Source organism: Lissotriton vulgaris, unplaced genomic scaffold, assembly GCF_964263255.1.
Source record: "Lissotriton vulgaris unplaced genomic scaffold, aLisVul1.2 SCAFFOLD_1543, whole genome shotgun sequence".
NCBI classification, from domain to species: domain Eukaryota; kingdom Metazoa; phylum Chordata; class Amphibia; order Caudata; family Salamandridae; genus Lissotriton; species Lissotriton vulgaris.
Genome location: NW_028253834.1, coordinates 365,693 through 509,871, shown reverse-complemented (window position 1 = coordinate 509,871; position 144,179 = coordinate 365,693). Strand labels below are relative to the sequence as shown.

The 144,179-nt window shown below is 45.4% G+C and overlaps 2 protein-coding genes across 2 annotated transcripts; both read right to left on the bottom strand.

The window, feature by feature from the left end:
• Positions 1-60,816: 60,816 nt before the first annotated feature.
• On the bottom strand, positions 60,817-118,130 carry LOC147660739 (cis-aconitate decarboxylase-like). The gene is made up of 6 exons (XM_086951495.1): positions 118,086-118,130; positions 71,099-71,153; positions 70,438-70,625; positions 63,678-63,770; positions 63,180-63,385; positions 60,817-62,386 (listed from the first exon to the last, which is right to left on the bottom strand). The coding sequence occupies exons 1-6, from the start codon at positions 118,128-118,130 to the stop codon at positions 61,465-61,467; spliced, it is 1,509 nt and encodes a 502-aa protein (XP_086807621.1). The 3' UTR covers positions 60,817-61,464.
• A 3,082-nt stretch (positions 118,131-121,212) lies between these two features.
• LOC147660738 (cis-aconitate decarboxylase-like) lies at positions 121,213-131,211 on the bottom strand. The gene is made up of 6 exons (XM_086951497.1): positions 131,191-131,211; positions 129,359-129,413; positions 125,144-125,331; positions 123,621-123,713; positions 123,123-123,328; positions 121,213-122,636 (listed from the first exon to the last, which is right to left on the bottom strand). The coding sequence occupies exons 1-6, from the start codon at positions 131,209-131,211 to the stop codon at positions 121,715-121,717; spliced, it is 1,485 nt and encodes a 494-aa protein (XP_086807623.1). The 3' UTR covers positions 121,213-121,714.
• Between the last annotated feature and the right edge of the window lie 12,968 nt (positions 131,212-144,179).

Sequence of the window (144,179 nt, the reverse complement as noted above, 5' to 3'; positions counted from 1 at the left end):
TCAGAACACAAGGAAGAACGCGCGAAGTCCAAAGAAGATCAACACGTTCCAAAAAATATGAAAACCTAATTCACCAAAAAGAAGGTAGCAGGTCTAAAGATCAGACATGCTGAGGATCTTGAGGACACAACTCAAGAACGGGGATTGGGCCCAGACAATGCTGGACAGCGCAGCAGAAGTCACCATAGCTCGCAAGATCTTGAAGGATCATCTGGAGACAGTGGACTTGAATGAGTACATTCAAGTTGAAACAGCTGAGACCAGGGTTAGTGTACCCCATAAGTAATATGAAGTAACGCTCCGGATGGAGTGGGACATAACGAGGAAAATAAGAGCACTCTTTTGGGAGAAGCTCTCTAAGGGTTATGACATTCTTCTCATTTAAAAAGACTGGCCACCAAAAATTGTCAGGGAGTGCCCACATGGCGAAGACATCATTATGCCGGCCTTCTTCAATCACATTCGAATGCACTTAAAATACACCTATGCCAGAAAATGGGCTGTAGCCCAGGCTCCAGCATTATATAAAAATCATGTGGGATGGGATGAGGATTCCCCTCACCACAAAATCCAGTTAAAACTCAACCACCTGCACAGAGGCAGAATCCAGTTAAGCAAGAAGCTACAAAAACAGGTCAAGGAGATCTTAGATCAACTTGAATACCAAGGGGTGATTGAAACATGCACCTCGTCCATGAACAATCCTTTGATTCCAGTCTCTAAACCAGACAATACATATTGTCTAGGTTTGGAATACAGACATTTAAACTCTTCTTGCAAAACCTTTGCAGTACAAAATGCACACAGTGCAGCACTAATGAATAACATTGTGCGTAAAAAATATAAAACCTCATTAGATATATATATTTTTTTTACGTTTTTATTGGTATTTACAGATTACATACAAATAAACAAAGAACATACAAATAGCGATCTTTGGAGGAGCATGTAGGGCAATAGCGGTAAGTTTGACAGACTGTCTTTGTTCGCCCAAGTCGACTGGCTAACAAGTAACATGTAACACATATGCCCACATGCATCCAATTGAATTGCATTCGCAAACAGTGCGAATCGCAAAAATCGGCTGTTTGCGAATGCAATTTATTGCTTTGGGATGCATCATCTTTAAAGTGTATTTTGCTATTTTAGGAATCGCAAAATGCTTTGCGATTCCTTAAAAAAATCGCAATTTGTGCGAATCGCATTATTTTGTGAAAAAATTGTATGCATGAAAATTCGTTATTTGCGATTTCTTAAGAAATCGCAAATAAGAATTCTTAAAATTAGAAGAAGTCAAAACTGGTGGAAATTTTATCAAGATTGCACAATGCAGGTGAAATCCATCAAGTGCATATAAGGTGCCCTGTGTGAGCCACTGACCTTGTAGAGGAAGCGCTCGATCCCGTGGGGGGTCCTACTCATTTGCCGCCACCGCCAGGAGTCAAGAAACACCGCAGTAGCGTCGCGGCCGCCCCGGGAACTACATCACCCGGCAGCCTCAGCGGCGGCGCGCCCAAACCACGCCGCTAACGTGCCAGGAGGCGTACTTAGCGGGGACAGACCACGGCAGAGCAGGGGAGATCCTGTGTGAGCCACTGACCTTGTAGAGGAAGAGCTCGATCCCGTGGGGGTCCTACTCATTTGCCGCCACCGCCAGGAGTCAAGAAACACCGCAGTAGCGTCACCGCCGCCCCGGGAACTACATCACCCGGCAGCCTCAGCGGCGGTGCGCCCAAACCACGCCACTAACGCGCCAGGAGGCGTACTTAGCGGGGACAGACCACGGCAGAGCGGGGGAGATCCTGTGTGAGCCACTGACCTTGTAGAGGAAGCGCTCGATCCCGTGGGGGTCCTACTCATTTGCCGCCACCGCCAGGAGTCAAGAAACACCGCAGTAGCGTCGCCGCCGCCCCGGGAACTACATCACCCGGCAGCCTCAGCGGCGGCGCGCCCAAACCACGCCGCTAACGCGCCAGGAGGCGTACCAGCACCCTATAGCTTCGAGAAAGACTCGTCACAATTTGTAGTAGAAGCTGCACCGTTGGTATTAGTATTAGCAAATGTACCTACCCTACCACCTGGCCAAACAGAGTCAACATCATCACTAACAAGTAAGGCATTACACTGGCTGTCAAATAACATGAGGATGGCGCAGTGGGGAGAACAGCAGTTAGCTGATGAAATTAAAATGGCAAGGAGGGTTACATGGATTGGGAATAAGCTTAAAAAGATGGAAGGGTGACTGTGTCGTGTTAAATCTCTCAAACCCAGTCGCACTTCCTAATATTTTGTCCAATATTCTTCCCCCGCAACGAAGAAGTGGCACCATAATCCCCCTTACATTGGAATTTTTCTATAATGAGTTGCAAAAATAACCCAAACAAAATGCCTTGAAGTCAGCTTGGATGGTAAGAAATAACAGATGGGGTGGGGGACCTATGGTAACTGACCACCAAAATGTGCCCTGTTTTACTACCCCAGGGCCAAATTGGAATTTAGTGAGTAGACGGGGGCCGTGTAATCATGTCAATGAGTATGGGGCGACACGTAATGGCAATTACGTTGGAGGATGGTTAGGTGACCAGCAGAACTTGCCATACCCTAACACCCCAGTGCCTAGATGGAATACAGCTATAAACGGATGGGGTTTTGGGGCTCTGTCCTATAATTGGGGAATTAGCACTTCCAACAGGTTTGGGGCTTTGGCTGGTCTTAATGACTGTGATTGACTCAAGGGGGGGGGGGGTTTCCAATGAAGTAAGGGATGCCATTCCCAGGGATAACCCCGAAGCTGAGTTCAATCAAAATGCACTGGACTGTAGGTTAGAACTGCCGCACTACCATTCCATTAGACAAAATACAGTGGCTCAAACATTGAATACAGATGTCTCCGAGCCTACTAGACAACCCCAGGCACAGGTAAATCAAGAAATGTTAGAAATAGATAAAATATTTTGCTGGAACATTGCAGGGTTGAGAAAAAATCTATCTGATCCAGCTTGGCACCAATATCTTGCCAGTGGGGACCTTATCCTGTTCCAGGAAACTTGGGGTTTGGAGAACTACTTTAAGGTTGATTACAGATCATTTTTTATTCCCGCAATAAATACAAATGGGGGTAGACCTTCTGGTGTTTTAACAGTATGGGTCAAAATTACAGGGGGGTAAGCTTAAAGCAAATAGATACGTACAATCCCGACCTTCTGATGATTGAACTAAAAAAAAACAAGGGACAGACCATTTATGTGATCAATGTCTATAACAGACCGCATCAAGCGTGCAAAGAGTCGCCAGTCATAACCCACTTAGGTAACATTATGGCAGGGTTAGATCAGAATGTAACGGTTATTATAGGTGGCGACTTTAATAGAAGTTTTGAGCCCATACTGGGTCTTGAAGACATCTATAAAGACGAGGATAGTGTCAACAATATACCCCTGGTTGACACGACTTACAAAGTAGCCTGTACTGCGAGTGCCCTACAATTACTGAGCTTAACGTTTGAGCGTGGGTTACGTGCATGTAATGGGCGTTTGCCTTCAGATTTCCCCAGTAAGCCAACATTCATTAGAGGTGTTTGTTCTAGCCAGCTAGATTATTTTATAGTTTCCTCACATTTATGGCCTATGGTAGTGGATTTAAAAGTGGATGACCGCATGGAGAGCGATCATTATCCTCTGATCTTATCTACCCAAAATTTGATCTCTAATCCTACCAACAAGAGTGCCAGACAAAATATTTACCAATTACAAGACCCTTTAGAAGCAAACAATCGTAGGTCCCTAAAGTGGCCAGCAGTCTTAGGAAATACAAACACTATTAGCCAGATCTACCACGTCTTCGTTAGACATATGTCCCCCTTGGTTGATAATAGTACTGCTAACCATAGCTCTTGTCTGACAGAATCCCATGACCATTTAATTGGCCAGCTCAGTGAGATCTTGACTAGAGTGGTAAAAAGACCAAATGCCGCTCACAAGTGTAAAAAAATGGGTAATTCTTGGTACAATCAGGAATGCCGGAGAGCCAAATCAGATTTAATTATTGCAGTCCGGGAAAATTCATCAGACAATGTTAAAATCAAAAGAGCTCAGTACAAAAGAAGCTTACTTTCGGCCAAAAAAGAATGGGACGAGAGGGTATGGTCTGACCTGCTAGATGCTTGTAAGCGCAAAGATCAGACTTCCTTCTGGAGCCTTATTGCTAGAGGCACCAAAGGGGCCACTGAAACCAAAGATAGATTTCTTGAGCAAAGGACTTGGGTTAGGCATTTCTCTTTACTATATGCTTGTGCCGACCCAGGTGATAATGAAGACCGGGCTAATATGTATCTTGACTTGGCATTGCATGAAACCCCTCTTGTATTTACCTTGAACGAAACAATTTTAGCAATTAAAGCAGTTAAGCCAGGAAAAGCCCCAGGCCCGGACAGAATACCTGGGGACCTCTGGAAACATGAGAATTACATTTGGGCTCCCTACATTAATTTATTATCTAATGAAATTGCTAGTGGAGCTTCTGTCCCCGAAACTTGGAAGGGGGCGGAGATTGTAACATTATTCAAAAAAGGTGATAGGTCGAATCCCTCGCATTATCGTCCTATCAGTTTGATTGACGTGTTACAAAATTTTTTTGCCCGCCAACTTCTTTGTCGTCTTGCCTTATGGATCGAAGACCATTCTATTTTTACAAAGTACCAGGCTGGTTTTAGACCAAAAATAAGCACAGTGGACCAGGTTTTTAGATTTTTATGTTTAGTCTGGAAATATACTATTATAAGGAGCTCCCATATATATGTGGCTTTCGTCGACTTGAAAGCAGCCTTTGATATGGTTCCAAGGGCAGACCTATGGAAGACACTAAATAATATGGGCGTGCCCGGAAACATTCTACAGTTACTAATTAGACTGCATGAGAATAATTATGCACGAGTCAGATGGGGACCAAATGGGGAGCTAAGTGAGAAAATAAAAATATCCAAAGGGGTTAGGCAAGGGTGTGTAATGGCACCTACCCTATTCTCCCTTTATGTCAACGATATTCCCGACACCCTTTTGGGCTGCGAGCATGACTCTCCCAAATTGTGTGGTGAAGCCGTTCCGGCATTGTTATTTGCAGACGACACCATTTTAATCTCTCAGACACCCAGAGGACTTCAGAACCTTTTAAATAAATTTAGTTTGTATTGTCATGACAGGAAATTGGAAATTAATTCCTCAAAAACAAAGGTCATGACAATCAACCCTCATAAAGGTTTTAACAAAGTTTTTAAAATAAATGATGAAACAATTGAAGAAGTCCCTAATTTTAAATACCTTGGTATTATTTTAGATAGCAAAATATCATGGAAAACTCAACTAGAAAATGCAAAACTGAGATTGACTCAAAACCAGTTCCCGATTCTAAAAAAGCACAAGAATAGTCATTTTAAATCAGTTTCACCGGCCATTGAATTATTTAAATGTAAAGCACAATCATCCTCCCTCTATGGAGCAGATCTTTGGGGTTATGCACTGAAGGATACCTTTCTAGTACGTGAGAATTCCTTCATCAGACAGCTCCTAGGTGTACCTGGTTCCACACCATTGACCCCCGTACTGTGGGACCTCAATTTTCGACGCACAGATGATTATGCTTCTCTTCGCCCGTTGCTTTACTGGGTCCGTCTGTGGTCTACAGAGGAGCTGGTAGACTACAGAGAAGCACTGAAAGAGATAATGGCTATAAAAAATATCACCTATCTGCCATGGTTAGCGTACGTCGAAAAATGGTTTGGAAAACTGGGGCTGAGTAACTTTTGGTCAGACCCAGATTCGCTCACTAATAGCTCAAAAAAGCTTCTGAAACAAAGGTACTGGGAGTTTATTAGTGATTCAGTGTTAGCCAACCCCAATATAGGGACTCTGACTTCAAAATTTTTTGAAGTAAAAATGAATATGCAACTAGAGCCCCTTATGGATGAAATCTACCCCCCGTTGGCTAAAAGTCTATATCTAAAATTCCGGTACAGCATTTTGCAAACGAGGGACAGGACAATCAAATGGCACTGTAATAAGGGTGCAAATAGGAACACTGATTCAGTTTTATGTGAGCTTTGTGAAATGGGGTTGAAAGAGGATGAGTCTCATGTTTTATTTATATGTCCTGCATATCTTAACGCAAGGAAAAAATGGTTAAAGCCCATATGCAAAATGTTAGGCCTTCGCCATATTGGGGTTGGGCTTAGAATTTCTAATAGAGACACCTCTCAACCGATAGTGTTCAGTCTGAGCCGTTTCCTCTTATGTGTAGCTTTGATCAGAAAGAGGAAATGTCTTAAAATCTAATTTTATCTACCCTTGTACTGCACTATCGCTGGCTAGAATTGAATGTATAAGTTAGGTGCAGAGGTATAATGAACTGGTTAGTTTAACATGATATTGTTTGCTAAATGACAAAGTGTTGTTTGTTTTTAGTGATCCTGGTGCTTGTTTTATATAGAAAATATTTTATTGTTTTATTCTGTATACTTATCAAGTGATCTCGTTAGATGAGGCAAGCTGACTATGATGAATTGTCTTCCAACTAAAAAACCCTCAGGGAAATGTAATTACATACTTTGTATTATTTGCTATAAGAAAAAACGTGCTGCTAATTGTACCCAAATTTTACCGTGACTTTGTATCCACTTGTATTTTATTAATTATATGTATTGTATCTTACAAGGTTTTTTTAACCGAATAAAGATTGAATTGAATTGAATAAGGTGCCCCAGAAAGCATCAAACCTTCTTTCACAATGGCAACACTGTTTTTTTGGAACGTAGGCAGAGGTTGAGAGCTGCAGCAGGATGGAGGAGGAGGATTGTCCAAGAGAGAATTTTCAGAGTGCGCATTACCTTACTAGGGCAGACAAAAGCAGAAATCTATGATAAGTATAGGCTTAATGCTCATTTACTTTTAGATTTAATTGCTGAATTAGACCCAATCTTGCAGAGACAAACACGCAGGACACAAGCCATACCAACCCATGTTCAGGTATTATGTTCACTACACCTCCTTGCCTCTGGGTCATTTCAGGGTGTAATGCCTTTCACAAGTCTTCTCCTGGCTTAACCTGAATCATCTTAAATGCAACAGCGCCAAAACCGAAATAATACCCCTAGGTAAAGGCACACTCTTTTCCCCCAAAGACTGGTGGCCCCATAACTCCGAAGCACCACCGAGTGCGGTCTCTTCAGCCCGCAATCTTGGAGTTCAATTCGACTCATCCCTCAGCTTTGATGAGCATGTGCGCATTACCGCAGGGCGCTGTTTCAGTCTGATTAGGCAGCTAAAGAAATTTTTCAATTTTCTGCCTATTTCAGCCAGGAAATCAGTCGCGGTGGCGCTTATCCTCTCCCGGCTGGATTATTGTAACGGCCTCCTAGCAGGCATCAAGAAATCTTCCCTTAAAAAATTACAAAGTGTTCAACACGCAGCAGCCAGGCTTGTCCTGAAACTCCCCCGTAGGTCCTCGGCCTCTGCAGCCCTCAACGCCCTTCACTGGCTGCCCCTCCATAAGAGAATTCTATTCAAGCTTCTAGTCACTGTCTTTAAATCTACCAGGAGCACGGGTCCATCTTACCTGATTAAGCGCTTCCAGCGTTATATTCCAACTCGCTGCTTGAGGTCATCAGGTGCTAATTTAATCACTGAACCCCGAATAAAACTAAAAACCAAAGGCGGAAAGACCTTTTCATTCCTGGCTGCTAGGGCATGGAATCGTCTTCCCCCCAACCTCAGGCATGCCCCCTCAGAAAGCCTTTTCAGGAAACTCCTGAAGACTTGGATTTATTCTCAGTCCGACTCATCGGTCCTCGCAGCTATCTGATTCCTGCTCCCCACAGTTGATCTTCTGTGTGCTCAGCGCCAAGATGCTCCCTCCGGAGCGAAAGTAGCGCTTTACAAATGCTAATAAATATCAAAATATCAAATAGCCATTGCTGGTGGTGTCTCCCAGAGTTCCCTTTCAAGATTTTGTAATGCTTTTCTGAATGCCATGTTGCAAAGGATAAGGCATCACATTCAATTTCAAAGTACACAACAGGAACTGCTAAAAGCCAAGTTATATTTCTAAAACATGGCACATTTTTCACATGTCATTGGCTGTGTAGATGGCACACATGTTCCCATTTGCCCACCTTCAGAAAATGAGTACATTTTCCGCAACAGGAAAAGTTACCATTCTCTCAACATACAAGCAATTTGCAATTCTAAAACTATCATCACAGACTTAGTGGCAAGTTACCCTGGAAGTGCCCATGACTCCTATATTGTTAGACACAGTGCCATCCACACACGACTGCTTGCTGGTGATTTTGGAGATGGATATTTGCTTGGTAATTATAAATTTCCCAATTTATACATATCCCTGTGCCTTGTAGACACATGTTACTCATGCATTGTATTTGTTATTACTTCTTAGGTGACAGTGCCTATGCAGTGAGGTCATACATATTAACACCCTATCTCAATCCAGCAAACAGAAAAGAGCAGCAGTACAACCATGCTCACATAGCAACCCGCAATGTGATAGAGAAAACCTTTGGTGTGCTGAAATCTAGGTTTCGCATACTACACAAGACTGGTGGAGCTTTACAATATCGTCCAGAAATTTGCTGTAAAATAGTTGCTGCATGTGCAATGTTGCACAACTTAGCCACTAGGAGAGGCATAGAACTGGATTTGGTTGATGTACTACCTCAAACTGATAATCAGCCTCATCAACCCCATGCAAGATTACATGGACCGGAAGCAGCAGAGGGTAGAAGGAGAAGGGCAGAGATAACACAACATTACTTTAAAAAAAGGTAAGAACCACACAAGACATTCAGGTGCTTGACTGTAAACTGTTTATTTCACAGAAATTAAAGTATATGCAGTTTTTTCTTAAAATGTTACTGCTTTTAAAACAAATAATAAGTTACTTTGCCTTCACTTTAAAACTGAAAGCAATGTTTTGTAAATCAGATGGTCATCTTTTAAAAAAAATTGTAACTTCAAAGGAACCATACTATATTTTACGTCCACGCACCCCTAATGCTTTGCCTGTACTTATCATATTGCCCATGGGCATGTTGCTTGAAATGTATTGTTTCCTGTTGCTACGGCGTGCCGCAGGTAACACTGGGTCAAGTATGATACTGACATTTTTGCCAACATCTCTACCCCCAATATCTGGCTGGTTTGCAGGTGCAGCATCACTTTGTATTCTCTGTACAACATTATGGAGTGTCCCCATTCCCCTGACAATCTCTCCACAAATTTGTTTCATTTCCACTTGCATGGCAACTGTCTGCTTGCAGAGTTGAGCTGTAGTGCTTGAAAGGCAAGACATTCCCCTGGTGTGACCCTGCATGCAGGTCATTGCTCTAAGTTGCCTGTTTGCACTTTGCCCTTACTGTGTCTGTATTACTGTGCACAGTGTCTCCAAAGATGTTGCAATGCGGTCTAGCTTATCTGATGTTGTTCTATGCCCTTTATCAATTACATTTGACATGTGTTTAATACTGTTTTGCATTGCACCTATCTCTTTGTCTATGTGACCAAGTTTTCCCTTCATGACTCTAATATCTTTGCCTTGTAGGCGCTGAACTTTAAGAATTTTATCTTCAACAACACTGCCGGTGCTGCTGTCCTCTACAGCTCTTCCTCTTTGTGAAGCATGTGACCGACGCCTATAAAACTGTTGGAGTCTATTACGCCTGCTCTGCATTGTGTTAGAGGTTGCTGGTGTTTCAACAGTCTGCAGTTCTGGGACATTAACATTTGGAGTTTCATCACTATCAGACAGCTGCAGTTGGAGCACTCTGTGTCTTTGCCTTCTTTCCAAAGTAAAGGTTGATGAAGTTGCAGCATTTGACTCCTCTGTGTCTTGTCCATCTTGAGTATTAAACTCTGTCAATTCATTTTCATTAATTTGCTGTTGTGTATCTATGATTGAAATAGTGCAAACAGTGTATTACTTTCAAATTTTAATTTTTGATACTTTCTTCAAAATTGCTTTTCAAATAAAAATCACTTTCTGCATGGCTACTTTGGTCTCCTAAAATACTATCATTCATTTATTTTAACTTTGCATTTCAGTTGCATATAGAATTTTGAAAAAGACTACAACTCCCATGATGCACTGCTTTATGACTTAAAATAGTTAATTTACCGATTTTGAAAATGTCAAAAGAACTACTAGATAAAAGGATATCAAATTAAGCAGCAACAAGATCATGTTAAGGCCTCTTTCAAACATTTTGTTTATTTAAAAAAACATTTTCAAACAATCTTACCTTCAGAAGGTCCAACAAGCTCTGCGGTATCAATGTCAATGACTCCTACAACAGCTTCAGTAAAAAAGTGTTCCTTCCACCATGTCTTCAAGTGGGTATTGGGCCTATCCCTGGGGGTTCCTCCACCAGTCCTTTTGGCAGCCTTCATCCTGGTTGCTATTCTTTCCTTGGCACGACTGCGCAGGTCATACTAGCATTTCTGTAAGTTGTTTATATCACGATGTGCAACACCCACAGCATTCACCTTTGCTTGGATGGCAAGCCAGAGATTCCTTTTAACTGCTTCAGGCACCTTCAAAGACTGTTTACCAAAAAGTTGGTCCTGCCTCAATTAGTATTTCCAGCTCCTGGTCACTGAATTTAATTTTTCTTTTCCTGGCTTGGATGTCTGCTTCAGCATTTTCATTAGCCATTTCTCCAGAAGCTGCAGACGCACACACACTGCTGCAGGCCCTGCACACTGAGCTCCAACTTGCAACTGCCAAACCTCCACTTCAAAGCTGGAAGCAGCTGTGTGCAATTACTCTCCTGCCTTCCTGGTTGTAATCTCATTGAGATACAGCATGTGTGCATTTTCGCAATTTGCGAATTCGCGAAATGCGAATTCGCAAATAAGAATTTGCACAAATTATGCGATTCGGTAAAAATTGCGATTTTTACCGAATCGCAAAAAAATTGCTAAAAAATCATGCATCCCAAATTGCGATTCCTTATTTGCGATTCCTTAATAATCGCAAATAAGGAATCGCAATTTGAAACGTTGATGCATGTGCCCGATAGTCTGTTGCGATTGGCAGTTTTCTAGTTAGAACATAAAATATACAGTGGTGGTGGTTGTTTAGTGACAGAATTTCTGGACTGGTCTTGAGTGTAGATAGAACTAGAACCGGGTTGTACCTTGTCTATGGTGGTTTGTAGGAGTCTATGAATTTGTCCAGTTTCGACCACATCTCTCTGTTGGGGTGTCTCCACTCCAGTGTGTGTGTCTGAGAGTGGTGTAGTCTGCTCCTCTGAGGAAGATCACCCAGTTCAGCCACCCTTTGAATGTGGCCTTGGAGGTGTCCTTTCAGTTGGTTAGCACAACCTTTGTTGCAGATGTGAGGAGGAAGTCAAGGAGGTGTCTTTCTTCTTGAGTGGCGATGTCTGATGTGATATGTGCTGTGACTATTGTGGCAAATGTTTCCTTTAGGCTGCAGTGTAATGTCCTGTTTGTGAAGTCTAGCACCTGTTTCCAGAAGTTTTTGACTTTCGTACAGCGATAGATGAGGTGTTCTAGGTCCCCTCTTTCTACCCCGCAGTTCCAGCAGGTATCGCTATCTTTTAGACCTATCGCGGCCAGGCGTACCGGTGTCCAATGAGCTTGGTGGAGTAGCCAGAATTTAGTCTGTGCTAGGACTGGGGATATCATATTTTTCGATGGGGACGCCCATAGTGTTTGTATTTCCTGTTACGTGAGTTTGGGCCAGTTGGACCTGCGATGGGCAAGCCCAGCACAAAGGGGGGTAGCTTGGCTTGAGTGACAAGGCGGTAGAAGGCTGTTGTGTTAAGCCGGCTATGACCAAATAATAACTCCCTGCACACCACACAAAAAGAAGGACACCACACCACTGTTATAGAAAAAATACGTTTCGTTTATGTAAAAGTTCTCTGGGTCTGAAGGAAGTTCACTTAGGTAATCACATTCACATTTCTTACATGGGTTTGATTAGCTGCGTACTGGTTTCTCAGGAATAAATAGTTGGACTCTAATAAATAAATATACTGGATAAATATCAGGATTCAATACATTAGAATAAATATCAGCAATGACTGGAATAAATATCAGCAATGACTGGAATAAATATCAACAATGACTGGAATAAATATCAACAATGACTGGAATAAATATCAGCGATGCAGTACAGTTTCCTAGCAGGTTAGATACTGATCGTTTCACATAAATATCACAGGGTCATTCTGGTATCGCTGCCACCAATTAATCACTTTCAGGGTAAACACATTACGTTTGTCATTCAATGCGGAATGCGTGCTCTTACAGTTTTTTTGAAGTGTTCACGGGTTCGAGCTCTCTGGGCACAAGATACGCCTGATAATCCCTTAGTTGCGCTCACAACTCATTGCGCGTATATCTGGAAGATAAAGGCATAAAATGACTACGGCAATTACACTCCGCGGCCAACCGGTTCAATACTACTGCTGCCGGAAGAGTCTGTGCGCTTCTGTCAGCGCAGGCGGAGTTTCCGAAGGCGGCTCCAGTTCACGAGTCTTGGGACCGTCGAACGGGCTGCCGGAGGGGCCAAAACACCTGCGCGCACAGTTCAAAATGAGGCCGCATCACAGTTCCACAACAACGCGGCAACTTCAGGGGAAGAGACGGCCCACCTCACTTCGGCGGCGCCGGTAAGCGCTCCAGTCAGTATGGCACTTCTCCCAAGGGCGAAGGGGGGTTCCAGGGGCTCCGCGATCCTCCCTCCGGGCTCACTCACGGGGGGGCTCCCGCCCACACACCAGCTCCCAAGTCACTCGGGCAGGGCAGAGACAGTAATCTCGCCCAAATGAAGGCCAGCCTTTCCCCGCCCCAGCGCAGCACCTCACCTTCTATCCACAAACAGCGCGTCGACGGCAGTGGGTTCGGAGACGTCCGAACGCCCGCCAGGAGGCACTTAAGTTGAAGGGGGCACTTTTAAGGGTTGCAGTCGCGATCTCACCACTGGGGGGCGGGGAGGCTCTAACTATGGCCAAAGTCTCTGAGGGGCAATTGGGCACTCGCTGACCAGGCGCTGAAGGCGAGAGGTCACTGCTCACGCTTCTGACTGGAACGCCAGTCAGGGTCCACGCCAGCAACCTCTTCTGCTCTTCTGCCTGTGCTATCAGCTGCCTCAGGGGGTTAACAGGGCAGGTGTCAATCTAGGGTCAAGTCCTCTTCTTCTGGTGTTCTTTGATCATTCATAAAATGGCCGCCAGGGCTGGGCCTTTTATAGCCAGTGCCCTAAGATACCAGCACGAGCCAGAAGGTTCTAGAACCTTCCCTGGCTATGTCAATGACATGGCCCTTTCAAGGTATCTTTTTGGTCATTAGGAGCCACCGTACTGGGCTTCCTAAGGCAGCCATTTTGTGTACTTGTAACTCCTGAGGGGATTCCTGTCAGGTTTGCAGGTTACACAAAGTGCGCCAAAACCTTCAAAGGGTCAGAGGTCAGAGGGGCTCCAATGGGAGTCACTCTCATAGGGGACAATGGTGTCCACCATTTTAGGGTTGACAACCCCAGTTTGTTATGCCACCGGTTCCGTCAGGCGCCTTGTACATAGGTGCCAGGAACTTGGTGAGCAACTGGGCATCAAGGAGCATCTAGCCCCATGGGACAACACACAAAAAGGTCCTGGTAGACAAAGAAAAAGCGACAAATTTTAGGAGGCACGGGGGAACAAAATAAATCATAGTGTGAGGGGACTCTCAGAAGCAGACAGATCTAACAGGGCCCTATTTGGTTTTCCCAGTAGGTCGTGTTTTTGGCATTGAGTTTGGTTGAGGCAGGTCGGAATAGTTTGTATAGAAGTGAGACTTGGTGCCCTGTCTTGTTTATGGTTTCCATAAACTGGAAGATAGATGGGGCCTGTCTGTGTAGTTTTGACTTTGCTAGGGCTGTTTTAATAGCTAGGAAGCTGTAGAGGTCTATATCTGGAAGGTTATGTTTTGTTTTCAGATTGTTGAAAGTGTATGGCGTCCCATCTGCTTCCAGATGAGCTGGGAATAGAATTCCTAGCTTCCTCCGTGTATTTATTTCTAGTGTTTTCTGTTTGTATTTAATCTTGGGGTTAGACCAGAGTGTTTCCCACTGCGAGTTCTTGATGCTAATTTCTAGTTTACCATCTACTTTGAGTAGCGCGTGTCTAGTGATCTTTAGGATCGGATTGTTGTTGAGTGCTTGCTTGTTACATGTGAGCAGTGAGAGTGACTCTGTATTGTTCAGAATGGCTTTCTCTATGTGTAGCCATGTAGGCGTGTACTGTTGTGGTGGGAGCAGCCAGTGCATTCCCTGTCTGGCTATGAATGCTAGTTGAAATGTCTTCAGATCCCCTATATTGAGTCCAACCATATTTTTCCCTAGTCTCAGCTTTTGGAGACCTATTCTGGCTTTTTTCCCTCTCCATATAAATTTGTTGATCATTTGGTCTGTTTTCCTGTGGAAGTCTTCTGTAAGGGGCAGTGGTAGCATGTCTGCCAGATAGTTTACTATGGGAGTTACCATAATTTTGACAGTGTCTATTCTGCCCCACCATGTGATGAACTTGGGTGACCACGTGTCTAGAAGCTCTTTTATCTTTCCTAGCGTGAGCTTTTTGTTCAGTTCTAGGGTACTTCTTAGGCTTCTTTTAAATTGGATGCCCAGGTATTTGACAGCCTTCGGTTGCCAGGCTAGGCCTGAGTCCCATATTACTTCTCTAGTTGTATGTATGTTGAGTGGCATGCATTCTGATTTGTCCTTATTGAGTTTGTAGCCAGAATGTTTGGCGTATGTTTTGATTGTGCGCATGAGTGCTGGTATGGATTGGGCCGGGTTGTTCTGTATTTGAGCAGATCGTCCGCATAGGCGGCGATCTTGGCTGCGGTATTGTTGATTGTTATACCTGTTATGTCTCTGCTAGTTAAAGTGTCTCTGATCAGGGGTTCTAGGGCTAGTAGGAACAGCAGTGGAGACAGCGGGCAACCTTGTCGCGTTCCTCTCTCTAGTTCGAATGAGGTCGATGAGCCGCCATTAATGGCTATCTGCGCTTACAGCTTTTTATATAGTGCCATCACTTTCTTCGTGTATTCGTCGCCTAGGTTGTACGCCTGCATGCATTTCTCAAGGAGGTGCCAGGACACTCTGTCGAATGCTTTTTCAGCGTCTAGTGTGATTGCAACTGCCGGTTGTAGGGAATTTGAAGAGTGATCTATAACTTGGCATAGGAGTCACGTGTTGTCGTGGAACATGCGAGATTTCATGTAGCCTACCTGCGTGTTTCCTATCAGCTGAGGTAGTATCTTGTTTAATCTTGCGGCTAACACCTTGGCGTATTATTTAGGTTTATTAGTGATATGGAGCGGTAGTTTTTGGGTCATTGTGGGTCTTTCCCTTCCTTTGGTATGACAGTTATGTTGGCTTGTGCCATGGTTTCTGTAATTGTCCCTTTTGTTGCGCAGTGGTTGAAGGTTTTGGTTAGAACTGGGAGAAGAAGTTCTTGGAACTTTTTGTAAAAGGGTGCTGTGTAGCCATCTGGGCCTGGGGCTTTGTTGTCTTTTAGTGGTTTTATTGCTAAGGCTATCTCGGTCTCCTTGATGTCTTGGCCCAGTGTTATTGCTTCCTCTTTCGTTATCTTGGGTAGATTTAGTCTGTCTAGGTAGTCTGTGGTGCCTTCTTTGTCAATGTTGTCATCACTTGAGTATAGGTCTTTATAGAACTCCATGAATGTGTGTAGGATTTCCTTGTGTCGGGTGTGTGTTTTGTTGTGCTGATCCGTGATTGTGGAGATACAATTCTGTCTCTGCTTGCGTTTGAGGTATGACGCTAGAAATTTTCCTGCCTTGTTGGCTTCGCAAAGGTTGATTTGTTTGTACTTTCTTACCCACAGCCCCACCCTCTCACTAAGGATCCTGCTGTATTCGTATTTCTTTCCTGTAAGTTCTAGTAGGATCTCTGAGTTTGAAGTGTTGTCTATGTGTTTGGTCTCTAGTTTTTTTATATCCTTTTCTAATTTGTCTAGCCGTCCTTTTGCTTCCCTATCTCTTCTGGCTTTGATTTCTATTAGATTACCTCTGATGGTTGCTTTGAGGGCCTCCCATAGGCATTTTGGTTCGGTGTCTGGTATGTCATTCTCTTTTATGTAATCCTTGATTGCTTTCTCAATCTTATCTATGTCTTCTTGTTTTGCAATCGTTATGTTGTTGAACCGCCATCTAAGGGTAGTGTGGTTGTTGTGCCTGCCTGTTAGGTGTAGACTGATGCAGGAGTGGTCTGAGATCGTTCTTGCTGCAATATCTGTGTGTTCTATTAGGTGTGTATGCGTTCCTGAGATGAGTATGTAGTCGATTCTGCTGTATGCATTGTGTGGGTTGGAGTAGAAGGTGTAATCCCTTGTGTCTGGATGTTGTAGTCTCCATGGGTCTTGTAGCTCAAATCTGTTGCAGATGTTTTTCAGGACCTTGCGGGAGGCCAGGGCTCTAGTTTGGGAGCTTGATTGTCTGTTGAGGGTGTGGTCTAGGACTAAGTTGAAGTCCCCTGCTACAATGTTCATGTTGTGCGTTTTTTTTTATTCCAATTTCGTTGTTACTCCCTCCCAGAATGTTGTGTCGTCTGTGTTTGGTGCATATATGTTAGTTACTGATATTGTTTCTTCTCCTCTTTTGAGTTGAGTGCACAGGACTCTGCCTTCGTCGTCTTGTCCTACGCTTTCAATAGTTATTTTGGACTTGGAATTAACTAAGGTGATTACTCCTCTTTTTTTCCCTCCCGCTGGTGAGCAGGCTAGCTGGCCTATCCATCTCGCTTTGATCTTATTCGCATCCTCCATAGATAGTTTTGTTTCCTGCATGAGGATGATATCACCTTTAGTTTTTGCTAGGTAGTCTAATATTTTTTTCCTTTTGATTGGATGGTTCAGACCTCTGACATTGAGGGATATAACCTTCTGGTCAGACTGCAATGTGTTTGTGTTACTCATTGTGGCGGTGTGACTGTCGCGGTTTTACTCGTTTGTGATTGCTGTGATTGCTAGGTGTATGCGGTCTACCTGTGCGGATTGGTGCTATACTGCTTGTTGGTCTGTGTTTTCTGTCTAAGGGTACGTTAAGGATCTGGACATGACTGACTTGACAAACGTGACGAGCAAGACGGACATGACGTACAAGACACAACATTTCCCCCCTCCTCTATCCCTTCCCCCTCCTCCCATCCCTCCCCCTTTCTGTTGTGTCGTACTAAAAGCATGCAACAGCAAGGTCCCTTGCTCCCCACCCCTCCAGGACATCTTAATGCTATATTATAGTCTGGTTATAACGCTTATTACATACAGTTGGCGGGTCCACACAAAGACGCCCTATGGGTAGATATTTAGTTTTGGGTAAATAAATTCACTCTATAGCCCCGCTGTTTCAAAAGGATATCTTTGTTCTTGGATGGTGCATTGCGCTTTCTGGTCTTGGGCTAGTGTTGATGTGTGCAGTTTTTTCTGCTTGCAGGCTTTTGCTGTATGTTCCGTTGTTCTACCGTTGTGGTAGTCCCGTGTGGGTCTTTAATGAGGTAGATACGTTGCTAATTATGCTCACACTCAGTATTCGATCCTTGTATTGTGACCCAATCTTTTGTCTCTTTGTCGGGTTTATTCTACTTCGTTGTCTTGTGAGGCACTTCTTTTACTAGTCGTGGTCATCAATTCCATTCCTTATGGTTCGGCTGTAGTCAGGTATCGTGAAAGGTCTGCCGGATCCTCGAAGGTTGTCATTGTTCCTTTGTTGTTTACTCTGAATCTCGTTGGGCCGACAAAAGAGTAGTTGGTGTTTTCTCTCTTCAATTTGTCTCTTTGTGCCAGGAAGCCTTTCCTGATGTCTATTGTTGTTTTTGAGTAGTCTTGCGTGAGAATGATCTTGTTGCCGTTCCATTGCAGGTTCGGGTTTTTTCTCGCTACCCCGGAAATGGCTTCTGTTTGATGCAAGCGCAGGGGTTTGCAAATTATTGGTCTTGGTGTTTGTCCATTGGTTTGTTTGTACGCTGGTACTCTGTAGGCTTTATCCAGCTCGAATTGGTTTACGAATTTGAGATTAGTTAATTTGGGAATTAGGTCTTGTAGCATTGCTACATAAGATCCAGCTTTGTCCTCCTCTCCCTCTGGTATGCCCAGGATTCTTATGTTCCCATTTCTTTGTCGGTCTTCGAATTCTGCTGATTGCTTGCTTGGGTCTGTTGTTGCCTTGGCAATGTTTCCCAATGCTTTGCTCTTGAGCTGTGATCTGTCTTCTATATCGCTCACTCTCTGCTCCACTGTCGATATTCTGTTGTTAGCCGTGTGGATGTCTGCTCTGACTGCTGCTAGTTCGAGTTGTATGGCATCAGTAGTCTTTTTCGTCGATTAGGCCAAGTCGTGTACTTCGGCTAGTTTTTTGAGTATGCTATCTAGTGTGCTGCTTATATCCGATTTCTGTTGGAAAGGAGAATCTGGGATGCTTTCAGGTTTTTTTTTTTTTGTTGCGTCGACTTTTCATCATTCCCTGCCATTTTGCGTAGTCCTCTTCTCGAGTCTCCTGTTGGTGCACGGTGGTGGCAATAAAGTGGTTTCCCTTTTTTGGCGGGTTGCACCCTCCTCGTTTGGTGTTAAGTCTGGTCTTGTGCTTGAGCTTTCAACTTTGCTGCTACTTATTGTCCCTGGTGCTGTTTTTGGTACTTTGTGCTCTTTGTCTTTCGTCTGTCTTTTTGCCGTTGTGGTTGCGACTGTCACGCATCTGCTGTCGGTTAAGTTGTATTTCAGTTTGCGCTGCTTTGTGTTTGTCTGTGGTTTGCTTTGTTGTTATGCTCTCTTCTTATATTAATCCTCGCTTTGTTGGATCTTCGCTGCCTTCTTGTTTTCCTCTTTGCCTCTTTGCCTCCGTGCTGCTCCTGCTTGATGTCGGGGCGTCAGTTTCGCTATCGTGCTCTAGCGGCAAGCCGTCCTCTGCTTCCGCAGTAGTTTTGCTCTCGTTCTTTAGCGAGAGAGCGGGAGTGCTGGCACCTGTGACCCCCCCCGGTGGACCGGGAGGTACTGAGGTCGCTGTTGTTGCTTCCCTTACTCGCTCGCACTTGGTATGCATTTCTTGCTCCTCTCTTTAGCTTGTTGTGTTTTTAGTTCTGGAAATGCCCTTTGTTCTCTCAAGATGGCCGCCTCCTTATGCCTCTGCTGCAGTTTCGTTTTTGCTCTTTACTCTTTGGTGTCTGTGCCGGACAGTGCTGTTGGCTACTGTGATTCTCTCTGGCGGGCTGGGCAGTCTTGGAGTGCTGATATTACCTTTGTTGCCTTTGTTGCCCACCTGCACTTTGTCTGCTGCTCTCCCTCTCACTCTCACCCTTCCTCTCGGCTTGTTTTGTTCGTTTTCCTAAGACGGCCGCTTATTGTTTTCCCCTGTTACTTTCTTAAGATGGCTGCTTTTGATGCACCTGCGGCAGTTTCGCTTTTGTTGAGGTAGTGCATTAGTGCGGAGCAGGGCTTTCAGCACTTATGGTTGTATTAGGATGGGCTGGGCAGCACTGAGGGCTCTGGTGTCACTTTTTTGTTGCCCTCTACCTTTGGTCTGCCCCTCGCGCTCTTTCCCTGATGTTTTACTAAGATGGCCGTCCCCGTATCTGTTAGTTTCGCTTTCGTTAGTCGCGGTACGACCCATGGTGGTGTTTGTGCCTCTTTTCGTGCGATCTGTCTTTAGAGCGGAGGGAAGGGGTCCTCTGCTACGGGGGAGCGCAGGCACTGACCTTCGTTTGTTCGGTTGCTCTATTCTTGCGATCCTTCATTTCTAGGGGCTTTATCGCTCGGTGGTTTTCTCACATCGCCGCCGCCATCTTGTTTGCTCGGGCTTCCACAGTTGGGCTGTTTTCTGTTTGTCCTTAATTTTGGCTTTTGACTAGTCAAAATCTTCTCGATGTTCCTCCCATCACGTGCTGGTATGGTTCCGATTGGGCCTGCTTCATTTGGATCTTAGAGTGGCCCGTGGTTTCATGACGTTTTTCTTGGCTGGGTCCCGGGGTGTAGCGGAGCTCTGGACTTAAAGCAGGAACTTGACCGCTTTCTCAATTATGGGGACACAGATTCAATTCTGTCGTGTCCCCCAGGGATTCAAGAATAGTCCAGGGTTATTTTCAGCCAGAATAACATAGTTACTACAAACGTATGATGATGAGGCATTATCTTATGTCGATGACATCTATCTAACAGACGATGATTTGGACAGGCACTTGAACAGAGTGAATACTATTATACTTGTATTTGCTTTTGAAGGGTACAAATTGAAGTTTAAGAAATCAAGAATTGCCCACCTCAACTTCCTTTTTCTAGGATACGAGTTATCAAGTGAAGGCAAAAGCCTGGCAGCCAACTTTCTAAAAAAGTGTGCGCTGCTCCATCCTCCAAAAATGCTGAAAAACTTACAGTCAATTCTAAGTTTCCTGAATTTCGGAAGAACGTACATTCTCAACTACGCAGAGAGGGTTAAACCTCTCTACGAATTAATCAATCCTGATTTCAAAACTACTAATTGGACTCAAAAACACACAGAAATTTTGCATTCAGTGTAAACAGACATGTTAGCAAAGTCATATTTACAGACACGCGTAAACATATACAACCTTGTAATCAGAATAATCCCAGGAAGATGCGGATTCAAGTACTTAGCTTTTAATGAAGGTTAAAAAGTACCAATTGCTTACAAACCACCCTTGTACACACAAGCTGAAATGAAATTCACTTCAACAGAAAAATTCTGACAGCGGTACATACTGCAGTAGCAAAAGAGAGAGTTCTCGCACAGGGTAAACGCATAATGGCCGTTACTCCTGTACCTGCCTTAGAAGCAGTGACAAAATCAAGCATTCCGAATGCTAAGGCTTTACTTCCAAGATGGATACAATGGGTTAACTCTCTTGCTGCAACAGACGTTGAATAAGTTTTTGACCCCTATTTGAAAATTCAAGAATGTCCTCTGTCAACTGAAATTCTGCCTCTAGAACAGTACGAATGTATAATTTATACAGATAGATCAGCATAACCCGCAATTGGGGGTAAACAAGCTTATAGTGCTGCGTGCGCGATTGGTAAAGGTTGCTGGCGCAATTGTAAATTCCGACCTATGGTGACAAAAACACAATCTCTCGGAGACTGTACAGGTCAGTGAGCTAAACTACAGGCTTTCATGATGGCGCTTGAAAATACTGATCACGAATTTCCCACACTTATAGTGTGCGATTCGTATTACTGCGTTCAATCTTACAATGAATATTTGCAGAACTGGGTTCAAAACAGTTTCAAAGATGCAAAAGGTGGCACAATCAAGCATAAGTTGCTTTGGGAACAAGTAGTTCCATTACAGAAAGAACTACAAAAGACTCATGTGATCCATACACTGAGTTATCAGTGTGATGGAGTTCAAGTTGAAGGGAATTCATTGGCTGATGAAGCCGTGAAGGCAGCTGTGCAAACGGCTTCTGTAGCTGCAATCACTCTTTCGAAAACAAAAATAGACAGCAAAATATCAGGCTATCGCCGCTTCCAGCAAAGACAGTGGTAAAACGTTACCAAAAGGCTTTCCACTCAAGTACTCAAATATAACTGATGTAAATAATGTTCCTTTTGCTCAAATCCCTGGAGTGGGGGATAGAGTAATTCCAAACATGGAACATAGATTAGGACTGATTTTAGCAGCACATGAAGGGCTTGGCTCTGCACATTCAGGTGTTTCTGCTACAGTGTCATTATTGAAAGAAAAAAGATACTGGTGGCTGTGCATGAGAAAACAGAGCAGAACCTATGTTTTAGAATGTGAAATCTGCCAGAAAATGAAGGTTTCAACAGTGAAATGCCTGGCGCAGACGCCCCTTTTAATTTCAGATAACCCATTAGTATGTGTTTACCTGGACCACTGTGGTCCCTGACAGAGGGATGGTAACTATAAATATATCATGGTCGCAGTGGATTCATGCTCAAGATTCATTTGGATGTGGCCTCAGCGCTTGATTGACGCCCGAACTGTTATAAAAGATTTGCGAGTCTTTATCGACACATACGCAGTTGGCACGCTACATTCTGAACAGGGTCCTGCGTTTAGCTCTCAAGCTTACAAGGAGGCCATGGCCAATCTGGGCATTGCATTGCGGTATTCAATTCCATTCCATCCTGAGGGAAATTCTGTAGTGGAAAGAAAAAAACGGGACATAATGTTATACCAGCTAGGGTATTAGGCTTGGGTGACGGGTGGGTCAAACATCTAATAAGTGTCCAACGTAGTTTAAATAATCAGCCAAGAAATTCTCTGGGTGGAATCACTCCATATGAAATCGTTTTTGGTACTAGAATGCTTGTCCAGGAACTCGATCGTCAAACTTCAGTGGTGGAACAAAAACCCTTTGATATCAAAGACCGTTTGGCTGTTTTGCAGGACCTAAATGAGAAAAGGAGAAATCAAAGCAACACAATACAGAAGCCAACGACTACTGAAGGAGAACCACCCGTCCCAGCAAGGCCTGTCTGGATTCCAAAGATTGGGGATCTAGTCAGAGAAAAGATCGCAGATAAGAAGAAATTTGGGCCTTCTTACAGAAAACCAGTACCTGTGCTAGCAATCCACGGATCAAGAACAGTGTTACTGCCGCCCGTTGCTGGAAGAAAAGAGAACAGGTTCGTATCGATCGACCTGGTCAAACCACATCATATGGCCGATAATAAGTAGTAGGCCCAGTGAACTACAAAGATGTAGCAGAAGACCAAATCTTGCTACTATCCAAGAGGTTCAGACTGAGAGACTAATAACATTCGAAGACACTGCAGCACAAAACAAAGGACTAAGCAATAAAGCAATGAAACTTGTGCCTATTGAGACCCAACAGTTCGTCAAGCCACTCCTGTCTACAATGATGTCGCATCTGAATATACTAACATGACAAAGGATCTGGTAGCTCCAGTGATTTAAAAAAATCCTGATACAATTCCAACAATTGACAGAACTGCCTCTTGCTATTTCATCAACTTTGATACGTTTTCCGAGGATCCCAGTGAGCCTGAAACGACGCCAGTAAATAAAACATCTATAGAACAAGTAACAGAACTTTTTCGACAACTTGAAAAAACTTCTCTGGTTTCACCTTGGGTTGAACTTTGGATTGTGCTTGGCGTACTTTTCCTCCTACTTTGGCTAATCGTGGTATTAACTTTGGGACTGCTGATAAATGGAAGATATAGTAAAATGGACACAGCAAGTAAGAACATCAACTTGCTCCTAAAGCCACACAAATCATCTCATCGTGAACAAAGACACTTGACATCAGTTAACATCACAGCCGTTTGTATACCTGGTGGTATAGCATGGGACAGAACTGATTATGACATCTATGGTCCTGCATAGCTGTTTAAGGTTCTACATCAATTTAAGGTTTCCTTGAGTGAATTTGTTTCACCCAGCACGCTTTCTGATGATTGGGACTTTGAGACTGTTAATAATATGATGTCAGATTTAGAGATGTCTGCAAAATTCACAAAACATGAATACTTAGAAGGTTCATCAAATTATGCACAAATGTATTGTTATAATCACTATAGTCATCATTATTTGCACAAATCTGCAAACCCTAGAACTTTTTATACTTTCAATCAATGGGAACATTGTCCAATGCCACCAAAGGGTAGCTCAAAAACATTCTATGATAAATTTCCATACTTCCCAGGTTTTAATGTCTCAAATCCGGAAACATTTTACTTTAGAAATGTCAATAAGACAGGAATGTAAAGTATATTAACCAATACAAAGCAAATTTATTCAGCAGCCTTTTATGCCCAGCTGTCCTTATTAGGCTTCGACTTATGGAGTGACAGCATAGAAACAAAAACTGTCTGTGACTCAAAAGACTGGCAAGTGCAGGGAATAGAAGCCTTATTTCGAGCCTGCATTATCCCTGAACAAATAATGTTTTTAAACTTCACTGTGCAACAGATATCCTGTCTTGGCCTGGCCAAGATAAAAGATTTGAACAAACCGTCCATACGTACACCTGATAGTAAAAAAACTTCAGAGGGAGGGGTCGACGTAAAAACAATTGTACTTAAAAACAGAACTGATCCTGATTGGAAAAAAAGGTTAATCTGGCCCACAGACACGAATAACTGTCAAGACAGATTCCTGAACAAGAAACAAGCATTTACAGTAACTAGGACAGATCCAATATATGTCCAGAGACAACATCCAGGGATAGTAACAACATACAGTATAGGAAAACCATGCCTTGAGTGGCTACAAAAATCTACACTTACAGAGGTTAAACAACACTTATCTTTACTTAAAGATGGTGTTGATTTAAGGAACTTCTTACTAGGTCCTGCAAAACTACGTCATAAACGTTTCATATACGCAGGTATATATGCCATTATAATGAAGCTTGGAAAGCGGCACAGGCAGAGACTGCAGAAAGAATACAAGAAATTGATCCTATTCATTTAGAGAAAGCACTCTCTGCAGTTGACAATGGGTTAACGACCCTGTCATCCAGAATTTATTCTTTGGACATCATAGTATCCTCTCCCATAGACATAATGGAACAGGACTTGCTCATGCTACAGCATGGACAGTCACAATTACGTTCCTTAATGCTTTTAGGCTGGATGTTGCAAAATCTTCATTCTGGATATGTGCCATGGCGTCTAATCAACACCACATCATTGTTTTCTGTATTTAACCTTACAGATAAACAAATCACTTTGGCACAAAGAGGAGCAGACTATACAGTGCTGAGTATTGAAAAAATGGAAAGATTACCATTATCTGATTCAGCAAAATCAGCAACAGAATGAATAATACACGGGATAATCACTCTGCCTGTCACAGTTTTCAATTTTCGATACTGTTTGAAACATATACCAGTGTCCGTGTATGAAAGGTTGGGTAAGGAATACATAAAGTCAACCTGGGAATTACCATACACACACAAATGTTGGAGTCGGGGAAAAGAAGTATTTCTTAGTGGTACACAATGTAAGAGGCACTAAGCTGTACACTTTTATGCCAGGGTATTAATTTACATGGAGCCTGTGAAGGTTCTTTGAACAACTTATCCTGCCACCTGCAAGGTTCACCAGCAGCAGTGATAGATCCAATTTTTAGGCAGCTTTCTAAGGGGAGCTATATAATGTTGAATGATCACAGCTGGAATGATGCCAGGAATATCCTATCTCGTAACTGTGTCAGCCAGGGTCACTTGTTGTATGCAAGTATTGTTTCCTAAAGCTAAGATAGACGGGGAGTTGCCGTTATGGCCTTCAATGAACATCTCTTCTATTCGAATTGATACTTTAAGCAGAATGAAAGTCATTCTTTTACAAAAAACTGTGTTACTGACCTCGTCCAAAGAGACGTATGAACTACAAGTTGCAAGGTCCTCTGCAGAGATACATGCCCTTTTATCCACAAACTGTCCAATGCATTTCGTAGTCTTAAACATGTCTGATTCCAGTGGTATTGTACATGTATTTAAGACAGTTTTTTCGGGACTGTTAGCACCATTTGAAGCAGTCCTCTGAATTTTTCCAAACTTCGTGCACTCTGTGTCCGGCGGCCTACCTCTCATTTTGGGACTCATAGCAGGAATACTATTCTTGTTCCATCTGCTCCGATAGGACAAGTCTGGTCAGCAACGAAGCCCAGATTACCATCGAGACCACTCTCCTGGTAATGAAGTGTTGTGAGCGCATGATACAGATTGTAGGCCTGGCTCGTCTAAGAGACATGAATACAGCGGGGTTTCTATCATTCCGACCAATCTGGCAAGATTGCATCTTACCTGTTCTACGATGCCTGCTATGTGGAGAAGAATGCGTGTTGGACGTCTGTCTAACACTTCCATCAGCGCTGCCAACGTATGTTGATGCTTTGCTTGGTTCAGTAATGGCCCATGCATCATGTTGCCCTCAGCGACTACCAATCCTGCTGACGGCATTCATTGAGATCTCACAGACTCAATCTGCTGACGGTGAGATACGTGGATCGACAGGCACACAGGTACCATCTCCATCTCCGACGAACATTTCTAATGCGGCTAACGCTGACGGCGATGCTTCACATTTTTGTGCTATTGGTTTACTTAATGAAGTGGTCTAAATTTCACCTACTGTGGTAGATGATTTCTTTGCCAGCTTAGAAGATTTAATGTTTTCTCCAAACAACGAGAATGACTTTTGAAGTTAGCACACAGCGTTCTATGGGACTCTGTATTAGACCTTTACTTTTCAAAACAAAAATTCCAACTTTAAGAACTCGATTTTTCAGCGATTTGACTTTTTGCCAAAATGTAATTTTTTTTTTGGCACAAAGTAATCTGCTTAAAGTAGAACTATTCTTAGAGAACAAGAATTCTTTGAAACACTTCCAAGAGACTATATTTGACCTTGTCTTAAACCTAAATAGTTTATATATTCTGTCATGGAATGTTCTCGACTTTTCTTCTGTATTCAAGAGCCATTTCATAAATGTTATTTTATGACTCATTCTGATAAGCATTTTTCATGACACACTACATGCTTTGAATGAAAATATTGCTTTTTTAAATGCGTACAGCACAAATGCTCATCTTTCGTGTACAACCGTTTCGAATGTATTTTATGTATTTTGGGACGGATTTTTACACATCATGCTTTAGATATGTTTATAAAATGCTTAGAATTTAGTAATATCAAACATAATAATATGGAGTGGGTGTTGGGTGGCATTTTAGGATCCAAACGTAATTTACAGTTTCATGCCCTTATATAGACATAGAAATCATACCCATATTTAGACATAACCCATCCAGTCCAAATACAGGCATGGCTACTTCCACTAGTTCCAAAAAGCCACAACTATTTCTTGGAAAACTCAGCTTCAGCAGTCAGGGACATCCCCTTACTTGAATATTGATTTGTCCTAGAAATCATGGAGTTTTCAAAGAACTACCATTCTCTTGGGGTTCTTTGGTGACGTTATTATGTCCGACTTTACGTCAAACAGTGCACCGTCAATGTATAAATATGCCTACACTTGCCCTAGCAAAAACACGGTGGTTCGGAGCAGCTCGACTATCTACTTGCCCAAAACAGCTCGCTACAGCAAGTGCCGAAGGAAGCCGACCCTCCAGCTGACGCACTGACAGAGAAGCTGTCCTTTCTCTCGCTGAGAATCCAGCTTCAGTGTTTCCAAGCTCCCCTCGCGGGTTGTTGGGAAATCGAGTCCCGAGACAGAGATACCAGACCTCCGACTTTCTAAAACCAAGGTACGGAGCTGATTAGACCCTAAGAGAAATCTTGGTTAGATTCTTGGCAAAGAAAAACTAAACCTAGGACTCACCTCACTTCTTCCCTTGTACTAGACTTAGGTTAGGTACATTGGGGTAGGCGTATTTTAGAAGCACCAGTTGAGTACTTTAAGCCTTTGTTATTTAGGTATGTATTTATCTATGGTCTAGAAACCATACAATGCTTTTACAGTATTATTTTATAATACTCGGGTTACTGTACACAATATACTTTGCAACCAGTATAACGATTGTACCAGTTCACTTTACTTGCATGAGAAAGAACACTGTTCAATAAACACCTTTTATTGAAAACGCCCGTCTCTCTATTTCTGTGCACCTCTGATGAAACAAAGCATGCACGATTGACTGAGAGAAATATCTATCTATTGTTTCCACAACTCTGAAGATCAGTTTTGTTCTTGGGGAAACAAAGTTGTCATGTTTATGCAGTTGTCAAAAACGAATCCCTTCTTGTTTATTCGAGAAAGTTTCTAGTGACCTCTGAGCTAGCTGACACTCACAATTAAGTCTAATATATTAGATAGAGACCTAGTAGACATAAGTCCTACGTCAAATCTATAGGATATGTTATTCCAATGCACAGAGCCTATTGGGAATATAGGAACTACACTACAACCTCTGCCCTGTTTCTCCCCCGGTACTCTCCCCTTTGTTCTTCTAGTTTCTACATCTGATTCTATATTTCTCTTTTCTATTTTCCTTCTGGAATAAAGGAGGATATGTCGTATCCTAGCTATTTTGTAGTTTATGTTATCTATTGCTGCACCAGTGGAACTCAGTAAGAATGATGTAATGTAGAATGCTGGTCTCTGGAAACCACAGTTGGAGAAGGGCAGAGCGTCTTGCTGGCTGCTCCTGGTGGGGCTGTATTACTGATGTACTATTGATCTACAATAAATACTCTTGAAACATCTCAACCAGCTTGGAGTGATTACTACAGAATCAAAAGCAAGCCAACATATTAGGCGGGAATTACAAACGTGATACAAGTTTTTAAACAAGGGAGGATTCCTTAAACATGGCTGTATTATGTGTTAATTAAGGTGTTATACATACTTAGCAATTACTGATGCCCTGACATCTCTGTCACTTTGTAGGGTGGTCAAACACGTAGGGCCTGATTTAGATTGCAGTGGATGGGATACTATGTCACAATGGTGACGGATATCCCTTCCACCGAAATATAAATCATATATGATATTATGAGATTCATATTTCAGCAGAGGGATATCTGTCACAGTTGTGACGAAGTAATCCATCCGCCTAAATCTAAATCACGCACATAGTAGGCATTAAAAATCAATGTCGTTTATACACCAGAAACAAAACATTTCAAGCAATGCTATTGGCAATATTAAAATTAATGAAGGAGTTCTATATAACTTAGCAATTGCAATTGCCCTGACATCATTGTTACCTCCTTGAGTGTTAGGCATTGCGCATCAAAGTAGGTTGTGCATAACAATCAAAGCATCTCAAACTAAGGCATGACGAGGGGTGCCAAACTATGGGGATACAGTCATAAATGTTAATCTCACCATTACACAAGTAAAAACAGATGCACAGTTGGACCAATATTGGAGGTATCATCAGTTGGTTAAAAAACTAATGTTACCCGCTGCCATGATGTCATGAGTATATCATGCTAAAGGGTTAAAGGTAAGCTCAACCATTACTCAACATAGCAGCCTGTCTGACAACTTCCTCAAACTCATTAAGTCCTTTTGAAATTGTGTCAAGAAGGTGTATCCACTTATACTCACACATATTAAGGAAATTGGTACTGTCCCCTTCCATGGGATTAATGGTGACCTTTTCTACTACAAATCATTTGAGGCTCTTTAACGGGTGGTTGGATGTAATAAAATGTTCCACTAATGGGGCCCCTGTACCTTTGATCTTATCCTGCTGCTGAAAGTGGCCTTTTCAGAAATGCAATTCAAAATCTAACTTCACCATAAGTTAGGATTTTACGTTGTGATTCCAGAGACATCAAACTTGAAAAGTCTATCTCTTCACAACTGGAAAGTACACTTATAAAATTTAATAAGGTAATCCCAATTTTATCCTATGTAACCCTGGGCGTAGGACTATGCTACGTTGCGCAACTACGCACTACGTGAATTGCACGTAGCACAGTGCAAAAACGCGTAGCGGGCATTTTTTGCTTGCTTGCATTCCTCAACGTTAAGTTGGCGACTGCGAGCGAGCAAAATAACATCCCGTGAGACTTTTTCCTAGTTCGCGATCGGCAACATCAAGTTACCGATCGTGAGCATGGAAAATGAACCTCCTGGCGAGATTCTCAACGCGGGGAGGTCAGGTTTCTCATTGCAAGTGGTCGCATATGCTCCCGACCGCTTGCGATGAGAATCTACCAGTCTGCGTTGAGAAAGCTGCCGCTCGAGTACAAATCTACTCGAGCAGCAGAAAATGACCGCTTGCCCTGTGCAAGATGCGGTTTGCAATGATTGCACAGTGCAGTCAAGCATCCGGCACTGCGCAATCAGTGCGAACAGCATTTTCCTTACCGCACTACGCAGTACTCGTAGCTACGCGTAGCTTGCGTAGTGCGAAGTGCACTTCGCGTAGCTGCTCATAGCACTACTACGCCCGGAGTTAATCTTAGTGCGAGATAGGACTTGCAGTAGTTAAAAATTAATTTGAGAGTTTTCCACTACCAGGAGTTGCAAAATGTAAAAGTACATGGCCTGCCTCATAAATAAATTGCACCCTGCCCCCGGGTTGTCAAGGGCCTACCTTAGGGGTAACTTATATGCATAAAAAGGGAAAGTTTGGGCCTGGCAAAAGGCTTATTTTGCCAGGTTGGAATGGCAGTGTAAACTGCACAAACAAGCTCTGCAGTGGCAGGCATTTGACGTGGTTAAAGGGCTACTTACGTTAGAAGCACAAGTAGTGCTGCAGGTCCGCTAGTATCATTTAATGTACATGCCCTGGGCACATGCAGTGCACTTTACTAGGGATCTATAAGTAAACTAAATATGCCAATTGGGTATGAAACAATATTACCATGTTTAGAGGAGAGAGCACATGCATGTTAGCACTGATAGGCAGTGGTAAAGTGCTCAGAGTCTCAAGACCAACAAAAACGTGGTCACAGAAAGTGGATGAGGAAGGCAGAAAGTTCAAGAGTGACACTGCACAGAGGCCCATTTTACAACAATCTCATTAAAAAATAACTTAAGAAGCTGATGTCATCCCCTTTCCCTAAGGAAATGACATTAGGCTGTCCCTAAGCTCCATTCCTGAAGCTCTTTAAATAAAATGCTAATGCTATGCAGACACTTTCCCTACAGTAAATGACAACAGGCTGTCCCTAAGCCATATCCCTAGTGTGGTGTAGTTCCTATATTCCCAATAGGCTCGGCGCATTGGAATATTATATCCTATAGATTTGACGTAGGACTGAGGTCAACTAGGTCTCTATCGAATATACTAAACTTAATTGTGTGTCAGCTAACTGACAGGTCACTAGAAACTTTCTCGAATAAAAAAGAAGGGATTAGTTTCTGACAACCGCATAAATATGACAACTTTGTTTCCCAAAAATAAGTATATATCTATAACATTGACTAAAATACTCAACTGGTGCTTCTAGAATACGCCTACCCCAATGTACCTAACGTGGGAAGAAGTAATGATTGTGTAGCATAGGTTTAGTTGTTTTTTGCCAATAATCTACCAGAGGTTTCTCTAGGTTCTAATCAGCTCCATACCTTGGTTTAGAATGAAGGAGGTCTGGTATCTCTGTCTCAGGACTCGATTTCCCAATAACCCCGCAAGGGAAGCCGGAAAAACTGGAGCTGGATTCTCAGCAAGAGAAAGGCAGCTTCTTGATCAGTGCGCCACCTGGAAAGTCGGCTTCCTTCGGCACTTGCTGTAGCGAGCTGTAGCGAGCTGCGTCGGACAAGTAGGTCTTCGAACTGCTCCGAACCACCGTATCTTGCTAGAGCAAGTGAAGGTATATTTATACCTTGAAAGTGTTTAGGAATGCCATAGTTTGACGTAAAGTGGGGCATATGAACGTTAGGAAAGAACCCCTAGGGAATAGTTGTTCTTTGTAAAGTAACTGAGTTCTTGGACAAATCAATATTCAAGCAAGGGGAAGTTCCCTAACTGCTTAAGCTGGTTTTCTAAGAAATCGTTGTGATGTTTGGTACGGGTGGAAGTAGCCATGCCTGTATTTAGGTAGCATGGGCTATGCCTAAATAAGGGCTTGATTTCTATGCCTATATAAGGACAATGTGAATTGTACCTATATAAAGGCTTGAATCAGGAAAATTCACTTGGACCTTAAAACGCCACACAACACTAGCAATGCACACACACCTGGACTGTCAATCAATAAATAACTCTGCATATACATCCTCACCAATTGTTGCAATTAGCTCATTCATTTGTATATTCTTTACACTTGCTCTCTTGTAAGTCCTCTCTCTCTTTCTCATATACACTGCACACTATACTTCCGGGTGTATAATTAGCACATTATTTACCTTTTCTTAGTTAATCTACTCTTCATATGTTCCTTATTATATATGTTGTATGTGTGTTCTATTTATTATACAGATGCTACGATGCCTCAAAGGTCCTAGTTACCGCTGTATAATAATGAATTAACACAGCCAAAAACCAGACATCACCAAATGGAAAGGCCTGGATTAATTGAAGACATCTGTCTCACACTGCTGGACAATTTGAAGGACTTTAATCTAGTCCACCAATGCAGGTCTCAAATATCTATATACTCTGACCCCTGCTTTACATCTCACAATGATACTCAGATGTGGGACGATAGTAAAAATAAAATGCCAATCCCATCAGATCTCTCTATTTCTCTCTCATTCCAGCCATTCTAGCACATGACCACAACTATACACACATCTCAGATTGGACAACCCATTGAGGACCAGCTAAGCAGACTATACCCATAAGCAATACAATAAAAGGACTTTCAGAGCTATTCAAAGCTGCCAGCTTACTGAAAACCACAAAACTACATGTCTGTCCCTCACAATTCATCATCCACCACACTGCTATGCACTGCATCCTGTAGCACGATAACAACACCTCGGTGGTCCTCACTCCTCACATAGAAAACATCCCACAAAGAATCACGAAAGAAAGACAACACCTTTCCAACCACACACCCTGTATGGTGTAGCCTGTTATACATTTAAGTAAGCACCCCAGTGTCCCAAAAATGGGCAGTTGGCACTAAATAAACACTACAACACAACACAATATCTGAGCCTATTACTGGCTTACGTTGAAGCACAGTTCGATTTGCTCAGTAAGTGTATACCTAAATAGAATTTTTTTACACAAATAAATGTCTTTTATCTCCCCTGCCTGCTGTTGATGGTGGACTTCCAATAATTCTAAAACTATTCCACAGAGAGTGGGGTGCCGCTCGTAGCCAGAACTTTTTTGTTGCTGCTGTTTGTTGCTGCCACGGGACCACAACTACCAAGATCCCCGTAATTTAGTCCACCTGTGCCTGCCCACCCATAGCGCTACATAACTGCTCGCGGCCCCTGTTTCGCGGGAGCCACTCGTAGCCAGGACTTTTATGTTGCTGCTCTTTGTTGCTGCCACGGGACCACAACTACCAGGAGCCCCGTAATTTAGTCCATCTGTGCCTGCCCGCCCACAGTGCTACATAACTGCTCGCGGCCCCCGCTTCGCGGGAGCAGCTCGTAGCCGGGACTTTTGTGTTGCTGCTGTTTGTTGCTGCCACGGGATAGCAACTACCAGGAGCCCTGTAATTTAGTCCACCTGTGCCTGCCCGCCCACAGCGCTACATAACTGCTTGCGGTCCCCGCTTCGCGGGAGCCGCTCATAGCCGGGACTTTTGTGTTGCTGCTGTTTGTTGCTGCCACTGGACCACAACTACCAGGAGCCCCTTAATTTAGTCCATTTGTGCCTGCCCGCCCACAGCGCTATGTAACTGCTCGCGGTAGCCGAGACTTTTGTGTTGCTGCTGTTTGTTGCTACGACGGGACCACAACTACCAGGAGCCCCATAATTTAGTCCACCTGTGCCTGCCCGCCCACAGCGCTACATAATTGCTCGCGGGCCCCCGCTTCGCGGACACGCGCGGGCATGCGCCGGGCGAAGCCTGGGCCAAGGGCGGGCCCATTTGAGCCCATTCGAGACAGGGAGAGACTTCGCTGGGCCCACCCTCTAAGGCCTTCGATACGAACTGTTGGCTCGCCTTTCTCAGTAAGTGGATATAAGATTGATATCTGTGCCTATTCTCTACCTAAACTGAACTAAAATGGCAGCAAGTGATGGAAGAGGGAGGAAAGCAGCAGGAGTCGGTTATGTAGCGGGAACTCTTGATAATTTATAACGAGGGCTAAATCTGTCCTTGCCCATGAGATAGCTATCACGGAGCGACATCTTTCTATGGACCTCGTGTTCACAAAACAATTGTCTCAGGGGGGTATAATGAATGTGTGTTCTCCAGAAAGACAATCCCAGTCTGCTCCCTCCATTGGCTCCCAGACTGAGAATGTAAGTCTGCAGCAAGCCTTAGTGTCCCCTAACATTGATGGAGATTCCTTGCATCCCACGTCACTGCCACGCAGCGCATTGCCAAATTTATCTAAGAACACAGTCATGTGTGTGGCAGAAAGTTCATAAAGAGCCCTTACAATTTATGGAACATACAGAGGGGGTTGCTTCTAAGAGGAAACGAGGAGGCACATGAGGAGGTACACAGCAGAAGGGAAAGAAGCCTAAGATCTCTAAACCAAGTAAACAGAAAGAGATGCCAAATACAGACCCTCCAATTATTGAAGTTCCCCAGGAAACATTGTCTTCAGTAAATGGCACGAATATGGATGAAACTGTAACTGGACTACCGCAGACTGAGGATGCTTACTGGCTAAAAATAGGTGCTCTTATAACATCCTCTCTGTAGCCCTTAATGAAAATACTTTTATTAATTGAGAATAGGCTGGAGAAATCAGAAGAACTGACAATTGAGAAAAAAATAGTGAGTTGTGCTCAAGCCAATGAGTTGGTTAGGGAGGGAGAAAGGGATCCTGCAGCCTGCCCTAGCAATATTGTACCAGCAATTGTGGGTCCGGCCGCGCAATCAACGTGCCCTAATAAGCTAAGGGGCAGAATAGTGAGTGGTGGAAATATAGTTCCCTTTGAGACACAGAGGGCAAGCCGTAGTAACGACAGGGAATTAGAGGGTTGGCCCCAGAAGGTCGGTTCAGCTTCCAGGGGGAACCCCACTGGGAATGAGGTAAAGAACTTACACCACCATCTAGACCATGGGTACTCACAAACTTTCTCTAGAGGGCCAAATTTACAATGTGGTTTGTGTCCGAGGGCCGCACCAGTGGGGGCGGGGTCAGTGGGGGAGGGGGCGGGACTAGATATAAAAAAAAACTGTGACCATGAGGTTGATCACAGGTCCCTGCAGGGGATGCTTTCGTCCACAGAGCCACCAGACCCGGCAGACACACATCTCTGTCTCTCTCTCGTTCTTTTTCTTCTCTCTCTGTCTCCCTCCTTCTCTCTCTCCCTCTCGATCCCTCCCTCTCTCTCTCTCTCCTTCTCTCTCTCTCTCTCTCCCTCTCTCTCCCTGTCTCCCTCTGTCTCACTCACTCCGACTGTCTTACTCTCTCTCACTCCCTCTGTCTCACTCATTCTGACTGTCTCCATCTCTCTCTCTCTCTCTGTCTCCCTCTCTCTCTCTGTTTTCCTCTCCCTCACTCTGTTCCCCTCTCCCTCACTCTGTCTCCTTCTCTCTCCTTCCCTTTCCCTCCTTCCCTCTGTCTCTCTCTCGCTCACTCTCCTTCCCTCACCATCCTTCCCTCTGTCTCCCTCTCTCTCCTTCCCTCTCCCTCACTCTGAGGTCTCCCTCACACTGAGGTCTTTCTCCCACACTCTGTCTCCCTATCTCTGTCACTCTCCCTTTCTCTGTCTCCCTCTCTTCCTCTCCCTCTCCCTCTCTTTCCCTCCCTCCCTCTTCCTCTGTCTCCCTCCCTCTCCCTCTGTTTCATTCTCCCACCTCCCTCAGTCTCCCTCTCCCTCCCTTTCACTCGGTCTCCTCTCCCTCTGTCTCCCTCCCTCCCTCTGTCTCCCTCTCCCTCCCTCTGTCTCCCTCTCCCTCCCTCTGTCTCCCTCTCCCTCCCTTTCCCTCCCTCCCTTCCTCGCTCTCCCTCCCTTTCCCTCCCTCCCTCTTCATCTGTCTCCCTCCCTTTCACTCTCTCACTCTCCCTCTGTCTCCCTCCCTGCCTACCTCCCTATCTACCTCCCTCCCTCGCTCGCCCTCTGTCTGCCTCTGTCTACCTGGGACTAGGTATACATCAGAAATATTGCTAGAAAATGTGACATTCATCTTACCACTTATGCTGCCAGCAGTATCTTGTGGGTGAAGGAAGACCGCACTGCTGATGCCTATGATAATTCATACCAAAATTTGGGAACATGATAGTGGAAGCCTTTGAAAAGAAATCGTTGCAATTTAATATCCCACCGACTAACGAAATAAGCAGAAGAAATTTAGCAACGCATAAATGGGTAAAGAACAGTGAGCCTGTCGCCTGAATTGTTTGTTCAAGCATGTGTAGTTTTCCGTGAGGAAAGTATGCACTGGTGCTGCTGGTTTTGCGCGTCAAGGAAGCTTACACTGTGTGTCCTCGTTCCCTTGTCTGCTTCCTATTTTGCTCTCTGCACTATCCACAATGTGCACCTTGCACATTTCCTTTGAAGAGTGTCAATCATTTTTGCCTCCTGTGAAACTGCTTTTCTGAAGCATCAGGAACATGTAAGCCACTCTTACACTGAAATTAAATTAATTCACTTTCTGTACAACTGAGAGATGTCCACCAAGCATTATTTAAATGCAAACTTCTCTTACACTCAAGATACAAAACCGTCGACGCTGAGACAGCTTCCAGGCACACACACACACACACAGCCGCACCCGAGCACTTCACAGGTCTTTCAAAGACCATTCGAATGTTAATGAGGTTTTGTTCACCTCCGAGCACCCCTGCAGCCCCACTCTGACTATGCCGGGAATAGCCCGGCCCCCACAGAGCAGCTGAGTCTCTGAAGTCTCTGAGTCGCGCTGCCGCAGGGGTGTTTGCTGACATTCTATAAAATAAAACACGGATGTCTCAAGGTCCGCGGGCCGCCAGGGGAGGCTTGCCGGGCCTCTGGCGGCCCGCGGGCCGTACTATGAGTACCCCTGATCTAGACCTACCCCCGATTGCTCACCCTATGTTGCTGTTTTGACTGGTATTCCAGAATTGGAACACAGTAAAGTTGAATCTTATGATCAACTAAAAAATAAGACAACACACTGGCTAAACAACAACAGACCACTGCCCCGAGATGTACAGTGCAAGATTATCTTTGTGAGAAGAATGAGCTGGGTAGGATGTAGATCAAAAACTATAGCAGGAGATTGAATCGTTATCAATTTTAAAGATACTAAGGTGGTGGATCATGTTTGTTGGGGCTCTCAGATACATCCACGATGATCTATCCAGGCTTGGAATGTAAGTTACTTTTATATTCCACCAGACTATATAATTTTGGGCATCATGAGTGCCACAGGGATAGGATTGGTCAGCCAGCCATGATGACCGGTAGGGTAGATGGGGTGAGGAGTGAGTTTCTGTCAGCAGTACCCCTTAGTAATAGATTCAGTCTATTTGATCTGGTGAACTGACTGACACCCACTGATACTCAGCAGGGTATTACCCGTGAAGAATATGCTAAATTAGAGGAAAAAGGGAGTGGGGATTTAATCCAACATTTACCGCCAAATAATGAAGTTGGTGAAAACAATGACTCAACATCTAGTTTAGCTAAAAAAGTGGGGGAGCTGGAGAGCAACTCTGTCCCAAATACAACAGATCATGGTAGTCGTAGCGCTGACTGCCGTTCATTGGAATTAATGCCAATATCAAGTGGAACTTGCAGTCCTGGCGTGGTTAATAGATCACGTTTGGAGGGAAATGGTAGGCCGAGTAAACACTTGACTCCCGGAGGCCCTAAAATCATATCCTGGAATATTGCAGGCCTTGTGTTCAAATTAGATCAGTCAGACTGGGGGGACTATATTGACTCCCACGAGATCTGCTTACTCCTGGGAAACTTGGGCGGTAAACCCCCAATATAGGGTATGGTTTGTGGCATATTGTGAGGGGGCAGTGAAAGGACCAAAGGGTAGACCATTGAGGGGGCTATGCATTTGGGTAGCCTCCCACTTAGGATGTAAGATTAACCTAGTAGAAACACACTCCCTGGATATAACATGTGTCCTTCTGTCACACAATAAACTACCTAAATTGGCCATTATTAATATTTATTCTCGGCCAGTCCAGTATGGTGGAACATCCCTGAAGCTAGATTGTTTGCTAAACCTTCTTACCTCATTAGCAGGGAACATGTATTTTTTAATCTGCGGGGACTTCAACTGCCATTTTGAACCCCTTAACGGTATTTTGCAACCCATTACTAGTGAGGAGGATGCCATCTGGTCAATTCTGGCACCTAATATGTATTCAATTAGGTGCTGGACTCCATTAGTTCTTCAACTAACCTCGCTAACGTTGACCTTTTCATTAAGGGCTTGCAATGGACGGTTCTCTGGGGATAATCCCGGGTGCCCCACTTTCAAGAGGTTTGGGCAGGCTACGGTAATTGATTATATCTTGACTAGTGTAGAGATCTAGCACAATGTGGCAGAGTTTTTCGTTGAAGAATGCAGTGAAAGCGACCACAACCCCTTAGTTATGGTATTAGATTTCCAAATGGGGGATCTAGGCCGAGACCTCGAAGAGCCACATCAAAACAATATGGTTGTGACTAATGGAGGGAGACAAATTCGATGGTCTGAAATAAACCAATCGATGGAAACAATGTCAAAATTGTAAATGAGTATCATTCCCCTGTAAGAGAGAGCAACCCTTGTGATAGAAAACTTGATTATGCCAGGTTCTGGTAATGATATAGGAAAGATCCACCAAGAAATGGCTCTGGTATTGGCAGATTTCTTTTTTAAGAGTGGCCCTATTAAACCTAAATCTGGTAGTGATAAAAAATCTTGGTGTTCAAAGAATTGTAGGGAAGCAAAACAAGCTTTGTTGACCTCACTAAAAGGGGCCGACAGGGTTTGTATTCAGGAAGCTAGGACAGCCTTTAAGAAAACAATTGCAAGGGCCAAATCTGAGTGGGAAACAGGCGATCAATAAGGCTTTGGACCTAAAAGATAGCAGAAGCTTTTGGAATCTGGTCCACACTGGGAAAGCGGAGGGTAGAACTACCCTTGTTCCGAATATTGATGAGGGCGCCTGGCATTCATATTTTAAGGAATTATATTCAAGTTCTTGTACTGATCCAAGTTCTAGTAAGACTCCAGAGTGCACTTTTAATTTAGATTCTTTATGGGATATACCCCCATGTACCATGGGTGAGGTTGTTTCTGCTTTAGCTAAGCTACAACCCAATAAGGCCCCAGGATTGGACAGAATCTCTGGTGATCTGTTAAAAAATGAGCAGACAGTCTGGGCTCCATACTTATTATTATTATTTAATGCAATCTTACATGGCCTTCCAGCACCGCCCACGTGGGCTGGCGATGATCCCCGATCGAACCATTGAATTATAGGCCAATTAGCCTTATTGATGTTTTTCCAAAAAAAAATGGGAGAGTGTTATTAGGAAGATTGCAGGAGTGGATGGAAGACCATGAGGTATTAAATCCACTGCAAGCTTGCTTTAGAGCTAGGATTTCAACTGTAGATCAGTTATTTAGCTTGCAGGTAATATACTGGAAACATGTGGTATTGGAAGGTGGGAGTCTGTATCTTACCTTCGTGGACTTGAAATCTGCGTTTGATAAGGTCGACCGTGATCAGTTATGGAGTATCCTGCTGGCCATGGGAGTTCCACCTTACCTTTGTTTTCAACTCAAACGCCTCCACGAGGGTACATACGTGTGAGAAGTTGGCCTGATATGTAGTGTTTCCAATTCTGGAACCACTTTGTATCAGTCCAAGCAATCCCTTATAGTGTCTGGTTGTAAGTCAACCTTGTTAGACAAGCTATCCTAAGGGTAGCATGGACTAAGCAGCCTTAAAGGCTTAACTTAAGAGGTCGTGTTAAGCGAGCTGTTTTACCGCATACAATCCTGTAATATCAAATGAAAGGACACCACACAAGTATATATTATAAAAATATATGTGTTTATTTCTAAATTAATCCCCAGTACTCTTTATGAGCAAAGGGGCACAAGCGTTAAATCAAAAGCACAGTATAACATACAAAGTTGCACAAGTATGGATGAGGGCGGGTGGCCACTCAAACCATATATTAAAAAAGTGGTATAAGAGATACCAATCGAACAGTGGTTAGGCCTAGGGCCTTGGGAATCGCTGGGAGCAGTCTGGACTAGCAATGCTGAAGTCGGGAAAAGCCCGCGGGATTCGGGTGCAGCACGTAAAGTGCGGCTTACACCAATGTAAAGTCAATGGTGCGTAAAAGTTACACAAAGTTATTTTAAGGGCACTTCCGCTGAACCTAGAGGAACAAAACTTAAGACACAGACCCTAGAGGTGTGTACCAGTGTAGGGACACCGGCGTTGCAATGTTACCTCACCCACAGGAAGTGGGTGCACAGGGTCGAAGTGGCGTCGGGTTTTGACACGCAGGTTCTTGGCGCTTAAAGCTGAAGATGCTGCAGGCGATGTGAAGGAGAAGTGTCCGGTGGATCCAAGGGTGGATCTGAAGTGGTGAAGACCTGAAAGCAGAGGGGACAATGTTCAAAGTCACTGACCAGTGACCACCGTGGAACCAGATTAGAACCAAGCAAAGTCGGGTGCAAACAGGTGATGAGGGGTTGCTTCTCTCTGCAGCCACATGGACACGAAGAGGTCAAGGACGTCCAGGAGTTGATCACGAGCTGTCGCACAAAGGCTCTAGCTGATGGCGGTGTCGGCAACTCGATTGAAGCAAACAAGCCTTGGCTAATGCAAGCCATGCCGAAAGTGAAAAAGGCTTATTACTCGGACCAGCAAGGTCAGAGTGGGTACTCCTTTCTACAGAAGCGAGGGCAACTCTAGAGCAACCAGACCCACAGTGTAAATTGTAGGTTTTCTTGCCAAGATGGCCGCTGACCACGTGACAAGCGGCCGGGATGGCGAGTCGAGTGGCACAAAGCAAAAGGGCCCCACGCAGATCGTGGAGATGCTGGAGGGCTGATCTTTGATGCAACATCTAGTTCAGCTAAAAAAGTGGGGGAGCTGGAGAGCAACTCTGTCCCAAATACAACAGATCATGGTAGTCGTAGCGCTGACTGCCGTTCATTGGAATTAATGCCAATATCAAGTGGAACTTGCAGTCCTGGCGTGGTTAATAGATCACGTTTAGAGGGAAATGGTAGGCCGAGTAAACACTTGACTCCCGGTGGCCCTAAAATCATATCCTGGAATATTGCAGGCCTTGTGTTCAAATTAGATCAGTCAGACTGGGGGGACTATATTGACTCCCACGAGATCTGCTTACTCCTGGGAAACTTGGCGGTAAACCCCCAATACAGGGTATGGTTTGTGGCATATTGTGAGGGGGCAGTGAAAGGACCAAAGGGTAGACCATCGAGGGGGCTATGCATTTGGGTAGCCTCCCACTTGGGATGTAAGATTAACCTAGTAGAAACACACTCCCTGGATATAACATGTGTCCTTCTGTCACACAATAAACTACCTAAATTGGCCATTATTAATATTTATTCTCGGCCAGTCCAGTATGGTGGGACATCCCTGACGCTAGATTGTTTGCTAAACCTTCTTACCTCATTAGCAGGGAACATGTATTTTTTAATCTGCGGGGACTTCAACTGCCATTTTGAACCCCTTAACGGTATTTTGCAATCCATTACTAGTGAGGAGGATGCCATCTGGTCAATTCTGGCACCTAATATGTATTCAATTAGGTGCTGGACTCCATTAGTTCTTCAACTAACCTCGCTAACGTTGACCTTTTCATTAAGGGCTTGCAATGGACGGTTCTCTGGGGATAATCCCGGGTGCCCCACTTTCAAGAGGTTTGGGCAGGCTACGGTAATTGATTATATCTTGACTAGTGTAGAGATCTAGCACAATGTGGCAGAGTTTTTCGTTGAAGAATGCAGTGAAAGCGACCACAACCCCTTAGTTATGGTATTAGATTTCCAAATGGGGGATCTAGGCCGAGACCTCGAAGAGCCACATCAAAACAATATGGTTGTGACTAATGGAGGGAGACAAATTCGATGGTCTGAAATAAACCAATCGATGGAAACAATGTCAAAATTGTAAATGAGTATCATTCCCCTGTAAGAGAGAGCAACCCTTGTGATAGAAAACTTGATTATGCCAGGTTCTGGTAATGATATAGGAAAGATCCACCAAGAAATGGCTCTGGTATTGGCAGATTTCTTTTTTAAGAGTGGCCCTATTAAACCTAAATCTGGTAGTGATAAAAAATCTTGGTGTTCAAAGAATTGTAGGGAAGCAAAACAAGCTTTGTTGACCTCACTAAAAGGGGCCGACAGGGTTTGTATTCAGGAAGCTAGGACAGCCTTTAAGAAAACAATTGCAAGGGCCAAATCTGAGTGGGAAACAGGCGATCAAAAAGGCTTTGGACCTAAAAGATAGCAGAAGCTTTTGGAATCTGGTCCACACTGGGAAAGCGGAGGGTAGAACTACCCTTGTTCCGAGTATTGATGAGGGCGCCTGGCATTCATATTTTAAGGAATTATATTCATGTTCTTGTACTGATCCAAGTTCTAGTAAGACTCCAGAGTGCACTTTTAATTTCGATTCTTTATGGGATATACCCCCATGTACCATGGGTGAGGTTGTTTCTGCTTTAGCTAAGCTACAACCCAATAAGGCCCCAGGATTGGACAGAATCTCTGGTGATCTGTTAAAAAATGAGCAGACAGTCTGGGCTCCATACTTATTATTATTATTTAATGCAATCTTACATGGCCTTCCAGCACCGCCCACGTGGGCTGGCGATGATCCCCGATCGAACCATTGAATTATAGGCCAATTAGCCTTATTGATGTTTTTCCAAAAAAAATTGGGAGAGTGTTATTAGGAAGATTGCGGGAGTGGATGGAAGACCATGAGGTATTAAATCCACTGCAAGCTGGCTTTAGAGCTAGGATTTCAACTGTAGACCAGTTATTTAGCTTGCAGGTAATATACTGGAAACATGTGGTATTGGAAGGTGGGAGTCTGTATCTTACCTTCGTGGACTTGAAATCTGCGTTTGATAAGGTCGACCGTGATCAGTTATGGAGTATCCTGCTGGCCATGGGAGTTCCACCTTACCTTTGTTTTCAACTCAAACGCCTCCACGAGGGTACATACGTGTGAGAAGTTGGCCTGATATGTAGTGTTTCCAATTCTGGAACCACTTTGTATCAGTCCAAGCAATCCCTTATGGTGTCTGGTTGTAAGTCAACCTTGTTAGACAAGCTATCCTAGGGGTAGCATGGACTAAGCAGCCTTAAAGGCTTAACTTAAGAGGTCGTGTTAAGCGAGCTGTTTTACCGCATACAATCCTGTAATATCAAATGAAAGGACACCACACAAGTATATATTATAAAAATATATGTGTTTATTTCTAAATTATTCCCCAGTACTCTTTATGAGCAAAGGGGCACAAGCGTTAAATCAAAAGCACAGTATAACATACAAAGTTGCACAATTATGGTTGAGGGCGGGTGGCCACTCAAACCATATATTAAAAAAGTGGTATAAGAGATACCAATCGAACAGTGGTTAGGCCTAGGGCCTAGGGAATCGCTGGGAGCAGTCTGGACTAGCAATGCTGAAGTCGGGAAAAGCCCGCGGGATTCGGGTGCAGCACGTAAAGTGCGGCTTGCACCAATGTAAAGTCAATGGTGCGTAAAAGTTACACAAAGTTAGTTTAAGGGCACTTCCGCTGAACCTAGAGGAACAAAACTTAAGACACAGACCCTAGAGGTGTGTACCAGTGTAGGGACACCGGCGTTGAATGTTACCTCACCCACAGGAAGTGGGTGCACAAGGTCGAAGTGGCGTCGGGTTTTGACACGCAGGTTCTTGGCGCTTAAAGCTGAAGATGCTGCAGGCGATGTGAAGGAGAAGTGTCCGGTGGATCCAAGGGTGGATCTGAAGTGGTGAAGACCTGAAAGCAGAGGGGACAATGTTCAAAGTCACTGACCAGTGACCACCGTGGAACCAGATTAGACCCAAGCAAAGTCGGGTGCAAACAGGTGATGAGGGATTGCTTCTCTCTGCAGCCACGTGGACACGAAGAGGTCAAGGACGTCCAGGAGTCGATCACGAGCTGTCGCACAAAGCCTCTAGCTGATGGCTGTGTCGGCAACTCGATTGAAGCAAACAAGCCTTGGCTAATGCAAGTCATGCAGAAAGTGAAAAAGGCTTATTACTCGGACCAGCAAGGTCAGAGTGGGTACTCCTTTCTACAGAAGCGAGGGCAACTCTAGAGCAACCAGACCCACAGTGTAAATTGTAGGTTTTGTCGCCAAGATGGCCGCTGACCACGTGACAAGCGGCCGGGATGGCGAGTCGAGTGGCACAAAGCAAAAGGGCCCCACGCAGATCGTGGAGATGCTGGAGGGCTGATCTTTGATGCAAATGCTGCTCGGTTGTGGGGTTTCTCAAACCCCAAAGCACAGAGTCGAGGGTGCCTCGGGTGCTGCGCAGTCAGCGTCTTGGGGGTCTTTCAAGATGTCTGCTCCCACGTCTCTCGGTGCCTCCACGGGTCCCTTCTTTGCAGGGACTGTGGATCGGGCTAAGCGAAATCTGGGAAGCTGAGTCTTGTCAGGCTTTGCACTCGGGCTCCAGCGGGAGGCGGCGGCAAAGCAGACGTTGACGTGCTGGGTGATGCCTGTGTTCACAGGGTGGCCCCTCCTAGGCCACAAGGGAGATGCTCTTCAGTCTTCTGTTCATCAGAATGTCGAAGTCCAGTCGTCTTCTTAGTTTAAAGTTGATTTCAGGATGATCTGAGTTGCATTGGCACTGCTCCCACTCTTATTCCAATCTGAGGGGTGGATCTCCTGCTAGGTCCCTCCCTATGGGTGGGACCAGGAAGGGGGGCGGTTACACCCCCTTTCCTTTGTCCAGGTCACACTGGAGCTGGGGCTGGGATGCCCCAGAACCGGTTTGACCGGATTATGCAAGGGGAAGCCTTGTGCTCCCCAGGCACTGTCTGGTTTCTTTCAAACCTCCCTGCTACAATCCACTATCTCCTGTCTGGGGTGGTGTGACACCTCCCTGCGACAGGAAAGCCTTTGTCCAGGCCTCCTCTGCTGAGTTTCGGTCAGCAGCAGGAGGTCAGATATGTGTCTGTGGCAGAAGCATCCATTTTGTGGATCTGTGGCTCTTTTAAAAATCAACCGCGTTTTAGCAAAAGTAACATGTCGTCCCCTCTAGAGGGGTGGAATGCTACCCCCCTCGCCAGGACTGGCGAGGGGGTAGTATTCCAATTCGTATGACACCTTACACGACATGTTTTGATAAAGCCAAACCAAAGTTAACATATAACCGCGAGGATTATAATGCACTTAATAGTATATGGTTTGGCATTATCCCGGAACAGCTAAGGGAATTGGTCCCGACAGCTGCAGACAGGCTCAGCTCATGCTAGAGCACCATCTCACATTAAACCACGCACTCTGCCTTCAGGATTGTTAATGCCTGCCATAGGAGTGGCTCACAGGTCTATATGTGTCCAGATAGGTTTAGATATAGGCATACTATATCTAAGCAAGGGGTGATTACACCACCTTGCCCCAGCTGAGTGATCAGCCAGTTGTGTCAATTTTAGATAGCCAGCCAGGGGTGGCAAAAGATATGCTGCAGCCCCTGGTAGGCCTTGGAGGCACCTATGCCCTGGGCACCTATAGTGCTCTGTACAGGGGCTGATAAGGTGACCCAAGCCAATCTAGTTATGCACCTAGGGTACATGGAATCCATTTTACAGAGAGAGCAGATAGCCTGGGGCCCTGATTTCGCGGGAACCAGGCCAACTAAGTCGAAAACCAGCTAAACACAAGGCAAAAAATCTGGGGTAACCATAGTCAGGTAGCCACCTTCCTACACAACTCCCCCCCCCCCCCCAAACGAAAGGAGATAAGGCTATCCTTGGCCAGGTAAGCCTATATTGCCTGAGTGGCCATATAAGGAAGTACCTGCACTAGCATGGGTACCCCCTGTCTCATGGTCCACTAAGCAGTCCCTCACCCTTGGGATATCAGAGGGTCTCCACCATAGGGAATCACTACCTTGGGTGTGTCTTTGCAAGTTAGAAGGCTGGTTTGGATATGGAGTTTTGAAGTGAGGCTCCACTAATTTAGGACTCAGCTTCCTCCAATTATCTTCCACCATGTGCCCTTCTCTCTTCAACTGAGTTGCACTGTGCTCTCAGGGTCAGCCTCTGGCTACCTAAAGCTGGAGGCTGGGTTCCTCTGTTTGGCTTGCTGGAGGGACAGTTCAGGTTTGGGCCCTTTGGGTCCCAGGTTTGGCTGTGCCCAACAGAATCCATCTGTGGGAGGTCCCTAACTACTTTTTTTTTTTTCAAAACCATTTTTATTAGGAGTTCGATCAGGTTTAAGCACAGCCCTCCACAATCAGGAGGAAACTGTCAACAGTAGATACAAAAAGACACATCATTGTCATAGCATCGAACCCAGTGCATAAATCGGATTTTGCCAAGCAACTCCCACCCACCTACCCCAAAACCCCCAACAACCCCGTCCACTACCCACCCCTTATCCCGCCCTAACCCGGTGCACGTGATCATGAGTCAACCATAAGAGAAGGGGTACAAAGGTGGAGCCGGCCAACGGCCTAGGGTGCAGGGTCAACATCCTGTGGCAGTGCATCGTCCATGTCCATAGGGGGGTCAAGAGTCAGGCCCCTATAGTCTGCCCATCGTTTCCATATTTTAAAATGTTTGCGGGGACATCCCCGAGCCTCAAAGACTGGCTGTTCCAAGCCCATGATGAAGTCCAGGCCCGCTCTCCAGGCACTGAGGGGGGGGGCTCGCTCGCTCTTCCAGGCCTGTGCCAGGTCCCTCTTCGCCACCACCAATCCCAGCAACAATAAATGGCGCTTGTAGATGTTGCCCCCAACATTTTCTAAGACATGAAGTAGGCCCAACCTAGGCGTACGGGGCAGGTCCCACCCCAACACCTCAGACAGACAGTCCCAGACCCCGGCCCAGAATCGAGTCAGCCGCACACAGGACCACACAGTGTGAAAGAGGGTACCTCTCTCCGAGCCACATCTCAGGCATTCCGGGGTTGCAATCAGGCCCGCCCGCCACAACCGGTCCCGTGTAAAGTACGCTCGATGTAGGTATTTGAACTGAATAAAGCGGAGGCTGACTGCGATAGCAGTCCCGCGGGGGGATTCAAGGGCCTCTCGCCAGTCGTCGTCGTCCAAGGGACCGACATCGGCCTCCCACAGGGCCTTCAAGGTCGAGAGTGAGGGGGAGCAGTGCGTGACCAAGGAGCGGTAAATCTGGGAAACTTTTTTGTCACCCAAATCTCCCATAAACAGTTTCGCCTCTATGGGACTGAAGTCCGGGAGCTGGTCCAGCCCCACCAGGCTAGGAGTAAGTGCGTGGCGAAATTGGAGGTAGCGAAAAAACTGAGACCTGTGCATGTTGAATTCAGCACTAAGATCCTGAAAGGATTTAAGAGTGGTGCCGGAGAGGACATGCCCCAAGGACGAGATCCCTATAGCGTCCCAGCCGTCGAAGCCTTGCAGCGACGCCAGCGCCGGCAGCAGGCCATTACGCCACAACGGAGTCTCCGCCGTCAGTTTACCCCACCAGCCCATGCGGTGCAAAGCCCTCCGCCAGACAGCAAAAACCACCTGAGTGACTCGCGGAAGCAGCCGCCTCCTCCTGGCCGAATACAACAGCGTATGAAGGGAGGCGTCGCCCATTAGAGAGTGTTCCAAGGCATAGGCCGGGTCACAGCGGTCCCCATACCACCACTCGTTGAGCACCAGGAGATGGGAGGCCTGATAGTAGGACAACATATCCGCGGTAGCCAAGCCGCCGCAGTAAGTAGAGAGGAAGCACGTACGAAGCGCCACCCTGGAGGCACCCCCAGCCCATAGGAACCTGCCCAACGCGGAGTCAACACTGCGAAACCACTGTGGATCAATCGGGTAGGGATGATTCTGCAGTTGGTATAGGAGACGGGGCAGGGCCACCATCTTAAAGATGGCCGAACGACCGTAAATGTTAAGAGGCATACGCGTCCACGTTTTGATGTCCAGCTAGACCCGGTCCCAAACCGGTTGAATGTTCCGGCTCCACGTCTCCGCGGGCGAGGCAGATAGAAAAACTCCCAGATATTTCACTCCCTCCACCGCAATCCGAAGGGACTCAGCCCACGGGGATTCCACCGCTCTACCACCCAGCACCCATAACGTCGACTTGCGTGGGTTAAGATAGAGCCCCGACGCCTGACCAAAGCCCTGCATCAAGTCCAGAACCCGCGGGCCCGTACGCTGCAGGTCGGTCATAAAGAACAGCACATCGTCCGCATATAAAGCAATGCGGTCTGTATGATCCGCGCTCCAGACAAAGCCGCGATAAAGCGCATCACCGCGGACCCTGGCGGCCAGCGGTTCCATGGCCAGCGCGAAGAGGTACGGGGAAAGCGGACACCCCTGACGCGTGCCCCGAGTCACTGGGAATCGAGCCGAGGCCGCCCCCGAGACCCGCACCGAGGCCGTGACCTCAGTATAGAGCAGGCGGACGTAAGAGATAAAGACCGGACCGAGGTTCAGCAGGGGCAGAAGGGTGAAGAGGAAAGTCCAGCTGACGGAATCGAAGGCACTATCGATGTCAGCTAGTAACAACGCCGCCTGATCCTCCGAGGCCCCGATCGCATCAATCGCCGCCTGAGCCCGCCGTATATTGTGCCGCGTTGCCCGGCGTGGCATAAAGCCAGCCTGATCGGGATGAACAAGGGCAGAGATATGAGGAAGCAAGCGATTCACGAGCGCCTTGGCCAGAAGCTTGGCCTCGTAGTTAATAAGGGAGATGGGGCGATAAGAGTTGTGGCGGTCCGGTGGCCTTCCCGGCTTCTGGAACACAACGATCTCGGCATGACGCCAGTCCGGTGGGAGGCGGCCCTGCTCGCGCGCCAGCTCCAGGGCACGCAGATAGTGCGGCCCGAGCAGTAGATGGAACTTCTTATAGAATTCACTGGGAAAGCCGCTTGGTCCCGGAGCCTTGCCCACATTCAGCTGACCCAGCGCTTCCCCGAGTTCTTCAGCCGTCAGGGGGAGATCCAGGGCGTCACGCACTTCATCAGACACAGCAGCGGGGGGAACCAATGCGAGGTATTCCGCAACAGCAGTGGGGGAGAGAGTCTCCCGGGAGGCATATTGTCGCCCATAATAGTGTGCGAAGCTCGCGGCCAGAGTGGCCGGGTCAGTAATTGCCACACCTGCGGCATCGACGAGACCCGGGAGCGTAAGGGGCTGCAATGTCTGTTGACAAAGCCGATGGAGCATTGTGCATGACTTATCGCCCCACTGGTAAACCCGGCTACGGGTGGCCAGCCACGCCTGGCGAGCCTCGTTCAATAAGACCGATGAGTATGTCTGCTGTGCCTGCAGGAGCCGCCGCAGGGCCACGTCATCCGCCGCATCTCTGTGGCGGGCCTCTAGTTCATCCACCCGCCCCGCTGTCGCGGCAATGCCCTCCAGCCGAGTCCGACGAGCCGAAGCACACCAGGCGAGATCAACACCCCGCAGAGTGGGCTTCATGGCCTCCCAGACAGTCACCGCATCTACACCCATGGCAAGGTTGTCCTGCCAGTACTGGGCGATCGCGCCACGAAGATGCTGGGAATAGTCAGGCCGTTGCAGATGCCACATGGACATCCGCCATCGGAAGGGCTGGCGCGGTCTATGTAGGTCTATCTGGACTGCCACCGGGGAATGGTCGGAGAGCCCGCGAGGCCGAATCGCCGCCCCTTTAACTCTAGCAAGAAAGGCCCTCGGGACAAACACATAGTCCAGGCGCGAAAGGGAGCCATGGACCGCTGAGACGTAGGTGTACTCGCGGCGCTCCGCATGTAAATGCCTCCAGACATCTGCCCACCCCAGCACATCCATCATAGTCCCCAGCCGCGTAGGGGAAGGAACAGGCGCCACCCCAGGCCTCCGCTGCCGATCCACAGCCACATCCACCACATCGTTCCAGTCGCCACCAATCACTGCCAGGGAGTCGGGAAGTTCAGTCCACAAAGCAAATAACCGCTCAGCCAAGGCCCATTGCAGGGGGGTGGGAGCATAGACACATCCAAACACCACAGGTTCCGCACCAATCTTCCCTTGAACAAACACAAAACGCCCCTGGGGGTCAAGCCACTGACGCTCGTGGGTATATGCCAGCCGCCTATGAATAAGAATGGCTACCCCCCTGGAACCCCTGGCAAATCCAGCATGGAACACCTGGTGGAAGCCAAAGCGCTGGAGACTCAGGGCCTTCGTGCCCAGCATGTACGTTTCCTGGAGCATGAGCACATCTGCCTGATCCCTCTTGGCCCAGCGAAGTACCGCCCCCCGTTTAATCTTGTCCAAGAAACCCCGGACATTCCAGCTAAGAACATGCATGGAGGCGCCAGAAGGCGCCGAACGAGGGGCATCAACCATCATCACGATTCACCCAGCCCCACATTCCCCGGCCCCCGGCCCAGGCCCCACATCCCAAAGTAGCATGGGTCAGAAAGATCACGTGCACCCCAGAGAACAGTACCCCAACACCCACAACGCCAACCCCCCCCACTCGCCACCAAACAGCCCCAAACCCCCCACCCCCACCCCAATACCTCAAGAAACAATGAAGTATCTGTCGCGGCATACGGTACGTCAGGCACAAAACAGAGCGCCCAAAGTCAGGCATGCCAATGGATCCCACACAACCTCCCAGCACCAACCAAGCACACACCCAAAACCTCCCCCAACCCCAACAGGAGGAAGCAGCCCCAAAAACATGCCCCGCCCCCCCCCCCATCAATAAGCACAATCAATAACAATGCAAAATATAGTGCATGTGTAGACCGGAGTCCCTGCAAGGCACATAAGAGTCAGATAATACTGCACCAGATGAGGTCCGAACCGTCGTGCAGCAGGTTGCCGCCGCAGCAGGCGGCCACAATAGCGATGTAACAGTCAAGGGCCGGTGAACCAAAATCACGACCCCCCGCCAGAGTGGTCCGTCTCCGGCTGCGTGTCTCCCAAAAGGGGGTCCCTGGATAGGGACCTCCGCCTCGAACGGGACTTGCGGTGCCGCTTCCCTTTGGCCTGTGGATCGCTCTGCTCCTGAGATGAACTGCGGGAGGAGCCGGAGTGCAGCCCCGGCTGGACGTGTGGCCGAAGCCGGACCGCCTCGTCCGTCCAGGCAAAGATAGCCTCCGGAGAATCAAAGAAGTGGGTCCTCGAGTTGTAGATGACACGGAGGCGGGCCGGGTATAGCAATGAATATTGAAGTTTCAGGCCCCGGAGCTTGGCCTTGGCCGCCAGAAAGGAATGCCGCTGCTGTTGAACCAACTTGGTATAGTCTGGGAAGATCATAATTTTGCAATTATCAAACAGCAGGGTGTCCTTGAGTCTCGCCTCCCGGAGGATGGCATCCCTGTCGTGGTAATTCAGGATCCGAGCAATGATCGGGCGAGGCCGCTCCCCAGCCGGCGGCTTCTGTGTCAGGGCGCGGTGGGCGCGTTCGACCACAAAACAGCGTGACAGGGTGTCCGGGGGTAACCAGCTCTACGGCCACTGGGAAAGGAACACATCCATAGGCCCCTTCTCGCATCCCTCCGGAAAGCCCACAAAGCGCAGATTGTTCCGCCGTGCCCGCCCTTCGGCATCTTCCACACGGAGCGCCAGGCCCCGCTGCATCTGCTCCAGGTCGGCCACTCTCTTCTTCAGGGCATCGACATCGCCTTCCACCATCGTGACCCTTGTTTCGGCCTCCGTGATGCGAGCAACTGCGTTGCGGAGGTCCTGGCGCAGCAGCATCACGTCGGCGCCCACCGCGCCGATCTTCGCATCCAACATATCACGGGATTGCATGATGGCCGTTAACAGCGCTGCATTGTCCGGGCCCGCCGCTTGACTCCCTCCGGCAGCCCCGGCGCCATTCCCGGGGCCGGTGAACTTGTCGATGGGTCCCGTAGTGGCCGTATTGTGACCGCCTTTGCCCCTCGTCATGGCCACCGGCGGGGTAGGTCGATGATAGACACCCGCTATGGGTCACCCCACGGGAGCAGGTAGCAGATGGGACGTCCACGGCACCACCGTCTCTCGAGTTCAGCTCGCCCCAGTTCGTCAAGGGATAGGCCAGGCCCAGGGGGGGGGCACTCTCCGCCAAGGCGCAGGGACCACCAGGCAAGGGCCCAAGGCTGAATCGCCGGAATGGCGCCACCCGATCGTCCGCCCCAGAGAGCGTCCGGGACGGCCGTTCAGGATACACTGCTGGTCCACACCAACAACACGTCTGGACCCAACTCTGCTGGGTATGGTCACGAGCCCTTTATCTCTCGGCTCCAGCGACTCCGCTCCGGCGATGCGGACCAAGATGAATGACTCCCAGCCGACGACAGGGCCTCCCGACGGGCAGGAGGAAAATCGAGGCCCCGGCTCACCACGCGGCAGGTAGGCCCAGTATGGACGGCCCCCAACGGCCGCGCCAGCGGGGTTCCGGGGCTCCAGCAACCACACCGCCGGGATCCACCAGACTCCGGCAAACTCCTGCAGTAGTGGAGACGGGGGAAGAGGGTGTAGGGCAAGGATAAATTAGCGGATAAGGATCGGGCCGGCAGGAGCTCTACAGAGCCGCGCCCGCCATCTTCGCCCTCGAAGCCACGCCCCCTAACTACTTTTAAGGGGGCTCCCTCAGGAGTTTTTAAAGTTTTCACCTTACAAGGGCTACTAGTTTTGGTGCCCCTAATCTGTTGATGGGGGTGCTTTATTTGACAGGGGGCCCTCTGGGTCTCACTGTCCTTCTTGTCCTCTGCAGCCCTGGGCTGACTAAGGCAAGGTAGAGAGGGGCAGGTTACCTGCTCCAGACTGGATCCCACCTGAGAAGGGTCCACTGCCATCAGAGGCTCTGTCAGGCCAGGCCTAACAACCTCTGGAGCAGTTCCTTCATCAGGGGTAAGATCAGTTCCCTGATGAGGCTGATCCTGTCCTAATGTCTGGTGAGGGGAAGATTTCTCTTCCTCCTCCATGCTCTCAGTGTGGGTGGAGTGATCCATCATTTCAGGCTTCACAACAACGGTATCTGTTTGAGTTTGGGCTGTGGCCATCACAGCCCCACCAACCTTTTCAGGAGGAGACTCAGTTTGGGTTTCTGCTGTTATCATAACAGCTTTGCTATTCTGTTTTGGAAGAGCTTCTGTTAAAGATGGGGCAGAGAGTTGCTCAGCCCTACCAACCTTTTCAGGAAGGACATCTTGGGTTGGGGCTGTAGCTATTACAGCCCCACTAACCTTTCCATTGGAGTTTACCATTCTAGAATGGATTTCCTGTTCAACCTCAGCCCAGGCTGAGATTTCTAAATCATTACCCAGTAGACAGTCTACAGGCAAGTTTGGTGACACTGCCACTCTCCTTGGGCCAATGACACCTCCCCAGCTGAGACTTACTACTGCCATGGGATGATTTGTTTGGATGCCATCAATGTTTGTTACCTGGTATGTGGCACCAGGTAAAAGTTGCTTAGAGGGGACTATACAGTCAGCCACCATGGTGATGCTAGCCCCTGTGTCTCTAAAGGCTTCAACTTTCAAACCATTGATGATGGGTTCTTGTCTATATTTGCTCAAGGTATTTGGGCAATTAGAGAATTTGGCAAACCCCATGCCAGTCTCATAAACAAGATCATTTGGGGATGGGGACCTGGATAGGCCAGGGTCCTCCTGGGCTCCAAAAGTAAACCCACCCAGATTCCTGGGTGTGCTCCCACCTCCTGGGGGATTACTGCTGACAGTAACAGGAGGTGTTGGAGCTGGCTTTGGAGGTATGTTTTCTTTATTGCCATTCTTGGGACAACAGCTGTCTGTTTTGTAATGCCCATCCTGTTTACAGGCATGACAATAAGGCTTTTTCTCAGTTGATGAAGTGTCTTGGGACCCACCCCCATTCTTGGAGTTTTGGGGCCCTGGGGAAGTCTTTTCTTTACTTTTATCCCCACCCTTATCTTGAGGCTTGGTAGACTCCTTCTTCTGGTTACTGTCCTGATTCTTAGGCCTAATCCTGGTTCTGACCAATTTATCTGCCCTCTTTCCCAATTCTTGGGGAGAGGTCAAATCTGAGTCCACCAGGTGCTGGTGTAAGAGCTGGTTCTGACAGTTACTTAGGATCTGCTCCCTCATAATCAAATTATACAATCCTGTGAAGTCATGTACTTTGCTGCCATTTAGCCAACCCTCCAGAGCCTTAGTTGTACAATCAACAAAATCAGTCCAGTCCTGAGTCTGTGTCTTCTGGGTGCCTCTGAACTTTAACCTGTATTGTTCAGTGGTTAAGCCAAACCCATCCATTAGAACACTCTTCAGGACTTTGTAATTGTTGGCATCCTCATGTCTGACAGTGAGGAGCCTATCCCTCCCTTTCTCTGAAAAGGAGTACCATAAGATTGCTGCCCACTGTTCCTCAGGAACCTGCTGTACCATGCAGGCTCTCTCCAGAGCAGTCATCCATTTGTGGATGTCATCCCCTTCCTTGTAGGGGGGCACAATCTTTGTCAGGTTTCTACTATCATAGGACCTAGGTTTCTCTTTAGGAATATTGCTGCCACCAGTGGCATCTAAGCCACACAATTTTCTTTCTCTTGCTAAAGCAAGTTTAGCTTGAGCCAAGGCTATCTCTTCCCTCTCTATTTGGAGTTGGACAGCCCTCATCCTGGCCCTATGCTCTTTCCTCTGGGGGGAAGTCATTCCCCTTTGAGATTCTCTTGAGACACTAGAAACATGAGAGTCTCCTGATGAAGATCTCCTCCTTCTATTGCCTGGGAGAATTAGGTTATGGGATCTGGGGAGGTGCTGGCCCTCTCGACCCCCATGTAGGTCCAAGTTGGCCTGGTTAAGCCTGCCAACCTGTACCTGGGTTACCCTCTGATCCTGATTCTCAGGCTCCTCTACATCTGAGCCTTCTTCCTCCTTTTCTTCCTCCTCCTCCACCTCTGGGGTGGTCTCATTCTCAGGGGGGTTCACTCCATCTTCTGACTCTAAGGAAGCCTGACTCACCTTATCTAAGTCATCCTTTTCCAGGATGGCTATCAGGGAAGGAATGGTAGGGCTTCTTCCCTTCTTTAGCCCTCTTGCTGTGCACAAGGCACCAAAGTCTTTGTGGCTAAGGTTGTCATATCTGGAAGTTGCCTTGGTAGGGTCAACTATCACAGGGGCAGAGCCTGAAGCTCTTCCTGTGTCAGACATGGCTGCTAGTGAGGTGTAAGTGGTGCACTTACCTACACTAAGTGTTTTCCTACTGTACCTTGCTAGTGAGTTGTAGTCAGGGTGTGCTAATCCCTTTAATCTACAACTACTAAGTTCAGTAGAACTTAATATGCTAAGCTTTTGATTTATATGTACCTAAGGTACTTGATGTGATCTTTCAATTTGATAAAAAGATTGCAATGGTAAAACAACAGCAATCTCAAATCCGCACCGCTGCGCACCAATGTGAGAAGTTGGCCTGATATGTAGTGTTTCCAATTCTGGAACCACTTTGTATCAGTCCAAGCAATCCCTTATGGTGTCTGGTTGTAAGTCAACCTTGTTAGACAAGCTATCCTAGGGGTAGCATGGACTAAGCAGCCTTAAAGGCTTAACCTAAGAGGTCGTGTTAAGCGAGCTGTTTTACCACATACAATCCTGTAATATCAAAGGAAAGGACACCACACAAGTATATATTATACAAATATATGTATTTATTTCTAAATTAATCCCCAGTACTCTTTATGAGCAAAGGGGCACAAGCGTTAAATCAAAAACCCAGTATAACATACAAAGTTGCACAATTATGGATGAGGGCGGGTGGCCACTCAAACCATATATTAAAAAAGTGGTATAAGAGATACCAATTGAACAGTGGTTAGACCTAGGGCCTAGGGAATCGCTGGGAGCAGTCTGGACTAGCAATGCTGAAGTCGGGAAAAGCCCACGGGATTCGGGTGCAGCACGTAAAGTGCGGCTTGCACCAATGTAAAGTCAATTGTGCGTAAAAGTTACACAAAGTTAGTTTAAGGGCACTTCCGCTGAACCTAGAGAAACAAAACTTAAGACACAGACCCTAGAGGTGTGTACCAGTGTGGGGACACCGGCGTTGCAATGTTACCTCACCCACAGGAAGTGGGTGCACAGGGTCGAAGTGGCGTCGGGTTTTGACACGCAGGTTCTTGGCGCTTAAAGCTGAAGATGCTGCAGGCGATGTGAAGGAGAAGTGTCCGGTGGATCCAAGGGTGGATCTGAAGTGGTGAAGACCTGAAAGCAGAGGGGACAATGTTCAAAGTCACTGACCAGTGACCACCGTGGAACTAGATTGGAACCAGGCAAAGTTGGGTGCAAACAGGTGATGAGGGGTTGCTTCTCTCTGCAGCCACGTGGACACGAAGAGGTCAAGGACATCCAAGAGTCAATCACGAGCTGTCCCACAACGGCTCTAGCTGATGGCGGTGTCGGCAACTCGATTGAAGCAAACAAGCCTTGGCTAAGGCAAACCACGTAGAAAATGAAAAAGGCTTATTACTCAGACCAGCAAGGTCAGAGCGGGTACTCCTTTCTACAGAAACGAGGGCAGGTCTGGAGCAGCCAGACCCACAGTGTAAATTGTAGGTTTTGTCGCCAAGATGGCTGCTGACCACGTGACAAGCGGCCGGGATGGCGAGTCAAGTGACAGAAAGCAAAAGGGCCCCACGCAGATCCTGGAGATGCTGGAGGGCTGATTTTTAGTGCAAATGCTGCTCGGTTGTGGGGCTTCTCAAACCCTAAAGCACAGAGTCGAGGGTGCCTCGGGTGCTGCGCAGTCAGCGTCTCAGGGGTCTTTCAAGATGTCCTCTCCCACGTCTCTCAGTGCCTCCACGGGTCCCTTCTTTGCAGGGACTGTGGATCAAACTAGGTAAAGTCTGGAAAACTGAGTCTTGTCAGGCTCTGCACTCGGGCTCCGGCGGGAGGTGGCGGCAAAGCAGACATCGAGGTGCTGGGTGATGCCTGTGTTCACAGGGTGGCCCCTCCTAGGCCACAAGGGAGATGCTCTTCAGTCTTATGTTCATCAGAATGTCGGAGCCCAGTCGTCTTCTTAGTTTAAAGTTGATTTCAGGATGATCTGAGTTGCATTGGCACTGCTCCCACTCTTATTCCAATCTGAGGGGTGGATCTCCTGCTAGGTCCCTCCCTATGGGTGGGACCAGGAAGGGGGGCGGTTACACCCCCTTTCCTTTGACCAGGTCACACTGGAGCTGGGGCTGGGATGCCCCAGAACCGGTTTGACCGGATTATGCAAGGGGAAGCCTTGTGCTCCCCAGGCACTGTCTGGTTTCTTTCAAACCTCCCTGCTACAATCCACTATCTCCTGTCTGGGGTGGTGTGACACCTCCCTGCAACAGGAAAGCCTTTGTCCAGGCCTCCTCTGCTGAGTTTCGGTCAGCAGCAGGAGGTCAGATATGTGTCTGTGGCAGAAGCATCCATTTTGTGGATCTGAGGCTCTTTTAAAAATGATGAGAGGTGTTACCTCGAAACCGGTCCGGTCCTCGGATGCTTGATTCCGTTCTGGGAAGGACATGGCTTTTGTAGTTCGGACTGGACTGTTCCCATGGGGCACAGGGTCAGAGCTGATTTGCATATCGCCATTGTCTAACCCGGGGTGGTGTGGAGTGCAAAAAAACGATGGATTTGGGCCCAGATCTTCGGACTGGGGTGAGTGTGTGACATTGATCCACATTCGGTCCATCACCTGTTTTGTTTGCATATTCCGCCCTAAGTGCGCTGGGGATGCCCAGACGTGGGTCCCAGGCACTCCACACCACTGGAGTCAAGCTAGCCGGGCTGATGAGAGGTATTACCTCGAAACCGGTCTGGTCCTCGGATGCTTGATTCCGTTCTGGGAAGGACATGGCTTTTGTAGTTCGGACTGGACTGTTCCCATGGGGCACAGGGTCAGAGCTGATTTGCATATCGCCATTGTCTAACCCGGGGTGGTGTGGAGTGCAAAAAAACTATGGATTTGGGCCCAGATCTTCGGACTGGGGTGAGTGTGTGACATTGATCCACATTCAGTCCATCACCTGTTTTGTTTGCATATTCCGCCCTACGTGCGCTGGGGATGCCCAGACGTGGGTCCCAGGCACTCCACACCACTGGAGTCAAGCTAGCCGGGCTGATGAGAGGTGTTACCTCGAAACCGGTCCGGTCCATGGATGCTTGATTCCGTTCTGGGAAGGACATGGCTTTTGTAGTTCGGACTGGACTGTTCCCATGGGGCACCGGGTCAGAGCTGATTTGCATATCGCCATTGTCTAACCCGGGGTGGTGTGGAGTGCAAAAAAACAATGGATTTGGGCCCAGATCTTCGGACTGGGGTGAGTGTGTGACATTGATCCACATTCGGTCCATCACCTGTTTTGTTTGCGAGTTTCGGTCAGCAGCAGGAGGTCAGACATGTGTCTGTGGCAGAAGCATCCATTTTGTGGATCTGAGGCTCTTTTAAAAATCAACCGCGTTTTAGCAAAAGTAAAATGTCGTCCCCTCTAGAGGGATGAAATGCTACCCCCGTCGCCAGCACTGGCGAAGGGGTAGTATTCCAATTTGTATGACACCTTACACGACATGTTTTGATAAAGCCAAACCAAAGTTAACATATAACCGCGAGGATTATAATGCACTTAATAGTATATGGTTTGGCATTATCCCGGAACAGCTAAGGGAATTGGTCCCGACAGCTGCAGACAGGCTCAGCTCATGCTAGAGCACCATCTCACCTTAAACCACGCACACTGCCTTCAGGATTGTTAAGGCCTGCCATAGCAGTGGCTCACAGGTCTTTATGTGTCCAGATAGGTTTAGATATAGGCATACTATATCTAAGCTAGGGGTGATTACACCACCTTGCCCCAGCTGAGTGATCAGCCAGTTGTGTCAATTTTAGATAGCCAGCCAGGGGTTGCAAAAGATATGCTGCAGCCCCTGGTAGGCCTTGGAGGCACCTATGCCCTGGGCACCTATAGTGCTCTGTACAGGGGCTGATAAGGTGACCCAAGCCAATCTAGTTATGCACCTAGGGTACATGGAATCCATTTTACAGAGAGAGCAGATAGCCTGGGGCCCTGATTAGCAGGGAACCAGGCCAACTAAGTCGAAAACCAGCTAAACACAAGGCAAAAAATCTGGGGTAACCATAGTCAGGTAGCCATCTTCCTACAATACGCTAGAGTAAGACATGGCAAGAATGGCCAATTGACAGCCCCCTTTCCTGTTGACAAGGGGGTGAGGCAGGGCTGTGTGCTCACGCCCATCCTCTTTTCACTTTTTCTAAATGGTCTAATTGAAGATTTACTTGCAGTGAAGGATCTGGATTCCCCTAAGCTATCATCTCACACATTTCCTGCATTAATGTTGGCGGATGATACCCTGCTCCTTTCAAAGTCACCAATGGGGATGCAGTGAGTCTTAAGTGAATTCAGCCAGTTTTGTAAAAAGAGGAGTCTTATAATTAACATAAACAAAACAAAATACATGGTCTTTAATGCTAAATCTACTAACTGCCCACTTCCAATGATTGGTGGTATGCCGCTTGAGTGGGTCCATATCTTTGATTATTTGGCCTATCCATAAATGATAAGATGGGATGGGCCCTCAAATTAATAAGGCTAACTTAAAGTTAACCCAGGCAATAGGGGGATTGCTGAAAGTCCAGAAGAGTTGTGTTTCTAAGGTTATAAGTCCACCGCTAGAAATATATCGAGTGCAAGCGCAGGCGGCCTCCTTATATGGGGCTGAACTTTGGGGACATAACCGAACAAACGTATTGACCCTCACTGAAAATAAATCCATTAGACATATTTTGGCTCTGCCAATAAACACACCCTTGGTACCCCTCATGCTGGATTTGGGTATCCTTCCAGTGGTGGACTAAATCTCGAGCCGACCATTGCTTTATTGGCGACGGTTATGGAGTACACCTGAGTTGAGGCATCATAGGGAGGAACTAAAAGCAGTAATATCATCACTGGGGGCCGTGGGTAGTATACCATGGTTGTCTTTTGTGAGGGATTCTTTCCGTGCAATGGGTAGGGAGGACCTATGGGCTACCCCAGAAGAGTCTGGTCTAGCTATCCCCCCAAAAAAATTTAGCTAAGGCATTAAAAGATTTTAAATTGACTAGCTTAATCCAGGCAACTAGAGCAACGAGTCTAACGCATGGGTTTTTAGATTTTAAGTCACATTACCAATTTGAGCAGGTGCTAGATTCAATACAGCCAGCAATAGCAAGGAAGTTGTTTCTCCAATTTAGATATGGGACCCTTCCACTCTTTGCAACAACTAATAAGTGGTCGGATGAAACCCATGACCTCTGTCCTGGATGCTTAGTGGAGGAGGTATCAGAAATTCATGTATTATTCTTCTGCCCGGCATACAAACAGGCTAGGTCCAAATGGGTGATACAATTGTGTAGAAATTTGGAAATTAGGGATTACAGTGTACTTTATAGGATTTTAAAATTAGATGCTGATCCAGTTTATGCTGTTGTAATCTCTAAATTTCTCCTAGCTATGTGGCTTAAACGAAGGCATTTGCTGAAAAGTGAAAGTTAGTTAATTGTGACTTCCTAATTTGCTAAAAGTTGCCTGGCTTACTGACAATTGATCTTTTTAAGAATTTTAGGATGTGCCTAATAATGTTATTACCTTCTATTTTAAAGAAGTCCCCACTTGTTAAAATCAATGTATTTTGATTTCCCCAAATATTTCGATACCAATGTTCCTACGAGATTTTGTTGTATATTGTGTTGAGATATGTATTATTGTATTGTAAATGCAAGTGTGCTTTTATGGCTGAAAGAGCCGCAATAAAGATACTAATGAATGAAAAATTCTAAAACTATTCCACAGACAGTCTGTGCCATGATCAGTGCAATCTTTGGCGCTTGTTCAAATATATATATTCTGGCTGTTATATGAGAAGTTGCTCATGTAAGGGGCGTTTCTAAAAACAGGGAAGATTGTGAAACTCTAGAAGGAGGGTTAGCAAGTTTGAGCAACAGCTGAAAAATAGAGTTTCATATGTAAGGTCTGTCTTTGAGAGAATCCAGTCTCACTGTGACCAAGCTGTGGTTAGCATCTAAAATGTCAGCTGCTTTACACATCAAAAATTACAATCACTGTACAATAAATTCAGAGACTTTATTAAACATTAAATAAATAACCGCAGAAAGCACAAAATACGTTTCATTGACAAAACTTGAGAGATTGAAATAGAAAGTCCTTGAAGTGACCTATTTTGTCCTTTGATTTTTTTAAGTTAAAGTACACATGAGAGAGCACAGCAGAGGGAGAATTCAGTAGTAGAGTAAAACTGCAGATCCAGCTCTTCCTATATTTGGCCACTGGGGGAGAATCCCTTAGTTGGAAAAAAGATATGGTATTTCAGTGAAGTTAGGTCACATTTCTTTAAACAATAAATAAACAAAAATTAGATAAAAATAAATATAATTAGCATTTTACAGTCCTTACAAAGTACTGGTGAGGTTCTAGGAATCTTTATCCCGATGCTTCTGGCCAGCCAGATGCTTCTGTATTTGTATTGGGTTAAAAGTGGACCTCATTGTACTGTGAAACAGGACAGCACCTTTCATGATAGGCAAGAACATGATTGACTCACATCGTTTTACACAGTATTTTGGTAATGTCCCTCTCTTTGAGTCGATTTTCAATTGTGTGTAAAACAAGTTACACTAAAGTTGATTGCACCTGGTAGTTCATTTAAAGTTTTACTCCCATTTTGTAAGAGGGTTGAATTTTGGTTTAACATGTTTACTGCAGAGAGGATGCCAGTTGTGAACAGTCTGTAAGGTTTTCTATCCCCTTCACCACCTGAATAATGTCTTGCGCCTGGTCTTGGTGAAGCACACGGGTAGCATTGGAGAGGAACTTCTCATTAAGTGATTCTTGGCTGAGGGGCTTCCTCCAGTGTCCATAGAAGGTGTCACATCTGCCAGTCACGATCTCTCCGCTCTCCAGGAGCAGCACCACTTCCCCATACATCTTGTCAAAGTTGGCCACATTGTCTTCAGGGTGCTCCACCACCACCTTCTTCAACAGGTTGATGAGATCTGGTCTACTAAGGGTGTCCTCACTGAAGGAAGAGATGCCCACCTCGCCATCCAGAAGGGCTGTGCAGGCGTTCAACTGGAAGGAGTGTCGTGCCTCGTGCTCAGACTCTGGGAAGGGCCTGTTGATATACTTGGAGACTGGGACCCTCAGAAGAACAGCGCGGATGGAAGCTGGGTTAAAGGAGCCCATTATATTGGTGACTCGGTTTCTGACTGAGATGGCAGCGTCTGCCACCCAGTGCATGCCCAAGTGAGCTGGGAACCTCTTAAAGGCAATGACTTGCTTCTCCAAGAGAAAGCTGTAATCTTGATCTGGCAGTGCCAGGGACGAGGGTTGGTAGTCACCATAAAAAGCACTGAACCCTGAGCAGCCAGGCACATCATCCAAGATAAGTGGGTTGGCCTCCATCCCACGGGCAGCCAGAAGTGCTGCTTCCATCCCAAAGCGGGTCGCATTGCCAATATGGAGAGGCTTGGCAAGAGTTGCAGCATTGGCCATAGGTGCTCCTGCCAGAGAGGCAGCGATTGCTAAAGCATGGGCACATTGTTTTGCATTCAGTGAAAGGAGTTTTGAAGTAGCAGCAGCACTGCCCATGGTGCCAACAACAGAAGGAGGGTGGAACCTGAAGGAAATACAAAGAACTGTGTCAGACATAGAAAAATGATCATACCAAAATAGGTTTAGAAGAGGGGCAATCCTAACGATAAGTGTGAATTATGATAAAATACTTAAAGCATGTCATACATTAATGCTATTGTGCAGTACGAGGAAACGTAGAAAACTAATGCTAGGATCTAATCAAGCATTTGACACAAATAAATAATCTAGTTACACTGAACAGAAAAATAAATGTTACCATATTTACATTATATTGTGTGTATCCACATACATGATTTTGTTCACATCACAGATTCCTCTTGCAGATATTTATGACCTTTGCCCCCATCAGGCACACATCCTAACATTCCCTTGCTCTATGGATCTCACATATGACACATGGATTATTTCTACCCTCTTTGATCATCTTAGCCATGTTCTGGAGATACTGGAGCCCCCTATGGTGATCGTGTGTTGGCCATAGGATATTTCTGCCTTTTGTGGGCATCATACAAACCTTTTAGGGATATTGCTGGCTTCATTGGAGAAACGCATGAGTCTTCCTTGCACCTCGATGCCAACATTGAATGCCAACAGGAAGCCTGAGCCGCTGGGTCGGAAGCCCACAGGCAACATCTGGGAGGCAGCCATCAGGCACACATCATAATTAACCTCTCTCTATGGATATCACATATGACACATGTATTATTTCTACCCTCTTTGAGCATCTTAGCCATGTTCTGGAGATACTGGAGCCCACTATGGGCATCGTGTGTTGGCCATAGGATATTTCTACCCTTTGTGGGCATCATACACACCTTTTAGGGATATTGCTGGCTTCATTGGAGAAACGCATGAGCCTTCCTTGCACCTCGATGCCAACATTGAATGCCAAAAGGAAGTCTGAGCCGCTGGGTCGGAAGCCCACTGGCAACATCTGGGAGGCAGCCATTAGAGCCGGCAGCACAGCACCTGATGGGTGGGTGGCAGGGTGCCAAGTGTCATCGAAGTCCATGGAGTGAGCCTGTTATAAGAGGAGTAGAGGATTAGAAGGTACTTAAAGAAGGGTGTGTCAGAAAGAGATGTTAAGTAGAGAGATAGTGTCATCGGCCTATGGACACAATTTACAGAAGTGTAGGATTCATATTCTAAGATTTGGTTGAGTTCCTGTGCCATTGCCCAATAAAGACTATTTACAGAAGTGGAAACAGATAAGATTTAACATTGGCGTCGACAACATTTAACTAAAATTCTCATAAACTCATGGCTTTTAGTCTGTGATCGATGGATAAAGTGATAGGTTTCAAAGTCCTTACCGCTACTCCATTGACATATGCAGCCAGCGTAGGTGGTAGTCGCAATCCTTTCCTTCCGTACACAGAGCTGATGGCAGACAAGGAGTACATGTCCTGTGAGAGACAGAATTAAAAGTTAGAAATGGACAGTGTACCTAGACACCTAGTGGAGGAACAATGGAGCTTGGGTGAATGTGGATTATTGAACTCTAAACACAAGATGATTCAACCTATGTGGTGGTGCCTAGTAGAAGAAATGCAGGAGCAGGTAAGTAGTCTCTCTGAGTAGATGTAGTGTTTCTGTAGGACGGTTGTACATGGGATCAGAGGTCCCAATGTTTATTTAAGTACCATAGTCTATAGTTAACAGCTTAAAACCCTGAAGCCAGCCTGGGGTGTGATTCAGTGGATGAGTATTTCATGGTGGATGAGTAAATCATGGTCGATTTTGTGACTGTTTTTCTCTCTTATCTGTTATTCCGGGTGGATGGTCACACTGTTGTTCTAGAGCAAATGTCTTCAAACTGTGGGGCACGACCCCTAGGGAGATCCTGGAGACCTAAGAAGGGGGTCGCAGATTCCCCAGCTTCACTTGTCCCTGTAAAAAGACAGCTGTCTGCCGTCCGGCTAATTGAGATCGTTGTCAGCTGTTTGCCTGAATGAAAGGCAAATGCGCTGGTAATCTGCATGTGTAAAGGATGCTTTAGGAGCAGTTCTGGCTCTATGTGAAGACAAAGATGTGTGTTTTTTTTATTTGAAGTGCAAAGAGTACACTACTGGGCTGGGAAGTTCATTCTTTTAATTTTATCTGCATTTGCACAGCCCTTTGTGCCCCTAAAGAGGTGTTAACCCCTTCAGCGCGGCGCGAATTTTCACGCTGTGCTGAAGATTCTAATGAGCCTATCAGCTCATGGTGGAACGGTTCCGTCATGAGCACAGTTCAACCGACGCTCATGACGGAACCGTTCCGTCATGAGCATGGAAGGGGTTAAAGGGTGAAGGGACAATTACGTTAAAAAAAATGAAAAATGCATTACATACACGTTTTGCAGCATTGTATCTTACCCTGTGTGTAATGCAAGTATAAAACATTGACTTGCATATTCACAGTGCTTTCTGTCACAGGCTTTGTAGCACTAAAAATACACATCGATATTCTCCACTGCACCAATCTAATTCTGTGGGTCTCTGGTTACACACAGACCTCTGCAGTATATTAACTAATAGATGTTTCATAATGTACTACAGTGCATTTCCCACTGAGCAATAATATATTTTATTTATTTTTCATTTACACTGCCCATTATTTTATATGTAGATACCTTAAGGTGAAATACCTAAAAACGTAAGAATATTTTAGGCTTATTTATGAGAGTTTTGCATCGCCAGAGCATCACTATTTTTGAAACTCCGTTGGTGTAACCATCTCAACCATACCTATGAGGCAGTGCAAAGTCACACTGCATGGCTTTGCATTGCCTCATATGGAGTAATCAGAAAGACATAGCAGCGCAAGTCACAGCTTTGCTTTACTCTGGGTCAAGGAGGAATTCCATCGGCTTTGCATGGGGTTCCCACGCAAAGCCCATGGATTTTGTTGCTGCTCCATATTTACAAAATCATGTAAACCTGGGGCAGCTTTAAAAACTGACGCCTCTCCAGTGGAGGCCGCAACGAGGAAATTTTTTCTAATTTCTCCTTGTTTTTACTTCTTTCAATGTGTGCTGCATTCTGCAGCTCTCATAGAAATAGGAAAACGTCCCTCAGGATTGTCTTGGTGAAGGAAGGTGCCTCTTCCCGTACAAAAACAATTAGTGCTAGGCAGCAATTTGTGAAGGGAAAATAACTGGAATGCACCATATTTCATAATTACAGTTCATTCCTGCTCTTTCACATTAGCATTGGGCAGCACCGCAAGAAGACTTGCAGTGCTGTCCTTCGCCAATTCCTCATAATAAAGCCCTTTGTTTTTAGCTACACCTTTGGCTACACCCCTACGCTCAATGACCTTTGGTTTGGATATGCTCGTATAATGTTATAAGGAAACTCCCATTCTATCCTATGGGACAGAAAGCCTTTCCATAGTGAAAAATGAAACACACTGTAATTCATTACCAGAACATGTCACACACACCAGTACATGTCTTACATATAACATACACAGCACCCTGACCACAGGTGTACCTTGGGCCTACCTTAGGGGTTACTTCCATGTAAGAAGAGTGAAGATTAGGGCTTGGCAAGTGGGTGCACTTGCCAGGTCGACATGGCAGTTACAATCTTCCCCAGACACTGCAGTGGCAGGTCTTATAACCCTTTTAAGGGCTGCTTGGGTGAGTGGCACAATCAGTACTGCAGGACCACCAGCACCATTTGAGTTACAGGTTCTGGCACCCTCAGTGCTCTTTACTAGGGACGTACCAGTAAGTCAAACATGCCAATCATGGAAACACCAATCCATAATACAATTTATAATAGGAGCACTTGCGCTTTAATTCTGAACAGCAATGAGGAAGTGCGCATAGACACTGAACCAGCAAAAACAGAGTCAAAACTAGTTCAGAAATGAAAAAAAACAGGAGAAACATGCTAAAAGATGTCAGGTATAACAGGGGCATTTATAGTTATCGATATATGTTGATGGCGAGAAAAAACAATTTCTAGAAAATGTTGTCAGAAGGGGGTCCTTACGCCTAAAAAGGTTTGACAAGGGAGTCTTGACATCAAAAAGTTTGAAGACCACTGTTCTAGAGAATTATTTAATGGGTGAGGGGTTCATGGTGTGTTGCTTGGTTAGATCCAAGATTCGGATAAGCTGGTAAAATCTCATGGTGATACTGAACAACTAAAGTCTCAAAGGGGGTTTGATTAAGGGATGATTTGAATCATGAGATGTTGTTTTGAGTCAATGTCTCCTTTTTTCTTTGAGTAGCTCAAAGCTATGCTAACTTTTTGAATGACTGAAATATTTTTAAAGCGCTCGATTGCCGCGGCGTCTTGGTGCTATAGTACAGAAGAACAGGGTAGAGCAATTAGGGCAAGGAAAAGAGACAGGTTTTCAGTGCCTTCCTAAAACTAATTTTAGACTTTTGTGAACGAAGCGCAGGGGGCAGCGTATTCCATAACTTGGAGCTTTGGTGGGAAAAAAATTTCCCACCCCACCGGGCTCTCCGTATTCTGGGCTGACATACTAAATCCTGGCTGGCTGATCTCAAAGTGTGCTGCGGAGTATAACGCGGGAGAAGTTTGGCGAGATTGTCAGGTCCTTTCCCATACAGGGATTTGTGGACCAGGCAGAGGGCCTTAAACTGAATTCTGCACCTAACTGGAAGCCAGTGAAGTTTGCGTATAGCTTTGGATGTGGGATGGCATTTTGGCAAAATCAGCAGGGCTCTGGCTGCCGCGTTTTGAATTGCTTGCAGCTTTGGCAATTGTTTTTCTCCAGTGCCCAGGTAGAGTGAGTTACAATAGTCCACTCGGGACATTACAAGGGCTCCCATCACCGTCTTCTTTAGAGTAGGCGGGATGTACGGTAGAATTTTTCTGAGCACCTTAATGGTATAAAAACAGGCCGAGGTCACCTGGTTGATTTGCGCCCTACAGGAAAGGTTTTTGTCTAGCAGAAATCCAAGATTCCTGACCTTGTCTGCTGGGATAGGGCAGGAGCCCGCCTCAGGGGGCCACCAAAGGTGGCTCCAGACAGAAGGTTTCAGGCTGAACTCTATTACTTCGGTCTTTTCCATATTCAATTTTAGGAAGTTACGGCTCATCCAACCTTTAACATCTAGGAGGCAGTTCCTGAAACGTTCTGCTATAGCGTCTACTGACTGGGAGATAGGCACTACAATTTGTGTGTCGTCGGCGTACGACACTAGAAGCAGGCCATGTGATTTAATTAGCGCGGCTAAAGGTGTGACATATAGATTGAACAATGTGGGCGATAAGGCCGAGCCTTGGGGTACACCTCCTGGGAGGGAGAATTTATCAGACTGAAGGCCTCCCCAGTGTACTTGTTGAATTCAAGCATCCAGAAAGGATGTTAGAAGGGCCAGAGCAGTGTCTGTAATGCCCAAGTTTCTCAATCTGTTTAGTAGGACCGAATGGTTTACGGTGCCGAACGCCGCTGTCAAGTCTGATAGGATCAGGGCCGTTCTGCCGCCTTCATCCATTGTCCTGCGTATGTCCTCCGTTGCCATGATTAGGGCAGACTCCATTGAGTGGCAGGACCGAAACCCATGTTGTGAGGAGTCTAATAAATTGTTCTGGTCTACGTATCTGATTATCTCTTGATTCATGGCTTTCTCCAGAACCTTAGCTGGTAGAGGCAGACAGGATATTGGCCGATAGTGTTTTGGTTCTGTAGGATCCAAGGTCTCCTTTTTGAGGATAGGCCACATGCAGGCTTTCTTCCAACTAATGGGAAATTCACCCGAGTTGATAACCTTATTTAGTAGGGGTGTCAAGACTGCCGTTATAGTCTCTGGGATCATATGCAGTACATGAGGAGGACACGGGTCCAAAGGGGACCCTGACTTCATCTGTGTGAGTTGGTCGCTGACCTGTGTCTCTTCTAAGAGAGGAAAGTGAGAGTGGTTGGAGGCAGCCGGGGTTATGTGCTCGCAGTTATCAACAGTTGTGCCTACTGCTAAAATATTACGGTCATCATAGACTGTTTGAACCTTATGTTGAAAAAATGTAGCAATACTCTTTACAAAGTTCTGGTCAGGTACAAAGACGGTGTCACGGGGGCTCTTTGCCAGGTGAGTGATTGTTTTAAATAATTCCCTGGAGGTGTTAGAGGCTTCTTGAATTCTTTTTGTAAAAAAGGCTGATTTAGCCTGGGCTATCACTGTCTTATATTCATGAAGGAATTTACTATATTCCAGCTTATTATGCTGACTGTAGTCCGAGCACCAGATACGCTCAAATTGCCGGCATTTGAGTTTTATTAATTTCACCTCTGCAGAATACCATTGGGCAGTAGCAGACCGTCTTCTGGGTTTTTTAATTTCCACTGGGACTAGCTCCTCCACTGCATGGCTAATCCAGTTGCAGAATCTAATCGCCCCAATTTCAGTGTTGTAGGGTTCGAACGGTGGAGGATCACTAAACAGTGTGTTAGCTAAAAGATTAGGGTCAAGCTGCTTCCAGGGGATGGATTTTTCAGGAAGTGAGAGATCTCTTCGGCAGCTAGTGGGACGATTTAGTTGCAAATTAAAAAGGATGGCCTTGTGGTCGGACCAAGGAACAGGTAGGACCAAAATTATTCTTATATGATCGTTATTTGTAAAAATCCCGTCAAGGGTGTGTCCTGCTGCGTGCGTGGGATTCGAGACTAATTGATTCATACCAAAACTGAGAAAGTTGTCAATTAATGTGGTTGATTCGGAATCATTATTATCTTCAAGGTGAAAATTGAAATCACCCAGTATTGTGTAGATGATTGAGTCTAACGTAGATTTAGGTATGTGTGAAGTGCTCTAATGAAAGGAGCTCTAGGACCGGGGGGCCTGTACACAAGCAGACCAGAGAATACCAAATGATTGCTGTCTTTAACTTTAAAACTCATGGCTTCAGCCTCCAATTCCAATTGAGGAAGAGAGAATACTTTGAGATGGGATTTGTGAATTATCGCAATTCCACCTCCTGTTGCCCCTGATCTGTTAACATATCCTACAGAATAGCCTTCGGGAACTGCTACATTCCAGTCCGGGCCGGAGGCTTCAGATGCCCAGTTCTCTGTAAGGAACACTAAATTAGCAGCATGGACCGTAATAAGTGCTTCAATCTCGTGTTTATGCTTAGCCATGGATCTGGTATTTAAAAGAATGCATTTCAAGATTCTTTTCCTACTAACAAGATGATCTGACGTGTGTTTATGGTTATTATTAACCCGTAGGTAGTTATTTGGGGTGCTACACTCACTCATAGTCAGGTGCGGGTCCAGCAGCTTATGTGGTACAGAAAAAGAACTTGGAGGGGCTGATATCCACAGGAGACACAGCTTGGGGTCATAGAGGTATCCTCATTGTGTAACATTTTCGGATGTTCACAGGTATTTTGGTCTAAGCTAAGTAACTCAAGTTTTGAGTAGTTTTTTTGGGAGAAAATGGGCATAGGTTTGAGCACCAATCGCGGGCCCGACGCAGACGGGTGCAGACGGGCTTGCCTTTGGCGCGCCTTCGGCGTGCCCGCTGCGCGCGTCCGCTGCGCGTCCGGAAGAGCATAGGGCTATGTAGGCTCGTATCCCGGAAGTCGCGAGTGCTAGAGCACGTCCCTGCACTCCTACCACTACTAAGATGGCGGCTATGTGGCTGATGGATTCTAGACAACCTGTGTCTCCCTCCGCTTCAAACAGGACTTCCCGCGGCGGAACAGGGATGGGGTGTCAGGTGAGTGGTAGTGCAAAATTATGAGTCAATTGTGAAACTAGTTCTCTTATTATTAAGCAAGCTAGGCAAAACAATTTGTCAAATCAATTGTTAAAATGCAACGGTAAAAAAGAAGCTTCAAACAGAAACGTAGTAATCACGATTTAAAAAGAAAAGATAAGTTCTGACAGCAAGTAAAAGGAGTTGCAGAGTAAGAGCTAACCGCTCCGCTGGCTTCTTAGTAAAGCGCCTCCGTCCAAGTCCAGTCTATGTAGGCTCGTATCCCGGTGCCGATAGCTTTTTACATGGAAGGATTGCAAGAATACAGACACACTCTTGGACTAAAAGGGGTTTTTAATGGTTGAATTTTGCAGAGTGTGATGCTTAGTGAGTTCAATGTCTCCTCTTACCTGGCAGTATCCCAGGGCGATGTTGAACACATGGGTCGTGCTTCCCACCAGTCCAAACCCGATGCTGTCCAGGATCATACGCTTGCTTCGGTGCCGCACGGTTTGGGACAGGTGATCTGTCTGGACTCCATGTATGAAGGAAGCAAAGCTGCTAGTGACCGCCTTCTCCAGGGGGCTCCCCTCCAAAACTGAATGAAGAGAAGAGACAGGATCAGAACTACAAGCATTCTGGTCTGGCATCAGACACAAATCCAGATGATCCGGACCAGAACCAGATGATGTTTATATGAGACAATCCCTACCGAGGACTCTTGGAGTTCTAGATTGATAGCAGATACAAACCAGTGCTAGCAGCTCTATACCCGGTTACGGAGATCATGACATTAGGGACCCAAGTCAAGGTAAGAGATACCAGAACCTGTAACTGGGCCCATGGGATACAAAGTGGTCCCGCTACAAAGAGAGTGGCATCAGAAAAAGTAACTAGGCCCAGGGTATACTGAGCGGCATCAGAGCAGGGAGATTGACTCTAGAACCAGTAACTGGGACCAAGATATAGAGAGAGGTCTCAGACCAGGAGAAGGGACACCAGAACCATTATCTGCATTAAAAAAATACAGTGACCTCAAACCAAGAGGAGAGAGTGCACACAGACACTTACCTTCCACCGCCGCTGTGTGCACCTGCCTGGACAGCCTGAGGATGGCGTGTGGTTTCTGGAAGAAGGGAGAAAGCAATATTAGTCGAGTTGTTTCGTTGTATAAGAACATAGAAGGGAGTGGACAGGGCTAAAAGAGAGGAACACAAGGCAACAGAGTCGAGAAAGGGAAGAGGACAGAGAAGGGGGAATAACAGAGGAGAGATCTGAGGGTTTTCACAGCTAGCAAGTGCAATCTGCCAAACTGCAGTCCAAGACTGGCAAACGAGTGACTGCTTCCTGGCACGTGAGCAGTCTCAGCCTAGCCTATAAGCAATTCCAGGTTGGAACATGAGCTGCCCCAGCATGGTACACTGCCTGGCATATCAGCAGGTAAAGCATGGAGGATACACAGCCATAGACTCGCACATGAGCCGCAGGACTGGCACTACAGCCACTCCATCACAGGGGAGCCCAACAGCAGGGCAGCACCCAGGTATGATAGGCACCACCATAACATATGATGCCTGCACCTGGGAACACATATGATGGTAGGGCTCTGATAAATGACACCAGCACCTTGGCATATGAAGTCAGGGCACTGACATATGATGAAAGTACCCTGACATTATAGGAAACATGCTGGCGTATTATGCCAGCACCTTCAATTGGCATAAATCTGATCGCAGCACCATGTCCAATGATGCTGGTCTTTGGCCTGTGATGCCAGCAGGCTGTCGTATGATGCCAGCGCCTCACCACATACATCAGAGGGTCTCTGTTCTGGTGCAAGCATTCTGATTGGATGTTGGCAGAGAAGCAGTGTGAAGCATGATATCAGCTGGCACAGTGTGAAACTCTTTATTTTGCTCCTAAGGTAGATGCGAGAAAGACAATGTCTCTTGGGCCACAGTGCACCACCGAGGCACTATTTATCAAGCTGTGTGCATTTTTAATCCTACTCTGGGAAGCAACTACTTACAATAACGGCCCAAACTCCTTTCAGTGCAATCTCTTGCTGCTAATTCTGCATTTTAACCAGCAGTTTATGCTTCGCTGGCTCTGCTTGTTAACAGCAGCAGCGCTACAAACAACAAGACTGCGGCAAAACCCCAAGACGCTTTAAATATTACTGTAGGATTTCTGGGGATTATGCTGTATGATAACAACCTTATTGGTGAACATCTTATAACAGACCTTAACTACCCAGGATGCTTCTGCAATGTTCACGGAAGACAGAGACGCCTATATTATGAACATCACAGAACACATGGCGAATGGTCTCAGAACTGGCGATATTAAAACACGTGGCAAGGTAAGAATAAGGTGCTCTCCTTTTATTCACAAACATATATTGAACAACAAAACAAATACTTGAGAAGTATGAGAATATAAAAAGTACATAAACAAGCATCAGAATGCCAAGGTGAAAAAAGCAAATAAACATGAAAGCAGTAATATAGCCACATACATCTACTAATAAGTAAATGCGCTGTCTGTTGTATTTGAGAAGATATCCCTCTATAAAAACTAATAAACGAATGGTGAGATAGAGAGAAAGGCTTTCAGCCAATCTAAGTGGACCATGGAAACAAATTATGCCCCTCCAAGCAGACGAAAAATATACAAATCCAGCCTTTAAAGCTGCCAAAACCTGATGCCTGTAGCGGGGCTCACCTGGAAGGCGCATTGAAGCATGCTCTGCACTGGTGTCTGCCTCTGTCCTGAGACAAGTTTCCCCTGTTTCTACAATCAGTCTCTCTGTCTTTCAAGGTGGATCTCCTGTGCCCCGCAGTCTATCTCTGTCGACCTGAGAGGGGTCTCTTTTGTCTCTGTCCTGCCACAGTCCTTCGCTCTGCCTCGCTCTCTCCGGTGCTGAGGGCAGGTGAGCTTCTGGTGCTGGCTGATGTGTCTCTCTCCTGCAGTGCTTAATTTGTAAAATATGAAGTGCAGGTGCTCAAATATTTTTTAGGAGGCCACACCCACTTCCCTCGGCTCCACCCACTTCCACAAGTGGTCCCACCCACTTACTCTAATTGCCCAACCAACATCCTCAACTGGCACTGCTGACTCAAGTACCAGAAAACTAGCACATGGTGGCAAAGGCTCATTTAGTGGACCTTGGGCAGATGCAATATGGGTGCCTCCATGCAAAGACATTTTGAAAGACATCTATGAAAACTTTGTGGCTAGACCTCCGGATTCAAAGCAGTGCAAACCACCTTCCAAAGCATATGTGTTGGGGGAGGCAGCCTTAGAACACGTGGTTCGTAACTCTGCATGTGTTCAATGCATGAAGTTCCTGTTCACTGATCTGTGAGCGATGCACCCACCTGAGAGCATTTTGCACGTTGGTGAGAAATTTTAATGTGTTTAAGAGACTGTAGCTCAGAGCTATGACCAGGCACATGCACAGGGCAGGCCTGTGGTGGTTTCACGCTCCGACTTCATAGTGCAGACATGCTCTGCTTACTATCACCTCTCTGTGCCCTCTCACCCCTGAAACATCAGCACTCACCATCAGTAGCAGTCCTCAATGGCCTCCAGCGTGAAGCTGATTCTCGTACCACAGGTGTAGGGAAGCAGCACCTTAGGGATGTACAGCTTGGGGGGCTAGTCAGTGCCAGGAAGAGCAGCGGGAGTATTTACAGAGTAAACCAGTGATATGGAGTGCTGCATGGCGGGGCCATGATGCTCTCAACATGGGAGTCTTGCAGTTCTTTCAGCATGGACCTGTCCTATTGGCTGCTGAACCTATAACCCTCACTGACCCTCAGATTTGTTGGAGTTGTACTTGTGGGACGTGGCAATAAATGAAACTGCGCAGTGCGCACACGCTGCCTGCAGCCTACTGCGCACAACCCCAACAACTATAGAACCAACATCCAGCCCAAATAAAATCACTGTGTCCCTCCTGACCCGCGCACTAGGCCAGCAACACTAAAATGAGAGGCTGTGGCCACCATATCGATTTCGAGAAGAACTTAATTGAGATTCATTTAGCATCTCATGAATCTCGGCATTCTTCTCTTGGCAATGGCATAATTACAGATCAGAGGCGCAACTAGAGCCAAATTTCCAAGGGGGCTAAGAAAAAAATCGGGGCCGGGGTACTGAATATTTAAGCTTCACAGCTGTACAAAAGCCAATCACATGGTGGTATCGAATCCCAAAATTGACAAATAAATTAAAAAATAAAATCATTTCTGCATCATTCCTGAAGCATGTTTATGTGTAAGATGCATGCACGCACCTATGTTGTCATGCATGTGCGCGCAATGGAAATGACAACCACAATAAACGGCTGCGTCAATGAAACTGTTTTTTTTGTTGATGTTTTACTAATGTTGCACAGCATTGGCAAAACGCATTTGCAAAGTCAGGGTATTAAAAAGCGGAACCTGTTTCATTTCCGATCGCTTGTCCTCGCTTGGCATCTGACACTTACCACCTGAGGATTGGAAGTAGGAGAGGTGCGACAAACAAAAATTAAAACTTTCGCTATGGAGATCCCCAAATCATGCCTAGAACGCATGCATCCTGATATACATGCAAAACGTTGATATCATTATTATAACTGCACCCACCAATTTTTCTTAGCAGTGATACATGATTTCTTCATGTAGGATACTTTTATACAGGGCATTGCAGAAGTGTATATCACAATGTAGAGAGGGGCTGAATCTTTAACCAATAAGCAGCAGGGGCTCTGAAGGCGTGAAACAACAACAAGGCCTGAAGGACTGGGTTCTGTAAGACCCAGCGGTGCCAGGGCACAACACCTGAAACCTTCGTGGGTAACCTGCTCCGGCGTACAAGTCACAGAGACACGGGACACTTCCTTCGGCGTCAAAGATTCAAGGTTTATTTGCTGCAGGGAACACAGAGATCACGACAAGTACACAGCGTGCAACTTGGGGAGACTGCTTCAAATTGGTTCTGTGGATCGCTCCTTTTATACAGTTTTTACCCATAGGATAACATTGAACACAAAAGTTTACAACCCGGTTCCCACAATTATCCCTCAAAGGGGTCGCTTTGGTCACTTTGAAACACATATGATCCGAAACATAAGTGCGGAAACATTTGGCGATTCCCTACTGTAAAAACCCATCTTCCCACCATTAGCAAATTCCAATCAGCAGTAAAACAGATCGAAATAGGAACAAGGACAGGTGTAGAGGAAGACGGAGACAGTGGGGAGATCGGAAAGGGTGTAAAAGGGGAGGTAACGGGAAACACGAGACGCAGGCATCAAAGGGACGTGCCTAATGAGATGCACGGCTGAGACAATAAGTCCGTGCAGCAAGATGAGCCTCGAGCGGCGCCATCTGCCTTACAGTAGCATCCCCCTCGTCATAAAGACAATCACAAAGAACATGTGTCTTCCGCAAATATCTTGGGAGTCCCAGGGTCGCGAAGCGGACAACGTCCGTTCGCTGGCTACTTGAGGGCAAGAGACAAAATGGATGCCGTATCTAAGATGGAACCCGTGGGTACAGATGAAAAACCCACATAACAAATGAACGGTTTAAGCTAGCACAGCGAAACTGCGCACACTTACTAAACTCGTCATTTGCGGTTCATAGATACCAGACTCGACCATATTCGTACGAGTCAGAAGCACCACTTACAATTGTCACGGAACCTCAGACGCTCCTTTTGCCCTCATGTAGGCAAGCACTAGTCGGAATCATATTCGATATTCATCAGACCATCGAGATGTTGCTGTAGCATAGCTCTGTCCAACTGAGTCCCCTTGGTAACAGATGGTTGTCTCATACACGTTGTAGCACAAAGGCCACATAAGGCAGGACCACACTGCACACAAAGGCAACACGTGAACAGGAACACTACAACGACTCCGATGATCATCAGAATTTTCCAACCCCAAGTCGACATCAGGCCCCAAAACCATCCTAGCAGCGTCCAATCCCCTACATCCACGTGTATGGATTCGGAGATCTTATGCAACCTTGAGATGGCTTGATAGACAGTTGGAGCATTATCTGGAATGAAAATGCAGCAGCTCGAATGGATCACCTTACATACCCCACCGCGATCTGCTAAGATGACATCTAAAACCATACGGTTTTGTAACGTCATAAGTCTCTCTGCCTGAAGTTCTGTGGTGATATTACCAAGGGCACTGGCAGTAATATTAGCTGTCGATTCTACCACTCGAGTCAACTGTCTCAGGTTCCTACTGTTAACCATAGGTCCCCAAAACGGGAGGAAACCCTTGAAAAAGTCTCCTGCCTCTTGACCGGCAGTATCCTCTTCGCTAATTACGCCTCTCACAACTCTAGTCTTGTGATAATCGGCGTCTACAGTGAACGTCGGAGGCAACAGATTTGCAATGAAGCATGAGCCCATGAAGTCAGCGGGCAACCATGCATATGCACGATCATAACAGATAAAGTATGTACCCTTGGCAGCCAGAAACACAGGGGACGAGGACATCGGCAGAATGTAATTTTCAGTGCAAGCACTTGCTCCAAGTCGGGCTTGCGATCTTCGACCACGACCCATAAGACAGAAATTACCAGTGTGGGGTACGACCCATATTGGAGGCGAGCTTTTAAGCTGCTTTTCGCTAGTGAACACACTATATTCGCCTCTACTTAGGACTCTATAGGCTTGTACCTCTTCTTCAGGAATAAGCGAGGGATCATAGATATCGCTATCTAAATCCTCTATGGCTATCGACAAAGGCTTCTGATACGAGGTAGGACCAGAGTAGGGGGAACGTGGTTCTCGAATGGGGTGGAAACCCAGTGCGCTTCGAAACATTGTTTGGAATGCTCGAGCTGACCCTTGGGAACTATACGGTAACACCAGATATGGAATTCCCTTATCCGTAGTATGTGGCATCAACCCACATACCCAACAATTAGTAGTGTTAACCACTAACTGATGCTGATGGAGGAGCTGAATAAAGGAATTGTTGCGGAATTCTACACGTCTAGCCTGCTCGTGTTCCGGTAACATGTGAAAGGAATGGGGAGAAGCAGTAGAGGTAAGATTAGGGTAGGGAGTAGGAGTAGGTGTAGCAGGTAAGAAGTAAGACATCGTATAGTACACCCCACCCGCCAATAATGCAGAAGCAGTCAAAAATAACACAAACAGTTGGAATATAAAACATTTGGTACGACTGAGTTGCTGCAGCTTAAGTCTGTGCGCCTTAGCTCCCTCCAAATCATTCAGCTTCGAGAATGCCATTCCCTACGACCGTCCGCAACGTTTCTTGACGCACTTCGTTCTGTGTAGCAATAGTCAATCCCTAGGAGTTCCTAGGAACCGACGGCCTTTAACCTAGCGTCAAGACCTACTATCCAGAAGGAAGTACGCGCGCGGCCCTACGGCCTTCAGCACACAATATGTATATACAAACACAACGTCTCTCGGCTGTAGAAGTGAAAAGATACAAGGGAGGAAGCTCAATATATAGATATATACAAAAAAATCACAGTGATACGAATGTTCAAAACTGATCACGGGAAACGGGGATAATGCAGTCGTTAATTCAGCAAAACAAAAAAAAAATTATTTGTCCTTAGTGCGAGATCGCAAAGAATATCGGTGTTTCCCGGGACGTGTCTGCTCGTCGAACAAAGGATCCGTTGAAGAGACAGCGTCCTGCTGATCAGTCGATTGTTCTGGTCTTGAGTCTTTTGCTGACAATTGTTCAACAGTGTCTTTCTGCTGCGCTGAGGATTCTCCAACAGGCTGCGCGTCGCTGAAAGGTACAAACGCCGGCAATGTTTCTGTTTCTGTTGACGCAATGCCTTTCCTTACCCACGGGTCTGCCGGTAAAGGGGTAGGGACTCGCTTCGTATGGGTGGCATGCACCCAATTTTTACGCCCCTCAAGACGAACGGCAGTCCTCGTGGCCAGGAGCACCTGGTAAGGTCCGGTAAACCTCGGGTCCAGATTATTCTTGCGTGAAAAGTTGCGTGTCACCACCCAGTCTCCAGGCTGGAGCTGGTGGCCTGGACCCTCCGTCTGCGTCGGCAATGCGTCGTAAACCTGTTGGTGAATTAACCTCAGTTTAGCAGTCAAGTCATGTAAATAGTCAATCAACATTGGATACTCAAGATCAGAAAACATTCCTGGCCTAGGAACCCCCCACACATTCGCAGGACGGCCGAACACTATTTCGTAGGGACTAAGCCCTATTCGGGAGTGTACAGTCGCCCTAGTTGACAGTAATGCTAAGGGCAAAGCGTCAGGCCACAAAAGACCAGTCGTAGCCTGAATCTTCGCTAGCTTTAGTTTAAGGGTGCCGTTGTACCCTTCAACCAATCCAGCTGACTGGGGATGATTGGCGCTATGGAATTTTTGATTTATTCCAAGGCCCTTACACACACTCTTCATCACACTTCCAACAAACTCACTTCCGTTATCTGACCACACGACTCTAGGCATTCCATACCGAGGAAAATATTCCTTCAGTAGGATTTTCGCAGTAGACAAAGCAGTATTGTCTTTGAGAGGATAGGCCTCAATCCATCGGGAGAATGCGCAAACCACAACTAAAACGTATTTCAGGTTATTGCATCGCTCCATATGGATGAAGTCCAATTGAATCACCTCAAAGGGATACGAAGGGGGAGCAAAACTGCCAGGAGGAGTTGGGGTTCCTTTGCCAGGATTGTACATCATACACACCATACAATTCTTCACCAACCGTTCAGCACATTTCGTAATTCCATCATTCTTCCACACAGGCGACAACAATTTACAAATGCCTTTCACGCTAATATGTGCTAACCCATGTGCCATTGTCACAACGGCCAGTACATACGCATCAGGCAACAACCATCTTTTCTGATCCGACAAATCAATCCAACAACCACTCGCATCCAACTTTCCCATACTTTCTTTCCACTTCGCCTTTTCAGTCTCGGTGGCCTCATTCTGAATTTCTTTCACACTTTCAATGGTGTCTTCACACATACTCGATTCCGTAGGCCACCTAACCGAACTCGTCACATACATTCGAGTGCTAAGGTTCCGGGCAGTCTCCTTAGCAATCTCATCTGCAAACGCGTTACCACGACCAACATCATCCGTCACCTTACGATGCGCACTACATTTAACAATCGCAACTTGCGTAGGCAGCGTCAATGCATCCAAAAGATCATTCACAAGCTGGCCATGCTGAATCTTCGTACCGTGCGACGTCAAGAAACCTCTCTCTCGCCACAATCGTCCAAAACTATGCGCTACACCAAAAGCGTATTGGCTGTCGGTGTACACATTCACACGTTTACCTTTTGCTAACACACATGCTCTAGTGAGAGCAATCAATTCCGCAGCCTGGGCAGAATTCTGATTCAATCTTGCAGTCTCAACAACAGTATTCAATGTTACAACTGCATAGGCAGTAGTCACATCACCATTCGACAACTTAAAACATGACCCATCCACATACAGAGTGCCATCCGGATCTTCCAATGGGGTGTTTTTAAGGTCCACTCGACCCTTCGTTTCCTCCTCAGTCCTCAAGTAGCAGTCATGTTCTGCTACTTCATCTGACTCTGCACTAATTGGTAACAAAGTTGCCGGATTTAAGACATTACAACGTTTTATCTGAATATGGCTTGCCAATAACGTCAACTCGTACCCAGACAACCTCACACTCGTCAAGTGCTGAGTTTTCGTACGATTTAAAAGAGTATCGACTGCATGCGGAACCATCACCGTAAGCATATTATCCATGACCAATCCTGCTGATTGTCGGATGGAGACCGCAGCTGCCGCAGTTGCTCTCAAACAACTCGGCAATGCTCTAGCTACTGGGTCCAAGGTCGAGGAAAAATATGCACATGGACGCTGTTTACCACCAAAAGGTTGCGTTAAAACACTCAAAGCACAACCTTCCCTCTCGTGAACATATAGCGTAAACGGCTTGCTATAGTCAGGAGTACCCAACACAGGAGCCGAACACAATGAATCACGTAATTCAGAAAAACTTTTCTGACATTCTTCCGTCCATGGTAAAGGAGTCGAAACATCCTTGCACGTAAGAGCCACCAATGGTTTCGCTAGCAATGAAAAATTAGGAATCCACTGCCTGCAGTACGACGTGATACCTAGAAAGGCACGCACATCTCTTTGGGTTTTTGGCACAGCCATTCGCGCAATCGCTGCAATTCTCTCTGGGGTCAATCTCCTTCCCTCCTTTGACAATAAGTGACCGAGATAGGTTACTTCTTGACAACAATATTGGAGTTTAGAAGGGGACACCTTATGATTTAGCTCACAGAGATGTTGCAGCAATGACACCGTAGCTATTTTGCAAATGTCCTGAGTATCGGCAGTCACCAATAAGTCATCGACGTATTGGATCAAAGCCGCACCAACCGGCAACCGAAACGCATCCAGTTGACCCTTCAAGGCTTGACTGTAAATCGATGGACTTTCACAGTAGCCCTGAGGAGCGCGCTTAAACCGGAAGCTTCGTCCACCGAGAGAGAAACCGAAAAGGTCCCTGCTCTCTTCGGCAATCGGGATGCTGAAAAACGCATTTTTCAAATCAATCACCGAAAACCATGATGCAGTAGCTGGAATCAGAGTCAGGAGCGCCGTGATGTCAGGCACAACAGGGAATTGAGGAACCACAATTTTATTCACCTCCCGTAAATCGATAACAAAACGATAAACAGGCGGTTTTGTAGGATCTGTGCGTTTAAGAATAGGCAGTACAGGGCTATTGCACACGTTTCCCCGAGTCTCTTCAATAACATCTTTCTCGATCAAATCATAGATGATCGCCAACAGCGCTCGTTCACCATCAAGGGAGATACGATACTGGGGAATACGTGGCAATCGCACATTAGATTTCAACTGAACAACATAAGGGGAGATATCAAGTAGGCCCACGTCATTTGGACCCGTCGCCCACAAAGACGCAGGAAGAGAACTCAATTCCGGTGGAAGCTTATCAAGAGACAAGTACATAGGAGAGACAACCCTCTCTCCTAACATAAGCTTTACACCCGCAGGAGAACAATACAAAGTTGCGTACAAACGTTTAAGCAAATCCAGGCCCAAAAGATTCTCGCCACAACCCGTGGTTAAAATCAACGGAGCTTCTAGCTCACGTGGCCCAATTTGAAGGGGCAAAGGGCGTGAAACTGGATTGCTAACGGGGGCGCCAGAGAATCCAACGGAAACATTTGTTAAGCCAGACAAAGGTGCGCCAGGGAGTTTCGAATGCATGATAGAACTTTTCGCTGCACCAGTGTCCAACAGAAAAGGCTCAACGACGCCCGATGTAGCAACTGCGACATAAGGCCCTCTCTGATCAACCGGAACTGATACCACTCCCTCTCCTTGTCTTTGGCTGTCCTAGTAATTACTGTCGTCAGTTCCCTGATCGACATAATAATCGTCTACATTGTACTGCGCAGATCGTCCTTGCGATGATCCACGTTGATCGAAACAGTTATTAGAATTAGATGAGTTATCTGAGCGATCATTCTGAGCACCACGACCTCTACCACGTGACGCCTGTTGCGAACCACCACGACCTCCTTTAGATGAGTTACCACTATTACGTTCATTCAAAACAGGGCAATTGAATTTAATGTGTCCCTCCTGTCTACAATAAGCACATTGATTGTACCCTAACGATGATCTTTGGGAGGAGGAATCAGTACGCGGCTGTGATCGATTCGATTGCGACTGCGATCGATTCTGTTGTGAATTGTTCTGATTTGACCGCGGGGGATACGCTTGTTGCAACAACACTTTAGTTTTCAGCTCTTTCGTCTTTTTGTCAGCACGGTCATTCTCTTCTTTCTCTCTATTCTCATAATATTGTGCCGTAGCCAATATCTGAGCTGAGGTGGAAACGGCCCATGCACTCTCCGAATTTCTCAATTTATTGCTCAAGTCGGGCAATAAATTTGAAACAAATTTATCCACAAACAACCTTTGTCCACCCTCAGTACCCATATCCTGACCACTATGGTCAATGAATGCTTCCTCAAACCTCGTAAAGAAGTCGGAAACACTCTCATCTTTCTTTTGCTTACAAGCTGACAATTTGTCCCAGTTTACCCGCATAGCCGGCATAAGAGTCTTCATTAACGTTATTATTCTTTGGGGAAGGGCAGCAATCAACTGTTCAGGTTTAGCTCCACCGGTTTGTAAAGCATCTGCCGCCAAGATGGCCGCCCAATCACCACCTAAGTCATTTGCGTGATCTTGCTGGCGAATCTTAGCCCATACCGGTTGCGGTACGACATTGCCAAACAACATGTCGATATCGGCAAGATTCATAATCGTAGCATCTACAAGCTGCGATAATTCTTTGTAATACCCTGCAGGATTTTTGCGAGGGTCAGGCAATGATTGCTTCACCTGTAACACTTCCGATCTTTTCCATGGGAGATGTATCCATACTCTCTGGAAATGCGGCGGAATAATTGGAATAGCAGTAGCATCGCCTGGCATCCATACTGGTGGAACTTCCCGCATAGGATATTGGCCAGACTCATCTGGCTGTTTTTCAATATCTTCAACAAACAATGCATGAGGGATCGGAGCGGGACGAAAAGATAGCAATCGTTCCACAGCACGTCGAACATTGGTATCCACTATCAGTCCATTTGCGAACTGAAGCTGAAGATCAGACAGGGCGGTCAGCACCTCGTCAGGCGCATCGGCCGCTATTTGACCATAAAGGAACTTGCACATTTCATCAAACACGTATCTCTGGGTTGGTATATTAAATTGACAAAACGTTTCGAGGACAACACGTGGTGGATTTCTCTGCGGATTTACCATCCAACCCATCGCCATATTATATAGCGCAACGCGTTCTCTGTTTCCAGGAAGCTGACTTCGTCTCTGAGGACCATCGAAACCAGCGGACCCATGAACAGGTCCGAGCGAATGAAAGAAGCTAGCCGCAAGAGGAGAATTGCGACTACGGGTAAAGGGGGAAGAATAAGACACAGGGCTAACAAGAGAAGGAGTAGAAACAGTAGCGACAGCAGGGGTTAACAAAACAGGAGCAGTAGCGGGAACAGGAGTATGTGGAAGCGGAGGAGCAGTAGGAATAGAAACAGACAAAGGAGCGGGAACAGTCGGAAGAACGGGTGCAGGTTGAGGAACAGGTGGAGGAGGAATAGGTGGAAGAACAGGTACGGCAGGGACCACAGGAGCTGCGGTACCCTGTACGTACGGAGGTGGCGACTTCATAAGATAGGACATTAAAGGATCCTCAACTACCTCTTCCTTCTTATCCGACTCCGTAGGCAAAGCAGGATAGCATTTATCTATGGTCATACGCTGTAGTCTCTCAAACACTTCCTTATCCTTAACCTCCTTATCACGCTGGAACTGCTCTGCTTTCTTTACTATGGTAGCAACATTATCTCGCTGACTACGTTTATTCTGTCTGATTTCTTTCTGTCGGGCTTCTTTGCGCCACAACCGAAAGGCATCAAACATGGCCGGCCTTGATTTTCGTTCGAACAACTTCATTTCTAGATTATCTAAGATTGACGCCTCGAAGCTACCGTGAGGTGGCCAACGAAGGTCGCCGTCCTTCTTTGTATATTTAATCCAATAATCGTTAAAGGTAATTGGGCCTAGCCCATGTTTGCTATATAGATCATAAGTGGGAGTTCCAACCGGAGGTATCGGACACGAGTCCTCCAGTCGGGAATCCGTACCACAAGGTCTGAAACAACTAAACAGAGTACTGCGACCAGGCATCTTGCACACTAGCCGAGTTTCACAAACTTCAAGGGTTACGGGATTTACCAAGTCCCAGCAAAGAACAAAACCCTCGGTTTTTGGCGGCTGCAGTCGTCAAACAACACAACAACAAAACGCTAGCAAAGTGTCACCGACAAAAACACTCACACAGCGTGTACAACAAAAACACTCGCTAAAGTGTCAACAACCAAGAGCTATGGGAGCGACCCACAAATACTTAACTCAAAGATCAATGGCGTCACCAGGAAGGCCCGTCAATCGTCTCGCTATACAAAGGTCTACGCCAGGCGCCAAAACAGGTCTACAGTCAGGGCAGCAGTCCGTCGCAGCCGTCCGGAGGCGGGAATCTTCGCGGGAAAAGTCTTCGGGCCACTTATTTCGACAACAGGATCGATGAAGCGGAGTGCACCTTCCCTCGGAGATTTCACACGAAGTTCCTCACGATCGTCGGGCTTGGACCGGTACCACTGATGCAGCCCCACGTTGGGCGCCAACTGAAGGACTGGGTTCTGTAAGACCCAGCGGTGCCAGGGCACAACACCTGAAACCTTCGTGGGTAACCTGCTCCGGCGTACAAGTCACAGAGACACGGGACACTTCCTTCGGCGTCAAAGATTCAAGGTTTATTTGCTGCAGGGAACACAGAGATCACGACAAGTACACAGCGTGCAACTTGGGGAGACTGCTTCAAATTGGTTCTGTGGATCGCTCCTTTTATACAGTTTTTACCCATAGGATAACATTGAACACAAAAGTTTACAACCCGGTTCCCACAATTATCCCTCAAAGGGGTCGCTTTGGTCACTTTGAAACACATATGATCCGAAACATAAGTGCGGAAACATTTGGCGATTCCCAACTGTAAAAACCCATCTTCCCACCATTAGCAAATTCCAATCAGCAGTAAAACAGATCGAAATAGGAACAAGGACAGGTGTAGAGGAAGACGGAGACAGTGGGGAGATCGGAAAGGGTGTAAAAGGGGAGGTAACGGGAAACACGAGACGCAGGCATCAAAGGGACGTGCCTAATGAGATGCACGGCTGAGACAATAAGTCCGTGCAGCAAGATGAGCCTCGAGCGGCGCCATCTGCCTTACAGTAGCATCCCCCTCGTCATAAAGACAATCACAAAGAACATGTGTCTTCCGCAAATATCTTGGGAGTCCCAGGGTCGCGAAGCGGACAACGTCCGTTCGCTGGCTACTTGAGGGCAAGAGACAAAATGGATGCCGTATCTAAGATGGAACCCGAGGGTACAGATGAAAAACCCACATAACAAATGAACGGTTTAAGCTAGCACAGCGAAACTGCGCACACTTACTAAACTCGTCATTTGCGGTTCATAGATACCAGACTCGACCATATTCGTACGAGTCAGAAGCACCACTTACAATTGTCACGGAACCTCAGGCCTCATTAACATGAAACTGGTCTTTTAAAGACCTGTGAAGTGGTCGGGTGCGGCTGTGTGTGTGCCACAGAAGCTGTCTCGTCCCGGACTGACACACACGACGGGGGAGGGGGGGGCTGAAGTCTTGTGGGTCAATAAATAATATTGGTGCTGATGAAATGGGGCGGGCTGCGGCACATGGCGGCTCCTACACTAGTTACAGTGTCTACTGTTTGTGTGCTTAAATCACAGGCTGCTTAAGCCTTACTAAGCGTGGACTGAGGCGGCCAGTAACTGTTGGTGGTGGTTCGGGCCCGGGACACACACTCTGACTGCAGACAGACAATCAAGTCAGTGCACTGCCTGGTGCGCCATGATCTTCTTTGCCTGCCTCACCTGGGTGCTGTTGGCCTCCGGGCGAAGCTGGCTACTCCTGGTAACTACTTCTCTGCTGCTGTCAGTCCCTTAACACCAACGTCGTCGTCGTGGGAGGGGGGTGTCTCACTGGCTGGCACTCAGAGTGAGTAGTAACCACAGCGAGTTGAAAGGCCTCCGTGGCCGGTGGAACCATGATGACGGTAGTGTGCTGTGCCTTGCGGGTATGATGGGGCGTGGCAATGCGCAATCAAATCTGCGCATGTTGCCTGCTTCTGCCGCCCAACCCCCAATAACTAAAATGCAGCCCAATTCAGTGTCCCGACCCGCCCACCGGGTCAGGAAGACTGCTAAGGTCCCAGGCCTCCTCGCCAATATATGATCGACATTGGCAGTACAGTGAAACAGAGACTGACTGCAGATTGCGTTCATTTTTTTCTCATGTTGGCTCAGGCAGGGCAGAAGGCAGGCCAGGCTCACAGCTGCCACCGGGCCGCCGATACACAGTTTGCGCTGCCACTGGGACACTGTCACCCTGGACACCTAACTCTCGGCATCGCATCCAGGTACCAGCGCAGCATGTCATGTGCAGTCTGCAGTGCAGACAGTAGCTAATTGTGTACCTACCTGACTGGCATGATGCTTCCCGCCTGGCGCCTTCCCGAACGGTTTTTAAATTTCCCAAGCCGGCAACACTGAGCACTGCTCGCAAACCGCCCCGCCCTCCCCTCCTCCCCCCTGCAGTGTCACTCGATCCGGTGAGGTGTCCAGCATTGTTTCAAGTTGTAAACTCAAGCACATTGACTTTTGCCGAGTCATTATGCATAGCTACGGCTGCCTTCCTGGCGTGAAGTGTTAATTCAAGTTCCATGACAAAAGCACCCAGAGTAACATGGTGCAGAGAGGCGCTATCTAAATAATTGATGTGTTCTTTGTAGACCCGGCCCTGATAATTAAGTGCCGGTGCTAAGCACCGGAAAGCACCGGCACAAATTAAGCACTGCTCTCCTGACAGAGGTTATATACCCTGAAGAGGCGCGTGAGATCGAGTCCTGCGGAGAGTGACGTCACTAAAAGGGGCGAGCGAGGTGTGACCAGAGCCAGGTGTCATCCTCTGAGGAAGACCACGGAGACATCGGGGCAATTCCTAAAAAGACCAAAGAGAGATGGGTCCGTGGGAATTCCATGGAAGACACCCCTGGGCCCTGGCTGATCCACAGTGTACGCGTCGCCCCCCACCTGGCTTCCTAAAATGTAGGATGAACTGGGATTATTATACTAGTAATCGTGACTTGTAAAGAGCGGCACATCACGAGGGTCTCGAGGCGCATCTCTCTTTTTCTCTGTATCACTGTATGCCTATACATCTGCGCATGTATGTATTTAATGACATCTATTTGTATTTAGAATAACATATTTACTTTCACACATTTGAATCCAACATAGTAAATAGTTCATGCGAATACCCATTTAATAGTTGCATTTACATGTGTCATTTATCTACGTGAGTGCGTATGTGTTTGTACGCATTTCTTTATCTCTCGCTATATAACTCTGTGCGTACAATTCTAAGCATCCATCTAAGAATATACCAGAGATTTAAGTTTAAAAAAGAACAGTTACATTCACACATTCAAATCCACTTTAAATAATTCTCGCAAGCGTCACTCTCATAATTTCAGGGAATCACACCAATAAGGAATAATTAAAAATTCCTCTGTGCTTTCCATGGTTGGAATGCATTCTTGATAATAATCGACTTTGAACAGTAAAAGGAAATAATTTCTCATTAGAACCCTGGGATGTCATATCTCAGAACCCTAAGGGGAGCAGTTTGGGAGATGAACGGGTGGGGGCTGGTGGTCTGGAGACTGACTTTCTGTACAAGTAGCGCCCGCCCTGATCCCTGCAGGGAGCTCCACTCACCGTCTTTGTTTCCGAAGTTAGGAAATCCCGGAAGTTACAGACAAAAAACACCTCTCAGGGGTGTCCTTGTGTAGGGCACGTTTCATCATACCAGCTCCTCCCTTTCTCCTTCAGAGCTGGTTCCACAGGTCTGTGAAGGACCTGGAACCCCTAGTGACTGCACCTCGGTCTAAAGAGAGACAGTCTGGGATTCATTGATAGCAGAGACGACCTCAGAGCAGGGGCTGCTGTACCTCAACACATCCCCCATTCTAAATAGGGGGACAACTGGTCGGTAGACGCATGAACAGTCAATGCAGTTATTTAGAGTTTTGAGCAGCTATACATAGCCCATTAATGCTGTGTCAGAGCACTGAGGTAAGGGGTAAACAGAATGGGGGGAGAGATTGTTGGGCCGGGTGGTAGACAACAATTCTTGGGAGAGCGGGTGGTCGGACTCTTCTGGTAAACAGATCTCAGATGTCTACTCAGGAGACTATGGTTATATAGCTGGGAGCCTGTCCATGGCCAGATATGTGGACAGGACTAACGGTATAAATTGGGATCTTCCTTCGAACAGGAGCCAATGGAGTGACTTGAAGATCTGCAGGTAGATTCATCAAGCATTTTTGCGAGCGCAAACGGTGCGAATCGCAAAATTCGTCCGTTTGCGCCCGCAAAAATGGCATTTGAGATTCACCAATGGTTCATCAACTCGCAATTTGACAATTCCCAAATAATTGCGAATTATCATATTCCGATCACATTTAAGGAATCTTAATTTGAGATTCCTTAAATGCTATTCATGAACCCTTTAAAATTTGCGAATTCGCAATTTCTGGCCGCTATGTACTGCGAAGTCTGACTTCGTGGTAAATAGCGAAAACCTAGAAAAATGCACTTTAGTGCATTTTTCTAAGTGGTATGTTACACACACATGTCCTTTGGAAATGTGTGTGCGCAACATCAGGCTACATTTCCATTTCAGGGGTGCTACAGGGTGTCCTTTGGGCACCCCTGGCACCCTTTAAATCGCATTCTTATTTGCGATTAGCAAATTGCTAATCGCAAATAAGGATTGACTCCCGATTCATCCCCATTCATTCCTATGGGCCTAATCGCAAATAAGGAGGCTGTAGGAATCGCAATTTATTTTGCAATTTCTACATGAATCCCGATTTGCGAGTCCTTAATAGCGATTCCTTAATAATCGCTATTAAGGGCTCGCAAATCGGGACATTGATGAATCTGGCTGCTGGTTCTTGTGTCTACGGCCAGTTATGGGTCTAGCTTTACAAGTCTTTACCGTACAACTATGATTTTGATGAAGGCGGGGTTTCATTGGCAGAAGACTGTGAAAAATAAATGTGGCAGAACTATGAAGGCAACCCTTCTCAATCCAAATAACTGACTAACATATGCACCACTCAAAATTATTTAATGTTTCACCACACTAATCCTTATGGGTTCCAGAGTAGCGTTCTACTTGCCAAAAAGCGTTTCAAAGCCTCATCAGGGGTATCATGTGCTATATAAATACAAACCTCTTTCCCTCTTCTATCCCGCCACCTACTTTTCTATATCCAAAAACTGACTAACCTATCCACCACTCAAATGACTTCATATTTCACTATACTAATTTTCAACACTAACCCTTTTATGGGTTCCGGAGTAGCGTGCTACTCACAGAAAAGCGCTTCAACACTCACCAAGGGTAACATATGCAATACGAATGCAAACCTTTCTTCCCCTTCTATCCACCGCTATCCTTCTCACTCCAAATAACTGACCGCCACTCAAATTATTTTCATATTTCACAATAATAATTCACCACTAATCCTTTATGAGTTTCCGGAGTAGCGTGCTTCAACACCCCATCAGGGGTAACAAGAGATATATAAATACAAACCTTTATCCTCTTCTATCCTTCTAATATCCTTCTGAATCCAAATAACTGACTAACCTATCCACCACTTAAAATTTACTTGCATGTTTCACTATACTAATTCAACACTACTCCTCTATGGGTCCCGGAGTAGCATGCTACTTGCCGAAAAAGCACTTCGACGCCTCGTCAGGGGTAGTCAGCGTTATACAAATGCAATTACAATACAATACAATACAATTATTTACAAACCCTAGACACACAACAGGCACATCATTTTTGTGTCACTGGAGAACAAAACCTATCTAATATAAAGTGTCCGCTGGAAAATACCCATTGAATATCCATCGCAAAATGACACCAGTTTTGAATGCTCATTACTGATCCTGAAGAACCGGGTTTTTAGAACCCAGCGGCGCCAGGGACACGCCCATGTAAGTAATCCACCAACATAGGGTACTCAATACTGCTGTATTCTTTAGGACGAGGCACACCCCAAACATTCGCTGGACGACCAAAAACTATTTCGTATGGGCTAAGTCCCACACGAGAATGCACTGTCGTCCTTGTTGACAAAAGAGCCAACGGCAAGGCATCCGGCCATGTAAGGCCAGTGTTCGCTTGTACCTTAGCTATTTTCAGCTTCAAGGTACCATTGTAGCATTCAACAAGTCCAGCAGACTGGGGGTGATTCGCTGCATGGAACTTCTGCCTTATTCCCAAACCAGAACACACTTTCTTCATGATTTGACCCACAAATTCACTCCCATTGTCTGACCATACAATTCTCGGCAAACCATACCTAGGGAAGTATTCTCTCAGCAAAACCTTGGCTGTACACAAGGCAGTATTATCCTTTAGGGGGTAGGCCTCTATCCATCTGGAAAAGGCACAAACAACCAAAAGGACATACTTCAAGTTATTGCATCTCTCCATATGAATATAATCGAGCTTTATCACCTCATACGGATACGTCGGAGGAGCAAAATGACCAGCTGGAGTTGGAGTTCCCTTACCAGGATTATACTTCAGACAAATCATACAATGTTTCACCACATTCTCTGAACATTTCGGAATTCCAGCATTCTGCCAAACTGGAGCCAACAACTTGCATATTCCCTTTGAACTGATGTGAGCCATTCCATGAGCCATAGTAACCACCGGGAGCACATACGCGTCTGGCAACAACCATCGCTGGTGTTCTGACAACTCAACCCAACAACCTGTAGGATCCAACATACCCGTAGTCTCTCTCCACGTACTTACTTCCTTCTCAGTCGCTTCAGCCTGAATCATTTTCACACTTTCTATTGTGTCTTCACACATTCCACCAGCCATAACCCAATTAGCTGGGCCTGCAACATACATACGGCTCATCATGTCTTTCGCCGTTTCCTTCGCAACTTCATCCGCAAACGCATTCCCTCGACCAACATTGTCCACAACTTTCTTATGCGCACTACACTTCACAATTGCAATCTGCTTTGGGAGAGTGAGAGATTCCAAAAGTTCATTCACCAACTGCCCATGCTGAATTTTTATTCCATGGGAAGTAAGGAACCCACGCTCTCTCCACAAACGCCCAAAACTATGTGCAACACCAAAAGCATACTGGCTATCGGTGTAAACATTCACTCGCTTTCCTTCTCACAACACGCACGCTCTAGTCAGTGCAATCAACTCTGCTGCTTGCGCAGAATTCTGTGGTATGCGTGCTGTCTCAACAACTGTATGTAAGGTTGTGATAGCATACGCTGCAGTCGTCTCACCATTCGGAAGCTTAAAACACGAACCATGTACCCACAGCGTACCATCAACATCCGTAAGGGGAGTATCCCTTAGGTCAACTCTAGCTTTCGTTTCTTCCTCTGTACGAAGAAAACAATCATGCTGTTCCTGAGGATCCGTCTCTGTAGAGATCGGTAACAACGTAGCTGGATTCAACACATTGCATCTTTTGATGTGCACATGACTAGCCAACAATGTCAACTCGTAATCTGACAGACGTGCACTAGTAAGGTGCTGTGTCTTAGTCCTGTTTAATAAGGTATCCACTGCATGTGGGACCATCACAATCAACGTATTATCCAATACCAAACCAGCAGACTGTCAGATAGAAACAGCCGCTGCAGCTGTAGCTCTTAGACAACTCGGCAACGCCTTAGCAACTGGGTCTAACGTTGCTGAAAAATACGCACACGGACGCTGCTTGTCCCCAAATGGTTGTGTCAACACTGACAACGCACAACCTTCTCTCTCGTGCACGTACAACGTGAAAGGCTTTATAGTCTGGAGTACCCAACACAGGAGCCGAACACAATGCATCGCGTAGTTCAGAAAAACTTTTCTGACATTCGTCAGACCAAAGAAGAGGATGCGGAGTATCTTTCAGAGTCAACGCTAACAGAGGTTACGCCAACAGTGAAAAATTGGGAATCCACTGTCTACAATAAGATGTAATACCTAAAAAGGCACGCACTTCTCTCTGTGTGGATGGCACACTCATTTGCGCAATTGCTTGAATTCGTTCTGGGGTCAATCTCCTTCCCTCCTTCGACAAGAGATGACCTAAGTAGGTCACTTCTTGGCGACAATATTGCAACTTTGAAGGTGACACTTTATGATGAAGGTCAGAAAAATACCGCAACAAAGAAAGAGTAGCCTCTTTACAAATCTTTTCATTATCAGCAGAAATCAACAAATCATCGATGTACTGAATAAGAGTAGCACCAACAGTTAACACAAAACCGTCAAGCTGAGTTTTCAACGCTTGACTATAGATGGAGGGACTTTCACAATAACCTTGGGGAGCTCTCTTAAACCGGAAGCTTCGGCCTCCGAATGAGAAGCCAAAAATATCCCTGCTCTCCTCAGCAATAGGAATACTGAAGAAAGCATTCTTCAAATCGATGACAGAAAGCCAAGCTGCCGAAGCAGGAATCAAAGTCAACAAAGCAGTGATATCAGGTACCACAGGAAACTGTGGAACGACAACCTTGTTGACCTCTCGAAGGTCGATCACAAACCGGTACACAGGTGGCTGACAAGCATCAGTACGTTTAAGGACAGGCAAAACAGGACTGTTACACACATTACCTCTCGTTTCCTCAACTACACCCTTCTCAACCAGATCGTAGACAATCGCTAAAAGAGCTCTCTCACCATCGCTCGAAGTCTTGTATTGTGGAATACGAGGCAGCCTAGCATTCGATTTAAGGGTAACAACATATGGAGGAATCTGCAAAAGACCAACATCATTTGGACCTGTGGCCCAAAGAGTATCAGGAAGCGAACGCAATTCCAGTGGCAAACAATCCTTAGACAAATACATTGGAGAAATCACTTTCTTACCAAGGGTAAGTTGTACTCCTGGAGGAGAACAATGCAAGGTCGCATACAATCTTTTCAGCAAGTCCAAACCCAACAGATTCTCACCAAAACCAGTCATTAGAATAAGCGGAGCTTCCAATTCACAAGGGCCAATGGAAAGGGACAAAGGACTAGAAACCGGATTACGAACTGGGGCGCCTGAAAATCCTACTGAAACATTGGTCAAGCCAGACAAAGGTGCGCCAGGAAGTTTAGCGTGCATAATAGAACTCTTTGTCGCACCAGTATCCAAAAGAAAAGGTTCTACCACACTGATGTAATCACTTCAACATAAGGTCCACTCTGATCTACTGGAACTGACATTACTCCCTCACTTTGTTCCTGGCTGTCCTAGTTATCATTATAACCAGAACTCTCACCTTCGACATAGTAATCCTCAACGTAATACTGGGCAGACTGACCACTCGAACATTCTGTCTGTCAAAATAATTCGCAGAATTCTGTAGGGAAGAGGAACGCTCATTTTGGGGTATCACACCACGTCCCCTACCCCTAGGAGCTTGCTGAAAACTACCACGACCTCTCTGACTAGGTACACCATTCGCACGCTAGAACAAAGCCGGGCAACTATTCTTGTAATGACCTTCCTCTCTGCAATAAGCACACTGATTAGGGCCAGGAAAGAATCGCGGAGCATAGGGCTCAGGCTTCTGTAAAAATCTCTGAAATTGTGGAGGTTGCTGTCACTGAGACTGATTCTGACGAGGCGGATAAGCTTGCTGCAAAAGAACTTTCGTCTTTAGATCCTTAGTTTTCTTCTCTACTTTATCCTTCTCATCTTTATCCCTATTCTCGTAATATTGTGCAGTAGCCAATATCTGGACCGACGAAGAAACAGCCCATGAACTCTCAGAGTCCTTTAACTTATTAGAAAGTTTGGGAAGCAAATTAAAGACAAATTTATCCACAAACAACCTTTGACCACCTTCCGTACTCATATCCTGACCACTACGATCAATAAACGTCTCTTCAAACCTAGTGAAGAAGTCAGATACACTCTCGTCTTTCTTCTGCTTACATGCTGCTAACTTATCCCAATTCACTCGTAAAGCGGGCATCATCGATTTTTATCAAATTAATAATTCTACCTGGTAATTCTGAAACTAAAGGTTCAGGTTTTTTACCTCCCTCCTGTCTACCATCTGCAGCAACAATATTCGCCCAGGTATCACCTAATTCAGCAGCATGATTCTCATGACGAATCTTCGCCCACAAAGGTTGAAGGACTACATTACCCATCAACATATCGATGTCAGCTAAATTCATAATACACGCTTCAACTGTCTGGGACAACTCCTTGTAATAACCAGCAGGATTCTTACGAGGGTCAGGTAAGGTCTACTTAAGAGCCAAGACCTCTGCTCTCTTCCAAGGGACATGTACCCATACTCGCTGAAAATGAGCCGGAGCGGCAACAATACCCTGATTTACATTAGCCTGAACTGCTTCTTTCCATACAGGAGGAACTTCTCTCATAGGGTACTGTTTCACTTTCCTCCTAACAGAGGAATCAGGTTCATACAATGTCTGAGGCGAAAGCCTAGATCTGAAAGCAAGTATCGTCTCTACGGCATCTGTAACATCAGATTCCACTATCATCCTTTTAGCAAACTCTGACTGAACATCAAGCACATCCTGCGGAATCAGACCCAACTCATTATCTTCCCATTCCTGAAGCAGAAAAGTACACATTACATCAAAAACTTACCTTTGCTTAGGCGGTTCCCACTGAAAGAAAACATCCATAACCGCTGGCAAATCATACCTCGGAGCATTTAAAATCCACCTACGAGCCAACAAATCCAACACTGTCCGTTCCTCGGAACTTGGAAGCTGACTACGACTCTGCTTGCGTTCCGAAACAGGGGTCATATTCAGTGACCCAAACAATGGTGACAACAGATTAACAACAGTCTCGGTCATTCGTTTTCGAGCAGAAGGAGAAGAAGTAGACATAAGAACAGGAGAATAAGTATTCTGAGGCAAAGAAGGTGTGGGGACAAGATCAGTAGAAGTCAAAGATGCAGAAGCAGAAGACAAAGGAGTTTGAGGCAAAGCTGGCGACCCTAGAATGGGTTGCGCAGGAGGAGGCAAAACCATCTGTGGAGCACCGGTTGGCTGAACAACAGCAGGAGGTTGAACAACAAAGGGTGGAACAACCGGGGGTAATGGAGGCGCAGTAGCACCCTGCACATAGGGAGGTGGCAATCTCAATAAATGAGAGATCAAAGGATCTTTTTCAGGGTCTTCATTCACTTTTGGAAGGGAAGGCGGCAAGGCCAGGTAACATTTATCGATAGCCATGCAACGCTGTCTATCTAAGACTTCACTCACACGTTCTTCTCCATCTTCCTTAAACTGCCTAGCAGCTTGTAATACTGACATATTTTTATCTTTCCTATCTCTTTTTGCTTGTTTAATTTCTCTCTGTTTGGCTTCCTTTCGCCAAAGGCGGAAAGAGTCAAACATTGCCGGCCGGGCTTTCTTCTTGAACAGCACAACTTCTAGGTTATCTAAAATATTTGATTCGAAACTACCATGTTGGGGCCATCGTAAGACACCATCTTTCCTAGTATAGCAGATCCATACCTCATTATAGGTGATAGGACCCACTCCGTGTTTTGAATAGAGCTCATAAGTTGGAGTTCCAACCGGAGGTATCGGACACGAGTCCTCCAATCGGGAATCCTTGTTGCAACCACAACTAAACCATTTCCTAATTTTGCTAAGACCAGGCATCTTTATAGCTCACTAATCTAGCTTCAAACTTCAAGGGGTTATCAACTATCGATACTCTTGCAAATATACGAGCCCCTCTGCTTCGATTACTGCAGTAGCCGAATCAAACCAAACCAAGAACCAAACCAAGAACCAAACAAAGAACCAAACAAAGAACCAAACAAAGAACCAAACAAAGTTGTGGGAGCAACCCACTTATACTTAACCAAAATATCTATCACGCCACCAGAAGACCGTCTATCGTCTCACTCTACAAAGCATCTAGCGAGGGTCCAAGACAGGGCGACAGTCAGGGCAGCAGTCCTTCGTAGCCGTCGGAAAGCGGGAAGCCTCGCAGAAAATACCCTCGGTCCACGTCGACATGCAGGGCTCGATGAAGTGGCGGCCTTCCTCCAGAATTTCCTCACGTGGCTCCTCACGATCCTCGGGCTTGGACCGGTACCGCTGAAGTCGCCCCACTGTTGGGCGCCAACTGAAGAACCGGGTTTTTAGAACCCAGCGGCGCCAGGGACACGCCCAAAGTCTTCGGGTTTTCCTCTCTTGGCAAACAGAGACACGGAATACTTCTAGGTGGCGTCAGAGATCAAATTTATTAGCTGCAGCTAGTAGCAGTAATCCCAGCAATACAACACGGTGTACAACTCAAGAAACCGCTCAATTTTGTAGAGCAAGACATCAGTATTTATACACAATATTCACATTACAAATGGACACCCACTGCAGCAAATTCTGACCAATAGAAACACATTTCTATACATTATCACATTCCAAAAAGGCTCACTTTACATTGTATCAACCCCACAAGTTAATTATTAGGATGTCCCAAATTCAATTCCCACAAGCCGGACAAACCCATAATTGAAAGCACAATGCATGTAACGAAGGAACATAAAAAGGAAACAATGATAGATAACGAGCAAGATAAGGCATGTGTAGAAAAGCTAAACATTATCGATGTCCTGAACTTTGACTTGCAATCTCAGACAAGGTTCAACTAAGGAAATTGGCCTCACAAAGGGTCAGTTTCAGATAAAGAGGTCAGTTCCTTACAATGCACCTTAGAGTCAAGAAAAGCTTAGTTAATAAGTGCATGAACAACGAAGCCCATGCAACTTCGTTCGTCTAGTTACCTCCATAGGCCTACGTGATGGCAACACCAAAATGGAGGCACAAACAAAATGGAACCCATATTTGAGACAAAGTCTGAATACGTAATGAACTCGCTAGTTAACATGACAAATTCACTCCATATTAGCCATATTTGCTAAATACGGTACAACATCACCAAAATCGTGACGAAACCATAATATAACAGGACTAGGCAGATTTTACAGAACCTCAATCCTCTGCCAGTTAATTGTCCATTAAAACTTTCTATCAGAAGTTAGTCTGTTATATGCCTGGGCACTGCCATCACATGTCAGGCTTCCGCCAACACAAATCTTAGTGTTTCTGAAATATTCCAACATGCTCCCAATTATATAGCCCTTACTGTTGCTAATATGGAGCCCAAGATGCCAGCCTGCTGTGGTACTTCTCAGTTGTACCAGAGTTCTGCTCAAACATAAGCCTGCCAGGGATGAGCGCTGATGCTCAGTAAGGGTGGGCGTAAAATCCGTTTCGCGGGCAAATTTGCGGACTTTCCGCGATTTCGCGATCCGCGAATCTCGCGAAATCGCGGTAAAATCTGTGAATCAGCGGGGACGAATTTACAGCCAAGCAAGGGTTACAGCAGCAGGTGCAAAAGTTGAACCTAATTTCTTTGTAACCTTTTACAAAAGGGTTACAAACAAATTAACTTCAACTTGGACACCTGCTGCTAGTTGCTTCCTAGCGCCTCATTGCCTACTTGCAACTATTCTCTGACCCTGCTCTGACCCTTGAAGCAGGGTCAGAGAATAGTTACAAGTAGGCAATGAGGCACCTGTCCAAGGATTAAACCTCATCAGGAAGCACTTACAGATATAAAAAAACAGGAAGAAGGGAGAGTATGGCAAATACACCCATTTTGAGTTGTCAGGAGGGGTTAAACTAAAAGAGACCTTTACAGCACAATTTTCATATGCATTTTGCTAAAAATAAAAAGCTGTATGTTCTGTAGGGGCAACTCAGGAATCTGGCCCTTCAGAGATCCGGCCTCTCTTTCTTTCTCTCGTTCTCTCTCTCTCTCTCTCTCTCTCTTTCCCTCTCTTTCTCTCCCTTTCTATCTATCTATCTATCTATCTATCTATCTATCTATCTATCTATCTATCTATCTCTCTCTCCCTCTCCCATAAACGACTGCATGGGTAACTTCGCTATGCAAGCGGCTCACGAAGACGCAAAAAGCCCCGCAAACACGCAAAAAACCCTGCGAACACGCAAAAAACCCAGCGAACACGCAAAAAAACAAAAATCCGCAAATTCGCACAAATTCGCGAATTTTGCGGATCACGAATTCGCAAATTTGCAAATTCGCGGATCGCGAATTCGCAAAATTCGCCCATGCTTAATGCTCAGATAGGCTGAGGCTTTCTCAGAGTTCCACAGGCCTGTTGCTAGGGGTCTGCTAACAGTGCCTGGATACTGGACTATGTCACTCAATGTGCCAGCATACATGTGAGGCTGCCCAGCTCTGTCACCTGTGTTCATAGTACAATTGTGGCCGGATGTGGATGGCCGGATGCAGCTCCATACATGAATCGATTGCCAAGTATTTGGATTTTTATCTACAACCGCTGGTCCAGTTTTGGAGCTCTTATGTTAAAAGTACCACAGACTGTTTAAACAATCTTGAAAACATACTTAAAGACTTCAATGAAGACATATGGTTATGTACCATCAACGTAGTTGCCTTATGCACCTCGATCCCCCGTGGGGAGGGATTATAGGCTGTATAATGGAGATTGTTAAATAATCAACGGGACGATTTGTATGGTGTCTTCTTATTACAATTACTACAGTTTTCACTCTATCACAGTTACTTTTCATGGAATGGGAACTACTTCTTACAGAGAACCGGAACATCCATGGGCTTGCTAGGCGCACCCTCGTATGCGCATACATACATGGCATACTTTGAACCAATGTTTATTCTTCACAGTGAGTTGTGGAAAAAGCACATAGTTAACTATATGCGTTTTATTGATGACATACTGGTGATTTGGAAAGGGGACTGCCAGGCACTTGAGGACAACATCCACACACTTGACCAATGTAACCCTAGCATTCAATTTACACACAGCATTCATAACAACAGGATTAATTTCTTAGGTATATTCTCATACAGAACACTGAGGCAAGTTTACAAACATCGGTTTATAAAAAAAACACTGACAGAAACAATGGCCTTCACTTTGCTAGCTTTCATCCTTTGTCTTTAAAGAGACATCTACCTGTCTCTCAGTTTATTCGGATCAAAAGAATTTCCCCCAATGAACTACAGGCTGAAACATGAATTCAGGAACAATCAGATAGATACACCAAACAGGGATATCCACACCTGAGGTATTGAAGTCTGCGAGAGATATTGTGATTCAAAAGCGTTGCGAGGATTTACTGTCAAGCACATTGAATACTAGCAGTAAACAAGAGGTTTTTGGGATGAAACATTCTTATCAAGCAACTAAAATAAAAAGTCATTGGCATAGCCAATAGGTCTCGCCTTTAGGATCTCATAAGTGTTTAGCCATGAAGCACAGGCATAAATGGCGCGGCCAGTCGCAGAGTGACCCACACTTCCACAGGCCATTTCTGAGGATTGTAGAATAAGTGAGAAAAGGCGTAAAGAGTGACTAGAACCCAGTGTATTACGAGTGCGTTTGCTGCAAGATGATGATGTTGCAATAGGAATTGTGCTGGGCAAGTGAAGGACCCTACAAAACAAGTTCCCATAAGTATCTATGGCTTGTTTTAATAAAACAGAACAACATCATCTCATACCTTGCCTGGCCTTAGGACCATGAGAGCACTGAAGACAAGATAAACCTGTGAAGTGACAAGAAGCTATGTTGTGAAAACTGCCAAGTATAACAACTGATTTGGACACCTATTCAGCACATTATCAGTTACCACAGTAGTGACACCATAATAATCCGATTTTTAATGTCATGCATTCTTAATATATTTATTATAACGTCGTATAGAATGAGGCAAAATTCCGTGCTACTCACGTAGCTGGCAACACTTTAATCCCTAAAAACAGCCTTTATTTTCGCAGTGGATGTTCCATAAAAATAACGTCAATAATAAAACTGGCAAACATGGTCTATAAAATGCCACCAACTTCATATATTTCCATTGCAATTCTAATAAGAAGCAGGCCTACAGAAATGCATGTTGCAACAGACGGAAAGAACTTAGGGGAATATCATCAAGGGGCCGTGATAAAATTATCATCGCTTTAGCGTCCGTTATCGGGCGAAAAGAGGCGATAATTTTATTGCACTATCAGCAAGGACACGTGTGATCCCATGCCTCAGCGTTTTCTTAACGCCCAGCGAAGTTACACTAATGATATGCAAAGTGGGCGTTCCTTACTAAAATAACGTGGAAAATGACGCTAACAAAACTTTCTCCTATTATCAATCTGGCCACTAACCTGGGTAGCAATGAGAAAAGTAGCGCTAATCGTGCTTATCGCAGGTTTCATTACGCCTGCTTTGAATTTTACTTAGAACAATGTAGAGCACACATCTCGTGCTCATAACTGTCGCACTGCAATAAGTGGGATTCTTCCCCCGTAGTAACCAATTTATCACAGTACTCATCAGTAAGATTTTGATTACGTTCACATATCCGTTTCCTTTTTATTTAACATGACCTTTTTCATTTCATCACATCGGAGACGGTATAATTACACCTGCCTATTTTATTAAACTTTTCATTCTCCAGCTGTATGCCTTTTAGGGCTTTGTACAACGGTACGTTTATACAGATGAATCAATGGAGCTAACACGATGTAAACAGACCCAATGCATTTCGAGCGCATAAGGCTCCTCGTCAGGGGTTTCTATAAAAAAATAAAAGAAACAGCTCAGCTGACCAATCCATGTGAACATTATAACACAAACATGAAGCAACAACACTATAATACCCATATACCTGATACCTTTTCTAGAAAGCAAAAACGCACTGCTGTGTAAATTACGTGCAGAATCCAAACAGCAAAATAACTTGGTGATCAAAAAACTCCCCAAGAATGCTAATCCGAAAATGCCTGTGTACAAGCAACTAATCATCCCTTTTCCGACCCATTGCATTCCAAACTTCATGTAGTTACAACCTGCTCTTCATAACATTACCTAAGCCACCCTCGCTATTCATGTCCCTTACTAGTTGTTAAAGCACTTACCTCATAAACGCCGCCATCAGCGGTTCCTGCTGTTCTCCACCATTCTATAACTCCGCCCATACCTACTGCTAAATCCTCCCTCTGAACGTATTAACACACCTGTACCCTGTAACTAATTCTCGCTCTAGCGAAGCTCTACATCTAAATCCCACTCTAACTAAACTCTGAGTGCCCTCTAACCCCAATCAAAACCTACACCTCCCACAATGCACCTTCCTTGCTCTACCCTAATAGCCAAAACCATTCCTGCGTGTTCCCTACTTTCTAGGTCTCATGGTAAACAATTCGCAAAATATATTGCACTGAAAAAAGGAAATAACAAATGTAGTGAACCAATGCTTGACTACAAAACTAAATAACCATAATAACGTCCGAAAACGTTCAGTATCATGAATTGAATAAATTAGATGTTCACAAAAAGCAAACATGAATTGTACATAAAATCGAATTCTGATTCCATTCACCAACTACAGTTGTCCTTTAAACTATTCGTAGATGTTGCATGCACTCTACTCCATGTTTTGTCGGTCTCCGAGGTGATAAACTCATTCATAAGTGTTCGATTAATTAAAATTCGATTCATCAATGGGGTGCAGACACTGTTGAGGCGATGAATATGCAATTTGTCTGTCTTTTGAATTTTACTTAGCCATTATATCCTATGGGAGGTGGATTGTAAGGATAAGCCCACCCTTCCCTATCTACAAGGAGTTGGCTATCGCTGTGCTTTTATCGATGGATTTCCAGCGATAATCATACATTTTCCAGCTATCACTGGATTTTTCATCACATTGGAGATAAGCGTTGATGATAACGCACTATCTCTGTGATATAATCCAGCGATAGCCGGCGATAATTATACTTGCGCTAAGTGCCCTCAGGGATAACTATAGCTGGCTGTTGCTGATATGCCCCCAATATTGCTTTCCATATGAAGGATTCCATCTCTGTCTCCCTTCTTCGCCTAGGCTCCTGGCAAGATTGGCATCCTTATTTTAAATTTTCCTCACTTTTAACTAAACCGCACATGTATTCACATGGGGAGTAGCACGCACTGTGTATAAATGTTTCATATGAACTATCCCGTGTGGTCATAGGGTTTTATTTCAGCATAGATCCATGTGCTATGAATAAATAAATGTAAATATTCTGCAGGCGGGCAAGACACTCAAAGCTCGACCCAGATGCTTAGCTCTGCTCACTCTTTGAGCCTAAAAAACCCCCAAATGTTCATGTGAGTTCTGACTGCTACCCGCGCTCTACCCTCATGTGCTAAGAATTGAAAACAAAGCATAAAATGTTGATGCTAAAAAAGAAAATAAAGAAATATCTCTCTAGCGTCTGAATTGCATAATGTGAAACCAAAAACCTAAAATCAATTCTGTTTCATGCTTGCCCACATGGGTGAAAATAGCAAATATTTTATTTCACCAAAGCTCCTTTTTGTTAGTTCACACATATGACAGCACCTTTAAAAACTTCCAGTCAGACTGTGCGATATACGGACACCTTATGTTGATTTGATTGACTATAATATTGCTCGACCTATAAAAAGAAACTAGCGCAATTAGAGGGTACAGATGACAACTGACTTGCTGCTTAATTCACTATGACATGGTCGCCAGGTAGGAGACATGTTTCAAGTTCCTGTTTAAAAACTATCACTTTTAACAATAATCTGTTAGGCTAAAATGAGAAACGTTTGTTAAAAATGTACATATTTTTGGCTACTGAATAGACCTTACATGATTTATATGCCAACAGTTTTCAGGGTTAAACTCATGCACAGGCTCTTAGAGCCAGAACCGGCTCTTGGATCAGTTCTTCCTGTTAATGTGTTGCCTCGCAAACCTTTAAAAATATACTTTGCACTATAGTCCACAGTATCTGATTTTATATTTGCAAAATGAAATTCAACTCTTGACATGGAACTGTCGCTCAGATGGCTTCATAAGGATTTCACCTTCAGCGACAAACTCCTGCGAAGTTCTGCAACTAGCAATTTTGCACATCTCCAGGGCAGGAATTTTCATGACTTCAAAACCTCTTTCCGATGTTGTAGTAACAGGGGCAGCACTGCCAAGACTAAACCTTACTTAGCATTTGTGACCTGGGTCCACAACCAGAGCCGGACTGGCCTCAGCGGACACCGGGCATTTCCCCCGAGGTTCACTAGGGTGGGGGCCGATTTTGGGCCCGTGGGGCCATTTTAGTTACAGGACCGTTTTTGCATCATAGCTGCAGAATCGGCCCCCTGTAACAAAATCGGCCAAAACTGGCCCTGGCATACAGCTCGGCTGCTCCCAAGGGGGCCGGCAGAGCTCTTTGCCAGGGACAATTTTGGTTCCTAGTCCGGCCCTGTCCACAACTAGGGCACTGACCCCAGCGGGGCACTGCGGCTCCCATCAGCCTTCCTGTGAATTAGATCCAAAGAAAGTGTGGGAGAGAGCGTCAAAATGGGTTTCACACTGGATGCTGTTCTGAGCAAAGGCGGACTCGGAATAGCATTGCTCTGTCCCTCCACTCCCAGCAGCAGTCTGAGGCAAGCAGACACTGCTCCCACCATGCCCACAAATAATAGCTCAAGAGACAAATTATTAGCAAGAAAAGTCCCGTCTAGGAGGTTAGTTGCCTACAATTAACTCTCAGTGAACCAGGAAGCTAGGAGAAAATTGACCTGCTATTAACAAGACCATAAAAAACACTAATCACATTTAGCTGTGTATCACACGTGGTGTCGGTCAACACTGACACGGGTGTATATAAATCATTATTTGGAGAGGATCCAAACAGCTCAGCCCAGAGAAAGGAGAGATCCCAATCCGCCCGAAGAAACCAGATGAGCTGTCAGACTACGTAGAGGAGCGAAAGAAGGTTAGCTACTGGAGAAGCAACCAAAAAAAGAGGAGGAGTTGCACTGCTCCATGCAGAGCGTGGCGCTCTGCTCTGCTCCATAAACATAAATGAAAGCGGCACAGTTTATAAATTATTATAGGAGCATGCAAAATCTAAAACAATTAACAACAGATGCTGCTGTAGTGGGAAGCATGAGGTGCTGTTGGAAGGCACACAGAGATTAAGGGGACTGGGTCTGGAGGCAGTGCCCTGCACCTACGAGTGGCAAGGAGACGGCAGACAAAACAAGCCTGGCTCGCGAACCCGAAACAGATGGCACACTGCGCGCCGCTGCTAATTAAAAATAGATGGCCCTTGCGCGCCACTGCTGGCTCCCGAGAGAAAAGCGATCTGGGAGTAAACATTGCCCATAAGGCTGGGACATCCACATGCCTTCGGCCAATTGCGTGCTAAAGCCAGACGCAAAGGCCAATAGCGTGTGAACACCACACGCACGAGCTTCTACACAAGCTGAAGTGATTCCAAGAGGCCGATTTCCTAGAGTAGGCTCGACCTAAAAAGAGCATTTTGAGAAGATGGAAAATCCTGGAGCAGGAAACGGATTTCAGGTTGGTTTTCATAGACAAACCCTTTTTTGCTCATAGACGTTCCAAGTACTTGAGGGAAATCCTGAAGACTGCACCTTTGAAAGAATCACAAACATATAAAGGCATGAAAAAATGTTGGAACTGCGGTCAATGTGGAAACGTGGTCACTGGCAATACTTTTTCTCACCCTCATACGGAAAAAGATCAGTCTGAAACACTAGTCGGACAATAATACTGTAATTCATGTTTAGCCGCACACTAGATTCATACACATCACATGATTCCAAAACTCAGATTCATCATTCTAGGTAAAATTACTGCTCGCACAGGGATAGAATTCCACACTCAACTAGCTCACAGGGAAACTTTTTGGATAAAGTACCTCAGGAACCTAATACCAAAAGTTCTCAATGATCATTATGAAATGTTGTGTTTCTTATAGAGCTATATGTACTGCAGAACTGGCAGATCAGTGCATATTGCATTACACCTGGTTTCTCGGCGCATTGATGAGTTTATGCATCTGTGAACGCATTCACTGTCACATCATGAATTTAGCGCACATGTTAGATACAAATCACTCTCTCCTGTTTTTGATGGTTTCTGCATCACTAATATTTTCTGACATGTCACATATGCTAGTTTTGGGTAAACACACTGTCCTCTTTATGGATATTGTTTGCGTTTTAATATCAGACAGGGTACCTAGATTAGTTTTGAATTCGGATTTCGAACAACCCTATGTCCTGTCTTCATTGATAACGTTAGTGGATGTTTGATTCCAAAACATAGAACCCCTTAGGGGAGAGGCCCAGGAAAGACATATAAGGATAGAGTAACGCCTTGGCATCATGATGGGGTCAGGTGATTTTGGACGATGTTACGTTATACGCTGGTGAGTCGTGGCAGTTTACCGTCTCCGGTAGCAAGACAATGATGATATGAAGAAGAGTATTGTGGAGTAATGAGCGTGTACTTGTCATTTCAGATTTCGCTTTAAATAAGGTTGAGCCGCATCCTTTAGGTAAGGCGCACAATTTTCACTGTGGATCGGGGTTTCCCCGAGTAGTATATCACAGTTTAACTTTTGTTTAAACGTACAAGACTGGAATAGCCTTGCTGATTGTTACTCAGTAGTTTGGATATTTTTCCAGATTCCATATTCGAACAGCCACTGAGTCATTTCTCGGTAAGACTTTGATCTTCGTATCATACTCTGTTGTTTTTTATTCTCTTTGTTCCGGTAGGAGGCCACAGAAGACTGATGTACACTTGTATTATTGAATTACTGGCATACTAATTTTTTCCCCTGAAGAATGGTTAATTAACCCGAAATGCATTGGGGTTGCTTTAGTCAGACCCTCCAGGATATCGCGATTTCGCGATTTCGCAATTTGCCGGGAAATCGGCACTTTTTAAAAAGATCAGTCTGAAACACTAGTCGGACAATAATACTGTAATTCAGGTTTAGCCGCACACTAGATTCATACACATCACATGATTCCAAAACTCAGATTCATCATTCTAGGTAAAATTACTGCTCGCACAGGGATAGAATTCCACACTCAACTAGCTCACAGGGAAACTTTTTGGATAAAGTACCTCAGGAACCTAATACCAAAAGTTCTCAATGATCATTATGAAATGTTGTGTTTCTTATAGAGCTATATGTACTGCAGAACTGGCAGATCAGTGCATATTGCATTACACCTGGTTTCTCGGCGCATTGATGAGTTTATGCATCTGTGAACGCATTCACTGTCACATCATGAATTTAGCGCACATGTTAGATACAAATCACTCTCTCCTGTTTTTGATGGTTTCTGCATCACTAATATTTTCAGACATGTCACATATACTAGTTTTGGGTAAACACACTGTCCTCTTTATGGATATTGTTTGCGTTTTAATATCAGACAGGGTACCTAGATTAGATTTGAATTCGGATTTCGAACAACCCCATGTCCTGTCTTCATTGATAACGTTAGTGGATGTTTGATTCCAAAACATAGAACCCCGTAGGGGAGAGGCCCAGGAAAGACATATAAGGATAGAGTAACGCCTTGGCATCATGATGGGGTCAGGTGATTTTGGACGATGTTACGTTATACGCTGGTGAGTCGTGGCAGTTTACCGTCTCCGGTACCAAGACGATGATGATATAAAGAAGAGTATTGTGGACTAATGAGCGTGTACTTGTCATTTCAGATTTCGCTTTAAATAAGGTTGAGCCGCATCCTTTAGGTAAGGCGCACAATTTTCACTGTGGATCGGGGTTTCCCCGAGTAGTATATCACAGTTTAACTTTTGTTTAAACGTACAAGACTGGAATAGCCTTGCTGATTGTTACTCAGTAGTTTGGATATTTTTCCAGATTCCATATTCGAACAGCCACTGAGTCATTTCTCGGTAAGACTTTGATCTTCGTATCATACTCTGTTGTTTTTTATTCTCTTTGTTCCGGTAGGAGGCCACAGAAGACTGATGTACACTTGTATTATTGAATTACTGGCATACTAATTTTTTCCCCTGAAGAATGGTTAATTAACCCGAAATGCATTGGGGTTGCTTTAGTCAGACCCTCCAGGATATCGCGATTTCGCGATTTCGCAATTTGCCGGGAAATCGGCACTTTTTAAAAAGATCAGTCTGAAACACTAGTCGGACAATAATACTGTAATTCAGGTTTAGCCGCACACTAGATTCATACACATCACATGATTCCAAAACTCAGATTCATCATTCTAGGGAAAATTACTGCTCGCACAGGGATAGAATTCCACACTCAACTAGCTCACAGGGAAACTTTTTGGATAAAGTACCTCAGGAACCTAATACCAAAAGTTCTCAATGATCATTATGAAATGTTGTGTTTCTTATAGAGCTATATGTACTGCAGAACTGGCAGATCAGTGCATATTGCATTACACCTGGTTTCTCGGCGCATTGATGAGTTTATGCATCTGTGAACGCATTCACTGTCACATCATGAATTTAGCGCACATGTTAGATACAAATCACTCTCTCCTGTTTTTGATGGTTTCTGCATCACTAATATTTTCAGACATGTCACATATACTAGTTTTGGGTAAACACACTGTCCTCTTTATGGATATTGTTTGCGTTTTAATATCAGACAGGGTACCTAGATTAGATTTGAATTCGGATTTCGAACAACCCCATGTCCTGCCTTCATTGATAACGTTAGTGGATGTTTGATTCCAAAACATAGAACCCCGTAGGGGAGAGGCCCAGGAAAGACATATAAGGATAGAGTAACGCCTTGGCATCATGATGGGGTCAGGTGATTTTGGACGATGTTACATTATACGCTGGTGAGTCGTGGCAGTTTACCGTCTCCGGTACCAAGACGATGATGATATAAAGAAGAGTATTGTGGACTAATTAGCGTGTACTTGTCATTTCAGATTTCGCTTTAAATAAGGTTGAGCCGCATCCTTTAGGTAAGGCGCACAATTTTCACTGTGGATCGGGGTTTCCCCGAGTAGTATATCACAGTTTAACTTTTGTTTAAACGTACAAGACTGGAATAGCCTTGCTGATTGTTACTCAGTAGTTTGGATATTTTTCCAGATTCCATATTCGAACAGCCACTGAGTCATTTCTCGGTAAGACTTTGATCTTCGTATCATACTCTGTTGTTTTTTATTCTCTTTGTTCCGGTAGGAGGCCACAGAAGACTGTTGTACACTTGTATTATTGAATTACTGGCATACTAATTTTTTCCCCTGAAGAATGGTTAATTAACCCGAAATGCATTGGGGTTGCTTTAGTCAGACCCTCCAGGATATCGCGATTTTGCGATTTCGCAATTTGCCGGGAAATCGGCACTTTTTAAAAAATGCTGCGATTTTTACAAAAATGCCCGCGAAATAGGCATTTTTTTAGAAATCGCTGCATTTTTCGCTATATCCTGGGGGGTCTGCTTTATGTGGCTATCGCCTGTGCCTCTGTCTCTGATGCTGCACCAAAGCTCCTCAGATACTCAGCAGCATTGAAGCGTCACAGCGGGATGGCAAACCTCACACCTCCAGCCCTTGATGACCTGTTAAGAGGTGCTTCGAAGGTGACTGACAGGGTGGGGCTGCAGGTTCAGGAGCTGCAACATCTATTCACACATGCAAACAGCCCTGAATGTGTCATGTCTCTGCTATTTAGAGGGGGGCTCACACATTCCATTTCTACCCAGGGCCCCAAACATCCGAGACTCGGCCAGATTACACCCCTGATTACACCGAGGCAGCACGTGGTTCTCTTCACAGAGCGTAATTACTGTCACTAAATTGTAAGCAAACCTCGGTTCTTCAAACATGCAGTCTATAATACAGAAAATACAGAAATGGCACAATCGCACCCACACTGATTAACAGAGTATGGAGGACAATCAGTTCAATCAGTTCTCTTAGAGTATCTCCTGTAAGTACTGTACATCACAGTGGGGGATGGCATTTTGGACAGAGAGCCTGTCTTCTCGTTGTCTTGTGCAGGAGGGGGCGAGGAGCCCAAGATGATACTAGAATACTGCATGCCCACCCCTGTGCCCACCCTGGTGGATCCTGTTCCCTCTCCTGCGATGGCTCCTGCCCTCCCCTCAGTGATGGCTCCTGTCCCCCATGTTGTGGCTCCAGTCCACCTACACCTGTGATGGCTCTTGTCCCCCCCTGTGGTGGATCCTGTCTCCGCCCTGGGTGGCTTCTGTCCCAGTCCTGGAACGGCCCCTGGAGCGAGGGTGAAGTTCTTGATGGGCCTCTTCTCAAAAGGGCTCAGCTCAAAATTAATATGGAAAGGTCGGCGAGTAAGTAAGTGAAGGGATGGGTGAATGGCTGGATGAATTAGTGAAAGGGTGAATGGATGAATGAAAGATTGAATAAATGGATAATGAGAGAGGATGGATGGATTGATGAGAGGGAAAGGATGGAGAGAAAATGTAAATAGCTGGATGTATGGGTGGAAGGGTAGCTGGATGATGGATGAGGGGAAAGATGGATGAGGGGAAGGATGATGGATGAGGAGATGGATGGATGGATGGATGGATGGAGGGGAAGGATGGATGGATGAGGGGAAGGATGGATGGATGGAGGGGAAGGATGGATGGATGAGGCGAAGGATGGGTGGGTGAGGGGAAGGATGGATGATGGATGAAAGGAAGGATGGATGAGGGGAAGGATGGATGGATGAGAGGAAGGATGGATGAGAGGAAGGATGGATGGATGAGGGGATGATAGAGGGGAAGGATGGATGGGTGGGTGAAAGGATGGATGGATGATGAGGGGATGGATGGATGGATGGTTGATGAGGGGGTGGGTGAAAGGATGGATGATGAGGGGAAGGGTGGATGGATGGATGATGAGGGAATGGATGGATGATGAGGGGGCGGGTGAAAGGATGGATGGATGATGAGGGGAAGGATGGATGGATGATGAGGGGAAGGATGGATGGATGGGTGGGTGAAAGGATGGATGGATGATGAGGGGATGGATGGATGGATGGTTGATGAGGGGGTGGGTGAAAGGATGGATGATGAGGGGAAGGGTGGATGGATGGATGATGAGGGAATGGATGGATGATGAGGGGGCGGGTGAAAGGATGGATGGATGATGAGGGGAAGGATGGATGGATGATGAGGGGAAGGATGGATGGATGAAGAGTGGGTGGGTAGATGGATGGATGGATGATGAGGGAAAAGGATGGATGATGAGGGAAAAGGATGGATGGGTGATGAGGGGAAGGATGGATGATGAGGGGAAGGACAGATGGATGGATGGATGGATGGATGATGGGTGGGTGAAAGGATGGATGGAAGGAAGGATGGCTAAGTGAAAGGGTCGATGGGGAGAGAAAGGGAGGATGGACGGATGACTAAAATAGTGGATGGGTGGAAGGATTAGTAAGTGAAAGGATGGCTGGATTGGTGAAAGGGTAAATGGCTGAATGGATGAGTGAATGGATGGATGGGATGAAGAGTGGATGGATAAGTGTACAGATGGATAGGGTGAAAGGGTGGATGGATAATGGCATACTAATTTTTTCCCCTGAAGAATGGTTATTTAACCCGAAATGCATTGGGGTTGCTTTAGTTACATGTTAAATGTAATTTTTTTGTAATGAGAATTTAAACAGGCATTGTATTGTCTATGAATCATCATTTCCTCATTACAACTTTTATTTGATATGTTGAAAGAAGTTTTCTGAGATACATATACCAATGAAAAAAACTTTTTCAACTTCCATGTGTGTGTAAAGTTTGATTTTTTGTGAAATTATTTGAAATGTTTATGGTATAATAGAAACCTTGTGAACTTTGAGTTGTGCGATGTGAGTAGGAACAGAGGCATGCATGGTTGAATTTTTTACACTGTTAATTTCTTGGTGTATCTACTATCACCAAACTAGTAGAAATACATTTTCATAGTACAATTCCGCCTGGGAGGAGATCCAATGCTGAGGAAGACTCGGGCTTTCTCAGAGTGCCAGAGGTCTGCTCACTGCTCAAATGATGCTCAATGCGCCAGCCATCCTGTGGTACTGCTCAAATGATACTCAATGTGCCTGCCATCCTGTGGTGCTGCTCTGCGGTGCCAGAGTTCTGCTCAAACACAAGTCTGCCATGGATGAGTTCCAATGCTCAGCTAGGCCGGGGCACTCTCAGAGTGCCAGGGGTCTGCTAGTCCTAACTGACCCACATGCTGATAATGCCATGATGCCCAAGAGTGTGAAATACACATTACTATGCCATTTACAAACATCGACCCTGCATGTAAAGCATCCCAGCCATGCACCTCACAGCTGAAGGGTTGCCAGCTGTGTGCAATCAAGACCTACTGATAAACATGTCATGGTGCAGCTTTCTTGCCTACATATACACTTATCAATGTGAAGGAGTAGCCCTGAGCATCAGATATCATCATCTGCACTGAGGTGTGTATGTGTCTTGCACTGGGGTTAATGCTGCTCACACGGGATCTGCTGCCCACGTGACACTCGTGTACACGTGCGCACCATGGCACTCTGCAAGGACTTAAGACTGACTACAGTGACCTGTCAGCAAGTGTTTTAAAATAAATAAACAATCAATACATTTTATTGTTAATTAATTCAAATCATATAATATATAATCATAAACAGAAAAAATGTTGTGGAATAAAATATTTTAAAATCATTTAGGCACATAAAAATGGTTTCAGATTACAATTTTAAAATCAATTTAAGATTCCTAAAATACCAGCCACCAGGTTTCTGCGATTGACAAAATTATACCCTGATCCTCTTTCTTATCCCCACTGAGTAAACATTCGAGCACAAATCTTAAAGTGTAAAGTTAGCGGCCGCGGCATACTCTCTGCCGCCTCAATCTGCTGATTGGACGTCAGTCTCACTTCCACAACTATCGATTGGCTGATTCCTTTCGGTGTACTAAGTGACAGATTCCGGTCTTGGAATCTGAATGTGCTTACAAAAAAGCATGCATTATCTACTCAAGACTTGACTAAACTGACCCAGTATAATTGTCACAAAAGATTCACTTTGTCAGCCGCAAACACCTGACCTGGAGCAAAGAGACCCTTAAGCTAGACATTCAAAAATTCTACAAACAGATGGATGTAGTATCTGAGCTCTCAGTCTGGCTGTGGGAGTATCTGTAATAGGGCAATAGTGTTCCCTGTTAATCAGCATAATTTCCTCTTCCTAGTTTTTCCTTGTCTCATAAGACTATCCCCCACCCTTATCGGCTGGTTCAATAATCGTAAGGGGATTACAGGATAGTCCTTTTAGAGCCAGTTGTTCTTGTTTTAAAAAAATTAGATCTATATGTTATTTGTTTAGTATTAAGTAGGTCTATCTCAAGTAATATTTGGTCTTCAAAGACCAAAACCTCATCCGGCATAGCCATGCATTGAGGGCAAAAGGAAGATTTTTCTTTAAACCACTGATGTTTCTTTCACTACTCTCACTATACTCAGAAAAAAAGACTTTCAATCTGATTTTCCGTAGAAATTGTAGGAATTCGGTTTTAGTATCAACAGGGTCTTGAACCAACTTAGGGACAAAAGATAAACCCTTCTGGAGTATTTTTATTTCTAAGTCAGTTAGAAGATGTTTAGATAAATTATACTCCAGCATCAAGTCCATATTTGTGTGAATATTACAACCCACATTCTGCTCTAACGTCTGTACACTTTGCGTCATGTCCTGAAGTAACCCTGTTCCTGATTCTGTTGAACGTTTGCCATCATCCTCCTCTGAAGCCCTGTTCCCACCTGTGTCCATAAAAGGAGGGGATGGGCCGTCGGATATTGGTTATAGGCTTGGTATGTCGGGTATGGTTGGGAAAATGGCCCTTCTCCCTGATCTGAGTCTGAAGAGGAGTCCGAGAAGGTCAAACATTTGGTGCAGGATCTCCCTCTGTATTGTTAATTCAGTCTACTAGGATTATTATTTTTGAAGAAATACTCCTTTAAATAAGGATATACCCAATCCAATTTAAAGTTCTTAATATCTTTCACGACTTTAGAAGTTTTCCAATTCACTGTATGTGTCTTAAAATCTACCAATGTTTTCTCCATAGTTTCTAACAGAGACTTAGCATCTTAGCATCTGGTATCACCCCCAATTTCCTCCTCTAGTTTCTTAATTTCTTTAAGTTACTCTTCACTTATTCTTAAGGCAGTCTGGATGGATAACACAGTCCAGTTGTGGGAACACTTTGTGCCAACACCACTGAAATCAACCAAGTATGCTTTATCATTTATAATTATCACTGGAGGTTACACGGATCCTCTACCAGTTAATCCCACATTAAAACTTTCTTATCAGAAGTTAGTCTGGTATATGCCTGGGCACTGCCATCACATGCCAGGATTCCGCCAACATAAATCTAAGTGTTTCTCAAGTATTCCAACGTGTTCCCAATTATATAGCCCTTAGTGTTGCTAATATGTTGCCCAATGTGCCACCCTGCTGTGGGGGTTTTCAGTTGTGCGGAGATCTGCTTAAACACAAGTCTGCCAGGGATGAGAGCTGATACTCAGATAGGCTGAGGCTTTCTCAGAGGCCTGGTCATGGTGCTAGGGGTCTGCTCAAAGTGCCCAGATGCTGGTACCCTGGTGGTCAGTGTGCCAGCATGCCTGTGATGCTGCCCAGCTCCATCACCTATGTCCATAGTATGATTCCGCCAGGAAGGAGAGCCAATGGTGAGGAAGGCTGAAGCTTTCTTAGAGTGCCAGAGGTCTGCGCACAGTGTTAGGGTGATGGCCGAATGATGCTCAATGTGCCAGCCATCCTGTGATGTTGCTCTGTGGTGCCAGAGTTCTGCTCAAGCACAAGTCTGCCAGGGATGAGTTCCAATGCTCAGCTTGACCAGGGCGCTCTCAGAGTGGCAGGGGTCTGCTAGTCATAACTAACCCTCATGCTGATAATGCCATAATGCCGAAGAGTGTGAAATAAACATTACTATGCAATTTACATACATAGACCCAGCATGTAAAGCATCATCACCATGCCAGTAACTCCCAGTGAGGGGGGTGGCACCTATGTGCAATCAAGAGCTACTGAAACACATGCCATGGTGCAGCCTTCTATCATACGAATATACTTATCAATGTGAAGGAGTAGCCCTGAGCATCAGATAGAATCATCTGTAATGAAGTGGGTACATGTCTGTCACTGGGGTTAATGCTGCTCACACAGGATCTGCTGTCCACATGGAACTCGTGTACACGTGCAAACCTGGGCACCCTTGAAGGGTTCAAGACTGACTACAGTGAGCTGTCAACAGTAGTTGGCATACTCTCTGCCTGCCTCTATCAACCGATTGGACATGGTTAGTCTCGTTTTAACAACCATCCATTGGCTGATTCTTTTCAGTGTAGCACACGACAGATTCCGGTCTTGGAATCTTGATGTGCTTACACACTATCAAGAATTATCTACTCACATTTTTGACTAAACTGACCCAGGATAATTGACACAAAAGAATACATTGTCAGCCGCAAACACCTGGCATGGAGCAAAGAGATCCTTCAACTAGACATTCCAAAATTCTAATAAACAGACAGATCAGTCCTTCTCAGCCTCTGCTCTTTGTATCTTGGACAACATCCCTTTCACCTTCGCCAAGTACCATCTCTTGAGCTCATTAAAAAAGAACTATACAAGGTGATTCAAACCCCTTTCCCTTAATTGAATGACAATAGGCTTCCCCTAAGTCCCATTCCTGAAGCGCTTTAAATAAAATGCTAATGCTATGCAGGCACTTTCCCTACAGTACATGACAGCAGGGTGTCCCTAAGCTACATCCCTACCAATGCACACACACATGTACTTCCAATCAATCAATAATTTTGGATATACACCCTTGCCAATTGTAGCACCTAGTTCATTCATTTACATATTCTTTACACGTCTGAACTTCATTCTGTCATGTAACTCTCGAACCAAACACCCTACATGGTGTAGCTTGATATACATTTAGATAAGCACTTCAGTACTCCGCAAAGGGGTAGTTAGTGCTATATAAATACTGCAATACAATACAATATCTGAACCTTTTGGTAGTTTACGATAAAGCCCAATTGTATTTGCTTAGTAGAAGGATAAAAAATAAAGTGGCATTGGTTGTGTAAAAGCATTAGTGAATGAAGCTCATTTGCAATACCATAACAATTAATGTGATATGTCCAAAGTGTATTGTGCTCCATGTCGGGGGCGCGGCTGGAGCCAAATTTCAGGGGAAGGGAGGGTGGGATGGTGCGGGAGGTTTAATACTTTCAGCAATGAGGCAGAATAAGAATTTCCAGAAGTTGAGTGCAAGCTATCCTCATAGCCAATATGAGAATAACAAGTGACAAACTGTGCAATTGAAATATATTGGACAAACCTGATATTGCAACAAGCATGTTTTTGTAGATTTGATACTGTTCCTAGGCTACTCATAGTGATCTTTGAAACACAGATTGAGTGCACTGCCAGTTAAAAAAAGATTCTATAAAGTTGAATCCAAAGCACCTGAGACATGTTTTCTCAAGGGTATTTCAAGACAAGACCCTTTTTGCCAATTCCCTGACTCCTTCAGTGCAGCACAATGTGCTTGTGAAATATTTATAATTGAAAGTCCAGAAATATGCTCCTGCCCCATAAACGACTCAAGGCACAATTAAGGTTACCAAACTGGATGTTGCAATATATTCATGGGTGAAGCTGCCCTTACATACAGGTCTCAAAATATTAGGCTTAGTGGCAGTGCTTAATTTGAGCCAGTGGTTGCAAGTGGAGCCCACCTGCACTAATTTTTGGGGTCCTGCACTAATTGTTCCTCATCAGACTTTGCTCCAGAACAAGCGAGAGAAAAAGGTGAAAGAGAAAGATGGCTAAATTATGACAAAATGAGAAAGCAAAAATTCAAAAGAACCTGCAAGAGTGAGATAAGGGGACAGGGAGGTCCTGGTGGTAGATTAAAGTGGCACACAGTAGAATCAAATCTTGGCTGTGTTGGTATTCAGGTCTCCTGGCATTTGAAATTGCCGGGCAATGGATCCTGAGCAAAAGTTTCGGCCCGGCCCTTATGATTTAATTAATTAAGGACTGCTTTGTGGGTTACCACACGTGAAGTTGGGGTGGGTAGCTGGTAAATCATAGGGTTAATTTCCCACATACCAATCAATCTTTCATAGATGTGTGTCAATCAATTGGTAAAATTACTGCATGTAAATGCACTGCCACACACCTGTGCTACACTAAAAAAACAATGGTTATTGTTAGCACGCCACATTGAACAGTTCCCATATATGTAAACATATTGAGCCACATTCAGTAGGACTGCACCAGGTGGTTATCGACGAGCTGGCAGATAAGTTGATTTCTAGGGAGTATTATGGGCAGAGGTGCCATTCTCAATGGCAGAGGCCTAGCTAACTACTGTAGAGATGGACAGAATCAACAGAATCAAAGGCAAGGAAGAGGTGAAGTAAAGGTGTGCCGGTACTCCATTTGAATCCATTCCAGAGTTTAAATCAACCTGCGTGGAAGTCAGTGCTGTTTTCGTGCCACAGTCATACCAGAATCTGTTTTGGTAATCTAAGAGAAGGTTACGGTCTTCAATGAATGTAGTTATTTGTCTTGATGTTGAGCTTTAAACCTATTTGCCTATAAACAGTTTGTTATTGACTGGAAGTTAGAAGGAGACCTTGTTTAAAAACCTCTTTGTTTTAGGGACTTCTTTTGAGAAGAGACCTTTATCCAAGGAGTTGTTGATCGTTCTGGCTAGATCATCTGCAGAGCTAATAATGAGGATAGTCTTGCTTATAGGAGCAGGACATATTTCTACTAGTGCTGGTGCTGGTCTACAAGCTTTTGCAGCAGTATTGAAGTCCTTTGTGGTCAGGACGTTAAAGGTGAGTAACTGGTGGCTGTTTTTATAATTTGTTTTCTAGTGAACTGTGCAGCACTGTTGGAATTGTGATTGAGCAATGTGGAGGGGTTGAGGGTATCTGAAATCGTGTGGAGGTTTGAAGTAATGCAGGTGTGCCAGGCACACAGGAAGGGAAAGTCCAGAGGTCTCTGATTGTGTTGCCAAGGCATCAGGATTTCCTAAGGTACTTCCACTTCAGTTACTGTGGTTAGAGGAACCTTTTACCTATGAACTCTTCCAGTGTGTTTGTCATCTAGAGAAACATTATCACCTCCATTTGTTCAGATCTCCTATCTCATGTTTATGTCTCTTGACTATGGTCTTCTCTTTATGCCACAGGTCATCTCTACAGGACAAAGGACAGGTTCCTCTGAAGCAAGGCAGGCATCAGGTAGCTTGGCTTCAGTCAGCGTTCCCTGCTACCTACTCATAATTCTAATGCATCGTCTGACAGGTCCCACTGTGCACTACCTAGCTCCATGGAGTCATTGACATTCACTACTAAGATTTCAATGAGAATCCAAGGCACAATGTGTGCATATAGGAATTGTGTAAGAGTATTGGCAATAAATGCATGAGAGGAAAGAAATGGAAACTATGATTTTAAATAAAACTGAGAGGGTATAAAACCACTCCACTGCTTCTGGATAATCAGATATGTCATTGTAAACAAAGACATATTTATATGTAACACATTTTAGACATTCTATACAATCTCAAGGGAATGGAAAGTGGGAACTTGAGTTGGTCTCTTTTTGGCAGCTGGATCTGGATTCTTGAAAAGATGATTTACTTAATAGTGATATTGGTGTCTCGTACCCTTATTCAATACCTTCCCTTCTGATGTGCTTATTGCACCACTCTTCTCACTCCGACGACGAAAATATCGATTCATGACACTAATAATGCAAACATGATATAGAAAGAGATAGCTGACATAATGCAGATAGATGAGGGCATTTTCTAGACTTCTTCCCTCCTTAGAGTCTCCCTTCCTGATGCTGAGAAAATGGAATGTTCGTAAAAGTCCAGTTTTTAAGTTTTTCAAGTTAGAAAATGTATTACCTCATGCTAAAGAAGGGTCTATTAGGATAGAAAGGATTTTGTTTATGTATCATTACATGTAAGTTAGCATTTGCGACACCCTTTTCTATTTGGGTGCCATTTTGAATCATGATCGAAAGTAATTCTTTGCTATTTCTGAGAAAAGGCCTCTGCTGAATTTCATTTCTCCAAGGCTGCGTTTTGCTTCACTAATGAATACACTGTTAGCGCATACCTTTCCATATAGATATAGTCCTTCTCCCACTTTTCTAGTGGCGGGGAGGGGTAGAATGACCTTGAATAGTGGATAAATTGTGCCTGGACTTAGAATCGAAACTTACTTTTTGTACTTCACTGTTTTGCTGCATCTGCTTGGAAAATTCCATTGTGGGCGTGCCTTCATTGGTTCTGAAATGTATATAATGTATCTTTATGCTTGCTGATGTCAGTCCCTCTGTGGCACTCTTAGCGACTGGGCAGACCCGGCTCCGCTCTGAGTGTACTGTGAATAAACAGCATTTTGTTTGTATTTTCTACTGTCTGACCGACTCTTCAATTTGTATGGAAGGCTAAGAGGTAGTCATTAGTGACCCGGGTGACCCTAAACGGGTAACTTCCTTCAATAGCAACTATTTAGAAAGCACAAAAATCAGTGCTTAATGTGTATAAGAATAAGTGCTGGCAGGGTCGGACTGCGACCGGGCGCTTTGGAATGCTGCTGTGCTGGGAGCTGATTTCGTTGATGGGGACCTGTGTGTGCTGAACGAAATTTGTTTTGCTTTGTTTATTTCAAAGCACACGCAGGTCTCTATCAACGAAATCATCCACCACCGCAGTGAAATCAACCCCAGCTTGGCAGCCCTGAGTGCTGGAGGACTAAGTTTTGTTCAGAAGGCCTCGATCTGCACTATTGAAGCCTGGCGTGCTCAATGCCAAGGTTGTGTTGTTTTTATTCCATCTCTTGCCTCTTTAATTTACCTCCTGACACTCCTTGCCTCTTTATTTCTTTTTTGCAATTTCTTTGTCATCCCCCTTTATCATTGTTTTTCTACCTGTGATATCCTCTTTCTTTCCACTTTTTTTTATTTTTCCTCTCTCTTGCTATGGATTGAAGATTGTTGAGGAAAAAAAATTAATGCGACTCCCCAAAAATGAATGCAAGTGCACCCCACCTGCAACCACTGCCTTAAATTAAGCACTGCCAAAAACACAATTCCATTGTGAAAAATTGCTCAATCCACTAAATTTCACCATATTTAATAACAATATATGTTTTTCAAAGACAAAATTATACCCAAAATAAACTTCAGAAAAATGACATTATAAAATGCCAGACATTTCAAAATGTGAATATACCTCACATCCAATACCCTCATTAACTCTGGCATGTCTAACTTGCACGCCAGCCATATCCAAACTAGCCCATTTTTCCTCAACTTGTTCACAAATTTATTTAGAGCTAGTCATAATCTATTCTAACACAAAGCTGCATACACTGTTCTAAATTAAGAAAGTGTGTTCAAAAGCTGACAACAATATTGTTTCAGCCCCAGAATACTCATGACTGCAGCCTTCATCAGGACACAAAAATGAGTATACAAGGACAAGAACAAAGCCAGTTTCTACTGTAAACGCTTGTTTTTGGTAGACAGTGAGTTCATTTACACCTGTTAAGAATTTCTTCAGAATTCAGAAGGAATCCAGACAGAATTAAAAGAGGGTACTACTGCAGATTTCTCCACTAAGAGTGTAGAAATACCTGCAGTAGTAAAACTCAATCAAAGGGTCGAAGTAAGTGGGTCAAGCCATGACTTACTGTGAAACTTCTTAAACCTTTACCACTTTTCTGAGCTTGTTGGAATTCACAAACACCAATCTGACCCTTCCCACTATAGAAATGGTCACAGTTTTAATTGAGGCAAGAGCTGGAGTAATTCCTCACTCACAGTGAATCACCTTAAAATTTGGAAGTAATGCAGTGAAAGGGTTCTTTGGACAGGGAAAATGGAGGAAAAAACTTAAAGGATGAGTTTATAATTGTTCTTTGGTTGCCTTTCCACAGGGCAGAATTGTACTTTATGTAAAATTCCACTTCTAGAGCAAGAGAGCTCTGGACATGAACCATGACATATCCTGTAGTATCCTGGAAATTGTGCCTGATCTGTGGTTGTAGATGCATTACTGGGAACATTTGTGATTTACCCACAATAGTATGTCTGCACCCATTTGTAGGAATACTATTATGGATACAGATTTACTACTTGTTTCTGTGAATTGGGGCATTACTGTATAAGGTATTTTTAGATGTCCACGGGCTTGGGGGAGTATTCTTTGCATTGAAAACATCCTAAATTATTGTTTTAAAAAATAAAGACTATATCCTGGATATGCTAATTAAAAGGGGTTGTTATTCCCTTAATCAGATTAGAAAACCTTGACATGAGAGGCAGTAAGGATATAAACTTACCATCAGAACATATCAAATACCTACATATTGTAAAACTAAAGTATGTAATACAAAACTTGAGAAGCTCTCCGATAATTATTTGTAGTTTCATCATGAACTGAAACTCCAAACTTCACAACCTGTAAATTAAATACCCAGGATTTTATGCTTCTTAAGCTAAAGTAGTATTAGAGATGCTGGCTTGTTAGAACTAAATTAACAAATCATAAGCATAAAGGAGGATTTATGTTTGTTTGACGAGAATTACTTGCAGTTTAGCATGCAAACTGTGCCAATATTTTCCCAACAGAGTTTAATGGAGATTAGAAACCACATACAGCACATAGGGCAATACCATCAAGAAACCATTGCATGTAGGAGAGGATAAAAAAAACTCCACCTCTAACCTCCCTTTTTCATAAGTTGGTTTACGAAATGGTGTCTTTAGATATTGGTTGGAAGATGTGAATGAGTGGTGTGGCTCACAGAATTGGTAGGTAAAATGAGTAGATTTCTGGGTATTTCTCACGTCTCATAAAGAATAAGATTAACATTCCAACACACCGGCAACCAGTTTGTGAGCACTAGAAACTGAGAACTTCCACAGTGATGAAAACTGGATGGCAACAACCAAAAAATGTTAACATATAAAATGTGTGCCATGATCGGATCAATCTTTGGTACTTATTCAGATATATATATTCCGGCTGCTGTATACGAAGTTGCACTTGTAAGGGGCGTTTCTTAAAAAAATAGGTAAGATTGTGAAACTCTAGCAGGATGGTCAGCATGTCGAGTATCAGATAAAAAAAGAGTCTCATGTATAAAGTCTCACTGTCACCAAGCCATGGACACCCTGTAAGTTAGCATCCAAAATGTAGGCTGCTTTACATATCAAGAAATACAAACACAGTAGAAAAAATTCAGAGAGTTTATTCAAAATTAAATAAATAACCACAGAAAACACAAAATAGTTTCAATGACAAAACATGAGAGACTGAAATAGAAAGTCCTAGCAGTGACCTATTTTGTTCAGTGTTTTTAGAAAATTACGTATAAGAGAGCATGGCACTGGGAGAATTCAGTGCTAGAGTAAAATTGAAGATCCAGTTTTTCTTATCTTTGGCCACTGAAGGAGAATCACTTAGTTGGTGCCATTATTTTAAACAATAAATAAACAAAAATTAAATAACAATAAATACAATTAGCATGTTATAGTCCTTACAAAGTACTGGTGAGGTTCTAGGAATATTAATCCTGTTGCTTCTGGCCAGCCAGATGCTTCTGTATTTCTATTGGGTTAAAAGAGGACCTCATTGTAGTGTGAAACAGGAAGGCACCTTTCATGATAGGAGAGGAAATGATTGACTCACATCGTTTTATACAGTGTTTTGGTAATGTCCCTCTCTTTTAGTCGATTTTCAATCGTGTGTATAATGAGTTCCCTAAAGTTGATTGCACCTGGTAGTTCATTTAAAGTTTTACTCCCACTTTGTGAGAGGGATTAATTTTAATTGAACATGTTTACTGCAGAGAGGATGCCAGTTGTGAACAGTCTGTAAGGCTTTCTATCTCCTTCACCACCTCAATAATTTCTTGTGCCTGGTCCTTGTGGAGCACATGGGTAGCATTGGAGAGAAACTTCTCATGGAGCGATTCTTGGCTGAGAGGCTTCCTCCAGTGTCCATAGAAGGTGTCACATCTGCCAGTTACGATCTCTCCGCTCTCCAGGAGCAGCACCACTTCCCCGTACATCTTGTCAAAGTTGGCCACATTGTCTTCAGGGTGCTCCACCACCACCTTCTTCAACAGGTTGATGAGATCTGGTCTACTAAGGCTGTCCTCACTGAAAGAAGAAATGCCCACCTCGCCATCCAGAAGGGCTGTGCAGGCGTTGAACTGGAAGGAGTGTCGTGCCTCGTGCTCAGACTCTGGGAAGGGCCTATTGATATACTTGGAGACTGGGACCCTCAGAAGAATAGCACAGATGGAAGCAGGGTTAAAGGAGCCCGTTATATTGGTGACTCGGTTTCTGACTGAGATGGCAGCGTCTGCCACCCAGTGCATGCCCAAGTGAGCTGGGAACCTCTTGAAGGCGATATCTTGCTTCTCCAAAAGAAAGCTGTAATCTTGATCTGGCATTTCCAGGGACGAGGGCTGGTAGTCACCATAAAAAGCACTGAACCCTGAGCAGCCAGGCACATCATCCAAGATAAGTGGGTTGGCCTCCATCCCCCGGGCAGCCAGAAGTGCTGCTTCCATCCCAAAGCGGGTTGCATTGCCAATATGGAGAGGCTTGGCAAGAGTTGCAGCATTGGCCATAGGTGCCCCCGCCAGAGAGGCAGCGATCGCCAAAGCATGGGCACATTGTTTTGCATTCAGTGAAAGGAGTTTTGCTGTAGCAGCAGCACTGCCCATGGTGCCAACAACAGAAGGAGGGTGGAACCTGAAGGAAATACAAATAACTGTGTCAGACATGGAATAGTGATCATGCCGAAATAGGTTTAGAAGAGGGCAATGGTATCAATAAGTGTGAATTATGGTAAAATACTTAAAGCATGTCATACATTAATGCGATCGTGCAGTACGAGGAAACGTAGAAAAAAAGGCTAGGATCTAATCAAGCATTTGACACAAACAAATAATCTAGTTACAGTGAACGGAAAAATAAATTTTACCATTACATTATATTGTGTGCTATCCACATGCATGATTTTGTTTGCATTAGATTCCTCTTCCGGATATTTCTGCCCTTTGCCCCCATCAGGCACACATCATAACATTCCCTTCCTCTATGGATCTCACATATGACACATGGATTATTTCTACCCTCTTTGATCATCTTAGCCATGTTCTGGAGATACTGGAACCCCCTATGGTGATCGTGTGTTGGCCATAGGATATTTCTGCCTTTTGTGGGCATCATACACACCTTTTAGGGATATTGCTGGCTTCATTGGAGAAACGCATGAGTCTTCCTTGCACCTCGATGCCCACATTGAATGCCAACAGGAAGTCTGAGCCGCTGGGTCGGAAGCCCACGGGCAACATCTGGGAGGCAGCCATTAGAGCCGGCAGCACAGCACCTGACGGGTGGGTGGCAGGGTGCCAAGTGTCATCGAAGTCCATGGAGTGACTCTGTTAAAAGAGGAGTGGAGGATTACAAGGTAGTTAAAGAAGGGTATGTCAGGAAGTGAAGATAAGCAGAGCAATAGTGTCATCAACCTATGGACACAATTTACAGAAGTGTAGGATCTCTATTCTAATATTTGGCTGAGTGACTGAGCCATTGCCCAATACAGACTCTTTACAGGAGTGGAAACAGACAAGGTTTAACATTGGCGAAGCCAACATTTACCTAAACTTCTCACAATCTCATCGCTCTTAGTCTGTGATTGATGGATAAAGTGATAGCTTTCAAAATCCTTACCGCTACTCCATTGACATATGCAGCCAGCGTAGGTGGGAGTCGCAATCCTTTCCTTCCGTACACAGAGCTGATGGCAGACAAGGAGTACATGTCCTGTGAGAGACAGAATTAAAAGTTAGAAATGGACAGTGTACCTAGACACCTAGTGGAGGAATAACGGAGCTTGTGGGGATGTGGATTACTCAACTCTATACACAGTATGATTCAACCTATGTGGTGGTACCTATTAGAAGAAATGCAGGAGCAGGTATAGAGTCTCAGTGAGTAGATGTAGTGTTTCTGATGGACGGTTATACAGGGGATCAGAGGTCCCAATGTTTATTTGGGTACCATAGTCCATGCTCACAGTCCTGCTAGTGTCTCACTATATGAACTGCTTAAAATCTGAAGGCAGCCTGGGGTGTGATTAGTGGATGAGTTTTTCATGGTGGATGAGTAAATCATGTTGGATTTTGTGACTTTGTCTGTCTCTCTTCTTACCTATGCTTCTGGGTAGATGGTCCTGCTGTCATTCTAGAGAGTTATTTAATGGGTGAGGGGTTCATGGTGTGTTGCTTGGTTAGATCCAAGATTTGGATAATAACCTGGTAAAATCTCATGGTGATACTGAACAACTAATGTCTCAAAAGGGGTTTGATCAAGGGATGGTTTGAATCATGAGATGTTGTTTTAAGTCAATGTCTCCTTTTCTCTTTGAGTAGTTCAAGGCCATGCTAACTTTTTGAGTCATTGCATGGTGTTTTAATGCTTGTGTGCTACAAGATGTGCTGTTCATTTTGCTACCACACTCACCTTAACTGGCATGACTCCTGGGTGATGGTGCACTCTGCTGATGTACAGGGTTGTAATGGACGTGTAGTCCTTGGTGTGCTTTTTTGGTAGGCCTGGGCGGTAAAATCTGTTCCGCTCACAGAATTTGGGTAATTTTGCATTCCCTGAGAATGACAAATTGCCCAAAATTCTGCGATCCACTGCTTTGTGGAATTTTTTGCTTGTTCGCACTTTCAAAATGCGTGTTCGCAAGATATTTCCCCCCGAGAATGCAAACAGCGTTCACAAACAGGAAAAAAGCATCGCGAACGGGTGAAACAAGCAATTCCGCGTGTTCGCTGAATTTCAGCTTGCTCGCTGAGATTTTTTGCGTTCACAGAGCTTTGCATAGCACGACTATGCAAATTCCCCCAACCCCCACTTTTTAGCTTGGAACCTGTCTGCTTTTAACTCATAGGGTCTCAAGGACATTATGGCCTAGTAGGTTTTTAATTGCTGGGTGGCGAATGGTGTGCTTGCTTTGGCCCATGTGTCAGGCTGGATCATAGGGAGATGGTGGACATTGCTGGAATAGAGGCCCTTAGTGGATGGATTTTACATTGGTGTTCTTTGGTGTGTTCCATGCTGTGGTGCTTGTAAATTTTTACATGGAAGGATTGCAAAAATACAGTCACACTCTGAGACTAAAAGGGGTTTTTAATTGTTGTATTTTGCAGAGTGTAATGCTTAGTGTGTTCAATGTCTCCTCTTACCTGGCAGTATCCCAGGGCGATGTTGAACACATGGGTCGTGCTTCCCACCAGTCCAACGCCGATGCTGTCCAGGATCATACGCTTGCTTCGGTGCTGCACGGTTTGGGACAGGTGATCTGTCTGGACTCCATGTATGAATGAAGCAAAGCTGCTAGTGACCGCCTTCTCCAGGGTGCTCCCCTCCAACACTGAATGAAGAGAAGAGACAGGATCAGAACTACAGGCATTCTGGGCTGGCTTCAGACACAAATCCAGATGATTCAGACCAAAACCAGATGTTGTTTTTATGGGACAATCACTACCCAGGACTCTTCTAGACTGATAGCAGACGTAAACTAGTAACTGGAACCATGGCATAAGGAACCCACGTCAGGGTGAGTGACACCAGAACCTGTAACTGGGCCCATGGGATACAGAGCGGTCCAGGCCCATCAAGAGTGGCATCAGAACCAGTAAGTGGGCCCAGGGTATACTGAGCGGCATCAGAGCAGGGAGAGTGGCATCAGAACCAGTAACTGGGCCCATGGGATAAAGAGTGGTCCAGATCCAAAAAGAGTGGCATCAGAACAAGTAACTGGGCCCAGGGTATACTGAGATTCAGAAAAGGGGGTGGTGATGAACAGAGTGTCTGAATTAAGCAGACCACTCTTACCCAGTCCAAAGATCAGGGCTTAATCCATCACCGTTTTTTAGCTCACTGCACCATCCCAGCTCAGAACTTGGCTATATGCAAATTAGTCTGAACCTGGCCCAGTGCATCATGGGAACAGGGCAGACCAAACTACCAAGCCAATTCTTATACTGGGAAGGAAACAAGCTACCGGGGACCGGTTTCTGGCATTTCAGCCGTCTTCGGCCCGGCTTGCCTGAATCCTGATGGTGCAATGAGCTAGGGACTCACATCTGAGTATACCCTTCCACGCTTATGGTGGACAAAAATGATTCAGAAAAGGGGGTGGTGATGAACAGAGTGTCTGAATTAAGCAGACCACTCTTACCCAGTCCAAAGATCAGGGCTTAATCCATCACCGTTTTTTAGCTCACTGCACCATCCCAGCTCAGAACTTGGCTATATGCAAATTAGTCTGAACCTGGCCCAGTGCATCATGGGAACAGGGCAGACCAAACTACCAAGCCAATTCTTATACTGGGAAGGAAACAAGCTACCGAGGACCGGTTTCTGGCATTTCAGCCGTCTTCGGCCCGGCTTGCCTGAATCCTGATGGTGCAATGAGCTAGGGACTCACATCTGAGTATACCCTTCCACGCTTATGGTGGACAAAAATGATTCAGAAAAGGGGGTGGTGATGAACAGAGTGTCTGAATTAAGCAGACCACTCTTACTCAGTCCAAAGATCAGGGCTTAATCCATCACCGTTTTTTAGCTCACTGCACCATCCCAGCTCAGAACTTGGCTATATGCAAATTAGTCTGAACCTGGCCCAGTGCATCATGGGAACAGGGCAGACCAACCTACCAAGCCAATTCTTATACTGGGAAGGAAACAAGCTACCGGGGACCGGTTTCTGGCATTTCAGTCGTCTTCGGCCCGGCTTGCCTGAATCCTGATGGTGCAATGAGCTAGGGACTCACATCTGAGTATACCCTTCCATGCTTATGGTGGACAAAAATGATTCAGAAAAGGGGGTGGTGATGAACAGAGTGTCTGAATTAAGCAGACCACTCTTACCCAGTCCAAAGATCAGGGCTTAATCCATCACCGTTTTTTAGCTCACTGCACCATCCCAGCTCAGAACTTGGCTATATGCAAATTAGTCTGAACCTGGCCCAGTGCATCATGGGAACAGGGCAGACCAAACTACCAAGCCAATTCTTATACTGGGAAGGAAACAAGCTACCGGGGACCGGTTTCTGGCATTTCAGCCGACTTCGGCCCGGCTTGCCTGAATCCTGATGGTGCAATGAGGTAGGGACTCACATCTGAGTATACCCTTCCACGCTTATGGTGGACAAAAATGATTCAGAAAAGGGGGTGGTGATGAACAGAGTGTCTGAATTAAGCAGACCACTCTTACCCAGTCCAAAGATCAGGGCTTAATCCATCACCGTTTTTTAGCTCACTGCACCATCCCAGCTCAGAACTTGGCTATATGCAAATTAGTCTGAACCTGGCCCAGTGCATCATGGGAACAGGGCAGACCAAACTACCAAGCCAATTCTTATACTGGGAAGGAAACAAGCTACCGGGGACCGGTTTCTGGCATTTCAGCCGTCTTCGGCCCGGCTTGCCTGAATCCTGATGGTGCAATGAGCTAGGGATTCACATCTGAGTATACCCTTCCACGCTTATGGTGGACAAAAATGATTCAGAAAAGGGGGTGGTGATGAACAGAGTGTCTGAATTAAGCAGACCACTCTTACCCAGTCCAAAGATCAGGGCTTAATCCATCACCGTTTTTTAGCTCACTGCACCATCCCAGCTCAGAACTTGGCTATATGCAAATTAGTCTGAACCTGGCCCAGTGCATCATGGGAACAGGGCAGACCAAACTACCAAGCCAATTCTTATACTGAGCAAGGGACTCATGTCTGAGTATACCCTTCCACGCTTATGGTGGACAAAAAGTGAGAGTTTTCTGCTTAATTCAGAGACTCTGTCCCTCACCACCCCTTGTTGTAAATATTTTTGTCCACCCTAAGCGTGGAAGGGTATACTCAGACATGAGTCCCTTGCTCATTGCACCATCAGGATTCAAGCAAACCGGGCCGAAGACGGCTGTAATTAAGCATGGGCGAATTTTGCGAATCTCGCGTTCGCGAATTTTGCGGATTTGCGAACTCGCAATCCGCAAAATCCACGAATTCTCGCGAATTTGCGGATTTTTTTTTTTTGTGTTTGCGAGGGTTTCTGCCAGTTCGCGAGGGTTTTTTACAATGTCGCAAATTGCGAACTTACCTGTCGGGTCGCAAGTTTCGCGAACTTGTTGTTTCTACGTGTCCAGCCTGTTTGGGACACTCTTCTTCATCACTGCCACTCTCTGTCACCACTGCCACTCTCTGACTACTCATGCCACCCTCTGGCCCACCCATGCCACCCTCTGTTTCATCACAGCACCCTCTGGTTGTCCAGTCAGTGTACATTATTGTGGCAACGCAAGCACACCTTCCCTGCCTCAAGTGACCTGAATTAATTTGGGGCTGATTAATGTGTCACAGAATATTTTTTTAGCTGGCACCTGCTTCCTTAGTGCTTCCTGATTAGTGATCTTTTGCACTTGCTAAGTGCTTTCATTGTTGCAAAATTAGTTACAACACCTGCCCTGCCCCAACTGACAATAATGCATTAGGGGCTGATTAATGGATTTGAACTTCCAGCCTGGCTCCTGCTTGTCTCCCTTAGCTGTAATTCAGGACCTTTGTGGCATATGTGTAACTATTCTGAGGTTCAGAGCAGGGTCACATAATAGTTTCAACTGGCAACTGAACTCTGGAGGGGCCCCTCAGGAAGCACTACAGGAAATGGCTACTAATGATGAGCCTGAACTTTTGAACCTGGTAAGTAGTTACTTTCAGTTTTGCTAAGATCGTATTTCTGCAATTTTGCACTTATTCGCAGGGCGCGAACTCACGCGAACAGTGCGAACAGTGCGAGCAAAATCCGCTGCTCGCGGATTTGCGGATTTTGCGGGAGATTCGCGAATCTCGCGGATTGCGAATTTACCGAAAATCCGCAAAATCCGCGAGCGAAACGGATTTTCCGCCCATGCTTAGCTGTAATGCCAGAAACCGGTCCCCGGGAGCTTGTTTCCTTCCCAGTGTAAGAATTGGCTTTTGTAGTTTGGTTTGCCCTGTTCCCATCATGCACTGGGACAGGAACAGACTAATTTGCATACAGCCAGGTTCTGAAACTGGGATGGTGCAGTGAGCTAAAAAACGGTGTTGGATCTAGCCCTGATCTCTTGACTGGGTGAGAGTTTTCTGCTTAATTCAGAGACTCTGTCCCTCACCACCCCTTGTTGTAAATATACAGGGTATACTGAGAGGCATCAGAGCAGGGAGAGTGACTCCAGAACCAGCAACTGGGACCAAGATATAGCGAGCGATCTCAGACCAGGGGAGGGGACGCCAGAGCCATTAACTGCGTACAAAAAATACAGCCTCAGACCAGGGGAGGGGACACCAGAGCCATTAACTGCGTACAAAAAATACAGCGTGACCTCAGACCAATGGCAGTGAGTACACACAGACACTTACCTTCCACCGCCGCTGTGTGCACCTGCCTGGACAGCCTGAGGATGGCGTGTGGTTTCTGGAAGAAGGGAGAAAGCAATATTAGTCGAGTTGTTTCATTGTATAAGAACATGGAAGGGAGTGGACAGGGCTAAAAGAGAGGAACACAAGGCAACAGAGTCAAGAACGAGAAGAGGACAGTGAAGGGGGAATAACAGAGGAGAGATCTGAGGGTTTTCACAGCTAGCAAGTGCAATCTGTCAACCTGCAGTCCAAGACTGGCAAACGAGTGACTTCAGCCTGGCACATGAGCAGGCTCTGCCTGGCATTTAGCAATTCAAGGTTGAAACATGAGCTGTCCTAGCATGGCACATTGCCTGACATATCAGCAGGTAGACACGGAGAATAAACAGCCATAGACTCGCACATGAGCCGCAGGACTGGCACTACAACCACTCCATCACAGGGGGAGACCAACAGCAGGGCAGCACCCAGGTATGGTAGGCACCACCCTAACATAGGATGCCAGCACGTAGGAACACGTATGATGGTAGGACTCTGATAAATGAAGCCTGCCCCTGGGAACACGTACGATGGTAGGACTTTGATAAATGACGCCAGCACCTTGGCATATGAAGTCAGCGCATTGGCATATGATGAAAGTACCCTGGCATTATAGGAACAATTCTGGTGTATTATGCCAGCACCTTATGTTGGCATACATCTGATAGCAGCACTATGACAGGTGATGGCAATTTTTTGGCCTGTGATGCCAGCAGGCTGCCTTATGATGCTAGCGCCTTACCACATACAACAGGGGTATCTGTTATGGAGCAAGCATTCTGATTGGATGTTGGCAGAGAAGCAGTGTGAAGCATGATGTCAGCTGGCACAGTACGAAACGTTGTTTTGCTCCTGCCGTGGATGCGAGAAAGACAAAGTCTCTTGGGTCACAGTGCACCACGAAGGCACTATGTATCAGGTGAAACATGCATGTGATCTGGGACCCCGTATCTATATGGGCACAGTTTTCTGATCGGCTAAAATTAATTGTTGTTTCGAAAATTCCCCTTTAGGGATGCCTCGAAAACCTCTGGCTATTGTGAACTCTATTTACGTTGTGCATTATCACACCTACTTTGAGAAAGAAATACTTACAGTAAAGTCTCAAACTTCTTTCAGTGCAATCTTTTGCTGCTAATTCTGCATTTTAACCAGCAGTTTATGCTTCACTGGCTGTGCTTAACAGCAGCAGCGCTACAAACAACAGGACTGCAGCAAAACCCCAAGACGCTTTAAATATTACTGTCGGATTTCTGAGGATTATGCCGTATGATAACAACCTCTATTGTTGAACATCTTATAACAGACCTTAACTACCCAGGATGCTTCTGCGATGTTCACGGAAGACAGAGACGCATATATTATGAACATCACAGAACACAAGGCGAATGGTCTCAGAACTGGCGATATTCAAACAAATGGCAAGGTAAGAATAAAAGCGGCTCTCCTTCTATTCACAAACATAGATTGAGAAACCAAGCAAATACTTATTACAAAATATGAGAATGTAAAAAATACATAAAAAGCATGAGAAAGCCAAGATGAAAAAAACGAAGAAACAAATGAAGGCAATATTATAGCCACATACATTATCTAACAACTGAATGCACTGTCTGTTGTATTTTAAAAAATATCTCTCTGTAAAAATCAATATATGAATAGCGAGATCGAGAGAAATGCTTTCAAACAACCTAAGTGGAGAACGGACATAAATTATCCCCCCCAAGCAGACGAAAAATATACAAATCCAGCCATCAAAGCTGCAAAACCCTGATGCCTGTACTGGGGCTCACCTGGAAGGCGCATTGAAGCATGCTCTGCACTGGTGTCTGCCTCTGTCCTGAGAGAAGTTTCCCGTCTCTGCGAGCAGTCTCTGTCTTTCGAGGTGGACCTCCTGTGCCCCGCAGTCTATCTCTGTCGACCTGAGAGGAGTCTCTTTTGTCTCTGTCCTGGGACAGTCCTTCGCTCTGCCTCGCTCTCTCCGGTGCTGAGGACAGGTGAGCTTCTGGTGTTGGCTGATGTGTCTCTCTCCTGACAGAGGTTATATACCTTGAAGAGGCGCGTGAGATCGAGCCCTGCGGAGAGTGACGTCACAAAAAGGGGCGAGCGAAGTGTGCCCAGCGCCAGGTGTCATCCTCTGGGAAAGGCCACAGAGAAATCTGGGAAATTCCTAAAATACCGTAGAAAAGACAATAAGAGAGAGGGGCCCGTGGGAAATCAAAGGAAGACACCCCTGGCTGATCCACGGTGTCCGTGTCGCCCCCACCTGACTTCCTAAAATGGAGGATGAACTTAGATCATACTAGTGATAGTGATATTTAGAGTGCGTGTGCGCGAGCATATCAATCAAGGGATTCATAAGCGCGGGAAATCACCGGCGAGGGTCTCAGGGCAATCTGTATCTATCTCTGTATGCCTATACAGCTGCGCATGTATGTATTTATGAAACAACCATTTGTATTCACAATACAATATTTACATTCAAACATTTGAATCCAACATAGTAAATAGGTCACGCGAATACCCGTTTAATAATTTCATTTACAATTGTCATTTCTCTACGTGTGTGCGTATGTACGCATTTCTTTATCTCTGTCTATATGACTCTGTGCCTACAATTCTTAGCATCTCTCTAAGAATATATGGCGATTTTTGTTTACAAAAGAACAGTTACATTCACGCATTCGAAAGCACTTTAAATAATTCTCTCATACTTCGCTCTCATAACTTATGGGTATCATACATCATTTTTTATAAGAAATAACTAAAAAAAAACGAAATTTCCTCTGTACGTTCCATGGTTGGAATGTATTATTTGCGTGCTTATATATTATTTATTTGCGTGCTTATATAGCGCTATGGATAAACCCCCGAAGGAGTATCTCCGCGCTTATGACACCTGGGATGAGAAACTTAAAAGAGCTACATGGAATATGATTTATAATCAAGGGCTTTGTATGAACCAGCAGATAATTGTTCAGCATGAACTAAACAAAAAAGTTTTCAGGCATTTTCTAAACTTAAGGTGATTCCTACACTGTTTTAGGGAAAGCGGGAGGGAGTTCCATAAACTGGGGCCTACCACAGACAGCGCCCTACCTCCTTGCCTGGACTTGTTAATTTTGGGAATTTTTAGCAAAAGTTGTTCGCCAGACCTGAGGGTGCGGGTAGGAGCGTATGGAGCAAATTTTTTAGCTAAATACTCTGGTCCCAATTCATTAAGGCCTTTGTGAATAATACAGCAGGTCTTAAACTTTACTCGTTGCCGTATGGGCAACCAGTGTAGTTTATGCAACAAAGGTCTGGAAGGAGACCTCGGAGGTGCATTCAGCACCAACCTCGCTGCTGTATTTTGTACCACCTGTAGGCGGTTAAGAACCTCTTCGTTAGCTCCTGCCAGAAGACCGTTACAGTAATCAAGACGGCTAATAATTAGAGCCTGAACCAGGGTTCTCCTATAAGAATCAGGGAGGAAAGGAAAAATCCACCGAAGGAGACCTATTACGTGAAAGCATGTTCCTACAGTAATGGTGACGTGATGTTTCATAGTCAACTCTGGTTCCAATCTGACTCCTAGATTCTTAATAATATACTTTAAACAGTAAAATAAATAATTTATCATTTGAAACTATGATGTCATATCTCAGAAAAGGAAGGGTAACAGACTGGGAGATGAAGATTCAATTTTAATTCCCTATAATAATCTTAAAAATCTGAACAGGAAGTTCCGTCACTTTTGAGGGCGCTGGAGGCGGGCGTACTCTTCAAGTAGCACCCTCCCCAACCACCCCGCCCCCTCCCCCACCTCCAGCCCTGCAGGGAGCTCCACTCCCTGCGTCTGTTTTCGAAGTTAGGAAATCCCGGAAGCTCCAAACAATAAACACCTATTTGGGGTGACTTTCTCTAAGGCACGTTTCATCATACCAGCTCCTCCCTGTCTCTCCCACAGAGCTGGTTCCACAGGTCTGAGAAGGACCTGGAACCACAAGTGACAGCACCTCAGTCTAAAAAGAGACAGTCTGGGATGTTCATTGATGGCAGAGACTTCAGAGCAGGGGCTGTTGTACCTCAACCCCCCACCCCCCCCCCCCCCCCCCACACACACTCTAGCAAGGGGTACAACTGGTCAGTAGACGCATGAACACATCACATTACTGAGCACTGACAATACAGTTATTTATGGTTTTGAGCAGCCATACATAGCCCATTAACGCTGCCTCAGGGCGCTTTGAGATAAAAGGTAAACAGAGAGATAGGAGAGATAGTTGGGGCGGGTGTAGGACAACAGTTCTAACTAGCAGTCAATGCCTTGGGTTCCTTGGGAGACGGAGACCTTGAGAGGGTCAGGCCTGGCACGTGTCGGGATCTTCAGCCACATCCTTGGAACTTATAAAGCGGGTGGTCGCTCTCTTCTGGTTAGCAGATCTCAGATGACTACTCAGGAGACTTGGATATATAGACTTGGTTACATAGCTGGGAGCCTGTCCCTAGACAGATATAGAGACAGGACTAAAGGTATCAAATTTGGATCTCTCTTTGACCAGGAGCCAATGGAGTGACTTGAAGATCACCAAGATCTGGTCCTTGTGTCTATGGCTAGTGATGGGTCTAGCTGTACAAGTCTCTACCACAAGACTATGATTTTGAGGAAGGCAGGGTTTTCCTAGCAGAAGACTTTTGAAAACTAAATGGGTCAGAGCTATGATTTACAAACCCTGGACACACAACAGGCAAATGTGTTGGTATCAAGGGAGAAGCAAAACCTATCTGATATAAAGTGTCCGCTGGAAAATACTCATTGAAAATCCATCGGAAAATGACAGCAGTTTTGAATGCTCATTACTGATCCTCTGCCAGGTAATCCTCCATTAAAACATTCTTATCAGAAGTTATTCTGGTATAGGCCTGGGCACTGCCATTACATGCCAGGCGTCAGCCAACATAAATCTAAGTGTTTCTCAAATATTCCAAAATGCTCTCAATTATATAGCCCTTAGTGTTGCTAATATGGTGCCCAATATGACAGCCTGCTGTGGGGGTTCTCAGTTGTGCAGAGCTCCAATTAAAAACAAGTCTGGCAGGGATGAGTGCTGATGCTCAGATAGGATGAGGCTTTCTCAGAGGACCAGAGGCCTGGTCATGGTGCTAGGGTCTGCTAACAGTGCACAGGTGTTGCTAATATGTCACTCAGTGTGCCAGCATGCCTGTGATGCTGCCCAGCTCTGTCACCTATGCTTGTAGTAGTACGATTCCGCCAGTGAGGAGAACCAATGCTGAGGAAGGCGGAGACTTTCTCAGAGCGCCAGATGTCTGCTCACTGCTCAAATGATGCTCAATGTGCCAGCCATCCTGTGGTGCTGCTCAGAGGTGAGAGAGTTCTGCTCAAACACACGTCTGCCAGAGATTAGCTCTGATGCTCAGCTAGGCCGGCGCTCTCTCACAGTGCCGGGGTCTGCTAGTCATAACTGACCCTCATGCGGATACTGCCATGATGCCCAAGAGTGTGAAATACACATTACTATGCCATTTACATATTGTATTGTATTGTATTGTAATTGCATTTATATAGCGCTTACTGCCCTTTACGAGGCGTTGAAGCGCTTTTTCGGTGAGTAGCACGATACTCCGGGACTTACATACATACATTGACCCTGCATGTAATCATCATCGCCATGCCAGTGAATTACTGAGGGGGGGGTTCCAGTTGTGTGTAATAAAGAGCTACGGATACACACGTCATGGTGCAGCCTTCTATCATACGAATATACATATCAATGTGAAGGAGTAGCCCTGAGCATCAGATAGAATCATCTGCACTGAGGTGGGCACATGTCTGTCAGTGGGGTTAATCCTGCTCACACCACATCCGCTGCCCACATGACACTCGTGTACACATGCACACATGGACACCCTGGAAGGGTTCAAAACTGATTACAGTGAGCTGTCAACAGGCATTGGCATACTCTCTGCCGCCTCAATTTGCCAATTGGACAACATCAGTCTCTCTTCCACAACCATCCATTGCCTGATTCCTTTCAGTGTAGCACGTGACAGATTCCGGTCTTGGAATTTGGAGGTGCTTAAAAACTAGCAAGCATTATCTACTCAAGATTTGACTAAACTGACCCAGTGATAGAGCGCGCAGGGACCTACTAGCTCAGTTTTACTATACTCACCTTGGGCCCATATAACATTCACACTTTGAACTAGCAGTCCTGCCTAACTAATTACTAATTTATTCACCCTATCAGTTTGCCCAGAGGTAAGTTTAGGACTTATACCTGTAAACCATGACTTCCCAATCCTCTTCACCTTATTATAAGTCCTGTGAATCAAAGGGAGTTAGAATAAACAGGCAATATTTAAACATATTTACCTTTCTTATAATATTCACAGACTCAGGGAAAGTTTTAAAACCTTTATCTATGAGAGATTTTCTGAGTCAAAATGAAAATGGCCACAATATTGTGACCATAAGTTTTACAAGCAAGAATATAACCAGAAGGACATAAAGTTTGTAAGAAATCACAATAACACCTGGGAAGGGTGCGAAAGGGAAATAGTACAAGGACATACCACATGGATTATATTTGCCTAGAATGGTGCAATGACCAATCCTGGCCACGGGCTGGGGTAAAAAGACCAGGACCAGGCTCCTGACTAATCAGGTGCCCACGGGATAAGACAGGTGCAGATCAGCACAGGTGACCTCAGCTAAGTGCAACACCAGCATCACACCCCTCTCTCTAGGAAAAGCCATTTAGAACCCCAATTCGGTAATCGATTCTTCTGACGGAGTGCTCCGCCAGCACCTCTGCTTCTCGATCGCCTATTGAGTGCGTTGGGTCAGTGACAGGTCAGCTATTCAGAGAAGTCAGACAATTTCTCTATCTAAACCTACCTTAGTTATACCATTTCGAGGGCAATGTACCACCCCTAAATGTTGCAAATCTATGTGTTCCCATTCAGTGATTGGTTGGAAAGATGAGGAGAGGTCATCACACCATACCAAGATTATGTAATTTCAATTCAGTTAATATTGATTGAATCCCCACACACAATTTACTTTCTCATGACTTTATTCCGCCCAACAATACTGTTCAACAAGTTTGAAACAATTTATATAGCTTCAGTTTCTCCTGAGGTCAGAAGGGCGTTTTCTCATGGACATCGTGGGTAAGATGCTTCTTGGCCGAGGTTCAAGGCCAATGCCTCAGCAATTTCAGAGTCAGAGTGCACGTGCGCTGCATCGTCCAAGATGGAAGATGTGACAGTATTCAGGCCCAAAGTACGAGCTAGTAGCAAAGTCAAAAAGAAACATATTAGAATACAAAATTAACGAATGCACTATATACCACTTATCTCTTCTCTAACCCCATTACTTTATTTTAACTTGTGCAATAATAGTTAAGCAGAACAAACAAGTTTGGTACAAGCTGCAGCATAAGCGTTAGCATGTGAAATTTAAAGCAGCCATTTCTGGCACTAGTGCGCAGAAGCAAAGATTTCCCACCAAGCAAAGGGTACGTCATGCCAAGTAGATGTAACAGACGCATGCGCAGAAGTTTTCCTGCGTTTTCAGCAGCCATTTTAATGCATTCGAGTTACTATTAGTAAAAGCACTAAGCATGGGCGAATTTTGCGAATCTGGCGTTCGCGAATTTGCGTATTTGCGAACTCGCAATCCGCAAAATCCGCGAATTCTCGTGAATTTGCGGATTTTTTTTTGTGTGTTCGCAAGGGTTTCTGCCAGTTCGCAAGGGTTTTTTACCAGTTCGCAATTGCGAACTTACTTGTCGGCTCGCAACGGTCGCAACTATGTTGTTTCTACGTCTGGTTCATCATCACAGGTTCCCAGCACCCTCTGTTTCACCACTGCCACCCTCTGTTTCACCCATGCAACCCTCTTGTACATCAATGTCACCCTCTGGTTCATCATCACTGTAGAATATTGGGGGGGGGGGAAGCAAGCAAGCACACCTGCCCTGCTTCAACTGACATGAATTAATTTGGGGTTGATTTATTAATGTGTCACTGTTTTAAAATTCCAGTCTGGCACCTGCTTCCTTATCTGTAATTTGCTTTCTGTTGCAGTGCATTGTTTTTCCTGGACCTTTGTGGCCTACTTGTAGCTATTCTATGAGCCTGCTGTGAGGGTCAGAGCAGGGTCATACAATTATTGCAACTAGCAACTGAACTCTGGAGGGGCCCCAGTCAGGAAGCACTACATGGAATGGTTACTAATGATGAGTTTGAACTTTTGCACCTGCTGAGTGCTTTCAGTTTTGCAAAACTCGTTTTTCTGCAATTTCGCGGGATTCGCGGGGCGCGAACATGCGCGTGACCGAATTCGGAAGCCGCGAATTCGTGCGAATATGCAATTTGTTTTTTTGAGGCGTGTTAGTTCGCAGGGTTTTGTGCGTTTTAGCGAGCCGCTTGTAGCGCAACGGCGCGAAGTTACCCTCACGGTCGTTCACGGGCGCGGCCATCTTGTTTGCATGACGTATTTCCGTTTTCGGGCGCAATGTGTAATCTCGCAAAGTGTGCGGCTCGCTAGTACAATTTCTCAAGTGTTCGCGAGGAAAATCTTGCGCGAACTTACCCACGCGGTCGTGAACGGGCGCGGCCATCTTGTTTCTCATTCATTGCTATGGTTCTGGGCATGCTTTTTCTATCCTCTCTGAATCTCTGCCATCCTTTGCTTGTTTGAAGTTTTTTTTTAATCTATTTTACTTAATATCTATCCCTCTATTTTTCTAGCTCTATATTTTTGTGTTTTCTGCTACTTTTGGTTAATTTTAAACTACTTTTAAACTACATAAAAATGTGCCACTTCAGGAAGCGCAGCGGACGAGCGCAGTGGGCGCGCCGTTTGCGCGCCGAAGGCGCTCCTAAGGCAAGCCCGTCTGCGCCCGTCCACGCCAGACCGGGCCCAGGAGCCAGCCAGGCCGGCCATATCATCACTTATTCGGCCAACTCCTTGAGGGACCTACAGTCCCCCAACCTCACACCCTCCCCCTCTACCATCAGACGCATCCTTACGACTGGTATCGCCCCACCGGATCGGCACTTCACCAATCTGGTCGCATCCCCTAGCCAGCCTATCAAGAGCAACACCACCATTAGAGTTCTCTATCTAAACATCCGATCTTTAGCAAAACATCACGCCAATATTTTCATCCTTCTTTCTAACGAAAAACCTGACGTCCTCCTGCTTACTGAAACTTGGCTGACTGCGGACTCACTCCCTGACATCCTGGCAGCCCTCCCCCCAGACTATTACATCCTCCGCGCCGATCGGACAGGAAACCGCCCTGGGGTGGGGTAGCGGCCATAATCTCCAAACGCCTGAACTCCACCTCTACTCCATCCATCTCGCTCCTGGGAGTTGACAATCTCATCTTTAGCCTAAATACGGATAGCGGGGCCTTAACCTTTCTTCTTCTTTACCGCCCCCCCAACCAATGCCTTCTTTTGCGGCCACCTTGTCCGATCAGCTGATCAACCTCCTCACCTCCCATCCTAGATTCGCCCTTTTCGGCGACCTAAATTACTGGTTTAATGACATCAATGCCGGGCCCCACGCCTCGGAGGTCTTTGAGGCCCTCACCAGTCTCAACCTGTCCCAACAAATTACCTTGCCCACACATATCAAGGGCCACATTCTAGACCAAATATGGACCCAAAACCTTATTCTTTCCCCCCCTCCGTCTCACCCTGAACTTGGTCAGACCACCATTTAATAGACACCACTCTCACGATCAGTGGCAACTCACAGCCATACATAGCCCATTAACGCTGGCTCAGGGCGCTTTGAGATAAAAGGTAAACAGAGAGATAGGAGAGATAGTTGGGGCGGGTGTCGGACAACAGTTCTAACTAGAAGTCAATGCCTTGGGTTCCTTGGGAGACAGAGACATTGAGAGGGTCAGGCCTGGCACGTGTCGGGATCTTCTGCCACATCCTTGGAACTTGTAAAGCGGGTGGTCGCTCTCTTCTGGTTAGCAGATCTCAGATGTCTACTCAGGAGACTTGGTTATATAGACTTGGTTATATAGCTGGGAGCCTGTCCCTAGACAGATATAGGGACAGGACTAAAGGTATCAAATTGGGATCTCTCTTTGACCAGGAGCCGATGGAGTGACTTGAAGATCACCGAGATCTGGTCTTTGTGTCTACGGCCAGTGAAGAGTCTAGCTGTACAAGTCTCTACCACAAGACTATGATTTTGAGGAAGGCGGGGTTTTCCGGGCAGAAGACATTTGAAAACTAAATGGGTCAGAGCTATGATTTACAAACCCTGGACACACAACAGGCAAATGACAGCAGTTTTGAATGCTCATTACTGATCCTCTGCCAGTTAATCCTCCATTAAAACATTCTTATCAGAAGTTAGTCTGGTATATGCCTGGGCACGGTCATTACATGCCAGGTGTCTGCCAACATACATCTAAGTGTTTCTCAAATATTCCAAAATGCTCTCAATTATAGAGCCCTTAGTGTTACTAATATGATGCCCAATATGACAGCCTGCTGTGGCACTTCTCAGCTGTGCAGAGCTCCAATTAAACACAAGTCTGCCAGGGATGAGCGCTGATGCTCAGATAGGATGAGGCTTTCTCAGAGGACCAGAGGCCTGGTCATGGTGCTAGGGTCTGCTAAAAGTGCACAGGTGTTGCTAATATGTCACTCAGTGTGCCAGCATGCCTTTGATGCTGCCCAGCTCTATCACCTATGCTTGTAGTAGTACGATTCCGCCAGTGAGGAGAACCAATGCTGAGGAAGGCGGAGACTTTCTCAGAGCGCCAGATGTCTGCTCACTGCTCAAATGATGCTCAATGTGCCAGCCATCCTGTGGTGCTGCTCAGAGGTGAGAGAGTTCTGCTCAAACACACGTCTGCCAGAGATTAGCTCTGATGCTCAGCTAGGCCGGCGCTCTCTCACAGTGCCAAGGGTCTGCTAGTCATAACTGACCCTCATGCGGATACTGCCATGATGCCCAAGAGTGTGAAATACACATTACTATGCCATTTACATATTGCATTGTATTGTAATTGCATTTATATAGCTCTTACTGCCCTTTACGAGGCGTTGAAGCGCTTTTTCGGTGAGTAGCACGATACTCCAGGACTTACATACATACATTGACCCTGCATGTAAATCATCATCGCCATGCCAGTGAATTACTGAGGAGGGAGGGTTCAAGTTGTGTGCAATAAAGAGCTACGGATACACACGTCATGGTGCAGCCTTCTATCATACGAATATACATATCAATGTGAAGGAGTAGCCCTGAGCATCAGATAGAATCATCTGCACTGAGGTGGGCACATGTCTGTCAGTGGGGTTAATCCTGCTCACACCACATCCGCTGCCCACATGACACTCGTGTACACATGCACACATGGACACCCTGGAAGGGTTCAAAACTGATTACAGTGAGCTGTCAACAGGCATTGGCATACTCTCTGCCGCCTCAATTTGCCAATTGGACAACATCAGTCTCTCTTCCACAACCATCCATTGCCTGATTCCTTTCAGTGTAGCACGTGACAGATTCCGGTCTTGGAATTTGGATGTGCTTAAAAACTAGCAAGCATTATCTATCTATTCAAGATTTGACTAAACTGACCCAGTGATAGAGCGCGCAGGGACCTACTAGCTCAGTTTTACCATACTCACCTTGGGCCCATATAACAATCACACTTTGAACTAGCAGTCCTGCCTAACTAATTACTAATTTATTCACCCTATCAGTTTGCCCAGAGGTCAGTTTAGGACTTATACCTGTAAACCATGACTTCCCAATCCTCGTCACCCTATTATAAGTCCTGTGAATCAAACGGAGTTAGAATAAACAGGCAATATTTAAACATATTTACCTTTCTTATAATATTCACAGACTCAGGGAAAGTTTGAAAACCTTTATCTATGAGAGATTTTCTGAGTCAAAATAAAAATGGTCACAATATTGTGACCATAAGTTTTACAAGCAAGAATATAACCAGAAGGACATAAAGTTTGTATTAAATCACAATAACACCTGGGAAGGGTGCGAAAGGGAAATAGTACAAGGACATACCACATGGATTATATTTGCCTAGAATGGTGCAATGACCAATCCTGGCCACTGGCTGGGGTAAAAAGACCAGGACCAGGCTCCTGACTAATCAGGTGCCCACGGGATAAGACAGGTGCAGATCAGCACAGGTGACCTCAGCTAAGTGCAACACCAGCATCACACCCCTCTCTCTAGGAAAAGCCATTTAGAACCCCAATTCGGTAATCGATTCTTCTGACGGAGTGCTCCGCCAGCACCTCTGCTTCTCGATCGCCTATTGAGTGCGTTGGGTCAGTGACAGGTCAGCTATTCAGACAAGTCAGACAATTTCTCTATCTAAACCTACCTTAGTTATACAATTTTGAGGGCAATGTACCACCCCTAAATGTTGCAAATCTATGTGTTCCCATTCAGTGATTGGTTGGAAAGACGAGGAGAGGTCATCACACCATACCAAGATTATGTAATTTCAATTCAGTTCATATTGATTGAATCCCCACACACAATTTACTTTCCCATGACTTTATTCCGCCCAACAATACTGTTCAACAAGTTTGATACAATTTATATAGCTTCAGTTTCTCCTGAGGTCAGAAGGGCGTTTTCTCATGGACATCGTGGGTAAGATGCTTCTTGGCCGAGGTTCAAGGCCAATGCCTCAGCAATTTCAGAGTCAGAGTGCGCGTGCGCTGCATCGTCCAAGATGGAAGATGTCACAGAATTCAGGCCCAAAGTACGAGCTAGTAGCAAAGTCAAAAAGAAACATATTAGAATACAAAATTAATGAATGCACTGTATACCACTTATCTCTACTCTAACCCCATTACTTTATTTTAACTTGTGCAATAATAGTTAAGCAGAACAAACAAGTTTAGTACAAGCTGCAGCATAAGCGTTAGCATGTGAAATTTAAAGCAGCCATGTCTGGCACTAGTGCGCAGAAGCAAAGATTTCCCACCAAGCAAATGGTACGTCATGCCACGTAGATGTGACAGACGCATGCGCAGAAGTTTTCCCGCGTTTTCAGTGGGCATTTTAATGCATTCAAGTTACTATTAGTAAAAGCACTAAGCTTGGGCGAATTTTGCGAATCTGGCGTTCGCGAATTTGCGTATTTGCGAACTTGCAATCTGCAAAATCCGCGAATTCTCGCGAATTTGCTGATTTTTTTTTTGTGTGTTCGCAAGGGTTTCTGCCAGTTCGTGAGGGTTTTGTACCAGTTCGCAATTGAGAACTTACTTGTTGGCTCGCAACGGTCGCAACTATGTTGTTTCTACGTCTGGTTCATCATCACAGGCTCCCAGCACCCTCTGTTTCACCACGGCCACCCTCTGTTTCACCCATGCCACCCTCTAGTACATCAATGCCACCCTCTGGTTCATAATCACTGTAGATTATGGGGGGGAAAGCAAGCAAGCACACCTGCCCTGCTTCAACTGACATGAATTAATTTGGGGTTGATTTATTAATGTGTCACTGTTTTAAAATTCCAGTCTGGCACCTGCTTCCTTATCTGTAATTTGCTTTCTGTTGCAGTGCAATTTTTTTTTCAGGACCTTTGTGGCCTACTTGTAGCTATTCTATGAGCCTGCTGTGAGGGTCAGAGCAGGGTCATACAATTGTTGCAACTAGCAACTGAACTCTGGAGGGGCCCCAGTCATGAAGCACTACATGGAATGGTTACTAATGATGAGTTTGAACTTTTGCACCTGCTGAGTGCTTTCAGTTTTGCAAAACTCGTTTTTCTGCAATTTCGCGGGATTCGCGGGGCGCGAACATGCGTGAGATCGAATTTGGAAGCCGCGAATTCGTGCGAATATGCGATTTGTTTTTTTGCGGCGTGTTAGTTCGCAAGGTTTTGTGCGTTTTAGCGAGCCGCTTGTAGCGCAACGGCGCGAAGTTACCCTCACGGTCGTTCACGGGCGCGGCCATCTTGTTTGCATGACGTGTTTCCGTTTCCGGGCGCGATGTGTAATCTCGCAAAGTGTGCGGCGCGCTAGTACAATTTCGCAAGTGTTCGCAAGGAAAATCTTGCGCGAACTTACCCACGCGGTCGTGAACGGGCGCGGCCATCTTGTTTCTCATTCATTGCTATGGTTCTGGGCATGCTTTTTCTATCCTCTCTGAATCTCTGCCATCCTTGGCTTGTTTGAAGTTTTTTTGGATCTATTTTACTTATTATCTATCCCTCTATTTTTCTAGCTCTATATTTTTGTGTTTTCTGCTACTTCTGGTTAATTTTAAACTACTTTTAAACTACATAAAAATGTGCCACTTCAGGAAGCGCAGCGGGTGCGCCGAAGACGCGCCTAAGGCAAGCCCGTCTGCGCCCGTCCGCGCCAGACCGGGCCCAGGGGCCAGCCAATCCGGCCATATCATCACTTATTTGGCCAACTCCTTGAGGGACCTACAGTCCCCCAACCTCACACCCTCCCCCTCTACCATCAGACGCATCCTTACGACCGGTATCGCCCCACCGGATCGGCACTTCACCAATCTGGTCGCATCCCCTAGCCAGCCTATCAAGAGCAACACCACCATTATAGTTCTCTATCTAAACACCCGATCCTTAGCAAAACATCAGGCCGATATTTTCATCCTTCTTTCTAACGAAAAACCTGACGTCCTCCTGCTTACTGAAACTTGGCTGACTGCGGACTCACTCCCTGACATCCTGGCAGCCCTCCCCCCAGACTATTACATCCTCTGCGCCGATCGGCC

Coding starts and splice junctions, on each gene's coding strand:
- LOC147660738 (XM_086951497.1), bottom strand. CDS start 131,211: ATGCTTCAATGCGCCTTCCAG. Junction 129,414..131,190: donor TGCTTCAATGCGCCTTCCAG/GTGAGCCCCAGT, acceptor CCCTTCTTCCAG/AAACCACACGCCATCCTCAG. Junction 122,637..123,122: donor GCCAGCAATATCCCTAAAAG/GTGTGTATGATG, acceptor TATTTCCTTCAG/GTTCCACCCTCCTTCTGTTG.
- LOC147660739 (XM_086951495.1), bottom strand. CDS start 118,130: ATGGAATTTTCCAAGCAGATGCAGCAAAACAGTGAAGTACAAAAA. Junction 70,626..71,098: donor GCACACAGCGGCGGTGGAAG/GTAAGTGTCTGT, acceptor CTCTTCATTCAG/TTTTGGAGGGGAGCCCCCTG. Junction 63,386..63,677: donor CATATGTCAATGGAGTAGCG/GTAAGGACTTTG, acceptor CTCTTATAACAG/GCTCACTCCATGGACTTCGA.